The 127831-nt window shown below is 47.7% G+C and overlaps 2 protein-coding genes and 1 pseudogene across 4 annotated transcripts; all 3 read right to left on the bottom strand.

The window, feature by feature from the left end:
• Nucleotides 1–5719: 5719 nt before the first annotated feature.
• Nucleotides 5720–6521, bottom strand: LOC138997182 (stAR-related lipid transfer protein 4-like; annotated as a pseudogene).
• Nucleotides 6522–23016: 16495 nt separating this feature from the next.
• On the bottom strand, nt 23017–90913 carry LOC138997075 (cell adhesion molecule CEACAM5-like). Its single transcript, XM_070398494.1, has 12 exons — nt 90786–90913; nt 88275–88634; nt 84438–84716; nt 83731–83985; nt 28664–28942; nt 28001–28255; nt 26272–26586; nt 25211–25331; nt 24208–24260; nt 23842–23873; nt 23379–23420; nt 23017–23208 (listed from the first exon to the last, which is right to left on the bottom strand). The coding sequence occupies exons 1-12, from the start codon at nt 90847–90849 to the stop codon at nt 23143–23145; spliced, it is 2121 nt and encodes a 706-aa protein (XP_070254595.1). The 5' UTR covers nt 90850–90913; the 3' UTR covers nt 23017–23142.
• A 15999-nt stretch (nt 90914–106912) lies between these two features.
• On the bottom strand, nt 106913–118153 carry LOC138997078 (cell adhesion molecule CEACAM21-like). 3 transcript variants are annotated; one of them, XM_070398504.1, is made up of 8 exons: nt 117999–118153; nt 116758–117117; nt 110543–110821; nt 109234–109354; nt 108224–108276; nt 107860–107891; nt 107445–107486; nt 106913–107207 (listed from the first exon to the last, which is right to left on the bottom strand). In XM_070398504.1, exons 1-8 carry the CDS (start codon nt 118060–118062, stop codon nt 107142–107144), a joined length of 1017 nt encoding a protein of 338 aa, XP_070254605.1. In that variant the 5' UTR covers nt 118063–118153; the 3' UTR covers nt 106913–107141. The 3 variants fall into 3 exon arrangements, with proteins under 3 accessions (XP_070254605.1, XP_070254604.1, XP_070254606.1); XM_070398503.1 differs by lacking the exon at nt 108224–108276; XM_070398505.1 differs by lacking the exons at nt 106913–107207; nt 107445–107486; nt 107860–107891; nt 108224–108276 and adding an exon at nt 108987–109023.
• Between the last annotated feature and the right edge of the window lie 9678 nt (nt 118154–127831).

Genomic DNA, 127831 nt, shown 5'->3' with positions numbered 1-127831 from the left:
TGCACAGAGCAGGGCGGATCGGGAGGTTGCAATGCCACCCTCAGTCACTTTCAGGGTAGACTGATTGGGGGGGTTGGGGCACCGCCCCCTGTTACACTCAAGGCAGGGTCGATGGGGAGGTTGCGGCGCCACCCCCTGTCACGCTCAGAGCAGGGCCGATCAGGGGGTTGGGACGCTGCTCCCTGTCACTCACAGAGCAGGGTCCATCAGGGGGTTGGGGCGCTGCCCCCTGTCACTCACAGAGCAGGGCCAATCAGGGGGTTGGGGCGCTGCCCCCTGTCACAGAGCAGGGCCGATCAGGGGTTTGGGGCGCTGCCCCCTGTCACACACAGATTAGGGAAGATCAGGGGGTTGGGGCGCTGCACCCTGTCACACTCAGGGCAGGGCCAATGGGGAGGTTATGGCTCTACCCTGTCAAACACAGAGCAAGGCCTGTGGAGGGGGGTTGGGGCGCCACCCTCTATCACCCACAGAGCAGGGCCGATCAGGGGGTTGGGGCACCGCCACTGTCACACTCAGGGCAGGGCCAATGGAGAGGTTATGGCTCTATCCTGTCATACACAGAGCAGGGCCCGTGGGGGCAGGGTGTTGGGGCACCGCACCCTGTCACACACAGAGCAGGGCCGATCAGGGGGTTGGTGCTCCGCACCCTGTCAAACACAGAGCCGCAGGGCAATCGGGGTATTGGGGAGCTCCCCCCTATCAGGCACAGAGCAGGGCTGATCAGGGAGTTTGGGCGCTGCCCCCTGTCACGCTGATCCCGGTGCCGGGAGGCATATTACCCTTTTACTATATAGAATAGAGGCCTGGTGCATGGGTGGGGGCTGGCTGGTTTGCCCTGAAGGGTGTCCTGGATCAGGGTGGGGGTCCCCACTGGGGTGCCTGGCCAGGCTGGCTGAGGGGCTGAGGGCTGTTTTCCCGCTGGCAGTTGACTAAAAGCTCCCAACTGCTCCTTGTTTTCTTTTTTTATTTTTTTTATTCTGGGCCAGCTTTAGCTCTGAGGCCTCGCTGCTGAAAACATGGATACAATGTTGCGGTCCCGGGCTGACTGAAAGCCGGTTTTGTTTAGCTTCTTATTTGCAACATAGTAATAGTTGCTTAGAGTTGCAGTTGAGAGTCCGGCAAGTGAGGCGGGGAACGTTGGAGTCTGCAGTCCCTGGAGCAAGCCTCCCTGTTCGCTTCAGTGCATGGCTGCCGGCCGCCATCTTGGCTGACAGTTAATTTGCATAAGGATACGCTGATTAGCCAATGGGAAGGGTAGCGGTCGTACGCCAATTACCATGTTTCTCTTTTATTAGTGTAGATAAATCTTTGGAAACAAAATAATGACATCTTAATTCCAATTTCCTGTGTTCTGGGATTAATGTTTCTTCTATGCTCAGATCCCACCATTCCCTACCTCTAGAAGCTGAATAAGGCAAGGGATAACAGTAAAAAAAAAAAAAAAAAAAATATATATATATATATATATAAATATATAAATATATATATATATATATATATATAAATATATATATATATAAAATATATAAAACCCTAATATGCAAATAGACCAAATGGCAAAACAACTGAACAACCAGTGGCTATGATGTGTGCTGACCATCAGGGGGCACGCATAGAACATGGCAGGTGTTGGCACCAGGTGGCAGAGCGTGGAACATGGTGGGCATCGGCCATGGTGGGATGGTGGATCAGGTGAGCAGGGATGACAGATCAAGGCAGGGTGCCGGTTGCTGTCATTGGGGTGAGCCTCTGGTGGTTACTGAAATTTTTGCTCCTGCATGCCACAGTCCCGCTGGGCACTTGCACCAGCTGCTAGTGCTGGCCCCGCTTATACCCACTGCCAGCGCTGGAGCTGCTGCTTGCACCCACTGCTGGTGCCTGGCACCGGTCCTGATTGCTCGGTGCCATCAACAGGTGCAAGCGGTGGCTGCCAGCCCTGATCGCTCCTCAGGGCTTCTCCACCTCCCCCTGCTCCTGAGGGGTGACTGGGGCAGGCAGCCACCTCTCGCATCCACTGCCTGTGATGGTCCTGCTTGCACACGCTGCCAGCGCGGGACCTGCCACCTGCACCCACTGCTGGCGCCCCGGTGCTGGTCCCAATTGTTTGGCGTCATCAGCAGGTGTGAGTGGCAGCTGCCAGTCCCTATCGTCCCTGAAGCTTCTCCACCTCTCTCTGCTCCTGAGGGGTGATTGGAACAGCAGCTGCAGCTCACACCCACTGATGGCACTGGCTCTACTCGCACCTGCTGCTGGCACTGGCCCCAATCACTCCACACCGTCATCAGGTGCGAGCAGGGCCACCGCCGTCAGCCGTGGGAACGGTTGCAGTGGGAGCAGGGCTACCAGCAGACAGGGGACCAGGGGCCGCAGCGGGAGAGGCCAGGTGGGGGTGCGGAGGATGGGCTGAGAATCACTCCTATTCCCACTGAAGCCTCGCGGCCCACAGTTCTTTCAAGGTGCATGAATTTGTGCACTGGGCCCCTAGTTAAAAAAAAAAAGCGAGGGAGATAAATCAGACAAGTAATTACACAATACAGGTTTTAATGAAAGTCTGGTCAATTTCCCAACCTTCCCTGAGTTCTGTTCACTTGTCCATAGGGTTGGGATATCTGTAGCAACTGCTAAATAAAAAAGACACTGGGTTTTTAACAAATTTTAAGGATGCTTGTGTGTTCTTGAGTAAACAGGTAAAACTTTTATCTCTATGAAAGGGAATTACTCACATCTAAAAGCTTTTAAAATATATATATTTTTATTTATCTCAGAGAGGAAGGGAGAGGGAGAGAGAGATAGAAACATCAATGATGAGAATCATTGATCGGCTGCCTCCTGCATGCCCCACACTGGAGATCAATCCCACAACCCAGGCATGCACCCTTTACCCTTTGCTCCTGCGTGCCACAGTCCCGCTGGGCGCTTGCACCAGCTGCTAGTGCTGGCCCCGCTTATACCCACTGCCAGCGCTAGGTATTGTGTAATTACTTGTCTGATTTATCTCCCTCGCTTTTATTTTTTTAAAAAATATATTTTATTGATTCTTTACAGAGAGGGAAGGAGATAGAGAGTTAGAAACATCGATGAGAGAGAAACATCGATCAGCTGCCTCCTGCACATCTCCTACTGGGGATGTGCCTACAACCCAGGTACATGCCCTTGACCGGAATCGAACCTTTCAGTCCATAGGCCGATGCTCTATCCACTGAGCCAAACCGGTTTTGGAGGTATAAGTGGAAAAGAACAAAGGGAACATTAGAGTAACCGAGAGTAGACAGTTCATTTGTGTTTAGGGGCACCCAGATCAGGCAGTCATAGCCCTTACATACAATAATGTTGCAAATCCTTTACCCAATCTGGGCACCTTATAATCTGTTGGTATTTCTCCATCTTAGATAGAATACTTAAATATAAGAAACTTCCTACTCTACACTAATAAAACCAAATAAAAGTATATAAAGTCAAAACTACATTTAACAAATTTCCATGGGAAACTAAAAACTAAACTACGGAGTTTTTTTTTTTTTTTTCTATTACAAGAAGAAAAAAAAAATGTGGGAGAAAAATCCAGCAACTCAGTTACAATCAATTTAGAAAAAATATATTGATTAATAAATTTCAAGTTAAGAAAACAGGATCATTTACACATTGTTTCTGTCAGATCTTGAAACAAATTATTTTCAATATAAAATCTCTGAGATATTCACCATGGATATTATTGTGCTACAACCTTTTATTTATTTACTAGAGGCCAGATGCACAAAAATTCATGCAAGAGTAGGCCTTTCTTCCCCTGGCTGCCGGCACCGGCTTCCCTCTGGCACCTGGGACCCGGTCTTCCCTCCTCTGGTTGCTGGCAGGCACCCAGGACCTGGGCTGCCCCGGCTTCATCAGGAAGGACATCCGGAATGACATCCGGTCTAATTAGAATATTACCCTTTTATTATTATAGGTTTTTAAGCATAATTGCTAATAGCAACAAAATAAAGACAAAAGCCAGCTCAACTTTTTTCACTTTATCAAAATGGGTCTGAGGATCTATGACTTATGCTTCCTTTACACTTGGGAAAACACAGCAAAGTAAAACACAGATCAAACCTTCATGTACTTGAACCACCATATGCTCTTGTGTTTTTTGTAACCTATCTAGCACGCATTTCCAGAGTTCACCTTACCCCATATTAATGATAGCCATTCTGATAGTTAACACACACACACACACACACACACGGAAATAAAATGATAATAATGCAGAAAGAACCCACATTGAACAATGAAATGAATTTCAAGCTGTGAACATGTACACAAACAAATACATACAAAAATTTGCCTGGACACATTGAGATGCCTCAAGTTCTCATTTTAGAAGTAAACTAGGTGGACAGTTCAAAAGCTAGAGTCATTTGGAATGTTAAAATCATGTAAAAATGTTCCTTTAAGGCAGCCATAGAATCAAGGGAACAATTAATATTGTTCACTCTAGTTATAAAATGACTCATCTAGCATTTGGATAAATCTCTGAATGCATTTGTTATAGTTCCAGACAAAAGTTACATCACAATTGTGAATGTTTATGAAGTAGTTAATAATACTTTATGAGTTGAGTGATACCTTTAAAACTGAAACATGTACAGAACTTTCATTGAATTTGACCTTCTAGAGCAGTGGTTCTCAACCTTCCTAATGCTGCGACCCTTTAATACAGTTCCTCATGTTGTGGTGACCCCCACTTTCATTGTTACAAATTGAACATAATTAAAGCATAGTGATTAATCACAAAACAATATGTAATTATATATGTGTTTTCCGATGGTCTTAGGCGCCCCCTGTGAAAAGGTTGTTTGACCCCCAAAGGGGTTGCGACCCACAGGTTGAGAACCACTGTAGAGAGATGATTCCCTGTTGCTAAATACAGGATATCACCAGCTAGTACAGAAAACCTAGACTACTGTCAAATCAATGGTGTGTCCCCATCACACAGTTGGCAGTTTTTGTACTGTTTCTTTCATGCGTAAATGTTTTAAGACTTCCAAAATAAGTGCACATAAAGATACAACCACATTTTTAAATATATGCAAAAAATAATGCTAGCTAGGTATCAAAATTGATTGCATTTGATTTGAACCTATAGTTACTATAATATCTACCCATTTATTTCTGATATTTTCAATACTTAAAGTAGTACAAGCCAATTGACAATGAAGTCCCTTTTTATAAAATATAGAGAAGAGCTTTTTCTTTAGTCCAAGATATTGGCAAACTCACAGAGCATACCAAAAGTAAAGCACTAATATTAAAAAAATGAAAACGTTTACAAAATGTTCATAAAGCTCTAAAATAGATTATTTCAACCTAACAGCATGAAACTTGTGCTCTCTCTAAATTCCAAGCAGCCAAAAAATTCACAGAGGCACTATTCATTTTCTTAAGAATTTGAGCCATAGAACTGTTACCTACTGCTAGGTAGATTTCTGTCATACTCCCCATTCATAGACACATGGACTGCCATACCAAACAAAGTGCAAATAACTATTTAAGAAAACTACAATGCCCTCTCTTAGATAGCTATTTACTTTAGGAATAAAACAACCCCCAAACATTCAAATTTTTCTACAAGCTATAAAGATGAGAGGAAAGGGTGATGATTTTTATAGGCCATGGAGTTGAAAAAGGAGTTGATTCAGAGGGTCACAGTATTACAAGTTTAAACATCTTATACCTTTTATAAGACTTTTTGTAAATCACCATAGAAGTTGATTAAAGTGCTTGCCACTTCTGTATCCATTGCAGGCTGAGGAATCATCCCACACAGATCCATCTGAATATAGCTAGTCAAAAGACTCTGGTTTGCATTGTCTTTAAGTGGAACACAAAACCAACCACAGGGGTGGTTATATCTGTGAATGCCACATCCATTTGCAGCTAGGGTTCAGGATCTGGAAAAGGGGCCGTGCACAGATGAATACACTAGACAAGAAATATGAATTTAGAAGGCATGGGGGGGGGGGCAGGCAGAAAATCTTTCTCTAGTGGAGACGCTCACTGGGGCCCAAGCCCTATTAGCTTTTATTCAATTTTAGAATACACATCTTGCCCTTAGTTAGGCAAGCAATCCGGTAGCAGACAGACTATCTTAAAGGTCAGCAAATATTAGTAAAGATTTACTTTGAGACTATTAGGTCAAGAAATTGCTTGAGCCACCAGTATCTTGACAGAGCAATTGGTGCATAGGTTTAGCCCTTGCTAAAGCTCAAGGTCCATGAGCCTTCCAAGTTCCCTGTTGCACTTTCAAGATAGTGTAGACAATGAATAGCTTCCAGGATATATCCATGAACAAATTCTGTTCTCTTCTCACTCCAGTCAAGACTTATCCTACAGGATAAAAGCCCTCCTTTATAGTCCACAGTGTAGGAGAAATTAACAAAGTCTCTTGAGGAAATGATATTCCAAAGCTGACCAGCAGTAGTGTAATGCATCACATAGCAATTCTCTTAAAAGTTCTCCAAAATGTCCAATGAAGTCATTAAGCTGTCCCAATCCAAGCAACAGGGACCTGGGAGTATATGGTCCATTATATCACTAATAACACCATCTATAATACCTTGGGCTTTGAAAAGATATCCATTAAATTCTTCTGAAGGTTTTCTCCAAATTGTGACATCTCTCTCTCTCTTTTTTAACACGCCACTTATCTTCAATGCTATGGTACTGGATGGGAGTGTTTTTAAGTTTAGTTGCAAAAGCAGCAGCATCAGGCAGGCCTTCCTTTTTTTTTTTTTCCCTAGAAGAAGCGAGGAGTGAGGGGTAAGAAGCTGGGAAGCGTCAGACCAAGAATTGACTCTATAAAATGGGCAGAGGACCTGAATAGACATTCCAAAGGGAACATACAGATGGCCAATAGACATATGAAAAGATGCTCAGTGTCACTAATCATCAGAAAAATGCAAATTAAAACCACAATAACACCTCCGCCTATCAGAATGGCTATCATTAATAAATCAAGTGTTGGCAAGAATGTGGAAAAAGAGGGAACCCTTGTGTACTGTTGGTGTGATTGCAAATTGGTGCAACCCCTATGGAAAACAGAATGGAGTTTCCGCAAACAATTAAAAATAGAGCTACCAAATCCCACTTCTGGGTGTTTATCCTAAGAAATCCAAAACACTAACTAGAAAAGTTATATGCATTCCTAAGTTCCTTGTAACATTATTCACAGTAGCCAAGATATTGCACCAACCTAAGTGTCCACCACAGATGACTGGATAAACAAGAGGGGGTACATATATACAATGGAATGTTTCTTGGCTATAAAAACAAAACCTTACCATTTGCAAAAACACGAATGGACCAAGAAGTTATTATGCTAAGTGAGGTAAGTTAGACAAAGACAAATACCATGTGATTTTACTTATATGTGGAATATAATGAATGAAATAAATGAGCAAACAAAACAAAATCAGATTCATAGATACAGAGAACAAACGGATGGCTGCCAGATGGGAGGAGGCTGGGTGGAAAAGGTGAAGGAATTAACAAGAACAAATTGGTAGTTACAAAATAGTCATGGGACTATAAAGCACAGCATAGAGAATGTGATAACCAATCCAGTGGGAGAAGGTGTTAAACAGTGACACATCTACGAACGTCACCCCAATACAATAAAAATACACACACACACACACACACACACACACACACATGAAAAAGGTCACTAAGTGAGGTGTGAATATGTTAATTGCCTTGAGTGTGATGATTATTTATCAATGTACATAAAATCATCAAGTTGTATACCTTAAAGATATACAATTTTCATTGTCAACTATACCTCAAAAAAGCTGGGGTGGGGAGAGAAAAAAATAATGATACATCTGATAAAGGGTTAATATACAAAATATATAAGGAACGCATACAACTTAACACCAAAAAGAAATAGGATATCAGGAGTAACTTGCATTTTAACTGTATGTTTCTTCCCATCCCACCTCGTTGCTTCCTCCCATGAAGTAACCACCATTTTAGTTGCTTGGATTTTTATATACTTTGATTACATATGTAGAATATGCTTGAGTAACAAATGTTTAGATTTGCTTGTTTTTGATCCATGTAAAAATGGCGTAATAGATGTAGTGTTCTGGAACTTGCTGTTAAAAACCTCATCATCATATTTCTAATATTCACCCATCTTTCAGTGCATGGTTTTGTTCTTCCATTTTCCCTGATGTAGAACTTCTGGTGGCATTGAATCACAACGCAAGTCTTGTCCATTGTGCACGCGTTCTCCCCCCTTCCCCAGTTTTTCTGATACTTATGGCCATTGCTGCTATGACTATTCTTGTACATGCCCCTGTGGTTGTGTGAGAGTTTCTCCTGGGTACACACCCAGGAGTGAAATTGCTGGGCTGGAAGGTTTGTTCATCTCTATGAGACAATGCTTGTGGGCAACCTGGACTTGGTCCTGTGGACTATGCGGTCAGTTTCTGCAGTGATGCCCACAACACCCTTATCCCGCAAGTGAAGGGGACAGAGGCCATTCTACACTCCCCACGGCCCTCTCCACCTCCTCCTTGTCAGTAACGCTCACTGTTCACAATGAAAAGGAAGCAGACGCAACTCATAGCTCCAAGATCAGAGCTCACAAGCCCTAGCTGGTTGTCCTCAGCACCACAGACAGTGTCTGTGGGCTGCTCCTCCCTCTACCACAGCAGGGCTGGCACAATGAGAAGGGACTGCTGGAAAGGCCACTTGTTTCCCTTCTACGTGAGAAAGACACAGCCAAGCGAATGTTGTTATAGGGATGACCTGATTCTGCTCTAATTCATAAATCGTGAACCCATTGCTTGTGTCTGGAGGTTAGTTGTGGTTATCAAACTGGCCACGTGGGGGCAAGAGGGAGACAGGAGAGGCAGGGCTGGAGAAGGAGATGGGATGATGGAAGCAGAGCAGGGAGACCAAGAAGCTGAGCTGCAGGCTTTGAAGATGGAGGAGGGGCCACAGCCATGGGATGCAGGTGCCTCTAGCAGCTGGAAAAGGCAAGGACACCAGAAAGAACCCACAGAAAGAACTGGCATGTGCAGGCCTGGATTTGTGCTGTCTGACTCTGCTAAGTTTGTGGTAATTTGCCGCAGCAGCCGTAGGAGACCAACGAGAGGCGTCACCTTGTCTAATCCAACCTTGTGTGATTGAGATGAGCAGTGACTTAGGGCTAAATCATGATGTAAAACTTTGAAAGTTTGTTACTATCTCTCATCTCATGAGAGACAATGTGGAACATCCTCCCGAACTGTGGCTCTGTGCCTCAGTGTTGGACCAGCTTTGTTTGTGTGACCAACTGAAAGTACATGGGAACAGTGCCCATTCTGGGACCTCAGGGAAGCACTGAGAACTGCTGGCCCAGGGGTGGAGAGGGGGCTGCCCGTGAGGCATGCATGGGAGAGACCTGAGGGTCAGGTGGAGGAGGAGACACTTTGTCTGGTTGCCATGGAAGCATGGTGAAAGACCTGGATGCTCTTTGTGAGAAAGAGGCCTATTTCAATGAGATCTGTGTCAATAGGAAAGTGGGAATGGATGGGAAGTGAGGGCTGCAGGTCAAGGATGGCGCCAAGGAGGGCCTTGCTCAGGGCAGCAATCTGGGGTCCTCCACACCTCAGTTACCCTGACAGCCTTTCTCTTTGTCCCCAGGATGTAAAGATGTCCTGAGGGCCTGCCTTTGGGTCAAAGCATGCCGGAAGCTGGTCCATCCTTGCTGCTTGACATAGTTGCTGCAGGGAGGAAACATCCGCCCAGCATATGTTTCAAGGGACCTGGCATATATGGTATACTGTTCTTAATATGTTTGCTCCCCTTCTTAGTGCTATGTGTTCTAACCAGGGCCACCTCCCCGAGAAAGGTTGTTTCCCCAGGTGGGGATGTTTCCCTGGAGTTAGGGATTAATGGGACTAAGGAAGGGAATAAATCAGTAAAACCCCCTAGTGTTACAGAAATACCGTGTACTACTTAAGAAGAACTTAGACTAAGACTGTTGGCAATAAATTTGGGACTTGCTAGGCCCACATCCCCAGGGGTCTACCCATCAGAGAAAGTACCAAAGCCTATGAAAACCCGCCGACGCAGGGCAGTTCCAAGGAAGAATACCAGCAAGGCTAAAAGGACATAACCTTTACTTGGGCCACAGAATAGGATAATCTCCTTCAGTTACTTCCTTGTAGCTTAACAGTAGAGCAGTAGAGTAGTGACCTTGGAATGGATATAACAAACTAGCCCTAACCTTTGGAATAGAATGGATAGGATTAAAATCAACAGAGCTAGACAGAGATAAGATTTTTAGCAAAGGCCAGATAAGAAACTATAAACATAAAACAAGGAACTGTAGAAGGTCAAGAGAGGACCCAAAACATACTTTGATATAGAGGCATGCTTATAGAATCGAGTAGTATAAAATACAGCTGTAACAGGACAATAAAGAGAACCTGGCTATGCTGATCATCTGAAGGCTGTCTCCGTGTCCTTCATTCTTTGCCAACTCCGTCCTCACCTTTGGGAACTCCTGGACCGCTGGGGCTGGACCCCAGCAAAAGCAGAAATTCCCAGACAGAGCCCAGCACCCTGGATCCTGGATTTGGGGATAGGCAAGTTAATTTGTGGAGGACACCAGGGCCTAGGTGAGGAAGGACAGCCACAGGACACTAGGGACTCAAGGAGCCCCACCCAGGATATGTGCCCTACCCTTGGGTGCAGGCAATGACCCCAAAAAAACAATCCTTATCCATCTTTGCGAGGACACAAGATGGCCCCTATTCTGTGCTCCTGAGATGCAGGGCCCATGTGCAGAGGGGCAAACACTGGGAGGTGTCCAAGGCCTGTCTCTGGGCCGTGTGAGGACAGCCGAGCGCTCTCCTGGCCGGGCTGCAGCCCCTCTCATCTCTGACTTTCCTTTAGCCTATCCCCCCATCTCCCACCCACACCCCTCCTTCTCCCAGGAAACAGAGACGGGCGCTGGGGTAGCTTAGGTAGAAGTTTTCCTTGTGTGACCCCAGAGAGAAAGGACCCAGAGGTTCAGGTGAATTTCTGCTAAAAGAAGTTCCCATGGGTAGGAAAAGAGCAAAGGAGGGGAAGGTCCTCTATATTCAGATCACTTAGGTGGTTCAGGGTGGCGCACAGTACCGGTCACTTTCTGGAAGATGGGAGCCTTTACCCTGGTCCAACAGGACTCACGGTGGCCTGTCAGGGTCTCCTGAGATCAGGAGGGTCCCTGACATCAGGCTCAGGTCCCAAATATCCTCAGGGCTCAGAGCTGGTTCTCTAAAATATTTTTTCCTCTGGTTCTATTTTACTCATCAGTTTATGTTGTTCATTATATTCCACAAATGAGGGAGATCATGAGATATTTATCTTTCTCTGACTGGCTTATTTCGCTTAGCATGATGCTCTCCAGGTCCAACCATGCTGTTACAAATAAATGGTAATAGTTCCTTCTTTTTTATACTGGCGTAGTATTCCATTGTGTAGATGTATCACAGTTTTTTAATCAATTTCTCTGCTGATGGGCACTTAGGCAGTTTCCAAATCTTAGCTGTTATAAATTGTGCTGCTATGAACATAGGGGTGCATATAACCTTTCTGACTGGTGTTTCTGATTTCTTGGGATATATTCCTAGAAGTGGGATTATTGGGTCCAATGGGAGTTCCATTTTTAATTTTTTTTAAAAAATATATTTTATTGATTTTTACAGAGAGGAAGGGAGAGAGATAGAGAGTTAGAAACACCGATGAGAGAGAAACATCGATCAGCTGCCTCCTGCACACCCCCCACTGGGGATGTGCCCGCAACCCAGGCACATGCCCTTGACCGGAATCGAACCCGGGACCTTCCAGTCCGCAGGTCGACGCTCTATCCACTGAGCCAAACCGGTCTCGGCCATTTTTAATTTTTTGAGGAAACTCTATATTGCCTTCCACAGTGGTTGCCCCGGTTTGCATTCCCACCAGCAGTGCACGAGGGTTCCTTTTTCTCCGCACCCTCTCCAGCACTTGTCGTTTGTTGATTTGTTGATGATAGCCATTCTGACAGGTGTGAGATGGTACCTCATTGTTGTTTTGATTTGCATCTCTTGGATGATTTGTGACTTTGAGCATGTTTTTATATGTCTCACTGCCTTCTGTAGGTCATCTTTTGAAAAGTGTTTATTGAGGTCCTTTGCCCATTTTTTGACTGGATTGTTTATCTTCCTTTTGTTAAGTTGTACGAGTTCCCTGTAAATGTTGGAAATTAAACCCTTTTTGGAGATAGCATTGGCAAATATGTTTTCCCATGCAGTAGGCTCTCTTGTTGTTTTGTTGATGGTTTCTTTTGCTGTGCAGAAGCTTTTTATTTTCATGTAGTTCCATTTGTTTATTTTTTCTTTAGTTTCCATTGCCCTAGTGTTACAGAAAAACTGGAGAAGAACCACCACACTTTATTCACTGCGGTGGGCTTAGGGAAATGAATCCAAATTCTAAGCAAAGCTACAAGCAGAACTTCCTTTTATAGAAGAGCCAGCCCTTTGTGTGCTTGCTGGCGGCCTTGAAAACTAGATAGTTCTATCTAATTAAAAAATGCACCTGGCATGGCATTGGGTGTATCTAGTCTCTGGCCTACAAGGTCAGACAGCTAAGTTTATCTTCTTCATTATTCAAGCAGACTAGAAAGCAAAGTTATTTTTTCAGAATGAGAGGCTGTCTAAAGAATAGCAGAGAATTCCAAACAGTAGTTTTACAGAATAGGGGTTTGCCTTCACACTAGGAGCTGTATTGCTACGACATATGTCTGATATTTTGCTGCCTATGGATTCTTCTAAGATTTTTACGGTTTCCCATCTTATGTTTAAGTCCTTTTTCCATTCTGAGTTTATTTTTGTGTATGGTATTAGTTGGTGGCCTAGTTTCCTTTTTTTTGCAAGTATCTGTCCAATTTTCCCAACCCCATTTATTGAAGAGACTATCTTGACTCCATTGTATTCTCTTGCCTCCTTTCTCAAATTTTAATTGAGCATAATCACTTGGATCTATTTCTGGGTTCTCTGGTTCCATTGGTCTATATATCTGTTCTTGTGCAAATACCAGGCAGCTCTGAGAACAGTGGCTTTGTAATATAGCTTTATATATGGTATTGTGATCTCTCCAACTTTGTTCTTTCTCAGGTATTCTGGTGCTATTTGGGGTCATTTTTATTCCATATAAATTTTTAGAGAGTTTGTTCTAGGTCTGTGAAATATTCCATTGGTATCTTAATGGGGATTGCAATGAATCTATAGATTGGTTTGTGTAGACTGGACATTTTAATGTTGTTGATTCTACTGATCCATGAAAGTGTTATATTCTTCTATTTGTTTATGTCTTCCTCTATGTCATCAGTAGACATTTTTTCAACATCCTATAGTTTTCCAAGTACAGGTCTTTTATTTTCTTAGTTAAGTTTATTCCTAGGTAATTTTTTTTTGCCATTTTAATCATTTTTATTTTTTAAATTTTATTTTATTGTTTAAAGTATTACAAATAGTAGTTCATATGTCTCATTTTTCCCCCCATTGACCTTCCCCTGGCCTCCCTATCCCCTGGCACATGCCCTTACCCTCCCCCCCCCCAGTGTTTTGTGTCCATTGGTTATGCTTATATGCATGCATTAGTCTGTTAGATGCTTCTCTGACTCTGTATCTATCTTTTTGTTTATCAGGTTATAATGTTCTTTATTATCCACAAATGAGTGAGATCATGTGGTATTTTTCTTTCACTGTCTGGTTTATTTCACTTAGCACAATGCCTTCCAGTTCCATCCATGCTGCTGCAAATGGTAAGAATTCCTTCTTTTTATAGCATTATGTAGATGTACCATAGTTTTCTAATCCACTCATCTGCTGATGGGCATTTAGGCTGTTTCCAAATCTTAGCTATTGTAAATTGTGCCACTATGAACATAGGGGTACATATGTCCTTTCTGATTGGTGTTTCTGTTTTCTTGGGATATATTCCTAGAAGTGGTATTACTGGGTCAAATGGCAGTTCCATTTTTAAATTTTTGAAGAAACACCATACTGTTTTCCAAAGTGGCTGCACCTGTCTGCATTCCCACCAGCAGTGCATGAGGGTTCCTTTTTCTCTGCACCCTCTCCAGCACTTGTCATTTGTTGATTTGTTGATGATAGCTATTCTGACAGGTGTGAGGTGGTACCTCATTGTTGTTTTGATTTGCATCTTTTGGATGATTAATGACTTTGACCATGTTTTCAGGTGTCTCTGGGCTTTCTGAATGTCCTCTTTTGAAAAGTGTCTATTCAGGTCTTTTGCCTAGTTTTTTGATTGGATTGTTTATCTTTCTTTTGTTAAGCTGTATGAGTTCCCTGTAAATGTTGGAGATTAAAACCTTATCGGAGATAACATTGGCAAATATGTTCTCCCATACAGTGTGCTTTCTTGTTTTGTTGATGATTTCTTTCTGTGTGCAGAAGCTTTTTATTTTGATGTAGTCCCATTTGTTTATTTTCTCCTTAGTCTCTCTTGCTCTAAGATCTGTGTCTGTAAAGATATTGCTACGACATATGTCTGCAATTTTTCTGCCTATGGAGTCTTGTAGGATTTTTATGGTTTCCCATCTTACATTCAAGTTCTTTAGCCATTTTGAGTTTGTTTTTGTGTATGGTGTAAGTTGGTGATCTAGTTTCATTTTTTTGCATGTATCTGACCAAATTTCCCAGCACCATTTATTGAGCATGTTTTCATGTGTCTCTCAGCTTTCTGAATGTCCTCTTTTGAAAAGTGTCTATTTAGATCCTTTGCCCATTTTTATTTTTATTTATTTATTTTTAAATTTTGTATTTTTGCTAATATATTACAAAGAGTATTACATATTTCTCCCGCCCCCTTGTCATTCCCCTGGCCTCCCTTACCCCCCAGTGTCTTGTGTCCATTGGTTATTACTTTGCCCATTCTTAAATAAATTTTTGCATTTATTAAAGAGGCTGTTTTGACTCCATTGTATGGTCTTGTTCTTTTTTTCCCAAATATTAATTGAGTATAATGGCTTGGGTCAATATCTGGGTCCTCTATTCTATTCCATTGGTCTATATGTCTGTTTTTGTGCCAGTACCAGGCAGTTTTGAGAGCCGTGGCTCGGTAATATAGTTTGATGTCTGGTGTTGTGATCCCTCCAACTTTGTTCTTCTTTCTCAGGACAGCTGTGGCTATTCAGGGTCTTTTAAAAATATTTTATTTATTTATTTATTTTAAAAATTAAATTTTTATTGTTCAGATTATTACATTGGTTCTTCTTTTTTACCACCATAACTCCAATCCACCCAGTTCCCACCCCACCCTCCGTCCTCACTCCCCACCCACTGTCCTCATCCATAGGTGCACGATTATTGTCCAATCTCTTCCCGCACCCCCACACCCCTTTCCCCCCCAAGAATAGTCAGTCCATTCCCTTTCTATGTCCCTGATTCTATTATAATCACCAGTTCATACTGTTCATCAGATTATTTATTCACTTGATTTTTAAAAAAATATATTTTAGTGATTTTTTACAGAGAAGAAGGGAGAGAGATAGAGAGTTAGAAACATCAATGAGAGAGAAATATTGATCAGCCGCCTCCTGCACATCTCCCACTGGGGTTGTGCCCGCAACCCAGGTACATGCCCTTGACCGGAATCAAACCTGGGACCTTTCAGTCCACAGGCCGATGTTCTATCCACTGAGCCAAACCGATTTTGGCTCACTTGATTTTTAGATTCACTTGTTGATAGATGTGTATTTGTTGTTTATAATTTGTATCTTTACCTTTTTCTTCTTCTTCCTCTTCTTAAAGGATACCTTTCAGCATTTCATATAATACTGGTTTGGTGGTGATGAACTCCTTTAGCTTTTTCTTATCTGTGAAGCTCTTTATCTGACCTTCACTTCTGAATGATAGCTTTGCTGGGTAAAGTAATCTTGGTTGTAGGTTCTTGGCATTCATCACTTTGAATATTTCTTGCCACTCCCTTCTGGCCTCCAAAGTTTCTGTTGAGAAATCAGCTGACAGTCTTATGGGTGCTCCCTTGTAGGTAACTGACTTTCTTTCTCTTGCTGCTTTTAGGATACTCTCTTTGTCTTTTGCTCTTGGCATTTTAATTATGATGTGTCTTGGTGTGGTCTTCTTTGGATTCCTTTTGTTTGGGGTTCTCTGTGCTTCCTGGACTTGGAAGTCTATTTCTTTCATCAGGAAGGGGAAGTTTTCTGTCATTATTTCTTCAAATAGGTTTTCAATATCTTGCTCTCTCTCTTCTTCTGGCACCCCTATAATTCTGATGTTGGTACGCTTGAAGCTGTCCCAGAGGCTCCTTACAGTATCTTCGTATTTTTGGATTCTTTTTTCATTTTGCTTTTCAGGTTGGGTGTTTTTTGCTTTTTCATATTTCAAATCTTTGACTTGATTCTTGCGATCCTCTGGTCTGCTGTTGGGAGTCTGTATAATATTCTTTTTTTTTTTTTTTTTTTAATAATTTTTATTTCTTAAAGTATTACAAAGAGTATTACATATGTCTCCTTTTTTCCCCCCCTTGACATTCCCCCCCCGTGTCTTGTGTCCATTGGTTAATCTTATATGCATGCATATAAGTCCTTCAGTTGGTCTCTTAACCCCCCCCCCAACCCTCCCCAGGCTTCCCACTGTAGTTTAACATTCTGTTCAATGTTGCTCTGCTTCTGTATCTACCCCTGTTCATCAGTCCATACTGGTTCCCTTTATTTGTCCCAACCTCACTGGAGTAGTCTCAATCTCACCAGGGCCGTCTGAGCCTCACCAGGGCCGTTTCAACCTCACCGGGGCCGTCCCTACCTCACGGAGGCCGTTTCAACCTCACCGGGGTCGTCCCTACCTCACGGGGGCCGTTTCAACCTGACCGGGGCCGTCCCTACCACACCGGGGCCGTTTCGACCTGACCGGGGTTGTCCCTACCAGACCGGGGTTGTCCCTACCTCACGGGGGCTGTTTCAACCTCACCGGGGTCGTTCCTACCTCACGGGGGCCGTTTCAACCTCACCGGGGCCGTCCCGACCTCACCAGGGTCGTTTCAACCTCACCGGGGTTGACCCTACCACACCATGGCCGTTTCAACCTGACCGGGGTTGTCCCTACCAAACCGGGGCCGTTTCGACCTGACCGAGGCCGTCCCTACCTCACGGGGGCCGTTTCAACCTCACCGGGGTCGTCCCTACCACACCGGGGCCGTTTCGACCTGACTGGGGTCGTCCCTACCTCACGGGGGCTGTTTCAACCTCACCGGGGTTGTCCCTACCACACCGGGGCCGTTTCAACCTGACCGGGGTTGTCCCTACCACACCGGGGCCGTTTCGACCTGACCGGGGTCGTCCCTACCACACCGGGGCCATTTCAACCTCACCGGGGCCATCCTGACCTCACCGGGGCCATCCCAGCCTTACCGGGAAAACAGGAAGTTTGGCCCTCTGTCCCCTGCCGGCCACTCCCCACCAGACAAAATCTCCAGGCGTTCCTGGTGGTTGAACATCCAGCACTCCTGCCCTCCACCAAGTGCACAGACTGCCTGTCTGCTGTCCCCCAGCGCCCCACAAGAGACTGGGACCAGTGGGCATGTTTGTGCGCTTGCTGGTACAGCAGTTCCACAGTGCCAGCCCAGTCAGGCCCAGCCCTGGCCGGCCCCGGACCCGACTCTGCCCCCCGATTGCGTCCCTCCCAGATGCAAGGAGCTGAAATCTGCAGCCTGCTGGGATGGGCTCTGTACTTGGTGCCTCTGCACATCCTACTCAGTCTCAATGCGCTTCTTTCTATGCGAGGAGTTGAAATCTGCAGTTTGTTGGGTTGGGCTCTGTACTTGGTGTCACATCCTACTCAGTCTCAATGTTCTTTCTCTCCTTCCAGTTGTAGAGCTTCCACTGGGCCAACTTTCCCATGGTTCTGTATGATAGGTGTTTGTCTGATATTTGGTAGTTTCGATGTTGTTGTGTGAGGTAGCACGCACAGGTCTCTTCCTTATGCCGCCATCCTGGTTCTCCTGGGTCTGCTTCTTGAGTGTGTCTCCCATGGCTGCGAGCAGTTGAAGTCTGCAATTTGTTGGGATAGGCTGCAAAAGCGCAGGTGGGTCTTTTTGTGCACCTGGCACAGCTTGGATGGGGATGTAAATTGATTAGGGCTGAGTCTCAGGGAGTCGCCATGGTGGAGCAAATAGCACTGGCTGAGTCTCCTCGGCCCCTTGAATCTCTGCCAGGGCTTTGTGTCCCCTAGTGCCGGTGAGCAGCTGTGCAACAGAGTCTCCCTCGCTTTCTGATGGCTGCAAGGCCGTGCTGCCTCTCCCCGTAGGGTCTGGTGCCTCATGATCCCGCCTGAACCAGCTCAGTGGATTTGAAAGTTTGCAGAAGCAAAGGCGTTTCTACTTGTGAGTCTGGCACAGCCCAGATGGGAATGTAAATTGCGTAGGGCGGGGTCACAGGGAGTCGCCGGGGCGGAGACTCAGCGGCCCCTTGCCTATCCAGGACACCAGGACTTTGCGTCCCCCAGTGCCGGCGAGCAGCTGACCGCTGGAAGGCCGTGCCGTCTCTCGCCTTGGGGCCTGGGGCCTCAGAGACCCGCCCGAACCAGCTCAGTGGATTTGAGAGTTTGTAAAAGCACAGTGATTCCCTCTTGTGCCTCTGGCACAGCCCTGAGGGTAGGGTAGGGTCACAGGGAGTCGCCAGCGTGGAGGAAATAGGGATGGCGGCGTCTCCGCGCCCCTCGCCTCCCCGGGACACCAAGACTTCTGGTCCCTCAGTGCCGGCCGCGTGTCAGAGCTTCCCTCGCTCTCCGACCACTGCAAGGCCGTGGCCGCCTCTCCCTGTGGGATCTGGGGCCTCAGAGACCCGCCCCGAGCAAGCCCAGAGGATTCGAGGGTTCGTAAAAAACCGAGAATCCATTTGCAGCCCGCGTGGCGTGTGACTGCGTACCTCTGGTTTTGGTGCCTCCGTAGCTCCCACTCAGTCTCACTGTGCTTCTTTCTTTTCTTCCAGTTGTAGATCTCCCACTGGGCCAACTTCCCCATGGTTCTGAGTGGCGGTTGTTTACTTCATAGTTGATAGTTTCAATGATGCTGTGAGAGAGCAGCACACACAGGTCCGCTCCCTACGCCGCCATCTTGGTTCTCTCTGTATAATATTCTTTATTTCAGTCAGTGTATGCTTAATTTCTAGTTGGTCCTTTATCACAACATCGAGGGTCTCACTAGATTTCTTGAGGATCTCCCTACATTTATCAGCGGTCTCACCAGTCTTTTAGAGGGTCTTACTCAATTTATTGGCGGCTTCTAAACAGTTCTTTAAAGACCTTAAAAGTGTGGTTTTGAACTCTATATCCAGCATTTTGCTTTCCTCCATTTCTGTCATTTGTGTCCTGTTTCTTTGTCTCGGCATTTTTTGTGCTTTGCTGTGTCGATAGAGTGGCTTTCTGTGCTAAGTGTCCCAATTACCTGAGGTAGACACTCTTGGTGCACCCCCTTGTGGGCTTTGTGCACAGTCTTGTTGTAGTTAAGCCTTGATTGTTGTAGTTATCACTGGGAGGATTTGACCTCCAGGCCAATTAGCTGTGAGAATCAGCTGTATCTGCAGTGGGAGAACTTCTGTGCTGGAGACACCCCTCTGGGGCAAGACTTGCTTCAATGGGGCTTTGGTGCTCACTGAGTCTGCCTCCTGAGTATGTCTTTTATGGTTCCACAGAGCTGCAAACTGGATGGTCCCACTCTGACCTCTGGGCTTCCTGGTTCCTGGATCTCTAGGGAGGTGCTAATCTAGCAGTTGCCTTCGGCTATTCAGCAAAAGCCTCCCTGCAGGGCTTGGGCAGGGTGGATCAACAGGGAGGGGCTAGCAGTTATGGCTGTTCTCAGACTTGCCCTCAGAGGCTCTGCTTCTCAGTGTCCCGGTAATTGCTGCAAGCCCCTCGGAAAGAAAGCTGCCCTTGGGTTCCGACCAATGCCAGACAGTCCCACTTCTCCCATATGAGTCTGGGTCCCTAGAGACTCGCTTGGAACTGGAGCTCAGAGCCTGAGACTCCCTCCCGATTGAAAACGACAATCGCTCCCTCAGCCGCCAGCCCGCTCCGCATGCAACCTCTACATCTTAGTATTTTACTTCCGCACTCCGCCTCCTCTGAGTCTTGGTATACTTTTCTCTTTCCTTCTGGTTGTAGGATTTCCACTCAGCCAGTCTTCCTGAGGTTCTGGATGATGCCCGTTCTGTCTTTTAGTTGTATTTTTGAAGTGGTTGTTCGAGACAGCAAACTCCGGTGTTTACCTATGCTGCCATCTTGGTTCTCCCCATAGTATTTTCTTACAAGCTGTTGTATTTCTGTGGTGTACATGGTTACTTTTTTCACTTTCATTTCTGATTTTATTTATTTGGGTCCTCTCTCTTTGTTTCTTGATGAGTATGGCTAATGGCTTTTCAATTTTGTTTATCCTTTCAAAGAACCAGCTCTTAGTTTCATTGATTTTTTGTATTGTTTTTCTTTTTAGTCTCTATGGTATTTATTTCTGCTCTAATCTTTATTATCCCCCCCCCTTTTTTTTTTTTACTTACTCTTGGGCTTTTCTTGTTCTCTTTCTAGTCCTTTAAGTTGTAGGGTTAAAGAATTTATTATTGATTTTTCTTGTTTTTTTGAGGTGTGCCTGCAGTGCAATGAACTTCCCTCTCAGGATTGCTTTTGCTATGTCCCAGAGATCTTGGGTTGTTGTGTGTTCATTTTCTTTTGTTTCCAGGAAGTTTTTTTTTAAAAAATTAAATCTTTATTGTTCAAATTATTACAGTTGTTCCTCTTTTTTCCCTCCATAGCTCCCCTCCACCCACTTCCCACCCCACCCACTTCCCCTTCCTTGTTTGGGGTTTGGAGGTGCCCAAGTGAGGCCCAGCTGTGAAGCAATGCAAGCTGCTCTGGGGCCTTGGGCCTTCTTTTGGAAGTTCTGGGTCTGTCTGGCCCAGCTGCAGTTTGTTAGATAATTTTCAGATTGCAAAGGGCCAGGGCATTCATATGCAAAAGCCTCTGTCGCAGCTTGGGTGGGGCGGGGTCTCAGGGAATCAACAGGGTGGAGCAAGTAGCTATGGCTGATCCTCAGCTCTGCTCTAAGGGGCCCCGCATCTCAGTGTCCTGGTAATCGCTGCAAGCACCTTTGAGAGAAAGCCGCCCTCGAGTTCTGAGTTCTGCCCGCTGCCAGACAGTCCAGTTTCTCCCTGTATGAGTCTAGGTCCCCAGAGACTCACCCAGAACTGGAGTTCAGAGCAGTCGGGGGCTGTGACTCCCTCCTGATTCAAAAAGATAGCTGCGTCCTCAGTTGCCAGCCCTTGCCACGTGCGCCTTCGTACCTCTGCACTTCTGCAGCTCCTCTGAGTCTCAGTGTGCTTTTCTCTTTCCTTCTAGTTGTAGAATTTCCACTCAGCCAGTCTTCCTGTGGTTCTGGATGATATCCGTTTTGTCTTTTAGTTGTATTTTTGAATTTGTTGTGGGAGGCAGCAATTTCCGGTGTTTACCTATGCCGCCATCTTGGTTTTTCCTCTCAGTGTCTCCAGGAAGTTTTTGATTTCTTTCTTGATCTTGTTGGTAACCCATTCCTGAGTGGGTTTAATAACATGCTATTTAGCTTCCTGATGTTTGAATGTTTTTGGGTGTTTTTACTGTAGTTGATTTCTAATTTCATTCCACTGTGATCTGAGAAGATGCTTGATATGATTTCAATCTTCTTGAACTTGTAGAGACTTGTTTTGTGTCCCAAAATGTGATCTATCTTTGTGAATGATCCATGTGCACTTGAGAAGAATGTATATTCTGTCACATTGGGGTGAAATGTTCTATAAATGTCTATTAATTCTATCTGATCCAGTGTGCCCTTTAGAGTCTCTGTTTCCTTGTTAAGTTTTTGTCTGGAAGATCCTTCCAGTGAAGTCAGAGGGGTGTTAAAGTCTTCTACTATGACTGTATTCTTGTCAATGTCTCCATGAAAGTCCTCTAGAAGATTTGTTATATATTTAGGTGCACCTATATTGGGTGCATATATGGTTACCAGGGTTATATACTTTTTTTGGATAGATCTCTTTAGTCTTATGTAGTGACCTTTGTTGTCTCTTGTGATGGTCTTCATTTTAAAGTCTTTTTTATCAGATATGAGTATTGCTCCTCTAACTTTTTTTTTTTCCATTTGCACAGAAAATTTTTTTCCATCCCTTCACTTTCATCCTGTGCGTGTCTTTTGTTTTGAGGTGGGTCCTTTGTAGTCAGCATATAGTTGAGTCATGTTTTTGTAACCATTCTGCTACACTATGCCTTTTGATTGGAGTATTTAATCCATTTACATTTAGGGTTATTATTGAGAGGTACTTATTTATAGCCATTTTAATTCTGTATGGCTAGGTTTCTCTCTCTGTTTCTTTTTCTCAGCAATCCTTTACAGCATTTTATTTTATTTTTATTATCTCAAGAGAAACTTTTATTTTATTTTTTTAAATATATTTTATTGATTTTTTACAGAGAGGAAGGTAGAGAGATAGAGAGTTAGAAACATCGATGAGAGAGAAACATCGATCAGCTGCCTCCCGCACACTCCCCACTGGAGAAGTGCCCGCAACCAAGGTACATGCCCCTGACCGGAATCGAACCTGGGACCCTTCAGTCCGAAGGCCGACGCTCCATCCACTGAGCCAAACCGGTCACGGCGAAAAACTATTTTAAATATAATAATGTTACATGCAATAAACATCAATTATTCCAGAAAAAACGATCTTAAGTATAATAATTTACATGCAATAAACATTAATATTTCAAGAAAAAAACACATTTTAAGTATAATAATGTTATCAAAACTGTATAACATACTATGATATTACAAACTTTGTAGGAAATATTAAAAATCTGCCAATAACAGGATTATTACTATTATATTTTAAAATATGTTTTTTTCAGGTTCTATTTTTGTTCATCAGTTTATGTTGTTCATTATATTCCACAAAAGAGTGAGATCATGTGATATTTATCTTTCTCCAACTGGCTTCTTTCGCTTAGCATGATGCTCAGAGCTGGTTCTCTGGTGCAGGCCACATCCGTTCCTGACCCCCCACAGGGTCTGGTGTTTCATGTCCTGGAGGAACTAAGAAGCCACGTCTGCTCTGGGGATGATCCGGCCGTACACCTCTGTGTTTGGCTTTAGTAATTCCTGTGAAAGAAAGATGAGACCTCTGAGCCCTGCAGCCCCCTCAGAACATGTGCCGTGTTGTCACTTTTCGGTTCCTTTCCTGAGCCTGGAAACACAGCCAGGGGTGGGCTGAGGGCAGGTCCGGGGGCCCCTGGGACCTGAAGGACAGAATGTTCATAATCCACACTCACCTCGTAGATGGGGCCTGTTGTCTTGGGGTCGGGTAGGGGGCCCTGTGCAGGGGGGAGAGAAGGCATCAGAAGACAGGGAGGGAGGGTTTTCTCCAAAGGACTGACAGCTCTGCCTCTTGAGCAGCTGTCTTCACTCCTATAGACCAGCACCCAATTTCAGCCCAAATTGCACCCCCTCACCCTTGTTAGCCTGGGACCCTGACTGGTGTTCCTGGTGCCCATTCTATTCCATGCTGGACTCCAGGATTCTCTTCAGGCCCAGCAAGGAACCCAGGGCATACTCAGGATGGGTCAGGGCTGGTCCACCCCTGATTGGGGGCCCCTCTAGGCCACTCAGGGCTCCCCTTGTGCTGGCTGTTCTGGGGAAGGGGTCTGTGCTGTGTTGCGAGGTTGGATGGTGCCCCTGCCCTGAGCATGAGTCACTGAGGCCCTGGGTGATGGAACAGGGAGGGGATGGACTTACCAGGAAGGCAGAGGTTCCAGAGGGACCCTGGTCTGGGGGCAGAGACAGGAGGAGTTAGCACTCAAGCGGGGAGGAAGCTTTGGCCTGTTCTCCTGGGATGAGGTGGTTCTTTAGCTCCCAAGAGCCAGGGGTGAAAGGTCATCACCCAGGGCAAGACCCTCTGGCCATTTCAGGGTCCAGTGAGGGAGAGTTGGTGACACAAGACACAGCCTACTGGTCAGATTGACTGGAAAGCCAGGGTCCCCTGTGCAGAGCGGTGATGAGAATCCCCCTTGAAGCCCAGGGAAGGGTCAGATCCTGAGGGGCAAAGGCAGGGGTGGATACTGTTGGGCAGGCCCAGGGGCTCCAGGCTGAACAGACACTCACCAGGGGTGGCTGCTGGAAGTGGGTGCTCTCGGAGGCCATGCGGGTCACTGGCCCTGGGAAAGGTCAGACTTACTTGTGAGGGGTGCAGGGGAGCTTTGGTGTCACAACAGGGGGCAAGGAGGGTCTCCTTTCTCAGCAGAGGGTGGAGGCTACTCTCCACTGTTTAGGGAGGATGGGCCTAGGAGATGGGAACTGAGGCAAGGCCTTAAGGATTCACGGCTGACTTGGGCCCACAGGGGAAGGACCCACAGGCAGATGGGAGTCTGGGAGGAGTTACCAGGTAAAGGGCTGAGGACCCAGGAAAGGAATCCACCCCGAGGGTCTGACTTAGTGGATAGGTCAAGGCCTCAGGGAGCAGCAGTGCCAGCCTCATGTAGCATCAGGATGAGTGTGGTGCCTGCTGTGGCTAGACCAGCCCCTCAGGCTTACAGAGCTACACTGTGACAGTGGGCTGTCCTGTCTCCATCCACCTGAACTAGAGGCAAAATCCACACCACAGGCTCTGCTGTCCTCCTGTCTCACATATCAGGGTTGTGGTTACCAAATTGGCCTTGTGGGGGCATTTGACCCAACCCTGTCTGTCCAGGCTCTTCCATCATCAGCTGTGTGGCCTTGGCCAGGATGATTTTCAGACCCTGAGGCAGCCCATCCCCTCACTTGGGAGGGTAGACTTAGGTAAGCAACAGGAGGTGCCTTACTGAGCACTTACTACCTGCTGGCACCACTGCAGGTTTGTGGAGAGAACCAGGACAATCCTGAGGGAACAGTTCCTTAATTGGGCCTCATTTATAGGTGAGGAAGCTGTTGAGAAAACCACCCTGATCAGCAGCTGGTGAGGGAGGAGCTGCATGGAGGAAATTATGGGCATCCATGGGAGGACACAGGGAGCCAGCCCAGAACCTTCTAAGGAAGGGGTCTTTGTCCTCCTGGCCTGGGCTCCGCTGGGGGTTAGCCTGGTCCAGGGGACAGGATTAGGGTGAGGGTGAAGGAAATGCCATGGTACCTCCTAGTCCTCCTGAGGTACAGGAAATAGCCCAGGGAGGCCCCCAGAGCCACCACGACGAGGACCCCGATCACGCTGCCAACGATGGTCCCCACAGAGTAGTCTGTGTAGTTTTGTTCTGCTGTAAGGAGAATGGAAAGGGGAAGGGGTGAAGGCCCAAGTCCATTCAGGGGAAACCAGGAGGGGCCTTGCAGGGGGAGGCTTGGTGAGGGAGGAGGGAACTGCCACCTGGTCTGTGCGGTTTGGGAGTGTCAGTCCTCCTGACACCCCACTTTGGCGGTTGCATCATTCTCTGGTTTGCACATTTGAAACCTTCCATTAGCTCTAACTTTGCATGTACTCTCACACCCACCATTCCCATGTCCTGGTAATTCTCCTCTTAACCCCTCTTTCCCTCACATATTCTGTCTCTTAGCCCTGTTTCTTCTTTTCCATCACTTTGGACAGTCTTGGCCGGCACCTTACCTGCCAACTCAGTGTTGATGAGTGTTTTCAATGGTCCCGCAGGGTGGGAAGCACTCTACCTTCCTGTCATCTGATCCTTCCATTCCTACAAAGGACGGGGGTGTCACCCCCACTAAGCACACACATAATCAGGGATGGGACATGCTTAATAAATGGCTGGAGGTCACAGAGCTGGTAAGTGATAAACAACATTTTCACTGAGTTCTGCTTGACCTTACAGGTACTAACAACAGCGTTTATAAAAATAACAATAATAATTGGTACACTGTCTGAGTCCTGACGGAGCATGACCCTGTCTGAGGGCTTTATTCTCATTTAACTTCACAAGAATTATCCTAACAACGGTGTTTAGGTCCAGCTGTTTTATTCCAGTTTAGAGATGAGGAAACTGAGGCTCAGGTGGGTGAGAGCCTTCCCGGTGGTCAGACAGCTTAGACTCATAGAACCGAGAGAATGATGAGATTAGTCTAATTCTGGGGTCCGTACCCATGTGCTCTATAGGCTCTGAAGGAGGCTCCCACCTCCTCAAGGCTCCGTCTCACCCTCATACTCGTGAAAGATACAAAGTCAAGTGGAAGAGATCGAGGATCACTTACATTGCACATCCAACCTGAGGGGCTCACTTTTGCCGGAACTGACCAGGTTGAAGACCTCACACTGATAACCCCCAGCGTCTTCCCTCCTGACGGGGTCTATGGTGAGGGTGCTGTTGCCCTGGGACAGCTTCATCCTGTCTGTGAGCAGGAGATTCTGGTTCTTGAAGAGCCACCGGATGGAGATCTCCCTGTCATTTGTGAAGAGCCACCAGATGGAGATCCCTCTGTTATTTGTGAGGCAGGTCAGGACCACGGCGTCCTTATGCTCTGTGACTGTGGCATTGCTGGCTCGGATGGAGGGCTTCCCCACGGGCGCTGTGGAGAACAGAGGAGGTGACTGACTGAGAGTGGGCCCCTTCCTCAGAGATGCCAGCCACTCACAGGCCACAGTGATCTCTGTAAAGGTCACCAGAGGAGGACTCTGACCTCTGCAGGGTGAGGACCTTTGTTCAGGTGACAGTCTGTAAGGAGAGGGCTGTACCTCCCCTCTGCCCTCCAGATCACCTCAGGATGACCCTTACCTGTCTCCCTGGACTTCTGAGGTATTAGCACTGGGAGCCTTAGACCATGTGTCCAGCATCTTCATCACCAGGTGGCATTTTCCACCCATTGCCTTTTGTGTGACTCTTTCCCAGACTTTTCTGTAACTTTCTAAATAATCACACCCCCTCTCCCGTATGGTGGCTATACATAGAGATAGGAAGGCATTTCCATTTTTTAAAATAATTTATTAGAGAATATAGCCCCGCCAGTCTTCATGGCCTTAGGACCTGGAAAAGTTTCAATAGAAAGGATTTCTCAGTGTGAATAGGACTTTCACTTCCTGGCCTGTGGATTGAATATCAGGGAGAAGGAAATCCCTAGAGAGAAGTAGTGAGATTTATCATCAGGCCGGTACTCTTAGCTTCCTCCCCAAACTATAAACTTTGTGGCATTACTTCTACTGTCCCATTAATCTACCTACATGTCAAGTAAGCACCACCATTCACTGCTCTCCGTAGGGATGTCACATAGGCTCATGTCACACAGTGTTGTGCAGCTGGTGACATCAGAGTCAGGACACAGCTCAGAGGAGTCTCCCCTGTGACTCACTCTCTCCCCATTTCCATGCAGCCTGGTCTGAGGGAGGCCATGGTGTTGATGGGTGACATGATTTGGCCAATTGGAGGACAGGCTGCCCATGCACCTTCACCACGGACCCCCGTCCCAACACAGACGGCACAGAGCAGTCAGTCACCAGGTGAACCTGGAGCAGAGCCAGGAGCAGGGGTCTGTCCTGCTCACCCCTCCTCAGAGGTGGTTTCCTCCTTTAGTTTGGGGAAAAAGTGATGAGCTTGTTCAAAGCCTTGTATGTTCCTTGTAGCACATGGAGCAGTAACAGACAAGAGGTGACAGAAGGAAAGTGTTAGTGACAGAAGAAGCAACTTTGCCTTGAGGACCCTTTTATTTCTCCTCTGGGAAGCTCCTTCCCCCCACCACTTGACTCTTTCTGGGGCTGAGAGAACCCCCTCCTCACTTTCCAAGGCTAGACCTCAGCTCTGCCATGAGAGATCAGAAGAGCAATAAAGGAGAGTCTACAGAGATGTAGTGGGAGGGCTCAGGAGAAGGCTTTGTGATTTGCTTGTGTCCATAACCACAGGATGGGAGACAATACCCCCTAGGCTCTGTTCTGAAAACCAGACAGACCTGCACCCCACAGCCTGGTGCAAATGGTCCAGGAGGCACTTACCAGAGACTGTGATAGTCTTGGCCGTAGTCCTATTGAGGCCAGTGACAGAGTTATGGGCAAGGCAGGTATAAGATCCACTGTCATGTGCAGTGATGTTGGGGATAAAGAGCTCCTGTGTGGGGTGATGGGGCCTCCCATTGATAAGCCAAGAATACTGTGCAGGTGGGTTAGAGGCTGCCTGGCAGGAGAGGTTGAGGTTTACCCCTGGTAGATAATGGGAGCCTGAGGGGGAAATGATGGGGGCATCCGGGCCATCTGGAGCAAAGAGAACACAGTCACACATGACGAAATCAGAGGGAATGGGAATGTCCTAGTGTGTGTAAGGGCCACACTTTCTCTCTGAAATGGGTCACAGCCTTGATTTAAAAAGTCCCAACCATAGTCCCCTGTGTTCACTGATCCTGAGTCTGAAACATTAACCTGTTTGTACCATGAAAGCTTGTTAACCCTGAGCCTTTCCAAACAGGACTATCCCGTCCCTTCCCAGTCTTGGCTTAAGGCCGAGCTTGCCCAGATGTGCCTGGGTCAGGAAGTCATGGCCACCCTGGATGTTCAGTTTGGGGGTCTGTGTACGTGGACCTGAGAGGGATGGATGTAGCCTGGCCTTTGGCAGTGTGAATTCGGGTGGGCAGCCTGGCCCAGGCAGGGACAGAAGTTACTCACAGAGAACATTCAGGGTGAATGGAACACTTCGGCCAGCACTCATGGGGTTGTGGGTTTCACACTCATAGGGTCCTGTGTCTTTCCTTGTGACAGAGAGTAAAGTGAGAGTCCTGTTGTCCTTGGACAGCTGCAGCCTGGCACTGGCCAGGAGACCCTGACTGTTGATCAACCACAGGTAGGTGGTGTCCTGAGTCTGAGGTTCACACCTTAACATGACAGGGTCCTTGTACTCCTTGGGGTTGGAGTTGTTGCTTGTGATGCTGGGTTTGAGTAACTCCACTGTGCAGATAACAGAGAGAACATTGCCCATTGAGTCCTCCAAAGGCTTCTTCAATCAGAATTAGTGCCTCTCAGCTAACTTGAATTCTTAAAGAAATAAGGCAGGTCTGTGTATCACAAGACAAACAAATGCATGAGGATCTGAGCGCTCAGAGATTGCAAGGCCGCCTGCTCTATATCTGGGAGAAAAAGCACAGACTTTCTCAAGTGTCAGACAACTATCAGGGTTTGATCATAGAAAGACGCAGGACTGGGAGTCAGAGACCACTCGGTACCTGCCCTGGTTCCTCACTGACCAGCTGACTGCCTGGCCAACCTTGGGTCTCACCTGGAATGTGCAGGTGCTGAGTCTCCTCCAGCTACACAGACCTACATTGCCGAGTCGACATGTTTCCACTGAAGCCTCACATTCCAGGGTTAACCTAGAGATGAGTAATGATGGGCCACCCCCCATAGTCTTTAAAACCCGAGAAGATTGGGCAGGTGGCCTGGAACTGGGTGTCTGAGCAGAAACAATACACAGGAGACCAGAAGCAAGTCTGGCGTTGAGTTTAGTACCCAGACTGCTGGGCCACGAGGTGTGGCCGTCTGCCCAGGAGTTCACTGGTGACTGACATGAGACAGTGACCCCAGAAAGGGTAGATCAGAGTCCCTGAAGGATTTAGAAAAGAGCGAGGGATGGCGGGAGCTGGCTTGAGGTGGCAGCAGAGCCATGCTCTCTGCCCTTGGTCTGTAATGTCCTTTCTGCCACTGCAGAGGGCAGGGATCCTTCCTCAACACGCATGCAATAGCAGGTACAGAAGGGGGGCTTGTGGAGGTGGGGGAGCATGAACTTGTTGAAAATATGACCCTCATGGTCCATTTGTGTTTGGCAGTTATGAGATAGATTTTGAGTTAAACTGTGAAAGAATATATGAAAATCACTCATGCCCTGAAGTTCTAATGCCAGTTTTTGGAGGAATTTCTGTCTAGTGAGCACGAAGGTCATAGACCAAGTTCTGCCGTCCAACCAGGTCACACTGTGACCAAAGGGCGGTGCCACAGTGGGTTGGAAATCAGGGACTCCCTGGGATAGAGAAGGTGAGTCCTGCTAAGAGAACAGAAGTGACTGGGCCTTGGGGGTTGGGGGGGCGATCCAGGTGTCTCTGCTGTATACAGGGAGGGATGACACCAAATTGGTAGAAAGGACATGTGCCATGTTAGTAAAGTTAGGGAGAAGGTCCCTCCCTGTTTCTATGGACAGTCAGGCAGGTGGGGAGGAGACCCCACATGGGCCTGTGGCATGTGCTCTTCCTTTTCCTTCTAACTCAGGAAACAACTGGAGTTTAGTCAAATTCATTCAAATAGAGCAGCATCTGAGAGAAAGGAGAGTGGCTGGTGGATCTCACCATCTGAGAGGATCCCAACCTGTGGTCAAGGTGTCTTCATAAGGACACACGTGTGTGAAACAGGCAGTGAACCAGTCAGATGGTGCAGGGTCACCAGGCCCACCTTGGGAAGGTCTCGGGAGCCAGTGAGAGGAATGGGAGCCTCACACCAGGACAAGGGTGTGAGTCACCAGTCAGGGATGAAGGGAGCCTGTGAGCTTTGGGGACTGAGACCTGTCCTTCTGCCTTTGAATCCCTGGTGAGTCATATAGAGAGTAGGTCAATGGTTTACATGTCCCTGTCATGTGGCCTGTTCCTCTTTTTGGCCTGGGTGGGGGGCAGGGAAGGAGCCCTGATGGGAGCCCAGCAGAAGCTCTTTCTCCTGGTAACCTGGGAAACTGGCTCATGATGGAGCCGGGGCTGCTGCTCCCACTGATTTTTGTGTCCTCTCCTATTGCCCAAGAGGGTGGGCCTGGACACAGGTGTTAGCAGGACAATCTGCATAGTGCAGGAAGCAGAGCAGAGCAGGGCAGTGTGTCTGGAGTGAAGGAGGAGGCAGATAAGGGACATGGAAGGAGCAGAGAGAGGCAGAATGTCCTTGGTGAGCAGTGGGGGTTAGGAGTAACTTCAAAGACCCCAGAGACCAAGTGCCCACAGCTGCCCCAGGGCAGGAGCAGTGCAGCCTGGAAAACATTCCCACAGTGGAAAACCCCAGAATCGCAAATGGACTTGGCTCCTGAGGGGGCTTCAGGGACAGGTGGTCAGAGGGATGGACATGGCTCTTAGCACATGTAGGGATAAGGAACAGGTGTGGCTAAAACCTTTTAGGACTCTGCATCCAGGTTCCAGTCTCTCTAGTGATTATGCATCATTCATTCATTCATTCATTCTGTCATCATTCACCGTCATTCCTTCCCTCCTTCATGAAAGAGCAAGTGATGCTGGTCCCTGAGCTGGTAGCAGGTGTAGGGTGGAGAGTGAGAAGGCAAAGTCCTTTCCTTCACAGTTAGTGGGAGTGGCACCAACACATCAGGAAACAAATAAGTGGTTTCAGGTCCAGTGCAGGGAGGTGTGGATGGGTAACCTGAGGGAAAGGCCTGGGCATTCCCAGCAGTGACTCTGAATGTTATTGTAGGTAATTTGATTCTAGAGTAAAACTTAATTCTCCATTTGCTTAATCACCAGACCAGAAAATCTACCTTGAGCTGGGGACTGCTAAGAACAAGCACTGAACCAATGGCTGGTCTCAGGGTCCACAGACACCTAAGACCCTCGTCGGGGAGGAGAGGATGGGGCTGTGGCGGTACAAGGACCTTGCTGTCTGTGTGAGCCTGATTCAGTGACTGTATCACACTGTGCCTCCATTTCCCCTGAATAATAACAGAACAAATGGTAAATGGACTCTGGATTACAATGATGTCTGTTAATTGACCTTAAAACATCCCTGACTACTTTACCTCAAGCCCAGTATAGAGGAGACACTGACTTAAATGGCCACTACCATTATTTGCCTCCATGAGAGAGAATTCCTGGGCTGACCCCTGGTGGACGAGGAGCTGTCAGGAGCATCTTCTCTCCTCTGTTCCTTCCTGGAGACCTGAGCTCACTCCGGAGTCTCCTAAGTTCCTCAGAAGAGTCAGCTAATGATACGGGGTATTTTGCCTATCTGTGCTCTCCCCCGACACAGCCTTCGGTGAAGGACTAGGCTCTGTCCCTGTCCGGATGTGGCTCTTGGGGCTGAGTCCTGGGTGGTGAGCAGGAGTGGAGCCACTGCTCCCACCCAGCCTTTCCAGGAAGTCAAACCCAACCTGACAAAGGCTCCCCAGGTTCCCTGAAGTCAGGAGCCCTGGGACAGGGGTGTGGGAGGGGTTCCCAGGCTGAGCTTCTCTGTGAGGATTCCAGGGTCTCCTCAGGCCAGGGTGTGACCAAGCTCTGCAGGGTTTTCTCAGTGTCATGGTCAATGGGAGGGCCCAGGGACTGGACTGAGACTCTGCTGAGTCTCCTTTTGCTGAGTCACTCCCATCAGACTTCTCTCTGTGGAGAATGTCTGCAGGGCTGGGATCCAGGAAGGGACTCTGATCTTAGGAAGTGTTTCCACTGTGTGTGTCCTGCACTAAATGCCCAAACCCAACCTGGGAGATGATGCAGAGGGGGATCAAGGCAGAGTCCAGGGCTGTCAGTCCTGTGTGTGAAGTGGAATTCACCCACCCAACACCCAGAAGTCAGAGAGCAATCACTCACGGTATACACGGAGCTGTCCAGTTACTTGTTTGCTCAGAAAATCTTTCCCTATGGCTAGTAGGGTGTAGTATCCTGTGTCCTTCAGAGTGACGTTCTGGAACAGCAGGGATCCATTGGGGTATATTGTCTCTCTACCACTGTTTGCAGGCCCGAGGGTAGCTGTTTGAGTGTCTACTACGTATGATATGATTCGACGGCTGGTATCCACTATTTCCCCTTTGTACCAGGTATAGCTGATTAGATTCCCAGGCAGGTTGTGGACACGGAGAAGCACATCCTTCCCTTCGGCAGCATTGGGCGGCACTGATTCAATAGTGAGCTGGGCAGTGGTGGGCAGGCTCCATAAGGTTAAGAGTGAGGCTAGGAGGAAAGAGAAATTGATCAAGGTTTCGAGCTCTGTATTGGGATGGAGAGATGAGGTCTTGGGTCCTGAGTAGGTCTTCAGCTGGTCTCTTCATTTTTCAGCCTTGGTCAAAGTATGTGTGTGTGCCTTTCCTGTGGTTAATTTCAGCAGCATGGCCACCAGTACTTCAGCACCTCTAACCTTATTTCCTGTCTGTGTTTTTTTAAATAATTGTAAAGAATTTTTATGAATTTATTTGAGCCAAACTGTCGACATATGCTTGGAAGCAGAACCTCAATGAATTGAGATGATGCTCTGGAGAAATGCGGGTTACATCTGTATTTATACATTGCAAGCAAAGGAAGGGACGTAGGTGGGTTACATGAAATCCACTGGTAATAGACTAGGGAGGCAGGAGTAAGCAAAGTGGGGAAACCCCTGGGATTGGATAAAAAGAAAAATGATGGACACATACTTAGATGGGTGCAGAAACAATTATCATGATAACAATGAAGGAATCTGTGGTATCTGTCCTGGCCCCCCAGCACATTTGGTTGTGTCCCAGGGGCTCCAGAAAAAGGGAAGTTACAAGTTACCCAGACACTTCAAGGGTATGTTATCATAGATGCAAAAAGACAGATAGGCTCAGTTAAGGTAAAGGTTGACCTTGTTAGTGAAGATACCAGCTTAGGACATAACTGCCCACCATAACTGCTTTTAGTTAAAGTTTAATTTCAGACCATCCTTTGTGGTTACTTTAGGTCTCTGAGTTTTCAAGGCTGCTATGCAGGCCTCTCCTGAGCTTGTCAGGTTAGCATATGGCCCCTTTATCCACACATCCCCCTTTTGGTCATAAATCAATCCAAAGGAAGCATTGATGACCAATCTTGTGGTTGGACAATGGAGTCCCACGGTGCTAGGAAGACTCATTCTAGGATGTTTTAGTGTCGCATGTCTTGCTGAACAGGTGGACCACTGGGGATGGGGCAAGACCATAAACTTAGATGGCATTCAAGATCGAATTATTAGTATTCAAAAGGGAGGCAGTCAGGTCCTATATGTCCTTGTTAAAAATTATTCTGGATCATTTCTAAATTTTGAGCCACCATTATCCGAGTCTTTTTGCTGTTTGTCAAGTTTTGTTTTTCTGCATCTATTATAACAATTACATACCAGGAACATAAGTAACAATAATAAACCATTAACATTGATTAGGAAGAGAAAACGTCTAATACTAGACAAGGAAAAGTCTGAGGGGAACAAGCATTCCCGCCAATTGAAAAACCCTTTACATGTATTATCATATTTTTTATTAAGCTAATTATATGTTTTCCTCCTTCATCCACTGTCATTTGTACCTTATGATATGTTTGCTAGATGAATTAAGACTCTCTACTATTTCATTATCTAGAAGCTCTAATTTTTCTTCTGACCTATTAGTTTCTATAATATTTCCTCTGTTGTGAATACTGTTACCCAGGTGTTTGCCCTCAGACCCCTGCTGACACTCAGGAGTGTCCTTGGGAGACCCCTTCCCTGACCACCTCCTCTAAAGACCTCTGTCTTCACTTTCTGACCTGTCCCTCCACTGTTCCCTGCATGGCATTGTGGGGACCTGACATCACATCTAGGTCTTCCCTTGTCTGCTACCTCCCCTTGGAACATGAGCTTCATGGGGTCAGGGGCTTGTCTGATCTTGTTGCACCCCAGCGCCTGCAACAGGCTGTAAGTACCTGTGGGTGAATGAGTGAGTGTTCCAGGGTCCTGCACCTCCTGGGATGTAACTGTCCATTTCTGAGCTTGGTGGTGAGGACAATGTTTAGTGCCCCTGGTTACATTTCCTATCTCCTCACATAAATTCTTATTATCAAAAGTTTTCAGCATTCAGCTCTCAGTGATGAGTAAGTTGGGAAATGAGCAGCCATTGAGGTTTTTCTGTCCCTCACCACTTTCACATCATTTTCCTGTTACTCGGTCCCCTCCCGCATTCTACTCTGTTCCCCTGTCTCCTCTCCTCAGGTCCAAACAGAAGCCTGCCCCCTCCCCCTTGTTTTCTCTGAGAGCCTGTGCTCCCCAGGAGTCCCCAGCTAGCCTGTGCCTCTCCTCCTCCCACCCACCACCAGGTAGTTGTCCCCTCTCACCAGCCAGCAGGAGCCCCTGCCTGGGGGCAAGTCCTCTGTGGGCAGGGGCTGAGGGGGACTCCATGGTGTCTGCTGCCTGCTCTGTCCCTCCCTCTGTGGGAGAGCTTGGGTTCCAGAAATGCTCACAAGCACAGCTGTCCTGATGGGTGGGATGTGATGTTCCTCCTCCCTGTGCACTGAGCCTCCTCCTGGGCCAAGATCACTTCCCTGGTCACATGGGCCAGGGGCGGGGTCTGTACGCAGGTTCCTCCCTGCCCTCCCCTTATTCCTGCCTCCCCTTTTCTTTCCTCTACATTTGGATTCCCTGTAACTGCCGAGGCTCTACCTCTTCCGCAGTGACTCCTCCCCATGTACACACACACACACACACACACACACACACACACACACACACACATACACACCTTGCTTGTGTAGTAGGCAGTTAGGCCTGAGCAAAGTAGGACAATAGGCCAGTAGGGAAGGTCACCAGAATGGAAATCCCTGGTTACCTAGCAATGTGCAAAACTGGACTGGGGCCTTGCCCCTTGGGTAACCTTTCTTTCCTGACCATATTCTGGTTTTGCAGTTTAGACCCTCTGACCTTTCATATCACCGGTCATGTGGTTCAGGCCCTCCCCTGACCTTTCCTCCCTTGGCATGTTGTTAGCCATGTGGGGTAGATGCCCTTTGAGGGGGAAGAAACCAGAGGACCTAAAAATATCCCTTCAGCATTAAGCCCCCAGGACAATGAGGTTCTGACTGGCATCAAATACATCAGCAAAATCAGATGAGTCAGGACAGCTGACATCAGGATCTACTGCATTGACTGATGACCTTCAACCCTAAATGACACACCAGGAAAGCTGATAAATATTTTATAGGGATCCCCCCCTGAGCCCTCCAGATAACTACCCTGAAGAAGTAGGTCCCAGTGCGACTCTTACTCTCTGGAACACATCGTGGCTGTCCTCACTCCTTTCCTCAAGGCTCTTATCTTTGTTTTCTTTCTCCTAAGCTCCATGGGTCCTTCTTTTGCCGCTGTAACTAGTTTCTGAGCTCATTTCTTCTACAGCTCACTTCTTCTACCTCTATAACTTTCTAAATAAACTCTCTCTTATAATTTGAGCTCTTGACTCTGACTTCTTCTCTTAGCTGAACTCAAGAACTAAGGTTGCTGAACTGAGATCCCATCTAACTCTGCAGGTTAGCACCTGGTGCCACGCCACCACTCACAATTGGACAAGCAGAAGCTTAGGGTGTACATATCCAGGGCGTCTCCCACAGCTCTGTGTGGAGTGCACAGTAGCCTTCCCTCCACCTTCTCTCATCCCCATTTGGCTCTTATCTTCAGAGCAGAAGCCTGGGATGACATGGAATTCTGGTCACAGGGATGCCACCCCATTGTGTATGGTATCATCTATGAAACTTTCTAAAGATTTCAATGCCCAGGGGACATCTTATAAATGCTGCTTCGGCAACTGCCCAGCTAAGGTGGATGCCCAACCAGAATGAGACCCTGTGATGTGGAAATGGCGACTCCCCTGCCCCTCTCCTGTGCACAGGGAGGGTCTGCAGGTCCTGCTAAAGATGCAGATTCTGACTCATGTGGATGAAAGGGGCCACATGTTAACCTGACAAGCTCAGGGGAGGCCTGCATGGCGGTCTTGCAAACTCAGAGACCTAAAGTAATCACAAAGGATGGTCTGAAATTAAACTTTAACTAAAAGCAGCTTTGGTGGGTAGTTACATCCTAGATTGGTATCTTCACTGACAAGGTCAATCGTTACCTTAACTGAGCCTATCTGTCTTTTTGCATCTATGATGACATATCCTTGAAATGTCTGGGGAACTTGTAACTTCTCTTTTTCCCACCCCTTGGGGGCACAACCTAATGTGCCTGGGGCCAGGACAGATACCACAAATTCTTTCATTGTTATTGTTATCATGTTAGTTCTTGACTATTAACTATCCTGCACCTTCTAAGTATGTGTCTATCATTTTACTTTTTATCCAACCCCCGAGGTTTCCCCACTTTGCTTTCTCCCACCTCTCTAATCTTTCATCAATGGATTTTATGTAACCCACCTAGGCCCCTCCTGTGATTGCAATGTATAAAAATAGATGAAAAAAACCTCTATTCTCTGGAGCACTATCCCAATTCCTTGAGATACTGCTTCTTGGCAATTGTCGACATTTTGGCTTAAATAAACTCATAAATTCTTTTTTTTTTTTTTTTGCACTTTGAACATCTTTTTTTTTTTTTTTAAATTAAATCTTTATTGTTCAGATTATTACATTTGTTCCTCTTTTTTCCCCCCATAACTCCCCTCCTTCCAGCTCCCACCCCACCCTCCACCCTCACTCCCCACCCACTGTGTTCATCCATAGGTGCATGATTTTTGTCCAGTCACTTCCCGCATCTCCCACACCCCTTTTTCCCCCAAGAATAGTCAGTCTATTCCCTTTCTATGTCCCTGATTCTATTATAATCACCAGTTCATTCTGTACATCAGGTTATTTATTCACTTGATTCTTAGATTCATTTGTTGATAGATGCATGTTTGTTGTTCATAATTTGTATCTTTACCTTTTTCTTCTTCTTCCTCTTCTTAAAGGATACCTTTCAGCATTTCATATAATACTGGTTTGGCGGTGATGAACTCCTTTAGCTTTTCCTTATCTGTGAAGCTCTTTATCTGACCTTCAATTCTGAATGATAGCTTTGCTGGATAAAGTAATCTTGGTTGTAGGTTCTTGGTATTCAGCACTTTGAATATTTCTTGCCATTCCCTTCTGGCCTGCAAAGTTTCTGTTGAGAAATCAGCTGACAGTCGTATGGGTATTCCCTTGTAGGTAATTGAGCCTCTTTCTCTTGCTGCTTTTAAGATTTTCTCTTTGTCTTTTGCTCTTGGCATTTTAATGATGATGTGTCTTGGTGTGGTCCTCTTTGGATTCCTTTTGTTTGGGGTTCTCTGCGCTTCTTGGACCTGTAAGTCCATTTCTTTCACCAGGTGGGGGAAGTTTTCTGCCATTATTTCTTGAAATAGGTTTTCAATATCTTGCTGTCTCTCATCTTCTGGCACTCCAATGACTCTGATATTAGACCGCTTAAAGCTGTCCCAGAGGCTCCTTACACTATCTTCACACTTTCGGATTCTTTTTTCATTTTGCTTTTCCAATTGGGTGTTTTTTGTCGAATCTTTGGTTTGATTCTTGAGCTCCTCTGGTCTGCTATTGGGTATAATATTCTTTATTTCAGTCCGTGTATGCTTACTTTCTAATTTCTTTATCGTAGCATCGAGGGTCTCATTAGTTTTCGTGAGGCTCTGCACAAATTTATGGCAAGCCCTCAAAATTGCGATTCTTAGCTCCATATCCTCCATTTCTGTCATGTTTTTTTGTCTCCGCATCTTTTATGCTTTCTTGGTGCACCCCCTTGTGGTCTCTGTGCGCAGTCTTGTTCTAGCCAAGCCTTAATTGTTGTAGTTAACACTAGAGGGGTTTGACCACCAGGCTGGCTGGCTGTGGAAATCAGCTGTGTGGAAAACGTCTGCCTTCTGGGGAGGTGCTAATCCAGCCTTTGCCTGAGGCAATCGGCAAATGGCTGTGCGCAGGTTTTGGGCGGGGCGGGCTCAACAGGGCGGGCGGAGGGAGCAGTTATGGCCACGCTCAGTCCCGTTCCCAGAGGCTCTGCTTCTCAGAACCCCGTCAGCCACTGCAAACCTCGGAGAGAAAGCTGCCCTCAGGTTCCAACTGATGCCGGATAATCCCGCTTCTCCCGTTTGAGTCTGGGTCCCTAGAGACTCGCCCGGATCTGGAGCCCAGAGTCTGAGACTCACTCCCGGCAGAAAACGACAACCGCGCCCTCAGCCACCAGCCCGCTTTGCGCGCGCACCTCGGTACCTTTGTATTTTCCACACTGCGCCGCCTCTGAGCCTCGATTTGCTGTTCTCTTTCCTTCTAGTTGTAGAGTCTCTCTTCAGCCAGCCTTCCTGTGGTTCTGGGTGATGTCCGTTCAGTCTTTTAGTTGTATTTTTGAAATGGTTGTTTGCGGCAGCGGTCTCCGGTGTTTACCTACGCCGCCATCTTGGTCTCTGACTCTAAACTCATAAATTCTTTACAGGTTTGAATGTTTTTAAGTTAACATTACTTGACGTATTCTCCGCAGGATTCCAAAGAAGCTCACCCAGGACCTTCCAGCGGACCCGGACTTGTTTCTAGGATCCAGCAAAGGGCCCATTGAGCCCGCTGGTTCCCCGACCATTGCGTGAACCTGGGTGAGTTGTCTTTTGGATGCAGGGCCTTCCCTTACGTTTGTTTGAGGGTCTGACTTTATTAAAATCCTTGAGGTGGAATTAAAGTTAAGGGTTGACAGAAGTCAGGCTAAGGCGAGACTGGAGGGAAAAAAATGGGTGGCTGGTTTTGATTTTGGCTTTTTAATTAGAATTGTTTTCTGAGAGTCTGAGCAAAAAACCTTTGCTGTATAAATGAGCTGAACACATCAGGTCATAAGATATAGGGGCACATCCTCCCTGCGGTCCAATTCTTGGTTATTCATAGGTGACTAAGAATCTTTGTGGAGGTGTCAGAAGTGCAGGATCCCCACAGGGAAGGGCCAGCTCAACTGTAATTAACTAACTGGCTTGTCTAGTGGGCCACCCTAAGGCTTGGTCTTCCCGGGCCCGAACCCTTCCTGTTGTTTTACACAGCCGGGAGAGAAACTGAGGCCACACTTGACCCACTACATAACATACCCTGGAAATTTGCTCAGACTACAGATATCCAAAAAGAAAAAAAACAACATGGGAAATTGTGCCTCCAAGGCTATAAGCTCCCAAACCCCAGCCCTCATTTAATATTCCTGTTAGGAAGCCTTTACTTGCAAGTGCTTTACAGAAATGGGAAGATTTAACTACAAAATATCAACTTAGAAATGGCCAAATTGCAGTTGTTTGGGGTCCCTACATTACTATTTTGCATGCAGAAATTAGAAAAATGCCAGCTCTGAAATGAAATTGAATGACTATATGGGAAGCGTATCTTTTTTTTTTTTAATTTTTATTTGTGCTAAAAGTATTACAAAGGGTATTACATAAGTGCCCTTTTTATCCCCCCCCACCCTTGACAAACCCCTGTCCTCCCTTACCCCCCAGTGTCTTATGTCCATTAGTTATGCTTATATAGCTGCATACAAGTCCTTCGGTTGATCTCTTACTCCCCTCCCTCCTGTCCCCCAACCCTCCCTGGCCTTCCCACTGCAGTTTGCCAATCAGTTTGAGGCAGCTCTGCCTCTGTATCTATTATTGTTCAAAAGTTTGTAATGGTCTTTATTATCCATGAATGAGTGAGATCATGTGGTGTTTTTCCTTCATTGACTGGCTTATTTCACTTAGCATAATGCTCTCCAGTTCCATCCATGCTGTTGCAAATGGTATGAGTTCCTTCTTTTTTACAGCAGCATAGTATTCCATCGTGTAGATGTACCACAGTTTTCTAATCCATTCATCTACTGATGGGGGAAGCGTATCTTGATTTTTGGAAATTAGAAACTTCTAAGGAGAAGCACAGAAAAAATAATTCTTCTAATAAAAGGAAGGAAATTAATAAGAAATTTTAGAGACTGTCTCAGAACTGTTCTGAAGTTAATAAATGCCTACACCCCATTTCCCCCCCTTTTTTTCTGACCTTTCTTGTCTGAACTTGCCTTTTCCTCTCCCTTCTTCCTTCCCCTTCCATCTCCTGTATTACCACCGACTTGAAGGAAAATGAGAATAGGAATTCTAACAACTCCCTTTGGAAAAAGCTGGTCTCAGCTAGAAAGGAACCAGCAATTGTTCCTGACTTTATCTGGGACCCTGATGGATTCACAAAAATTTAACTGTTAGAACATGTAATCCTGACTATTCTGACCTATTCCAACTAATACACCCATTGTTTCTGAGAGCAAGACAGCAGGATTACTAAATAAGCTCTGTTGTGAAACTGGAGAGGAGTCTTTTGTAATAAAAAGCAAGGCCACCATAAGAAAGACTCTTTTAAAAAGAAAACCTGAAGTGTAATTTACAAAGAGGAAACAGAAGCAAACATAGGGCTGCTCCAGGCCTATGAGAGGGTATTTCCCCCTTCTCCTTACTAATATTTTAGGAGAAATTTAAATTATCTTAAAAAGGGGCATTACTAAGGCCCTTGGAGTTATTGGGGCTACTTTATCTGTACTTAACTTTACCCATCTACATTTCCCTCTCCCTCGGAGTAAAGCTTCTGTACAAATGGTAGGGATGTCTAAGCAACCAATGGCTGTTTTAAAATCAGAATCTATTTCCTTTCAATTAGGGCATGTTAAGTGGCAACGTATTTTACTGGTCAATTCGGTCCCAATACTCCTGATAGAGATTTTAAAATCAGTGATGCCCACATGTCTTCCCCCTCTCTGCCCCCCAAAAAGCTAATATGTATTCAGAACTAAATGGAACAGATTCTGAACCAAAAAGGGAAAATGATGATTTTAAGGGACTCTCCAAGAGGAAACTAATCTTGAGACTGACTGAATGTTTGCTAACCATCTTTTCATTATTAACTTCTATGAGAGTCAGAGAATGCTTAACAGGAGACCTGCCCTACTCAGAATGGCCCAAACAGCCCAGAGACTTGCAGAGATGCCTAACCTCGGCTTGCTACACATGCCTCTGTAGATGGGGAACCAGGCCACAGTGCCTTGAGAGTCCCCTTTTCTTTTGGGGTACAAATGCTTCAACTGGGAGAAATTTGACTCGGGATCCCCAAGGGAAAAAAAAAATGCTAATCTTCTTTTGCAAATATAAGCTGGCCCCACTATAAAGTGAACAATGAAGAGGTTTGGCCAGTTAATGGCATCATTAAGTTTAATGCTACTCTGCCTACAGCTAGACCTGTTTTCACATTCCCAGGGAAGTGAATGGAGAATGAGGCCTACTTACATCAATATGTCTTTTCCATTCCTGTAAGCAGTTATGAGTCAGAAATGGCACTCAGCTCTATGCTACCTGTAAACTAGATCTCTCTGTAATTGCTACAGAACTTCAGAGAAAAATATACTCAAATAAAAAGAAACATTTCAAAATGGATGAATTAGTTCGTCCTTTTGCCAACATGGGCCAATCCTTGAGGGATTAATGTACTGTTCTTCTTTTACTATGCAGTGTTTCAAGGTTAGAGGTGTGGCTCCAGAATATTAAAGCCCACTAAATCATTTTACATTGCCCCATTCAGCTCAAAATGCTATAATTGGCTTTCCAAATCCAAAGTCCCAGGACGTTTGAGATGCAAATATCAGGAACTCTGGTCTGGACCATTTTAAAATACAAATCTCTACAAGCTAGAATTACAACTGAAATACAGAAAGGCTTCCTGAATAATCAACGGAAAACTCACAGGAGAGAACCCTGATACCCAAGGACCGAAGGTGGAGATTGGTAGGAGAGGGGGGAGGCGTGAAAGGGCTGGTGGGGCGTCCACAGACAGCAACTGAAGTCCTGGAGAGATATGTCAGCTCCGGGGGGGGGGGGGGGGGCGTGGGAGGGGAAGGGGGGTTGGAAAGGGGGTTGCCACTATGAACTCTGGAATCTAATCCCCAAGCTGGGATCCCCAGCAGAGAGCACCAAATCTGAGGAGGGTACCCACATAACATCTAGCTGTGAAAAGCAGTAGGGTCTGTCTCTCAGGGAGTGGCAGCTGAAAGTTTGAGCATCCTCTTGAAGGGCCAATGCACAAAAATTCCCTGTAGAGCCACCCACCTTGTGCTCTGGCAGAGGGAGATGAAGTGGACTGGAGCTGTGTGAGTAGAATCCAGGACTGGGGACTCAGGGGATTGAGCTCAGAAGGCAGACACCCCAAGTTTCCTCGGCTGAGTCATTCCCTCAGTGGAGGACATCTTTCTCATGTAGACATTTGACTTGCCTAGTGGGAAGACAGTCTACACATCGTATTGGAAAACACCTTGCCCTGAGGCCACTTAAGAGATTAAAAGTAACAATTAGCCTCCAGTCAGAAGCAACTGCCCCACCCTGTTGAAAAAAACTCTCCCTTCATAGGAGGATGATTGCCTAGGGGCAATTCAAGTTGGAATCCTATTACTTTGTAGACAGAGGCAGTCTCTGGAGGCGTTGAGTCTTTGCCTGATTCAATTAGTCAGAAACAGCCTTTAACACTGTCCTGCACTAGAGATTGAAAGCTGCAGAGGATCTACCTACTACACAGTCACAAACCCAAACATTCAACCAAAATGAGGAGACCAAGAAACAACCCCCAAATGAAAGAACTAGAGAATTCTCCAGAAGAAGAGATAAATGAAGCAGAGATGAGAAATTTATCTGAAACAGCGTTCAGAGTAGTGATGATAAAAATGATCAACAGTAGGAAAAAAGATATAGTAACTATGAAAAAAGAATAGTCTGAGATAAAGAATGGCACAACACAAATAAAGCACACATTGGAAGGAATACACAGCAGACTAAGGGAAGCTGAGGATCAAATCAGTGAATTAGAAGACAGAATTGAAATATCACTCAATCAGAGAACCAAAAAAAAAAAAACACCCCAAAACAACAATTAAAAAGCAGGAAGACAGCTTAAGGGAGCTGTGGGACAATATAAAATGTAACAATATTAGAATAGCAGGTGTGCCAGAAGAGGCAGAAAGGGAGAAAATAAGAGAAAAGGTGTTTGAAGAAATAATGGCAGAAAGCTTCCCTAATCTGATAAAGGAAAAAGCCACACAAGTTCAGGAGGCACAGAGAACCCAAAAAAGAATCTAAACAAAGTCTCGCCCAGACACATCATAATTAAAATGCCCAAAATTAAAGACAAAGAGGAATCTTAAAGGCAGCAAGAGAAAAGAAAACTGTTACCTACCAAGGAGTTCCCATAAGGCTGACACCTGATTTCTCATCAGAAATTCTACAGGCCAGAAGAGAATGGCATGAAGTACTCAAGGTTATAGAAAGCAAGGATCTGAGACCAAGATTACTATATCCAGCAAGGCTATCATTCAAAATAGACAGTCAAATAAAGAGAGCTTTCCAGACAAAAAAAAGGCTAAAGAAGTTCATCACCAACAAGCCAGCAATACAAGAAATGCTAAAGCAATTGCTGTAAGAAATTGCTGAGTAGAAGAAACAAAGAGAGTAACCTAGACTTTCAGAATCAAAATGACTATAAATAAGTACCTCTCAATAATAACCCTTAATGTAAATGGATTAAATACTCCAATCAAAAGGCATCGTGTAGCAGAATGGATACAAAAACATGATCTAACTATATGCTGTCTACAAGAGACCCACCTCAAAACAAAAGACACACAGAATGAAAGTGAAGGGATGGAAAAAAATTTTCATGCAAATGGAAAAGAAAAAAGAAAGCTGTAGTAGCAATACTCATATCTGACAAAATAGACTTTAAAATTAAGGCCATCAAAAGAGACAACAAAGGTGCCCTAGCTGGTTTGGCTCAGTGGATAGAGTGTAGGCCTGAAGACTGAAGGGTCTCAGGTTCGATTCTTGTTAAGGGTACCTTAACAAGAATTGAAGGTTGTGGGCTTGATCCCTCCTGCATGCACAGGTTGTGGGCTCGATCCCCAGTAGGGGGCATGCAGGAGGCAGTCAATCAATGATTCTCTGTCATCATTGATGTTTCTATCTCTCTCTCCCCCTTCCTTCCTCTCTGAAATCAATCAATCAATATATATATATATATATATATATATATATATATATATATATATACATACTAGAGGCCCAGTGCATGAATCTGTGCATGGGTGGGGTACCTCGGCCTGGCCAGTGATCAGGGTCAATCAGGGCCATCTTGCCCAGTCCCCATAGGGGCTAATGGGGGCCAGCTGGCTGAGGGGAGAGACCATGGGAGGTTGGCCAGCCATGGGAGGTTGGCTGTTGGAGTGCACTGACCACCAGGGGGAAGCTCCTACATTGAGTGTCTGCCCCCTAGTGGTCAGTGCGCGTTATAGCGACTGGTCAGCTGGCCGTTTGGTTGTTCAGTAACATCCTATCTAATAATAGACAAACATGGTAATTGACCATACCTTTGCTACGCCTCCCATGGGCTAATCAGCACGATATGCAAATTAACTGCCAACAAAGATGGCGGCTTACTTGCATACTGCAGGTAGGGCAGGACAACACCATCCCACCTGCCCCACTGCCATCCGGGCCTGCTATCTGCAACCCGGGGCGGCAGGTGTCCCGTGTGCCACCCAACCTGGGGTGGTTGGGCGGTGCAACAGCGATCGGCTGGCCCACCTGGCCGCCATCCAGGCATCCCATGTGCAACCCGACCCGGGGCGGCTGGGTGGGGCAGCAAAGGCTTGAAGGCGGCTCCAGCTAGAGGAAAGGCCTGGGTTCTGGGTGTCGGAGGAAAACCGGTGCCAGCAGCCAGGGGAAGGGAAGGCCTGTTGCATAACATATATATATATATAAAACAAAGGGATTGATCCAACTAAAGGGATCAATCCAACAAGAGTATATAACCCTGGTAAACATATAAACCCAATATAGGTTCCCCTAAGTATATAAAAAACTTCTAGAGGACTTTAATGGAAAAATTGACAACAATACAGTCATAGTAGGGGACTCTAACACCCCTATGACTTCACTGAATAGATCTTCTAGACAAAAACTTAACAAGGAAACAGAGACTCTAAAGAACACACTCGATCAGATGGATTTAATTGACATTTATAGAACATTTCACTGCAAAACAGCAGAATATACATTCTCAAGCGCACATGGGTCATTCACAAAGATAGACCACATGTTAGGACATAAAACAAGTCTCTACAAGTTCAAGAAGACTAAAATCATATCAAGCATCTTCCCAGTTCACAGTGGAATGAAATTAGAAATCAACTACAGTAAAAACACCCAAAACCATTCAAGCACCTGGAAGCTAAATAGCATGTTTTAACCCTGAATGGGTTACCAATGAGATCAAGAAAGAAATCAAAAACTTCCTGGAAAAAAATGTAAATGAACACACAACAACCCAAGATCTCTGGGACACAGCAAAAGCAGTCCTGAGAGGGAAGTTCATTGCTGTTGCGGTAAAGCGGAATGAAAAGTTAACTAGAAGAGGACGGTCTGCCAAGAAAAGGCGGGAGCCTGCAAGCAGGCCGTGTCAGAACAAAGTCTTGCACGCAAGACTTATTGTTCAGAGGCAGAACTTTCCTTGACGTGATAAATAGTCCATGAGGGCATGGAAAGCCAGGGAGGGTGCACTGCTGCAGGTGGAAAGAGTCTTTGTATAACATAGGAAATTAATAGTGTAATGTATAACTTAGCTCAGATGATCTCATAAGCATGCCTGTTAATCATTGTCACTTGTTGTACTCTATTGTTGTTTGCTGTGCTCACCCCCAATAAAAGCCAGAAGGGATCAGAGGGTCTTTGCTACATGCCTGAGTGAGCGGTAGCCCTCTGCTCTACTTCATCCTACACACCAAGCTTGCCTCAGTGTCTCCGTTCACAAACAACATCAACACATTGCCCTCCAGGCATACCTCAAAAAACAAGAAAAACCAGCAATAAACTATTTAACTCTACAACTTAAAGAACTAGAGAGAGAACTACAAGAAAAGCCCAGAGTAAGTAGAAGAAAGGAAATAATAAAGATTAGAGCAGAAATAAATAACATAGAGGCTAAAAATTAATACAAAAAAATCAATGAAACCAAGAGCTGGTTCTTTGAAAGAATAAACAAAATTGATAAACCATTATCCCGATTAATCAAAAAACAAAGAGAGAGGACCCAAATAAATAAAATCAGAAATGAAAGTGGAGAAGTAACCACAGACACCACAGAAATACAAAGGATTGTAAGAAAATACTATGAACAACTATATGCCAACAAGATGGACAACGTGGATAAAATAGACAAATTCCTAGAAAAATATAATCTCCCAAAACTTGATCAAGAAGAATAAAAAAAACCTGAATAGGCCTATAACAACTGATGAAATAGAAGCAGTAATAAAAAAAACTCCCACCAAACAAAATCCCAGGTCTGGATGGCTTCACAGGAGAGTTTTTCCAAACATTCAAAGAAGAACTAACACCTATACCCCTCAATCTACTTCAGAAAATTTAAGAGGAAGGAAAACTTCCAAACTATTTTTATGAGGCCAACAAAATCCTAATTCCAAAACCAGATAAAGACACTACAAAGAAAGAGAATTGCAAGTCAATATCCCTGGTGAACATATAGATGCTAAAATCCTCAACAAAATATCACATCGCATCCAGCAATATATTAAAAAGATCACACACCATGATCAAGTGGGATTTATTCCAGGGATGCAAGGCTGGTACAATATTCATAAATCAATAAACATGATACATCACATAAACAAATTGAAAGACAAATATCACATGATCATATCAATAGATGCAGAAAAAGCATTTGACAAAATCGAACATCCATTTTTGATAAAAACTCTCAGCAAAGTGGGAATAGAGGGAGCATATCTCAACATGATCAAGGCCATATATGATAAACCTACAGCCAACGTCATACTCAATGGGCAAAAACTACAACCATTTCCCCTAAGAACATAAACAAAACAGGGACGCCCACTTTCACCACTCTTGTTTGACATAGTGCTGGAAGTGCTAGCCATAGCGATTACACAAGAAGAAGAAATAAAAGGCATTCAAATTGGAAAAGAAGAAGTAAAACTGTCATTATTTGCAGATGACATGATATTGTACATAGAAAACCCCAAAGACTCCATCAAAAAACTACTAGACTTAATAAATGAATTTGGCAATGTAGCAGGATACAAAACTAACACCCAGAAATCTATGGCTTTTTTTATACACCAATAATAAACTCACAGAAATAGAAACTAAAAAAAACACCCATTTACCATTGCAACAAAAAAAAATGAAGATACCTAGGAATAAACTTAACTAAGGAGCTAAAAGACCTGTACTCGGAAAACTACAGGACGATGAAAAAAGAGATAGAGGAAGACATAAACAAATGGAAGAATATACCATGTTCATGAATTGGTAGAATTCACATAATTAAAATGTCCATACTACCCAAAGCAATCTATAGATTCAATGCAATCCCCATTAAGATACCAATGTAGTATTTCACAGACCTAGAACAAACTCTCCAAAAATTCATATGGAATAAAAAAAGATCCCAAATAGCTGCAGCAATCCTGAGAATGAAGATCAAAGTTGGAGGGATCACAATATCATATATCAAGCTATGCTACAAAGCCACGTTTCTCAAATTTTCCTGGTATTGGCACAAGAAGAGACATATAGCCCAATGGAACAGAACAGAGAACCCAGAAGTCGACCCACCCTATTATGGTCAATTAATATTTGACAAAGGAGGCAAGAGCATACAATGAAGTCACGACAGTCTCTTCAATAAATGGTGTTGAGAAAATTGGACAGATACATGGAAAAAAATGAAACTAGATCACCAACTTATACCATACACAAAAATAAACTCAAAATGGATAAAGGACTTAAACGTAATACAGGAAACCATAAAAATATTAGAAGAATACATAAGCAGCAAAATAGTAGACATATGTCGTAGCAATATCTTTACCGATACAGCTCCTAGGGCAATGGAAACTAAGGAGAAAATAAACAAATGGGACTACATCAAAATAAAAAGCTTCTGCACAGTGAAAGAAACCATCAGCAAAGCAACAAGAAAGCCCAATGCATGGGAGAACATATTTGCCAATGTTATCTCTGATAAGGGTCTAATCTCCAAAATTTACAGGGAACTCATACTACTTTACAAAAGGAAGATAAACAGTCCAATCAAAAATGGGCAAAGGACTTAGACACTTTTCTAAAAAGGACATAAAGAAGGCCAAGAGATCTATGAAAACATGCTCAAAGTCACTAATCATCCGAGAGATGCAAATCAAAACAACAGTACTGTGCCATCTCACACCTGTCAGAATCGCTATCATCTGCCTTTTGTTAAGTGGTGTAAGTTTCATTTTTTTTGCATGTATCTGTCCAATTTTCCCAACACCATTTATTGAAGAGGCTATCTTGACTCTATTGTATGTTCATGCCTCCTTTGTCAAATATTAATTGAGCATAGTGGTTTGGGTCAATTTCTGGGTTCTCTATTCTATTCCATTGATCTATATGTCTGTTCTTGTGTCAGTACCAGGCTGTTTTGAGAACAGTGGCTTTGTAATACAGCTTGATATCTGGTATTGAGATCCCACCTACTTTGTTCTTCTTTCTCAAGATTGCTGCAGCTATTCGGGGTCTTTTTTTATTCCAGATGAATTTTTGGAAAGTTCGTTCTAGGTCTGAAATATGCCATTGGTATTGTATTTTTTAAAAATATATTTTATTGATTTTTTACAGAGAGGAAGGGAGAGGGATAGAGAGTTAGAAACATCTATGTGAGAGAAGCATCAATCAGCTGCCTCCTGCACACCCCCTACTGGGATGTGCCTGCAAGCAAGGTACATGACTTTGACCGGAATCGAACCTGAGACTCTTTAGTCCCCAGGCTGATGCTCTATCCAGTGAGCCAAACCGGCTAGGGCTGCTGTTGGTATTTTAGTGGGGAGTACATTGAATCTATAGATTGCTTTGGGTAGTATGGACATCTTCATGATGTTGATTCTACCAATCCATGAACACAGTATGTTCTTCCATCTGTTTATGTCTTCCTCTGTCTCCTTTTTCAGTGTTCTGTAGTTTCCTGCATATAGGTCTTTTACCTCCTTAGTCAAGTTTATTCCTAGGTATCTTAGTTTTTTTGGTGTGATGGTAAATGGGATTGCTCTTTTATTCTCTCTTTCTGTAAGTTCATTATTGGTGTATAGAAATGCCATAGATTTCTTGGCATTAATTTTGTATCCTGCTACATTGCCGAATTCATTTATTAAGTCTAGTAATTTTTTGATGGAGTTTTTAGGGTTTTCTATGTACAGTATCCTGTCATCTGTGAATAAGGAGAGTTTTATTTCTTCTTTTCCAATTTGGATGTCGTTTATTTCTTCTTGTCTGATTGCAATGGCTAGTACTTCCAGTAAAATGTGGAACAGGAGTGGTGAGAGTGGGCATCCCTGTCTTGTTCCTGTTATTAGGGGAAATGGTTTTAGTTTTTGTGCATTGAATATGAGGTTGGCTGTGTGTTTGTCCAATCAAAAAATGGGCAACGGACCTAAATAGATACATTTAGAAAGAAGACAGAAGAAAGGCCAAAGGACATACGAAAACATACTCAAAGCGACCAATTGTCTGAGAGATGCAAAGCAAAACAACAATGCAATATTATCTCACACCTGTCAGAATAGCTATCATCAACAAATCAACAAACGACAAGTGATGGTGAGGATGTGGAGAAAAAGGAACCCTCATGCACTGCTGGTGGGAATGCAGACTGGTGCAGCCACTGTGGAGAACAGTATGGAGCTTCCTCAAAAAACTAAAAATGGAACTCCCATTTGACCTAGTGATCCCATTTCTAGGAATATATCCCAAGAAACTAGAAACAGCAATTAGAAAGGATATATTCATCCCTATGTTCATAGCAGCACAATTCACCATAGCTAAGATTTGGAAACAGCCTAAGTGCCCATCAGTAGATGAGTGGATTAAAAAACTGTGGTACAGCTACACAATGGAATACTATGCTGCGGTAAAAAAGGAGTTCTTACCATTTGCAACAGCATGGATGGAACTGGAGAGCATTATACTAAGTGAAATAAGGCAGTCAGAGAAAGATAAATATCACAGATCTCACTCATTTATGGAATATAATGAACATAAACTGATGAGCAAAAACAGATCCAGAGACAGAGAAGCATCGATCAGACTGTCAAACCTCAGAGGGAAGGTAGGGGAGGGTGGGGGTAAGGGGGAGAGATCAACTGAAGGACTTATATGCAAGCATATAGGCCTAACCAATGGACACAGACAACAGGGGGGTGAGGGCATGAGTGGGGGGGGGTGGGGGTAATATGGGAATAAGGATACATATGTAATAACTTAATCAATAAAGAAATTAAAAAAAGAATCTCTATCATCAACAAATCAATGAACTTAAGTTCTGGTGAGGATGCAGAGAAAAAGGAATCCTCATGCACTGCTGATGGGAATGCAGACTGGTATAGCCACTTTGGAAAACAGTATGGAGTTTCCTCAAAAAATTAGAAATGGATCTTCCATTTGACCTAATAATCCCACTTCTAGGAATATATCCCAAGAAATCAGAAACACCAGTCAGAAAGGATATATGCACCTCTATGTTTATAGCAGCACAATTTACAATAGCTAAGATTTGGAAACAACCTAAGTGCCCATCAGCAGATGAGTGGATTAGAAAACTGTGGTACATCTACAAAATGGAATACTTTGCTACTGTAAAAAAGAAGGAACACTTACCATTTGCAACAGCATGGATGGACCTGGAGAGCATCATGCTAAGTCAGTTGGAGAAAGATAAATATCACATGATCTCACTCATTTGTGGAATATAATAAACAACATAAACTGTTGAATAAAAATAGAGCCAGAAGGGGAAAATATTTTAGAATATAATACAAGTAATTCTGTTTTTTGCAGATTTTTAATATTTCCTACAATTTTTGTGATATGATATTATGTTAGTACACTTTTGGTTATATTGTTATACATAAAATCCTTTTGTCCTTGAAATATTGTTTATTGCATGTAATCCTATATAATAAAAGAGAAACATGTAAATTGACCATCCCTCCGCTATGCCCACCAGCCAATCAGGAGAGTATGCAAGTTAACCCGACAAAGATGGAGGGTTAATTTGCATATGCAGGCACCGAGTGGCCTGGGTCCCGGGAACATCACTGGGACCCAGGTTGCTCCTAGCCTGTAGGCCTGTGCATAGGCCCTGAGCAGCTGGGGTCCCAGAATGCCCCTGGCCACTCTGGTCCTATGGGCGCAGGTGCCAAGTGGATGTTCCTGCCCCGTGGCTGCTTGTGCGTGCATTGGCGCCAAGCAGCGGCCTGGGTCCACGCCCCCCAGCCCGGCACCCATCATGGGGCGAACAGGCCAGGCCAAACCTCCTCGTGATCACGGGGCAAACAGGCCAGGCCAGGGCTCCCCGCGATCCCAGGCGAAGAAGCTGCTCCGTTGACCAGCCTGCACTATGGGCCTGTTTGGGTGGGTGGCGCGGAGTCCGGGGCCTTTAGCCTGCAGCCACGGGAAGTCTCCCTCTCCCCAGAGTTAGGAGCACAGCCCAGGTCCACCCAGCGGCCTGGTCCTGACTGCGGGGTGACTTCCTGTAGGTTGGGGTTTGATCCCTAGGCATTAGCAGTAGGAGACCAGTGCCTTTGATATTGCTGTGTGTCCGGGTTTTAATTGGACAAATGCCTGGCAGTCCCGGGCACCAGCTTAGCAAAATCTTTTAGGAGGAGAATTCTGTCTGGGTTTTCTCAAATTCCCTCAACCACTCCTTACCCCTCTGTAAATGCACAGAACAAGTGAGGCCCCTTAAATAAAAATCAGAGGTCTCCAGCAACGGTGGGCCTCTCTCATCACAGTCATTTGGACTGGATGGCATTTGAGTATTTATCTAGGCACCATGACAGGGAACACACAAGCGCAAGTCATGATCTCTGCCCTTAAATAATTCACAATCTTATTAGAGCGAGTGGATGATAAAAGTGCAGTAATGACATCAGAATTTAAGGCAACAATACAGAGAGGAACAGAGGCAACTGCTAGGATGATTTTCCAACAATTAGTACAAAGAGTATGTGCTGTGAATTAAATAAAAAAATATGTGTGGAAGTAGCTGCTTCATGAGTATGGGATCCCTTCCTATTTTAAAGGAAACTGAATTCCATATGAACTGTGTAATATGCTATGATATCTGAGGCACAGGACAAGGGAGGCCCTAAGGGTACTATGCTTTGATATTTGAGTCATTCTTTATTATTCAATGTGATTTATTTCTGCATGCCTCAGTTTTGCAATAGTTAAATTACTAGAATAATACATCTTGCTATAAAATATTACTAGAAGATCAAATGATCAGGTGACATTTATTGTTATTTTCTATAAATGAACACAATCTCTGGTATGCTAAAGTGATAGGTATTATAGAAATATTCCGATAGGGAGACCTACAGGCTTGATTACAAGTGAGGCTTACTATCACAACCCAAATTTATTGCTTAAAAAAAAAAGCAGGGAGCCAACTAGAAACTGAACCAAATATAAGCTCTTGAAGGGCAAATGTATGTTGGATAAGCTTTGCTATTACAAGAGCAAGAAGAAAAGATTCAGATGTAAGAATGAGAAGCACATTGCACCCACTCTAAGTTGCTGTTAAAGAAAAAGAATGATATACTATGAAAATACTTAATACAGATTGTAAAGAGATTTGTTCAAAGAGGATTTCCTAGAGTAGGTGGTATTTCAGTTAATTTTTTTAAATGTGAAGAAGTTAGCTAGATAAGAAAAAGGTGTAGGGGTCCCGAATTGCAGAGGGTGCAGGTGGGGCTGAGGACCCCCCCACCCCCATGCACGAATTTCTTGCACCGGACCTCTAGTGTTATTATATTTAAGATAATTTTTCTTGAATAATTGGTGTTTATTGCATGTAACATTATTATATTTAAAATCGTTTTTCTTGAGATATAAAATGAAATAAAAAAATAAAAATAAAAATCTCGGGGAGATAGCCACCTAAAGAAATAACTTTTAATTTATTTCAACTATTCTCTTCTAAATTAGTAAATTTTATTTAAGGCTATTGAATTTCTAGATATTTTGAAATAACATGAAATACTGAAACATTGATTGTTAAATAAGCCTTTCAATTTGCCTGCTTTTGTCTTTACTGCCTAAAGTCTGTAATATGGATTTAAGGTTTTGATAGAATGTCTGGTGCTTGACGGTTTCTTGAAAGTGAGACTGTGCCAAAACCGGTTTGGCTCAGTGGATAGAGCGTCAGCCTGTGGACTGAAAGGTCCCAGGTTCGATTCCGGTCAAGGGCATGTACCTGAGTTGCGGGCACATCCCCAGTAGGAGATGTGCAGGAGGCAGCTGATCGATGTTTCTCTCACATCGATGTTTCTAACTCTCTATCTCTCTCCCTTCCTCTCTGTAAAAAATCAATAAAATATATATTTAAAAAAAAAAAGAGAAAGTGAGACTGTGTTTAAAATGTGTATATAAACGTCAATCTAAGGAATGTTGGTCACTTATATTATTGTATTTTGTTTTTTATTGGAAATTGAAGTTTCTAAGAGTTAAAAAGTTCAAGTTAATTTGGGAGAAATTATATGGTTGTGATAACAGAATGCATGAAGTATGGCAATTCATTTTTGAGGAAAATAAGTCTTGCATTTTCTCTGCAAAAATTAGTATTTTGAATTATGTTAAGGTCTTTATGTGTATGGTCTTTATGTGTATGTGTTTGTGTATTATGTGTGGTAAATTTTCAGCCTTTGGATGGCATTACTAGGATATAATATTTTATTGGCCTGATTAAAAAATTAAAATACTTATAAAATTAAGGAGAATTCTGTGGTCTGGACAAAAATATTTTTTTAAATATATATTTTTTGATTTTTTTTTACAGAGAGGAAGGAAGAGAGATAGAAACATTGTTGAGAGAGAAACATCAATCAGCTGCCTCCTGCACACCCCCAACTGGGGATGTGCCCTCAAACAAGGTACATGCCCTTGACCGGAATTGAACCTGGGACCCTTCAGTCCGCAGGCTGACACTCTATCCACTGCTCCAAACCAGTTAGGACTGGACAAAATTTTTAATATTAAAATTGGTTTAATTTTGATTAATGTCTTTTAGAGTTATTACCATAAAATATATGTTCTTTCCTAGATTTACAAAGAGTTTATGATATAAGCTTTTGGTTAAGTATATTTGACAATCTTTCTAAAGTTTAATTTGTAAGACTTTAAACTAGAGATGACTTTGAGTCATTCCAATGAGTCCTGGAATAACTCAATGATTTATTCTCTCTTGTTAAAAGAGATGTTTTTAAACTAAATTAAGCCAATTTAATGTACTTGAAATTACATGGGAAGCTTTGTCAAATAAAAATTAATAACTATGTTCTATTTATTTGCATATATTTTGTTAAAATGAATGTTATAAAAATTTCAGTCTGCTTTAGAAAGGAACTTGCAAAGATTCAGAGCCAAGTTCAAACAGGAAACTTTCAGGAGTAGCATGTGTCTAGTCAGAGACACCAGTCAGGCCAAAAGTGATGATTCCCTGTGGGGGCGTCTGGCAGTGACACTCTGGATATTTGCGTTTCACATATTGGGAGTTTATGTATTATTTTCAATGTTCAATACACTGCTTGCAATAAGCCATGTGCCTCATTTAAAAACCTTACAAATTATTTATTCTTTATATGCTGAAATTATACATTGAATCTAAATATACACAAATTTTATATTATTCTCTATGTCATTTTACAGTAATTATTATTTACCAAGAAATTGTCTTGGAATGTTATATCTTATAGAAAAGCAAAGTTTTTTTAAAAAAAATCAATTGCATTATAATAAAATCTATAACCATGACACTTTAAAATTTTCTCATTCAGGTACAGCTGTTAACTTTACTCTGATGTATTTGCAGGTATATCTTTAGAAAAATCCATGAAAAGGACTCTGACCTATTCTAACTTGTAGGCTTCTAAGGAGGTCATATCTCTGAATTGGATGAAGATTTATAGAACTTCAAGGAATAACTGAATTCAAAAAACTGCTGGCAAGTAATCAGGATAAACAAAAATAACTATGGGACTATATGAATTGAGAATAATTTTCTTATGACTCTGTTTAAAATATTGTTGATTTTTAAATTTTTGTTTCCAAAATATAAGGAGAACTAAAAAGCAGACATTCTGCATTATAGGAACTAATAAATTAGTGACATTCATTTCACAGTACTCCCAGGAGACAAAGATTCAAAGACCATGACAACCCAGAGATTTTTTGTCCACTGGGAAATGCATTCATTAAAGACTTTCTCCAACAGTGTTAAAGGGGCCTTACCTTATCAGGTACCTAACCATGAGTGGACATTTGCCCCCTGTCTCTGACACTCACCTTCATCTCAAGGATGAGAAGCCACCAACTATGGGGGAGGTAGACAGCCATCCCAAGATGTCAACAAGGCCTGTATGCTCACAAGTTGATGCTGCTCAAATCTTGCTCTTATATCACCTAATTGTTATTGATTGAATGAATATAAAATGATTTTTATATTGCTACTAGAGGTCCAGTGCACGAAATTCTTGCACTGGGCGGGGGGCAGGGTGTCCCTCTACCCGGCCTGCGCCCTCTCATATTCTGGGAGCCCTCGGGGGATGTCCGACTGATGCCTTAGGCCCTCTCCCCACTGGGAGTGGGCCTATGCTGGCAGTAGGACATCCTTAGTGCTGCTGCGGAAGTGGGAGAGGATCCTGCCCTCACTGCTGCGCTCGCCAGCCGTGAGCCCGGCTCAGGGCTTCTGGCTAAGTGGCGCTCCCCCTGTGGGAGCACACTGACCACTAGAGAGCAGCTGCTGTGTTGAGCGCCTGCCCCCTGGTGGTGAGTGCACATCATAGCAACTGGTTATTCCACCGTTTGGTTGATGTGCATATTAGCCATTTATTTTATAGGATTATCCTCCTTATGGTTTCCTAGTGAAACAATATCTGTCTCCCTAGACCCCTTTTCCTATTAGACATGAAAAATTTAACTTGGTTACTTGCTAATCTTTCCTACCTACTAGACCAAGCATGTCAAACTCGTGGCCCATGGGCTGCATGCGGCCCACAACAAATATTTTTGTGGCCCAGCAAATACAACGATATGTAAGAAACATTTCAATAAAAATTTTGTAACTTTGCTGTGAAGTAAGAAATAAAATAATCTGCTTGATATGTAATAATGCTATTAGTATACCAAAGTTATACATTGAAAATTGAAGCTTTTTTTTTTTTTTTTTGCAGCCCATCTAAACTTAAACCTTGTTCATTTGGCCCATGTTAGCCTTTGAATTTGACATACTTATACTAGACAATGATATTCTGATTATCAGCTAGGATAATGAAGTTAGTTTTTTGGCCACACACTGGTGGTCTTCTACTATCAATATAAGCTTTGGTACATTTTTTCAGGCTATCCTATATAATAAAAGCCTAATATGTTAAGTATTCTACTGCTTGTTCTACTGTTCGACCAGTCGCTATGATGTGCACTGACCACCAGGGGGCAGATGCTCTGATCGGTAGGTTAGATTACTGCTGGGGACCAGCCAATCGCCCTGGAGCCCTCCCATAGTCCCTCCCTGGCCCCGATCATTCACTGGTGGGGTCCCTCGACCTGGCCTGTGGGGTATGGGTCAAAACTGGCTATCCGACATCCCCCGAGGGATCCTGGATTTTGAGAGGGTGCAGGCCAGGCTGATGGCCTCCATCGGTGCATGAATCTGTGCACTGGGCCTCTCTAGTCCTATCTAATAAAAGAGAAACATGGTAATTAGCCCTAACTTCGCTACCCTTCCCATTGGTTAATCAGGGTGATATGCAAATTAACTGCCAACCAAGATGGTGGCCGGCAGCCAGGCAACTGACGCAAACATGAGGCTTGCTCGCTCCAGTGATGGAGGAAGCCAAGGTTCCCCATCTGCTGCTGCTGGCTCTGAGCTGCTCTCTAAGAAACATTGTTACAAATATAGAAGCTAAACAAAACCCCAGAAACCTGTTTTCAGTCAGCCGGGATCTCAGAGCTGGAGTTGCAACAAAGTTTCAAATACAGAAGGTAAACAAAGCCCAGAAACCTGCTTTCAGCAACCGAGGTCTTACAGCTAAAGCCGGCTCTCAGCTCCAGTGACAGCCATAGAAGGTAAATAAATCCCAGAATAAAAAAAAAAGGAAAAAAGAGAGGTTGGGAGCTTCAGTCACCCGCCAGCCTGAAAACAGCCCTCAGTCCCTCACCCAGACTGGCCTGGCACCCCAGTGGGGACCCCCACCCTGAATGGGGTGTGACCAGCTGCAAACAGTCATCATCCCCTCATCCAGGCTGGCCAGGCACCCCAATGGGGACCCCCACCCTGATCCAGGACACCCTTCAGGGCAAACTAGCCGGCCCCCAGTACTCTATCCTATATAGTAAAAGGGTAATATGCCTCCCAGCACTGGGATCAGCAGAGCCGTGAGGCCTCCCAGCCTGGGATCAGTGGAGCCACAAGGCCTCCCGAATCTGGGATCAGCGGAGTCGCGAGGCCTCCTGGCACCGGGATCAGCGGAGCAGCGAGGCCTCCTAACACTGGGATCAGCGGAGCCATGAGGCCTCCTGGCCCCTGGAGCAGCGTGACAGGGGTCAGTGCCCAAACCCCCTGATCACCCTGCGTGTGACAAGGGGTGGGGCCACAACCTCCCTATCTGCCCTGCTCTGTTCGTGACAGGGGAAGGCGCCCCAACCCCCTGATCAGCCCTGCTCTGTGCCTGATATGGGGGAGCTCCCCAACCCCCTGATTGGCCCTGCTCTGTGTGTGACAGGGTGTGGCACCCCAACCCCCCAATTGGCCCTACTCTGGGCATGACTGAGGGTGGCATTGCAACCTTCTGATCGGCCCTGCTCTGTGCGTGACAGGGGGAGCTCCCCAACCCCCTGATCAGCCCTGCTCTGTGTGTGATAGGGGGCAGCTCCCCAACCCCCTGATCGGCCGGCTCTGTATGTGACAGGGGTGGCACCGCAACCCCCAGATCCGCCCTGCTCTGTGCCTGACAGGGAGTGGTGCCACAACCTCCCCATCGACCCTGCCTTGAGTGTGACAGGGGGCGGCACCCCAACCCCCCAATCGGCCCTACCCTGAGCGTGACTGAGGGTGGCATCGCAACCTCCTGATCCACCCTGCTCTGTGCATGACAGGGGGTGGCGCCCCAACTCCCCAATCGGCCCTGCTCTGAGCCCGACCAGGAGCTGTGGGGCAGGCACCTAGGGATTGGGCCTGCCCTCTGCCACCTGGGAGTGGGCCTAAGCCAGCAGGTCGTTATCTCCAGAGGGGTCCCAGACTGTGAGAGGGCACAAGTGGGGCTGAGGGACACCGCCCCCCGCCCCCCGCCAGTGCACAAATTTTTGTGCACCGGGCCTCTAGTATCTATTATAAAGAACTTACCTTGGACAAACCCCTCCAAGAACATGTCCCTAATAATTCCCCTGGTAGAATTATATATAGATCTAATCTAGAGGAGTATTTTAGGTGAATATTGTCTAAATATAGGAATGGATGAAATTACTGCCCAGAAGAAAAATTGGAACTTCTGGATAGTAGTAGATACTTGTTCCCCCTCAGATCCTTCCTTGTCTAATATTAGACATTTTCTGTTCATAATCAGTGTTACTGGTTTAATATTGTTGCTTTTGGTCCTGGTATGTAAATGTTATATTGGATGCAAAAAAACAAAACTTGACAATCAGCAAAAAGACTCAGATCATGGTGGCTCAAAATGAGAAATGATCCAGAATATTTTTTAACAAGCACATATAGGATCTGACTGCCTCCCATTTAACTGCCCTTTTTTTTGAATAATAATAATTCGACCTTAACTGCCATCTGAGGTTATGGTCTTGCCCCATCCCCAGTGGATCACCCTGTTCAGCAAGACATGCTGACACTGAGACATCCTAGAATGAGCCTTCCTAGCACTGTGGGACTCCATTAACCAAAAGGTTGGTCATCAATGCATCCTTTGGATTGATTTATGACCAAAAGGGGGATGTGTGGATGAAAGGGGCCACATGCTGACCTGACAAACTCAGGGGAGGCCTGCATGGCGGTCTTGCAAACTCAGAGACCTAAAGTAACCACAATGGATGGTCTGAATTTAAACTTAAAATAAAAACAGTTATGGTGGGTGGTTACATCCTAGGCCGGTATCTTCACTGACAAGGTCAACTTTTACCTTAACTGGGGAGGAGCCAAGATGGCGGCGTAGGTAAACACCGGAGACCGCTGCCGCAAACAACCATTTCAAAAATACAACTAAAAGACTGAACGGACATCACCCAGAACCACAGGAAGGCTGGCTGAAGAGAGACTCTACAACTAGAAGGAAAGAGAAGAGCAAATCGAGGATCAGAGGCGGCGCAGTGTGGAAAATACAAAGGTACCGAGGTGCGCGCGCAAAGCGGGCTGGTGGCTGAGGGCGCGGTTGTCGTTTTCTGTCGGGAGTGAGTCTCAGACTCTGGGCTCCAGATCCGGGCGAGTCTCTAGGGACCCAGACTCAAACGGGAGAAGCGGGATTATCCGGCATCAGTTGGAACCTGAGGGCAGCTTTCTCTCCGAGGTTTGCAGCGGCTGCCGGGGTTCTGAGAAGCAGAGCCTCTGGGAACGGGACTGAGCGTGGCCATAACTGCTCCCTCCGCCCGCCCTGTGGATCCGGCCCCGCCCAAAGCCTGCGCACAGCCATTTGCCGATCGCCTCAGGCAAAGGCTGGATTAGCGCCTCCCCAGAAGGCAGACGTTTTCCATACAGCTGATTCCTATAGCCAGTCGGCCTGGGGGTCAAATCCCTCTAGTGTTAACTACAACAATTAAGGCTTGGCTAGAACAAGACTGCGCACAGAGACCACAAGGGGGTGCACCAAGAAAGCATAAAAGATGCGGAGACAAAAAAACATGACAGAAATGGAGGATATGGAGCTAAGAATCGCAATTTTGAGGGCTTGCCATAAATTTGTGCAGAGCCTCACGAAAACTAATGAGACCCTCGATGCTACGATAAAGAAATTAGAAAGTAAGCATACACGGACTGAAATAAAGAATATTATACCCAATAGCAGACCAGAGGAGTACAATAATCAAACCAAAGATTCGACAAAAAACACCCAATTGGAAAAGCAAAATGAAAAAAGAATCCGAAAGTGTGAAGATAGTGTAAGGAGCCTCTGGGACAGCTTTAAGCGGTCTAATATCAGAGTCATTGGAGTGCCAGAAGATGAGAGACAGCAAGATATTGAAAACCTATTTCAAGAAATAATGGCAGAAAACTTCCCCCACCTGGAGAAAGAAGTGGACTTACAGGTCCAAGAAGCGCAGAGAACCCCAAACAAAAGGAATCCAAAGAGGACCACACCAAGACACATCATCATTAAAATGCCAAGAGCAAAAGACAAAGAGAAAATCTTAAAAGCAGCAAGAGAAAGAGGCTCAATTACCTACAAGGGAATACCCATACGACTGTCAGCTGATTTCTCAACAGAAACTTTGCAGGCCAGAAGGGAATGGCAAGAAATATTCAAAGTACTGAATACCAAGAACCTACAACCAAGATTACTTTATCCAGCAAAGCTATCATTCAGAATTGAAGGTCAGATAAAGAGCTTCACAGATAAGGAAAAGCTAAAGGAGTTCATCACCGCCAAACCAGTATTATATGAAATGCTGAAAGGTATCCTTTAAGAAGAGGAAGAAGAAGAAAAAGGTAAAGATACAAACTATGAACAACAAACATGCATCTATCAACAAATGAATCTAAGAATCAAGTGAATAAATAACCTGATGTACAGAATGAACTGGTGATTATAATAGAATCAGGGACATAGAAAGGGAATAGACTGACTATTCTTGGGGGAAAAAGGGGTGTGGGAGATGCGGGAAGTGACTGGACAAAAATCATGCACCTATGGATGAACACAGTGGGTGGGGAGTGAGGGTGGAGGGCGGGGTGGGAGCTGGAAGGAGGGGAGTTATGGGGGGAAAAAAGAGGAACAAATGTAATAATCTGAACAATAAAGATTTAATTTAAAAAAAAAAAAAAAAAACTTTTACCTTAACTGAGCCTATCTGTCTTTTTGCATCTATGATGACATATCCTTGAAATGTCAGGGTAAATTATAACTTCCCTTTTTCCGGACCCCTTGGGGTACAACCAAATGCCCTGGGCACCAGGACAGATACCACAAAATCCTTCATTGTTATTGTTATCATGTTAATCGTTGACTGTTAACTATTCTGCACCATCTAAGTATGTGTCTATCATTTTACTTTTTATCCAAGCCCAAAGGTTTCCCCACTATGCTTTCTCCCGCCTCTCTAATCTTTCACCAATGGATTTAATGTAACCCACCTAGGCCCCTCCTGTGATTGCAGTGTATAAAAATAGATGAAAAACCACCATTCTCTGGAGAATTATCCCAATTTGTTGAGATATTGCTTCCTGGCAATTGTCGACAGCTTGGCTCAAATAAACTCACACAAATTCTTTACTGTTTTGAATGTTTTTACGTTAACACTCAGCAAGCATTTGGTGGACCCCACAGTCTCCATCTAACAAGCTGTCAGGAGACGCTGATTATACTGGTCTGCAAAGCACTTTCAATGACAAAGATGATGGGGATCCCTGCTCCCTAAGAGGACGACATACCCACTTAACCCCACCCTTGGCCTGTGCTGTGTCCTGGCCACTGGTCTGTCAGCACCACACAAAGAGCCCCAGGGATCCCCAAACCCAGGGGATGATTTATTTGTGTGACACAGAAACCTAGCTGGGTCCTGCATCTTCTCTGTGTTTTCAAACTGCTGGGAAGGTTGTATTTCCTCCCAGCAGGAAGGTCACAGAGGTGACTCTGAGGGTGAGAAGGGGTCGTCTGAGTGATGACTGGTGAGGGGTCCACCTTCTGTCTTCGGGTGTCACCAGCCTGGTTTCTGCTTCCAGGGACAGAGTCCCAGGTCCAGGAGTCTCGGTAGGACCTTCAGTGAAGGGGGAAGGGGGTGTCCTGTGTGTCAGATGGGGGGACTGTGGTGGGAGGTCATGTAGCTGTGAGGGCCATGACTCTTGAGGGCCATGATTTTTTTTTTAAAAGAATATTCATTTATTTATAATTATTGCTAAGTAATCTTCTCTTTTAAACAGGGACATAAAAACACAGTAGGGTTTGCACAAGTGGAATTTAGAAACAGTTGGTCTGTATACACGTCAAAATAAGTTAGAATGAAATTCATCCAGGAGTTTCCAAGTCCCCTGAGAGGCCTCACACCTCTTTTGCAAAGTTTGGGGTCGAGAGGTGAGGACAGGAGCCTTGCCAAGACCACCCTCCCCCACACCCGCCTCAAATCGTGAGTTGTGCTGTCCCTTTCTCTTAGGTTCGTCCAGGTCCAAGGCACAGAGTAGGGGCGTTCAATTATTGAACTCGCAGAGGGTCCGCTGATGGTGGGGCTGCGGGCAGGAAGGAGAGCCCCACCCTGGGGTCCCGAACCTTCTCCCTTGGGTTTCCAAGACCAAGGCCACTGCACTGGCAGGAGGGAGAGGAGGAGAAAGAGGAGGAGGAGGAGGAGGAGGAGGAGGAGGAGGAGGAGGAGGAGGAGGAGTTATAGGGTTCTTTTGGGTACTGTTACAGAATTTAACAGGCGATCAAAAAATACGCAGGAGTACCGGAGGCACAGGAAAAACCCATTTATTTTCAGATGTTCACATGTAATAGTATAGGACTCAGGGGAGATGGTTTCTCTCCAAATCCTGAGCAAGCCAATATGGAGGAAGCTTTCTCTTTATACCCTTTGTTTTCTTTGTCCCCCAAATATGGGATGGGACTTCCAGACCTTTTGCGGGCTTTGCAAAAAGCCCCATGTGTTGGGGTGGGGGCTGTGAGACCTCATCTAAAGGCCTGGCCTGGCGCCAGTGCTGATAACTCCATCTGGGGGTTGTGTATTCTTCATGGTTTATAGTCTCTCTAAAATGGGAGTAGTACTTAGGTAAAGAGGTCTTGCAGGACCAGATAATTACAGAAGGGGCAGTGACTAGACTATAGGCTAACAAGAATGTGCATTAGGTTACTGGCACAGATTCAGATTGCTAGCCCCCCAAAATGTCTCTTTTTCCCCATTAGTACCAGGGGAGAAAGACGTTGTGGGAAGAGGTAGTTGTCAGGGATGATGCACCTGAGCAGAAGAAATTGTCTTCTACAGTGACAAGGTCACTTCCACCTGAGGGTCATTGTGGCGGGCACCTGGGTGTTGGGGGGCCTGGGGTCTGGAGAGCACACTTGGGGCGAGGCTCCATGGGACCCAGCCTTCTCATCTGTTGCTTAGTGTGAGCTGTAGCGGAAAAGGAGGGGCCCCTGGCTGCCTGATCCCAGGCCACTGTGTCCTCCCCTCAGTCCTGATCACAGCCACCCTGATGCCAGGCTTGGCTCTTCACTAAGGTACAACTTTGGAGGGGCTGCATTGCAAAGTGGTCCCCCACCCCAGCTGTCCCCCCACCTGGGTTGAAGTTAGTGGCTTTGGGGACAGCCCTGCCCGCCCCTCCCCACGGAGGCCTCAGGAGGCCGGTGGGCGGAGCCTGGATGCCCTGGGTCCTGAGTGTGCTATTTCCCTGCCCAGGGCCTGCAGCCTCCAGTTCCAGGGGTAGGAGCTGCCTGGGGACAGGCCAGGAGGGTGGGCTGCTGAGGGAGCTCTGACCTCTGGTGGGAGATGCAGAGTGAGTCACTGGTGAGGGGCTGGGAGAGGGTGGAGGGCCTGCCCCACTGCCTCCTCCTGCTTCCCACCCGCCGGCCTCCTGAGCCTCCCTGCCAGCAGCTGGCCCCCCAGGACCGGAGCACAGCCCCGGGAGTTTCCTGGGCCAGGAGGCTCTAGGTTGGGGGTTACAAAGCTCACAAAGCACACAAGAAAGCTTCCCTTGAGAAAAAGCAAATGGTCTCCATCAGAAAAGGTTATGGGCGACATAGAGTTGAAAAGGAAAAATATAAAATAAATTACCTTCCAAATATCCCCATTAGTTAATATATATATATATATATATACTAGGGGCCTGGTACACGAAATTTGTGCACTGGGTGCAGGTGGGGGGAGTGTCCCTCAGCCCAGCCTGGCCCCTCTCACATACTGGAAGCCCTCAGGCGTTGACCCCCATCACCCTCCAATCACAGGATCGGCCCCTTGCCCAGGCCTGATGCCTCTGCCAGAGGTGTCAGGCCTCGGCAGGGGACCCTCATTTCCCCCCGGATCACTGGTTTTGCCCCCCGCCCAGGCCTGATGCCTCTGGCCCAGAATTCAGGCCTGGGCAGGGGACTCCCCTCTCCCCCCGATCACCGGCTCTGCCCTCGCCCAGGCCTGATGCCTCGGCCAGAGGAGTTGACCTCCATCACCCTCCAATCGCCTGATCGGCCCCTTGCCCAGGCCTGACGCCTCCACCAGAGGTGTCAGGCTTGGACAGGGGACCCCTATCTCCCCCTGATCACTGGCTCTGACCCCCGCCCAGGCCTGATGCCTCTGGCCCAGGAATCATGCCTGGGCAGGGGACCCCCATCTCCCTCTGATCGCTTGCTCCACCCCCGCCCAAGCCTGACGCCTTTGACCCAGGCTTCAGGCCTGGGCAAGGGGACCCTCATATCCCCCCAATCACTGGCTCTGCCCTTCACCCAGGCCTGATGCCTCTGGCCCAGGCATCAGGCCTGGGCAGGAGACCCCCAGCCCCCTCTGATTGCTGGCTCTGCCCCCCGCTCAGGCCTGATGCCTCTGCCAGAGGAGTTGACCCTCATCACCCTCCGATCGCCGAGATCACTGGATCGGCCCCTTGCCCAGGCCTGAGGCCTCCGGCAGAGGTGTCAGGCCTGGGCAGGGGACCCCCAGCTCCCACCATTCCCGGCTCCACCCCTGCTACCCATGATCTCTGGCACCTCCCCTGCCAAGACCTAAGGCCTCTGGTGGAGGCATTAGTCCTGGGCAGGAGACCCCCAGCTCCCCGCGATCTCCCGCTCTGCCCCTGCCTAGACCTAATGCCTCTGACCAAGGCCTTAGGCCTGGGCAGGGGACCCCCAGCTGCCCAGGATCGCTGATTCCGCCCCTGCTCCCTGCGATGGCTGGTTCCGCCCCTGTCCAGGGCTAATGCCTCTGGCCAAGGCATTAGGTCTGTGTAGGGGATCCCCAGCTCTCCACGATTGCAGGCTCCACCCCTGCCCAAGCCTAACGTCTTTGGCCAAGGCTTTAGGCCTGGGCAAGGGATCCCTAGCTCTCCGGACTGCCAGCTCTGTCCCTGCCCAGCTCCCATTGCTGGCTCCACCCCTGCTTCTCTCTATCACTGGCCGGCAGGGCCGTCTTTGCCCTGCCCCTGGCTCTTAGCTCCCCCCTGGGTTTCCGATCACCGTCAGTGGCAGGGGGCTTCTTCCGTCCTTTCCCTTTCGCCTCCCAGCATTGTGCCTACATATGCAAATTAGCTGCCATCTTTGTTGGCGGCTAACTGCCATCTTGGCTGGCAGTTAATTTGCATATCGCCCTGATTAGCCAATGGGAAGGGTAGCGGTCGTACGCTAATTACCATGTTTCTCTTTTATTAGATAGGATATATATTAGAGGCCCGATGCACGAAATTTGTGCAAGTGTAGGCCTTTGCAGCCCCAGCTGCCTCTTGGCCCCAGCTGCCAGGGCCCTTGCAGCCTCGGCTACTTCGCAGCCCCGTGGCCCTCCACCCCCTGCCCCCCTGCCCACACCTGCCTTGGCCTGGCGCTGCCCATGTCCACTGCCACACATCCCTGGTTCCGCAGACCCCCCTCCCCCATGGATTACCCTGCAGAGGGTGGCCTGGGCCTCCCTCTTTGGGGCGATCGTGGAGCCCTCCCATCAATTGCCCCCCGACCAGTGGCCTGGGCCTCTCTCTGCAGGGTGATCGATCATGGAGCTCTCCCCCACATCGATCGCCCCACAGAGGGTGGCCTGGGCAATCGTGAGGCAATGGTGGCCCCCCTGACCAATCACATCACACCCGTCTTGGCTGGCCTGGCGCCAGTGCGTGTCATAGTGTGGTTGTCCGGACAGTCGTTCTGCTGTTCGGCCATTCAGTCGATTTGCATATTACACTTTAATTATTATAGATGAGATATGCTATGAAATAGATTGTATATGCTATATTTTTACAAGAACACTATTTAAAAAAATGTTCTACTTTGTAAATAAATACCCTAGAGGCCAAGTGCAGGAAATTTCTGCACGGGGTGGAGGGGAGGTGTCCCTCAGGCCGGCCTGCACCCTCTCACAATTTGGAACCCCTCAGGGGATGTCAGACTAAACCAGCAGTCAGACATCCGTCTTGCAATCCGGGACCCCTCAGGGGGTGTCTGACTGCTGGTTTTGGGGATCGGGCCTAAACTGGCAGTCAGACACCCCCCAAGGGATGTAGCAGTGCACAAAGTGGCAGGTGGCCAGGGAGGAGCCAGAACCAGGGCCGGGCGCCAGTGGAGCTCATCCCAGCCCACTGCTCTTGCTGCTGCCACTCAGTAGTGCTGCATCAGAGTCAGGAGAGGTTCCCACCTCAGCTGCATTCACCAGCCGTGAGCCCAGCTTCTGGGTGCCTACAGACTCTTGGCTGTCCCCGTCCTCAATATGGATACTTGCTGCACCTTAAAGAAGAAAAATGCTCCAGCCCTACCCCTGACAGTTCCTGTGGGTCCCCAGTGACTTCTTCACAGTGTCCTGTCCCTCGCTTAAGGGGCCTTTGCCTGTTCTAGTTAGTGTAGCTTGACCAAGGCGTGTCTCGGCTCAGCTCACAGTGGGGATCCTGAGCTGGGACACACCATGTGTGGTGCCCCAGCTAAGACATAATTGGGTGACATCTGCCAAAACCCACCTTAGGCAGTAAGATGGGGTCTTATGGTTGTTGGCTGGAGAAGGTGTCCGATGGCCGGCTCCAGGGCAGCTCGGGAGGCACCTGGAGGTAGAAGGCAGAGGCCCTGCCTGCTCTGGGCCTAGACTGTTCCCAGCCGGGGGCTCGAGGGTGGGAGTGGGCAGTGCTGAGCAGCTGGGGCTCCAACATCTCTAGAGGCAGGCAGGGGAGAAACAAGGCCTGGCGGGAGTGATCCCTTCTTCAGTGTCAGGGCCCCTGAGGGTCCATCACTTGGCCCTGCCCACACTGGCTGCCCCAGCACTGCTGGGCCTGCAGACACTTGAGAACCTGAACCCTTGTGACCTGTCTCTTCCCCCACCCTCCCACAGCAGCAGGCCCAGGAGACACAGACCTGGGTCCCTGTTACCCTTCCTTCCCTGAAAGGCCTGGGGCCTGGGCCGGGTTCACAGCTGAGGCCAGTGGTACAGTCCATTTGGTCTACAAGTCCCTAGTGGTGCAAACAACTCAGTGTCAGGGGAGGGCTCTGCATAGTGGGGCAGTAGCTCATTTCTCAGCTGCAGGAGCACAGCCTGCAGCCCGTGGGTCTCACCCCCATGCCCAGGCCCCCCTCACCCGGTTCTGGGCGTCCTAGCTTTGCTATAGTACATGGCAGTAAGCCATCTCCTTCATGGCCTGCTCGGTGAGGACGCTGGCCTCAGTGCTGCCGTCCACGCCTGCATATGCATAGGCATTGTCCTCCAAGCCCGCCATCTCCTCCTGGCTATCAAGCTCTGAGGGGTTGGTGCCCGTGATCTCCATCATGGGGTCTTGGCTGTCTAGGCCGAAGTCTATGATGCCGTGCTTGACCGTAATGGCCGGTTCAGGTTGCCCTTGAGGTTAAACTTGCTAAAAGGTCTTGTGGTCCGAGTGCAGGTGAAAGTGGCCCATGAGGGCCAGGATTTTAGGGAAACCTTACATATCTGCATCTGTTGGCTGAGCCTGTCCATGTGCTCCCTGACCCTTGGTGCAGCCTCTGTCCTCTGCCTGGGGGACTTGCTTGTGGTCACCCTGCCTTCCCCATGGTGGTACAAGGCAGAGAGTGGGGAGCTGCACAAGGTCCCTGAGAGAGAAGGTGCTCCTAGCCCCTTAGAAGGAGCCTATGGGACAAAGGGGACACATAGGAGGAGCCCAGAAGGGTCTGTGTATGGAAATCAGGCTTCTTTTCCATCTCCTTCACCAAAGCAAGCTTCCTCTGTTAATTTCCTGTGTTTGGTGTGTTCCAATGTCGCCCCCTGGAGGGCATAAGGTGACCTGAGGCTGCATCAAAGATGCTGACCAGGCTCCAGAGGGTGGGAGCTGACCCTGAGTCCTGGGCAGGGGTGGGCTTTGACACCCAGGCTGAGTGGCCAGTCACTGTGTGTCCCAGGCTGCCTGACTTCACACAGGACAGGGTGAGCACAGGGAGAGGGTGGTGGTTGTCTAGAGGACTCCGGATCAAGTGTCAGGAGAACTATCCACCCAGGAGGAGCTCCCTGTCCCTGAGGTTTCAAGGAAGGGCCTGGTGAGGGTTCCTGTGGGGCTTCCAGGAGAGGGTGCTGGCCTGGGGCTCTGATGCTCAGGATGCCCTGTGTGTCCCCATCACAGCACTGGGCACTGCATCCAAGTCCCCTGTGTCCCTGACTGTCATCTGCTGTAGGACTCCCCACGGGCCCAGGATCTGGAGCAGCTCCACGTGGAGACTCTGCAGGGGACCCTAAGGGTCTGGTCCCTCTCTTAGGGGAGAGGAGGCCCCCCTGGGACCCTCTGCCCCTCTGAGGTGGAAGTACCCCACCCCAGATACTGGATTCTCCTGACCCATCCTGCACCGGAAGTTCCCCAGGATATCATGGGCTGGTGAGATGTTTTCAGAGACACAGCCAGGTGACCCCACAGATCAGGGCCTTGGGGCACAGGGAATTGCTCCCTGACTTCCTTTGAGGTAAAGGTGGGCTCCTTCCTCTGTGGTAGTAACTCACCTGGGTCAAGAGTCCAGAGTTTGTGCCAGGTCAGGTGTCACTGAGAAGAGGAAGGACACAGGCTGTCACCAAGACCCACCCTGGGGAGATGAGATGTCACTCACCAGGTAGAGGTGGGAAGGGCTGTGATTTTGGAGGAATAAATGGGGGTCTGACCCCTCACTGTTAGGAGACCCCTGCCCTCCCTTTTTGGGACAAACAAGGGCTCTTGCTGGCCTCCTCCCTGCTGACACCAGGCCCCGGTCTCCAAGGGAACATGCTCTGATCACAGATGTCACAGGTGGTAGGATAAGAGGGCAGGTTCCAGGCTTTAATGTTGTGATTTCCATCATTTACTTAATGGTGTCTGTGAAGCAATGTGAAGGTGGGTGCAGACAGGCAGAGCTGGGTAGCGATCTGGCTTCTGTCTCATCCTCACTGAGATTGTCGCTGGAGTGAGGTTTCTGTTCAGAGTCCCTGCCTGGCACAAGGACTGGACCTTCCCATCTGTCATCAGGGATTATCTTAGATGCCAGAGCCTTGGCTCTGCCTTCTGCTCTCACTGTAGGTTCCCTCATCCTCGGAGTCCTGATTCCCTCCTTGCTCAGCATGGCCTCTGTGGCACAAGGTCCAGCACTCCAAGTGCCAAGTGACCAAACCACAGGCCTCAGTAACCCTCTGGATGTCAGAGGCAGGTGCTGGATCAGGGCCGCCTCATGGGAAAGGCCTCCAGGTCTGAGTATCCACCACGTGTGGGGACTGGCAGGTTCTATCATGGTGGGTGGGATGTGGTCACAGGGTGCACCCGGGAGCACCCAGGAGCTGCCCTGAGAGCTGAGAGCCCTGTGGGTGCTTTCATGCAGTGATTCGGTTTCCAGAGCTTCCCGCAGTCTGTGGATTGGCCCAAAGGCCCCTATTGAACCATAAAGAGGGGCTGGACCAGCCGTGGGCAAACTACGGCCCACGGGCCGGATCCGGCCCGTTTGAAATGAATAAAACTAAAAAAAAAAAAGACTGTACCCTTTTATGTAATGATGTTTACTTTGAATTTATATTAGTTCACACAAACACTCCATCCATGCTTTTGTTCCGGCCCTTCGGTCCAGTTTAAGAACCCATTGTGGGCCTCGAGTCAAAAAGTTTGCCCACCCCTGGGCTGTACTCTTCCAGCCTCAGGCCAGACCCACCAATCAGTGCCGGTGGATGCAGGGACATCAGGGCTCAGGGACAGCATGCAGGGCGCACACCTGTCTTGAGGGCCAGGTGAGCTTAGCAGTTACCTCATCCTTCTGCTGGTGGGAGGTGGTGGGATCTGGGTGAGTGCCCAGAAGTCTCCTCTACTTTTGCTTTTCAGATTTAAAGGTCTAAAGGGTAATAATTCCTACTTACAAACAATATAGGTGCAGAGGCATGGATACATGGACCAGATCTCAGAGGGGAGGGAGTGGGGGCAACAGGAAGAGATTAACCAAAAACTGTATATGCATAGCCCATGGACACAGGCAATAATGGGTGAAGGCCTGTGGAGGGGTGGGGACTGGTGGAAGGAGAGAAAGGGCAAAGTGGGTGACATTTGTACTACTGTCAACAATAAAAATTGTTTTTAAAAAATGTAGCTAGCCTCTTGATAGAAGGGACTCTTACATCATTGTAAAATGAAAACATGCACTGGAATAGTCTTTAGAGGAAAGCCAATAACCATTTTCAATTTATCAGTGACTCTGATGCAGGTTTAATTTTTCTAGTTTATCATCCATAACACTTTTTGTAGTTTAGCTCTTAGGAAATGGTGACAGCCACCCATGATCCATATTTTAGTTCAAGAATGTGGACTTTATGTGGACTCTCCTGTGATTTTAAGCGTTCATATAGGTCAGCTTCTGTGAACACTAATGCCATTTCCCTCTGTCCATTTGTTACTCATCCCTGTGCAGAGAGACTCACATTCTGCCTGGAAAGCATCTGACAACCATTGAAAAGAAAGTGTCCAGATGCTTCAGGTTGATGATGATGGCACTGAAGGTGGAGGTCTGTTCAGGGAGGGCTAAGGCAACAGTTTTTGAGAACTTTTCCCTCAAAATGACCTGCAGAAGGCACCTGTCACATGTTGGGATGGAGGGAGGACAGAAATAGAGGTCTGTAATTTAGGTATCACACCCAAGAGTGGACAGCAGATTCTGCCCAGAGTCTGAGAGGTGGAGGGATGAATGGTGAGGACACTACAAAGACCCCCACCCAACCCCTTAATGAGGGAACATTATAGGTTCTGTAGTTCAGAGAGGGGCCCAGGTATTTGGACAGGGGTTGTCAGCCTACAGGTGCTGGGAATAAGACTTGACACTGTCCATTTTGGGGGCATAAATTCATTTTTAACTTATGATGTCACAGTGTATGATTCTGAAAATATAGACAAACTCCTATGATATAGTGTTCCTCTTAATAAGACATTTCTTCCTAATGATAGAAATGACTGCATTTACTGCTAAGATGCTTGAGATGGTAAGAACATCAGAGTAGGCTGTTATATAGCATATAGATTTATTATGATGTATTTTCTCTTCCCAGTGTCTACAGAATTATCCTCACCCGACTTTGCAGTAGAACCCACTGGTGTCATTCTGATTTGTGGGCACACCCTTTCACAACCCAGGTTCCTGCTGGTGAGCTAAGGCAGCCATCAGTCATCACCTCTAACTATGCCTCCTTCTGAACCTGAATGTGCCCTCTGTCCAATTTCAGCCCCAATCTCACAACTCTGCTGCCCCTTTCTCTCCTCTTCTAGGAGGAACAAGCCACTAGAGGGCACCCACACTCTTCCTTGAGCTCCTGGGTACCTTTTCCATCACCTGAGACAAATAAAATGCAAGTGTTTTTACTGCAACAGCCCCCACCCTTCAAATACTCTTTAGATTTGTTCAGGGTGTAGTTCCTGCTTCAGACATCAGGGTCCCCAGGGGAGCCCCTCACACTGGGGTGTGGAAGCATGGACTGGGGACCTGATACCATATGTAGGGCCTAAGTCATTGTAGAGGGAGATGGTTCAGGGACAGTCGGTAATATAGGATAGACACCCAGGGCCCGGATGTTCCTGCACGAGGGGTGGTCAAAGGAGACAATGGTCATGAGCCTGTGGCTCTGAAGGCCCTGCCACTTAGCATCTGTGCACATGGGCCTTGGTTGGTCTGCTGTGAAATATTTCAGACTAGGCCTTCCTCAGTGGGCGGTGGGTCCTCCTGGGTATTTCAAGCACCTTCTTATTGAAGAATGAGGAGAGATGTGTTCTTGGCCTTAGAGAGTAAGTCACATTTTCCCCTATGGCTGGAAAGCATCTGACCACCATTAAAAAGAAAGAGTCCAAATGCTGTTGGTTGATGATGATGGCAGTCAAGGTGGAGGTCTGCTCAGGGTGGGCGAGGGAGGTTCTCTGAGCACCTGAGGGAGCAGGTGGTGTAGGGCTTTGCCATCAACTTCAGATCAGGTCCCAGGAAGTGGGAGTGTGAGGACCTCCCTGCCCTCCTGCACCCTCAGGACACCATTGCTGGGCTGTCTGTGGGGAATGCAGCCTCTCCTTCCCCTCCTGCAGTGCAGGACAGGGACCCAGAACCTCTTCATGTAGAGTGGGCCGTGAAGGAGCCCAGGTGAGGGAGGGCAGGGGGATGTGAGGAGAGAGCCTTACCTGGAGGTGGGAGCTGTGAGATGAGGGCCAGCAGGAGGCACACAGCCTGCTTAGCGCCTGCAGCTGAGTCAGTGCGCCAGAGCGTTTCCTCTGCAGAATCCAGCCTTTTCCCTGCGAACATTCCATTACCTCCCCTTCAGTGCTCCCAGCTGAGGCCTTAGTCCTTCCTCATTCAGTCCTGCATCAACTCTTTGTCCCCCTCACACTCAGGCAGCTCTGTCTTCCTATTTGCCCAGTCCCCACCCCCCCCACCCCAGGGCTGCAGAATGGTCATTACTGCCCCTGACCTCACCAGTGCGGAGGCCCAGTCCTGCCTTCCTGATCAGCTGTGGGACCAGGCTCTCAGGCTCCATGTCCTGATCACCATCACCTGCCAGGAGGTGGCAGCAGCTGAACAAAGGAGAGATGCAGGGAAAATTGTTATCACCCCGTGAGTCTGCAAGTGGACACGTGGGGTCGGGTGCTGGGTGGGGGGCACCAAGGAAATGGTGGAATTTCCTGCTAATTTAGATGCTGGTAGTGTGTGCCGTGGGAATTTAACAGAGAGCTCATGGATATTTTCTTGGAGATAGACAAGAAGGTAATTGTAACTCAATATTTGGGTCCTTTTTTTTTTTCTTGATGAGTATGGCTAATGCTTTATCAATTTTGTTATCCTTTCAAAGAACCAGCCCTTCATTTCATTGATATTTTGTATTGTTTTTTGGTCTCTGTGGTGTTTATTTCTGCTCTACTGTTTATTATTTCCTTCCTTCTACTTACTCTGGGGTTTTCTTGTAGTTCTCTTTCTAGTTCTTTAAGTTGTAGAATTAAATAGTTTATTGCTGATTTTTCTTGTTTTTTTGAGGTATGCCTGCAGTGATATGAACTTCTCTCTCAGGGCTGTTTTTGCTGTGTCCCAGAGATTTTGGGTTGTTTTGTGTTCATTTTCATTTGTTTCCAGGAAGTTTTTGATTTCTTTCTTGATCTCATTGGTAACCCATTCAGTGTTTAATACCACGCTATTTAGCTTCCGGGTGTTTGAATGTTTTGGGGTATATTTACTGTAGTTGATTTCTAATTTCATTCCACTGTGATCTTAAAAGATGCTTGATATGATTTCAATCTCCTTGAACTTGTAGAAATTTGTTTTGTGTCCTAACATGTGGTCTATCTTTGTGAATGTTCCATGTGCACTTGAGAAGAATGTACATTTTGCTTTGTTGGGATGAAATGTTCTATAAATGTTTGTTAAATCCATCTGATCCAGTGTGTCCTTTAGAGTCTCTGTTTCCTTGTTATATTTTTGTCTGGGAGATCTGTCCAGGGAAGTCAGAGGGGTATTAAAGTCCCCTACTATGACTGTATTGTTGTCAATCTCTCCAATAAAGTCCTCTAGAAGATTTGTTATATATTGAGGTACACCTATATTGGGTGCATATATGTTTACTAGAGTTATATACTCTTGTTGGATCCATCTCTTTAGTATTATGTAGTGACCTTTGTTGTCTCTTGTGATGGCCTTCATTTTGAAGTCTATTTTGTTAGATATGAGTATTATTCCTCCAACTTTTTTTTCTCTCCCACTTGCATGAAAAATATTTTTCCATCCCTTCATTTTCTTCCTGTGTGTGTCTTTTGTTTTGAGGTGGGTCTCTTGTAGACAGCATATAGTTTGGTCATATTTTTGTATCCATTCAGCTACCCTACGCCTTTTAATTGGCGTATTTAATCCATTTACATTTAGGGTTATTATTGAGAAGTACTTATTTATTTTTTTTATTTTTATTTTTTTAATTAAATTTTTATTGTTCAGATTACATTTGTTCCTCTTCCCCCCCCCATAACTCCCCTCCTTCCAGTTCCCACCCCACCCTCCGCCCTCACTCCCCACCCACTGTCCTCATCCATAGGTGCACGATTTTTGTCCAGTCTCTTCCCGAATCTCCCATTCCCCTTTCCCCCCCAAGAATAGTCAGTCCATTCCCTTTCTATGTCCCTGATTCATTATAATCACCAGTTCATTCTGTACATCAGATTATTTATTCACTTGATTCTTAGATTCACTTGTTGATAGATTCATGTTTGTTGTTCACAATTTGTATCTTTACCTTTTTCTTCTTCCTCTTCTTAAAGGATACCTTTCAGTCTTTCGTGTAATACTGGTTTAGTGGTGATGAACTCCTTTAGCTTTTCCTTATCTGTGAAGCTCTTTATCTGACCTTCAATTCTGAATGATAGCTTTGCTGGATAAAGTAATCTTGGTTGTAGGTTCTTGGTATTCAGCACTTTGAATATTTCTTGCCATTCCCTTCTGGCCTGCAAAGTTTCTGTTGAGAAATCAGCTGACAGTCGTATGGGTATTCCCTTGTAGGTAATTGAATCTCTTTCTCTTGCTGCTTTTAAGATTCTCTCTTTGTCTTTTGCTCTTGGCATTTTAATGATGATGTGTCTTGGTGTGGTCCTCTTTGGATTCCTTTTGTTTGGGGTTCTCTGCGCTTCTTGGACCTGTAAGTCCATTTCTTTCACCAGGTGGGGGAAGTTTTCTGCCATTATTTCTTGAAATAGGTTTTCAATATCTTGCTGTCTCTCATCTTCTGGCACTCCTATAATTCTGATATTAGTCTGCTTGAAGCTGTCCCAGAGGCTCCTTACACTATCTTCACACTTTCGGATTCTTTTTTCATTTTGCTTTTCCAGTTGGGTGTTTTTTGCTTCTTCGAAATTCAAATCTTTGGTTTGATTCTTGTGCTCCTCTGGTCTGCTATTTGGTATAATATTCTTTATTTCAGTCCGTGTATGCTTACTTTCTAATTTCTTTATCGTAGAATCGAGGGTCTCATTAGTTTTCGTGAGGCTCTGCTCAAGTTTATTGCAAGCCCTCAAAATTGCGATTTTTAGCTCCATATCCTCCATTTCTGTCATGTTTTTTTGTCTCCGCATCTTTTATGCTTTCTTAGTGTACCCCCTTGTGGTCTTTGTGTGCAGTCTTGTTCTAGTTAAGCCTTAATTGTTGTAGTTAATACTAGAGGGATTTGACCACCAGGTCGACTGGCTGTGGGAATCAGCTGTGTGGAAAACTTCAGTCCTCTGGGGAGGTGCTAATCTAGCCTTTGCCTGAGGCGATCCGGGAAATGGCTCTGTGCAGGGCTTGGGCGGGGCAGGATAAACAGGGCGGGGGGAGGGAGCAGCTATGGCTGCTCTCAGTCCGTCCCCAGGGGCTCTGCCTCTCTGTCCCAGCAACCGCTGCAAACCTCGGAGGGATGGTAGCCAGACAGTCCCGCTTCTCCCGTTTGAGTCTGGGTCCCTAGAGACTCACCCGGATCTATAGCCCAGAGTCTGACACTCCCTCCTGATTGAAAATGACAACCTCGCCCTCAGCCACCAGCCCGCTTTGCGTGCGCACCACCGTACCTTTAAATTTTCCACACTGCGCCTCCTCTGAGCCTCGTAATGCTGTTGTTTTTCCTTCTATTTGAAGAGTCTCTCCTCAGCCAGCCTTCCTGTGGTTCTGGTTGATGTCCGTTCCGTCTTTTAGTTGTATTTTTGAAGTGGTTGTTTGCGGCCGCAGTCTCCGGTGTTTACCTATGCCGCCATCTTCGATCGAGAAGTACTTATTTATAGCCATTTTAATTCTGTATGGCTAGCTTTCTCTCTCTGTTTCTTCTCAGCAATCCCTTACAGCATTTTATCTTATTTTTTTATCTCTAAGGAAACTATTTTAAATATAATAGTATTAAATGCAATAACCATAAATTATTTAAGAAAAACAATCTTAATATAATACTAGAGGCCCGGTGAACAAAAATTTGTGCACTGGTGGGAGGGGGGTGTCCCTCAGCCCCACTTGTGCCCTCTCACAGTCTGGGACCCCTCGGGAGATAACGACCTGCTGGCTTAGGCCCGCTCCCGGGTGGCAGAGGGCAGGCCCAATCCCTAGGTGCAGCCCCTGGTCGGGCTCAGAGCAGGGCCGATTGGGGGGTTGGGGCACTGTCCCCTGTCACACTCAAGGCAGGGTCGATGGGGAGGTTGTGGCGCCACCCCCTGTCATGCACAGAACAGGGCCAATCAGGGGGTTGGGGCGCGGCCCCCTGTCACACTCAAGGCAGGGTCGATGGGGAGGTTGTGGTGCCACCCCCTGTCACGCACAGTTCAGGGCCCATTAGGGGGGTTGGGGCTCCATACCCTGTAATGCACAGAGGAGGGCCCATCAGGGGGTTGGGGAGCTCCCCCTATCACGCACAGAGCAGGGCCCATAGGGAGGTTGTGGCCCCGCCCCCTGTCACACACAGAGCCACAGGGTGATCAGGGGGTTTGGGCGCTGCCCCCTGTCACGCTGCTCCAGGTGCCAGGAGGCCTCGCAGCTCTGCTGATCCCAGTGCTGGGAGGCATATTACCCTTTTACTATATAGGATAGAGGCCTGGTGCATGGGTGGTTTGCCCTGAAGGGTGTCCCTGGTCAGGATGGGGGTCCTGCTTGGGTGCCTGGCCAGCCTGGATGAAGGGATGATGGCTGTTTGCAGCTGGTCACACCCCCTTCAGGGTGGGGGTCCCCACTGGGGTGCCTGGCCAGCCTGGATGAGGGGATGATGGCTGTTTGCAGCTGGTCACACCCTGTTCAGGGTGGGGGTCCCCACTGGGGTGTCTGGCCAGTCTGGGTGAGGGAATGATGGCTGTTTGCAGCTGGTCACACCCCCTTCAGGGTGGGGGTCCCCAATGGGGTGCCTGGCCAGTCTGGGTGAGGGGCTGAGGGCCGTTTCAGGCTGGCGGGCGACTGAAGCTCCCAACCTCTCCTTTTTTCTTTTTCTTTTTTATTCTGGGATTTATTTACCTTCTATGGCTGTCACTGGAGCTGAGAGCCAGCTTTAGCTCTGAGGCCGGCTCCAGCTTGAGGCCTTGGCTGCTGAAAGCAGGAACCTAGGGTTTGTTTGGGTTCTATAATGCAACATTGTTTCAGTCCTGCTCGCTCCAGCTCTGATGGCTGAAAGCAGGTTTCTGGGTTTTGTTTACCTTCTATATTTGCAACAATGTTTCTTAGAGAGCAGCTCAGAGGCCGGCAGCAGCAGGCGGGGAACCTTGGCTTTCTCCTTCACTGGAACAAGCAAGCGTCCTGTTTGCTTCAGCTGCTTGGCTGCCGGCCGCCATCTTGGTTGGCAGTTAATTTGCAGATCGCCCTGATTAGCCAATAGGAAGGGTAGTGAAGTTATGGTTAATTACCATGTTTCTCTTTTATTAGATAGGATTACATGCAATAAACATTAATATTTCAAAAAACAGGATTTTATGTATAATCATATCAAAAGTGTATAACATAGTATGATATCACAAAAATGTAGGAAATATTAAATATCTGTCAACAACAGGATTACTACTATTATATTCTAAAATATTTCCCCTCCGGCGCTATTTCTGTTCATCAATTTATGTTGTTCATTATATTCCACAAATGAGTGAGTTCATGTGATATTTATCTTTCTCACACTGGCTTATTCCATTTAGCATGGTGCTCAGAGCTGGTTCTCTGGTGCAGGCCACATCCACAGGGTCTGGGGTCTCAGGTCCTGGAGGAACTAAGAAGCCATGTCTGCTCTGGGGATGATGCGGCAGTACACCTCTGTGTTTGGTTTGAGTAATTCCTGTCAAAGAAAGAAGAGATCTCTGAGCCCTGCAGCCTTCTCAGATCAAGAGCCGTGTTTCACAGGTGCCATGGGGGCTGACTGTGCTGGGGTGTCTGTCCCCGGGCACCTCCCTCCTTCCACCCTGTGTTGTCACTTTTCACTGCCCTTTCCTGAGCCTGGAAGCACAGCCAGGGCTGGTCTGGGGGGCAGGTCCTGGGACCCCTGGGACCTGCAGGACAGAATGATCATAACTCAAACTCACCTCATAGATGGGGCCTGTTGTCTTGGGGTCAGGTAGGGGGCCCTGTGCAGGGGGAGAGAGGGCATCAGTGGACAGGGAGGGAGGGTTTTTCTCCGCAGGACTGACAGCTCTGCCTCCTGAGCAGCTATCTTCACACCTATAGCCCAGCACCCCAATTCAGCCCTCACTGCACACCCTGACCTTTGTTAGTTGGGACCTCTGATTGGTGTTCCCAGTGCCCATTGTGCTCCATGCTGGACTCCAGGGTTCCCCTCAGACTCCATCCCTGCCCTGTCCACCCCTGATGTGAGGGCCCCACTAGGCCAGGGCGGGGCTCCCCTTGTGCTGGCTGTTCTGGGGAAGGGGTCTGTGCTGTGTTGAGAGGTGGGAGGGTGCCCTTGCCCTGAGCGTGGGTCACTGAGGCCCTGGGTGAGGGAACAGGGAGGGGATGGACTTACCGGGAAGGCAGAGGATCCAGAGGGACCCTGGCCTGGGAGCAGAGACAGGAGGCGTTAGAATCCCAGGGGGGAGAAAGCTTTGGCCTGTTCTCCCAGGAGGGGATGGTTCTTTAGCTCCCAAGAGCCAGGGGTGAAAGGTCATCTCATCTCCCAGGGTGAGACCCTCTGGCCATTTCAGCGGCCAGTGAGGGAGAGATGGTGACACATGACACAGCTTACAGATCAGGTTGACTGGCGATTAGGGGTCCCCTGTGCAGAGTGGTGATGAGAATCCCCCTTGAAGCCCAGGGAAGGGTCAGAGCCTGAGGGACCAGGGCAGGGGTGGACACTGTGGGGCAGGCTCGGGGGTTCCAGGATGAACAGACACTCACCAGGGGTGGCTGCTGGAGGTGGGTCCTCTCGGAGGCCATGCGGGTCACTGGCCCTGGGAAAGGTCAGACTTACTTGTGAGGGTGCAGGGGAGCTTTGGTGTCACAACAGGGGTCAAGGAGGGTCTCCTTTCCCAGCAGAGGGTGGAGGCCTCTCTCCACTGTATAGGGATGATGGGCCCAGGAGAGGGGAACTGAGGCAAGGTCTTAAGGATCCACAGCTGACCTGGGCCCACAGGGAAAGGACCCTCAGGCAGATGGGAGGAGTTACCAGAGAAGGGACTGAGGACCCAGGTCTGGAGTCCACCCCAAGGGTCTGACTTAGTGGAAAAGTCAAGGCCTCAGGGGTCAGCAGTGCCAGCCTCTCATGTAGCATCTGGATGAGTGTGGTGCCTGCTGTGGCCAGACCCACCCTCAGGCCATTAGAGCTACACTGTGACAGTGTCCTGTCCTTTCTCCATCCACCTGAACTAGAGGCAAAATCCACACCACAGGCTCTGCTGTCCTCCTGTCTCACATATCAGGGTTGTGGTTACCACAATGGCCTCCTGGGGGCATTGGACCCCACCCAGCCTGTCCAGGCTCTTCCACCCTCAGCTGTGTGGCTTTGGCCAGGATGACTTTCGGACCCTGAGGCAGCCCATCACCTCACCTGGGAGGGTGGACTTAGATAAGCAACAGGAGGTGCCTTACTGAGCACTTACTACCTGCCGGCACTGCTGCAGGTGTATGGAGAGAACCAGGACAATCGTGAGGGCACCGTTCCTTAATTGGGCCTCATTTATAGGCGATGAAGCTGTTGAGGAAACCACCCTGGTCAGCAGCTGGTGAGGGAGGAGCTGCATGGAGGGAGTTAGGGGCATCCATGGCGAAGCTGGAGGCCACAGGGAGCAGTCCCAGAACCCTCTGAGGACAGGGTCTTTTTCCTCTTGGCCTGGGCTCTGCTGGGGATCAGCCTGGGTCAGGGGGCAGGATTAGGGTGAGGGTGAAGAAAATGCCATGTTACCTCCTAGTCCTCCTGAGGTACAGGAAATAGCCAAGGGAGGCCCCCAGAGCCACCACGACGAGCACCCCAATCACGCTGCCAACGATGATCCCCACAGAGTAGCCCGTGTCGTTTTGTTCTGCTGAAAGGAGAAGGGAAAGGGGGAGGGGTGAAGGCCGAAGTCCACTCAGGGGAAACCAGGAGGGGCCTTGCAGGGGGAGGCCTGTTGAGGGAGGAAGGAACTGCCACCTAGTCTGTGCTGTTTGGGAGTGTCAGTCCTCCTGACACCCCACTTCTGGCGGTTGCATCATTCTCTGGTTTGCACATATGAAACCTTCCATTGGCTCTACCTTTGCATGTACTCTCACACCCACCATTCCCATGTTCTGGTAATTCTCCTATAACTCCTCTTTCCCTCACATATTCTGTCTCTTACCCCTGTTTCTTCTTTTCCATCACTATGGACAGTTTTAGCGGGCATCTTACCTGTCAACTCACAGCTGATGAGTAATAAAAATGTGCTGAGTGTTTTCGATGGTCCACTATGGTGGGAAATACTCTACTTTCATGTCATCTGATCCTTCCACCCCCACCAGGGACAGGGGTGTTACTCCCATGAGCACAAACAGAATCAGGGATGGGAGGTGCTTAATAAATTGCTGGAGTCACAGAACTGGTGAGTGATAAATGACATTTTCACCAATTTCTGCTTGACTTCACAGCTACTGACAACAGCGTTTATAAAAATAACAATAATAATTGGAGCACTGACTGAGTCCTGACTGAGCATGACCCTGTCTGAGGGCTTTAAATCATTAACCTCAGAAGAAATATCCTAATAACGGTGTTTGGTCGAGCTGTTTTATTCCAGTTTAGAGACGAGGAAACTGAGGCTCAGGTGGGTGAGAGCCTTCCCCGTGGTCAGACAGCTTATACCCATAGAACCGAGACAATGACAAGATTAGTCTAATTCTGGGGTCCGTACCCATGTGCTCTATAGGCTCTGAAGGAGGCTCCCACCTCATCAAGGCTTTCATCCATCTCACCCCCCTGCCCGTGAAATATACAAAGAGCAAGTAAGAGAGGTGGAGAGTCACTTACATTGCACATCCAACCTGAGGGGCTCACTTTTGCCGGAACTGACCAGGTTGAAGACCTCACACTGATAACCCCCAGCGTCCTCCCTCCTGACGGGGTCTATGGTGAGGGTGCTGTTGCCCTGGGACAGCTTCATCCTGTCTGTGAGCAGGAGATTCTGGTTCTCAAAGAGCCACCGGATGGAGATCCCCCTGTCATTTGTGAGGCAGGTCAGGACCACGGCGTCCTTATGCTCTGTGACTGTGGCTTTGCTGGCTCGGATGGAGGGCTTCCCCACGGGCTCTGTGGAGAAACAGAGGAGGTGACTGACTGAGAGTGGGCTCCTTCCTCAGAGATGTCAGCCAATCACAAGTCACATCGATTTCTGTAAAGGTCACCAGAGGAGGACTCTGACCTCTGCAGGGTGAGGATCTTTGTTCAGGTGACAGTCTGTAAGGAGAGGGCTATATCTCCCCTCTGCCCTTCAGATCACCTCAGGATGACCCCTGTCCTGTCTCCCTGGTTACCTGAGGTATTAGCACCAGGTGCCTCATAGCGTGTGTTCAGCATCTTCATCACCAGGTGGCATTTTCCATCCATTGACTTTTGTGTGACTCTTTCCCCGACCTTTCTCTAATTTTCTAAATACTCACACCCCCTGTCTAGTATAGTGGCTATTTGTAGAGATGGGAAGGCATTTCCCTTTTGTTAAAAAATTTATTAGAGAATATAGCCCAGCCAGTATTCATGACCTTAGGACCTGGAGAAGTTTCAATCTAAAGGATTTCTCAGTGTGAATAGGACTTTCACTTCTTGGCCTGTGGATTGAATATCAGGGAGAAGGAAGTCCCAAGAGAGAAGTAGTCAGTTTTAACATCGGGCTGGTACTCTTAGCGTCTTCAGTAAACTACACACCATGTGTTACTGCTCCTAATGTCCCATGAATCTACCTACTTGTCAAGTAAACACCACCATTCACTGCTCTCCGTAGGAATGTCACATAGGCTCATGTCACACAGTGTTGTTCAGCTGGTGACTTCAGAGCCAGGACACAGCTCAGAGGAGTCTCCCCTGTTACTCACTTTCTCCCCATTTCCATGCAACCTGGTCTGATGGCGCCATAGTGTCCATGAGTGACATGATTATGAGAGTCAGAGGACAGGCCACCCATGCACCTTCACCATGGACCCCTGTCCCACCACAGGCGGCACAGAGCAGCCATTCACCAGGTGAGCCTGAAGCAGAGCAGAGCAGGGGTCTGTTCTGCTCACCCCTCCTCAGAGGTGGTTTCCTCCTTTAGTTTGGGGAAAAAGTGATGAGCTTGTTCAAAGCCTTGTATGTTCCTTGTAGCACATGGAGCAGGTAACAGACAAGAGATGACAGAAGGAATGTGTTAGAGACAAAAGAAGCAACTTGACCTTGAGGACCCTTGTTTTTCCCTCTGGGAAGCCCCATCCCTCCACCACTTGACTCTTTCTGGGCCCTAGAGAGCCCTCTCCTCACTTTCCTAGGCTGGACCCCAGCTCTGCCATGAGAGATCAGAAGAGCAAGGGAGGAGAGTGTACAGAGATGTAGTGGGAGGGCTCAGGGGAAGACTGTGATTTGCTTGTGTCCATGGCCACAGGATGGGAGACAACACCCGCCAGGCTCTTTTGTGAAAACCAGACAGACCTGCACCCCACTGCCTGGTGCTAATAATCCAGGAGGCACTTACCATAGACTGTGATAGTCTTGATTATGGTCTTATGGACACCAGAGACAGAGTTATAGGCGAGGCAGGTATAGGATCCACTGTCATGTGCAGTGATGTTGGGGATAAAGAGCTCCTGTGTGGGTTTCTGGGAACTCCCATTGATAAGCCAAGAATACTGTGCAGGTGGGTTAGAGGCTGCCTGGCAGGAGAGGTTGAGGTTTGTCCCACGTAGGTAATGGGAGTCTGAGGGGGAAATGGTGGGGGCGTCCGGGCCATCTGGAGCAAAGAGAACACAGACACACATGATGTAATCAGAGGGAAGGGGAAGGTCCTGGTCTGTGTAAGGGCCACACTCTCCCTCTGAAATGCATCACAGCCTTGTTTTAAAATGTCCCACACATCGCTTCTTGGTCTTTTGGCTGAGATCAAGTGTAAAATGTCCAACCCATAGCCCCCTGTGTTCACTGAGCCTGAGTCTGAGACATTAGCCTGTTTGTCCCATGAAAACTTGTTAACCTTGAGCCTTTCCAAACAGGAGTATCCCGTCCCCTCCTAGTGGCTCAAGGCCGAGCCTTGCCAGTTGTGCCTGGGACAGGAACTCATGTCCCCCCTGGGTATTCAAAGTGGGGGTCTGTGTATGTGGACCTGAGAAGGTCGGATGTGGCCTGGCTTCTGGCAGTGTGGATTTGGGTGGCAGCCTGGCCCAGGCAGGGACAGAAGTTACTCACAGACAACATTCAGGGTGAATGGGTCACTGCGGCCTGCGCTCACGGGGTTCCAGGTTTCACACTCATAGGGTCCTGTATCTTTCCTTGTGACAGAGAGTAAAGTGAGAGTCCTGTTGTCCTTGGACAGCTGCAGCCTGGCATTGACTGGGAGACTCTGATTGCTGATCAACCACAGGTAGGTGGTGTCCTGAGTCTGAGGTTCACACGTTAACACAACAGGGTCCTTGTGTTCCACAGGGATGGAGTTGTTGCTTGTGATGTTGGGTTTGGGTAACTCCGCTGTGCAGATAACAGAGAGAACATTGCCCATTGAGTCCTCCAAAGGCTTCTTCAATCAGAATTGGTGCCTCTCAGTCAACTTGAGTTCTTAAAGAAATAAGGCAGGTCTGCATCACAAGACAAACAAATGCATGAGGATCTGAGCGCTCAGAGATTGTAAGGCCGCCTGCTCTATGTCTGGGAGAAAAAGCATAGGCTTTTTCAGGTGTCAGATGACTATCAGGGTTTGGTCACAGAGAGACGCAGGACTGGGAGTCAGAGACCACCTGGCACCTGTCCTGGCTCCTCACTGACCAGCTGACTGTCTGGCTGATGTTGGCGTCTCACCTGGATGTGCAGGAGTTGAGTCCCTTCCAGCTACACAGACCTACATTGCGGGGTTGAGATGTATTTCCACTGAAGCCTCACATTCCTGGGTTAACCTAGAGATGAGTAATGATGGGCCACCCATGATCCTTAAACCCACAGAGGACTGGGTAGTGAGGTCCTGAACTGGTTGCCTGAGCAGAAAAAATACACAGGAGACCAGAAGCAAGTCTGGCAGTGAGTTTAGTACCCAGGCTGCAGGGCCACGTGGTGTGGCCCACTGCCCAGGAGTTCACAGGTGACTGACATGAGACAGTGACCCCATAAAGGGCAGAGCAGAGTCCAGGAAGGATTTACAAAAGAGGGAGGGACAGAGGGAGCTGGATTGCGGTGGCAGCAGAGCCATGCTCTCTGCCCTTGGTCTGTAATGTCCTTTCTGCCACTGCAGAGGGCAGGGATCCTTCCTCAACACGCATGCAATAGCAGCTACAGAAGGGGGGCTTGTGGAGGTGGGGGAGCATGAACTTGCTGAAAATACGGCCCTCATGGTCCATTTGTGTTTGGCAGTAATGAGATAGATTTTGAGTTAAACTGTGAAAAAGTATGTGAAAATCACTCATGCCCCAAAGTTCTAATGCCAGATTTTGGAGGAATTTCTGTCTAGAGAGCATGAAGGTCATAGACCAAGTTTTGACGTCCAATCAGGTCACATTGTGACCAAAGGGAGATGCCACAGTGGGTTTGGAATCAGGGACTCCCTGGGATAGAGAGAAGGTGAGTCCTGCAAAGAGAACTGAAGTGATCAGGGGGATGGGGAGGAGGAGGTGGGTCCAGGTGTCTCTGCTGTATACAGGGAGGGATGACACCAAATTGGAAGAAAAGACGTACCATGTTAGTAAAGTTGGAGAGAAAGTCCCTCCCTGTTTCTATGGATGGTCAGGCAGATGGGGAGGAGCCCCCACACGGGCATGTGGTATGTGCTCTTCCTTTTCCTTCTAACTCAGGAAACAACTGGAGTTTAGTCAAATCATTCAAATGGGCAGCATCTGAGAGAAAGGAGAGTGGCTGGTGTATCTCACAGTCTGAGAGGATCCCACTCTTGGTCAAGGTGTCATCATGAGGACACACGTGTGTGAAACAGGCGGTGAACCAGTCAGATGGTGCAGGGTCACCAGGCCCACCTTGGGATGGTCTCAGGAACCAGTGAGAAGAATGGGAGCCTCACACCAGGACGAGGATGTGAGTCACCAGTCAGGGGTGAAGTGAGCCCGTGAGCTTTTGGGGACTGAGATCTGTCCTTCTGCTTTTGACTTCCTGGTTGAGTCATGTAGAGAGTAGGTCAATGATTTACATGCCCCTGTCATGTGCCTGTTCCTATTGTTGGCTTCAGAGGGGAAGGACCCCTGAAACGGAGCCCAGCAGAAGCTCTTTCTCCTTGTGACCTTGGAAACTAGCTCAGGATGGAGCCAAGGCTGCTGCTCCTACTGATATCTGTGTCCTCTCCTATTGCCCAGGAGGGTGGGTCTGGACACAGGTTTTAGCAGGACAATCTGCACAGTAGGGGAAGCAGAGCAGAGCAGGGCAGTGTGTCTGGAGTGAAGGAGGAGGCAGATAAAGGACTATGGAAGGAGCAAATAGAGGCAGTGGGGGTTATGTGTGACTTCAAAGACCCCAGGGACCAAGAGAGCACAGCTGCCCCAGGGCAGGAGCAGTGCAGCCTGGAAAACCTTCCCACAGTGGAACAGCCCCACAGTCACCAAGGGACAGGTGGTCAGAGGCATGGACATAGTTCTCAGCACCTGTAGGGACAGGGAACAGGTGTGGCTAAAAACCTTTTAGGACTCTGCATCCAAGTTCCAGTTTCTCTACCGATTATGCATCATTCATTCATTCATTCATTCTGTCATCATTTACCATCATTTCTTCTGTCCTTCATGAGAGAGCAAGTGAGTGCTGGTCCCTGAACTCGTAGCAGGTGTAGGGTGGAGAGTGAGAAGGCAAAGTTCTTTCCTTCATATCTATTGGGAGTGGCACCAACACATAAGGAAACAAATAAGTGGTTTCAAGTCCAGTGCAGGAAGGGGTGGATCGGTAACCTGAGGGGAAGGCCTGGGCATTCCCAGCAGTGACTTTGAATGTTATTGTAGGTAATTTGATTCTAGAGTAAAATTAATTCTCCATTTGCTTAATCACCAGACCAGAAAATATACCTTGAGCTGGGGACTGCTAAGCACAAGCACTGAACCAATGGCTGGTCTCAGGGTCCACAGACACCTAAGACCCTCGTGGTGCAGGAGAGGATCGGGCTGTGGCTGTACAAGGACCTTGCTGTGTCTGTGGCAGCCTGATTCAGTGGCTGTATCACACTGTGCCTCCGTTTCCCCTGAATAAAAACAGAACAAATGGTAAATGGACTATGGATTACCATGTTGTCTGTGAATTGACCTTAAAACATCCCTGAATACTTCACCTCAAGCTCAGAATAGAGGAGCCACTGACTTAAATGGCCACTACCATTATTTGCCTCCATGAGAGAGAATTCCTGGGCTGACCCCTGGTGGACAAGGAGCTGTCAGGAGCATCTTCTCTCCTCTGTTCCTTCCTGGAGACCTGACCTCCCTCTGGAGTCTCCTAAGTCGCTCAGAAGAGTCAGCTAATGATACGGGGTATTTTGTCTACCTGTGCACTCCTGACACAGCCTTAGGTGAAGGACTAGGCTCTGTCCCAGCCCTGATGTGGCTCTTGGGGCTGATCCCTGGCTGGTGAGCAGGAGTAGAGCCACTGCTCCCACCCAGCCCTTCCAGGAGGTCAAACCCAACCTGACACAGGCTCCCCAGGTTCCCTGGAGTCAGGATCCCTGGGACAGGGGTCCGGGAGGGGTTCCCAGGCTGAGCTTCTCTGTGAGGATTCCAGGGTCCCCTCAGGCCAGGGTGTGACCAAGCTCTGCAGGGTTGTCTCAGTGTCATGGTCATGGGGAGGGCCCAGGGACTGGACTGAGACTCTGCTGAGTCTCCTTCTGCTGAGTCACTCCCATCAGACCTCTCTGTGGAGAATGTCTGCAGGGCTGGGATTCATGAAGGGACTCTGATCTTAGGAAGTTTGTCTCCACTGTGTGTTTCCTGCACTAAATGCCCAAACCCAACCTGGGAGATGATGCAGAGGGGGATCGAGGCAGAGTCCAGGGCTGTCAATTCCTGTGTGTGAAGTAGAGTTCACCCACCCGAACCCAGAAGTCAGAGAGCAATCACTCACGGTATACATGGAGCTGTCCAGTTACTAGGTTGCTCTGTAAATCTTTTTCTGTGCTTAGTAGGGTGTAGTATCCTGTGTCCTTCAGGGTGACTTTCTGGAACAGCAGGGATCCATTGTGGTATATTGTCTCTCTACCACTGCTTGCAGGCCCGAGGGTAGTTGTTTGAGTGTCTATTAGATATGAAACAATTTGATGGCTGTTGTCCGCTATTTCCCCTTTGTACCAGGTATAGCGTGCAGGATTCCCAGACAGGTTGTGGACACGGAGAAGCACATCCTTCCCTTCGGCAGCATTGGGTGGCACTGATTCAATAGTGAGCTGGGCAGTGGTGGGCAGGCTCCAGAAGGTTAAGAGTGAGGCTAGGAGGGAAGAGAGAAATTTATCAAGATTTGGAGCTATGTATTGGGAAGGAGAGATGAGGCTTTCGGTCTTCAGCTTGTCTCTTTATCTTTCAGCCTTGGTCAGTGTGTGTGTGTATATGTGTGTGTGTGTGTGTGTGTGTGTGTGTGTGTGTGTGTGTTCTGTGGTCAAGTTCAGCAGCATGGCCACCAATACTTCAGCACCTCTTACCTTATTTCCTCTGTTTTTTCTTTTTCCCCCCTTAATTATTGTAAAGAATTTTTGTGAATTTATTTGAGCCAAGCTGTCAACATATGCTTGGAAGCAGAACCTCAATGAATTGAGATGATGTTCTGGAGAATGGCGGGTTACATCTCTATACATTGCTATCAAAGGATGGGACGTAGGTGGATTACATGAAATCCATTGATGATAGACTAGAGAGGCGGGAGAAAGCAAAGCGGGGAAATCTCTGGCATTGGATAAGAAGAAAAATGATGGACACATACTTAGGTTGGTGCAGGAATGATGGAGGAATTTGCGGTATCTGTCTGGGGCCCAGCACATTTTGTTGTGTCCCAAAGGGTCCAGAAAAAGGGAAGTTACAAGTTACCCAGACATTTCAAGGGTATGTTATTATAGTTGCAAAAAGATATATAGGCTCAGTTAAGGTAAAGTTGACCTTGTCAGTGAAGATACCAGCCTAGGATGTAACTGCCCACCATAACTGCTTTTTGTTAAAGTTTAATTTCAGACCATCCTTTAGGTTACTTTAGGTCTCTGAGATTGCAGGATATCCATGCAGGCCTCCCCTGAGTTTGTCAGGTTAGCATGTGGCCCCTTTCGTCCACACATCCCCCTTTTGATCATAAATCAATCCAAAGGATGCATTGATGATCAACCTTTTGGTTGGACAATGGAGTCCCATGGTGCTAGGAAGGCTCATTCTAGGATGTCTCAGTGTCAGCATGTCTTGCTGAACAGGGTGGACCACTGGGGATGGGGCAAGACCATAAACTTAGATGGCATTTAAGATCAAATTATTAGTATTCAAAAGGGCAAGTAAATGGGAGGCAGTCAGATCCTATATGTCCTTGTTAAAAAGTATTCTGAATCATTTTTCATTTTGAGCCACCATTATCCGAGTCTTTTTGCTGTTTGTCAAGTTTTGATTTTCTGCATCTAATATAACATTTACATACCAGGAACAAAAGTAACAATAATAAACCAGTAACATTGATTAGGAAGAGAAAAATGTCTAATACTAGACAAGGAAAAGTCTGAGGGGAACAAGCATCCCAGCCAACCTAAAACTCTTTACACGTATTATCATACTTTTTTTTAAAGCAAATTATATGCTTTCCTCCTTCATCCCCTGTCGTTTGTACCTTATGAAATGTTTGGCCAGATGAATTAAGACTCTCTACTATTTCATTATCTAGAAGCTCTAATTTTTCTTCTGGCCAGTTAGTTTCCTTAGTATTTCCTCTGTTTTGAATACTGTTACCCAGCTGTCTGCCCTCAGACCCCTGCTGACACTCAGAAGTGTCCTTGGGAGACCCCTTCCCTGACCACCTCCTCTACAGACCTCTGTCTTCACTTTCTGGCCTGTCCCTGCTCTGTTCCCTGCATGGCATTGTGGGGACCTGACATCACATCTAGGTCTTCCATTGTCTGTCTCCTCGTCATAGAACATGAGCTTCATGAGGGCAGGGGCTTGTCTGATCTTGTTGCACCCCAGTGCCTGCAACAGACTGCAAGTACCAGTGGGTGAATGAGTGAGTGTTGTAGGGTTCTGCCTTTCCTGGGATGTAACTTCCAATTTCTGAGCTTGGTGGTGAGGACAATGTTTAGTGCCCCTGGTTACATTTCCTATCTCCTCACATAAATTCTTATTATCAAAAGTTTTCAGCATTCAGCTCTCAGTGATGAGTAAGTTGGGAAATGAGCAGCCATTGAGGTTTTCCTGCCCCTCACCACTTCCACATCATTTTCCTGTTGCCCGGTCCCCTCCCCCATCATACTCTTCTCCCAGTCTTCTCCCCTCAAGTCCAAACAGAAGCCTGCCGCCCTCCCCCTTGTTTTCTCTGAGAGCCCTGTGCTCCCCAGGAGTCCCCAGCTAGCCTGTGCCTCTCCTGCTGTCCATCCACCATGTAGTTGTCCCTTCTCACCAGCCAGCAGGAGCCCCTGCCAGGAGACAAGTCCTCTGTGGGCAGGGGCTGAGGGGGACTCCATGGTGTCTGCTGCTCTGTCCCTCCCTCTTTGGGAAGAGCTTGGATTCCAGAAATGCTCACAAGCACTGAAGTCCTGATGGGTGGGATGTGCTGTTCCTCCTCCCTGTGCACTGAGCCTCCTCCTGGGCCAAGATCACTTCCCTGGTCACATGGGCCAGGGGCGGGGTCTGTACCCAGGTTCCTTCCTACCCTCTCATTATTCCTGCCTCCCTTTTTCTTTCCTCTACATTTGCATTCCCTGTAATTGCTGAGGCTTCTGCCTTCTTCCACAGTGACTCCTTTCCCTGTACACACACACACACACACACACACACACACACACACACACCTTGCTTGTGTAGTAGGCAGTTAGGCCTGAGCAGAGAAGGACAATAGGCCTGTAGGGAAGGTCACCAGAATGGAAAGCCCCAGGTACCTAGAAATGTGCAAAACTAGACTGGGACCTTGCCCCTGCGTAACCTTTCCTCCCTGAGCATATCCTGGTTTTGCAGTTTAGACCTTTTGATCTTTTATATCACTGGTCATGTGGTTCAGGCCCTCCCCTGACCTTTCCTCCCCTGGCATGTTGTTAACCATGTGGATTAGATGCCCTTAGTGGGGAAGAAACCAGAGGATCTAAGAATAGCCTTTCATCATTAAGCCTCCAGGACAATGAGGTTCTGACTGGCATCAAATACATCTAGGCTTCAGTTGTGTTTCAGCTGCAGGCCCAGAAAAGCAGGAAAATCAGATGAGTTAGGACATACCTGACATCAGGATCTATTGCATTGACTAATGACCTTCGACGCTAAAGGACACACCTGGAAAGCCAATGAATATTTTATTGGGCTCCTCCCCTGAGACCTCCAGATAACTACCCTCAAGAAGAAGAACCCAGTGGGGCTCTTTCTCTCTGGAACATATCATGGCTGTCCCCACTCCTCTCCTCAAGGCTCTTATATTTGTTCTTTGTCCTAAGCTCCATGGGTCCTTCTTTTGCTTCAGTGACTAGTTCCTGAGCCCATTTCTGCTACATCTCACTTCTACTTCTGTGACTTTCTAAATAAACTCTCTCTTATAATTTGAGTTCTTGACTCTGAATTCTTCTCTTAGCTGAACTCAAGAACCCAGGTTGCTGAACTGAGATCCCATCTAACTCTGTAGGTTAACACCTGGTGCCATGCCACCACTCACAATTAGACAAGCAGAAGCTTGGGGTGTATGTATCCAGGGCGTCTCCCACACCTCGGTGTGGAGTGCACAGTAGCCTTCTCACGACCTTCTCTCATCCCCATTTGTCTCTTATCTTCAGAGCAGAAGCCTAGGACGACATTTGAAATTCTGGTCACAGGGATGCCACCCCGTTGTGTATGGTATCATCAATGGAACATTCTAAAGATTTCAATGCCCAGGGGCCATGTTTGAAATGCTGTTTTGGCAGCTGCCCAGCTAAGGTGGATGCCCATCCAGAATAAGACCCCATGATGTGGGGATGGAGTCTCCCTTCCCCATCTCCTGTGCATAGGGAGGGTCTCTAGGTCCTGCTAAAAATGCAGATTCTGACCCATGTGGACGAAAGGGGCCACATGTTAACCTGACAAGCTCAGGGAAGGCCTGCATGGCGGACTTGCAAACTCAGAGTCCTAAAGTAATCACAAAATATGATCTGAAATTATACTTTAAGTAAAAGCAATTATGGTAGGAAGTTACATCCTAGTTTGGTATCTTCACTTGCAAGGTCTACCATTACCTTAACTGGGCCTATCTGTCTTTTTGCATCTATGATGACATATCCTTGAAATGTCAGGGTAACTTGTAACTTCCCTTTTTCCGGACATCTTGGGGCACAACCTAATGTGCCTGGGCACCAGGACAGATACCACAAATCCCTTCATTGTTATTGTTATCATGTTAGTTGTTGACTATTAACTATTAACTACCCTGCACCATCTAAGTATGTGTCTATCATTTTACTTTTTATCCAGCCCCCAAGGTTTCCCCACTTTACTTTCTCCCACCTCTCTAATCTTTCACCAATGGATTTCATGTAACCCACCTAGGTCCCCTCCTGTGATTGCAATGTATAAAAATAAATGAAAAGAACCGCTATTCTCTGTAGCACTATCCCAATTTGTTGACATACTGCTTCCCAGCAATTGTCGACATTTTGGCTTAAATAAACTCACACAAATTCTTTACAGGGTTGAATGTTTTTACGTTAACATTACTTGCCATATTCATGGAAGGATTCTTAAAAAGCTCACCGAGGACCTTCCAGCAGACCCGGACTTGGTTGTAGGATCCAGCAAAGGCCCATTGAGCCAGCTGGTTCTCAGTGCATTGGGTGAACATGGGTGAGTTGTCTCTTGGATCCAGGACCTTCCTTTTCTATTGGTAGAGGTTTGGACTTTATTTGAGCTGTGTCTTAAAATCGTTGAGGTGGAATTAAAGTTAAGGGTTGACAGAACCCAGGTTAAGGGTTGGCAGAACTCAGGCTAAGGTGGGACTGGAGAGAAAAAATGGGTGGCTCGCTTTTTGATTTTGACTTTTTAATTGGAATTGCTTTCTGAGAGTCTGAGCAAAAAACCTTGGCTGTATAAATGAGCTGAACTCATCAGCTCATAAGATATAGGGGCACATCCTCCCTGCAGTCCAATTCTTGGTTATTCTTAGGTGACTAAGAATCTTTGTGGAGGTGTCAGAAGTGCAGGAGCCCCACAGGGAAGGCTCAACTCAACTGTAATTAACTAACTGGCTCATCTAGGGGGCCACCCTAAGGCTTGGTCTTCCTGGGCCTGAACCCTTTCTTTTGTTTTAGACAGCCGGGTGAGGAACTGAAGCCATACTTGACCCACTACATAACATATCTAGGAAATTTGCTCAGACTACAGATATCCAAAAATAAAAAAATAAAAAATAACATGGCAAATTGTGCCTCCAAGGCCAGAAGCTCCCAAACCCCAGCCCTCATTTAACACTCCTGATAGGAAGCTTTACTTGCAAATGCTTTTCAGAAATGGGAAGATTTAACTAGAAAATATCAACTTAGAAATGGCCAAAATGCAGTTGTTTTGGGGTACCTACATTAATATTTTGCATGCAGAAATTAGAAAAAATGCCAGTTTTGAAATGAAACTGAATGACTATATGGGAAGCATATCTTGATTTGGAAATTAGAAGCTTCAAAGGAGAAGAATAGAAAAAATAATTTTTCCAAAAAAAAAAAAGGATGGAATTTATTAAGAAATTTTAGAGACTGTCTCCGAACTATTCTGAAGTTAATAAATGCCTACACCCCATCCCCCCCCCACCTTCCTTTCTGACCTTTTTTCTAGACTTGCCCTTTCCTCTCCCTTTTACATTCCCCTTCTGTCTCCTCTATTACCACTGACTTGAAGGAAAATGAGAATAGGAATTCTAACAGCTCACGACCCTTTGGAAAAAGGGCCAATGCACAAATATTTCCTGTGGAGCCACCCACTTTGTGCTCTGTCAAAGGGAGGGTGAAGTGGACTGGAGATGTGAGAGTAGAACCCAGGACTGGGGGTTTGGGGGGATAGAGCTCAGAAGGCAGACACCCCAAGTTTCCCAGGCTGAGTCATTCTCTCAAGCAGTGGAGGACATCTTTCCCACATAGACATTTGTCTTGCATAGGGGGAAGACAGTCGACACACCATATTGGAAAACACCTTGCCCTGAGGCCACTTAAGACTTGCAAATCAAAAACAACAATGAGGTGCCATCTCACATCTGTCAGAATGGCTATCATCAACAAATCAACAAGAGCTGGCGAGGATGTAGAGAAAAAGGAATCCTCATACACTGCTGGTGGGAATGCAAACTGGTGTAGCCACTGTGGAGAACAGTATGGAGTTTCCTCAAAAAATTAAAAATGGAACTTCCATTTGACCCAATAATCCCACTTCTAGGAATATATCCCAAGAAATGAGAAACACCATTCAGAAAGGATATATGCACCCCTATGTTCATAGCAGCACATTTACAATAACTAAGATTTGGAAACAACCTAAGTGCCCATCAGCAGATGAGTGGATTAGAAAACTGTGGTACAGCTACACAATGGAATATTACCCAGCTGTAAAAAAGAAGGAACTCCTACCATTTGCAACAGCATGGATGGATGTAGAGAGCATCACTGTAAGCAAAATAAGTCAGTCAGAGAAAGATAAGTATCACATGATCTCACTCATTTATGGAATATAATGAATAACATAAACTGATGAACAAAAATAGAGCCAGAATGGGAAAAATATTTTAGAATATAATATAAGTAATTCTGTTATTTGCAGATTTTTAATATTTCCTACAACTTTTGTGATATGATGCTATGTTAGTACAGTTTTGGTAATATTATTATACTTAAAATCCTTTTTTTCTTTAAATATTATTTATTGTATGCAATGTTATTATATTTAAAATATTTTTTCTTGAATAATTAATGTTGATTGGATGTAACATTATTATATTTAAAATTGTTTTTCTTGAGATATAAAATAAAATAAAAAATAAAAATCTCTGGAAGATAGCCACCTAAAGAAATAACTTTTAACTTATTTCAACTATTCTTTTCTAAACTAGTAAATTTTAATTAAGGTTATTGAATTTCTAGATATTATGAAATAACATGAAATACTGAAACATTGATTGCTAAATAAGCCTTTAAATTTGCCTGCTTTTGTCTTTATTGCCTAAAGTCCGACTGACAGCTTAGGCCCTCTCCCCACTGGAAGTAGGCCTAAGCCAGCAGTAGGATAACCTTAGTGCTGCTGCAGAGGCGGGAGAGGCTCCTGCTGCGCTCGTCAGCAGGTGACTCTGGGGGTGAGAAGGGGTCCTCTGAGTGATGACTGGTGATGGGATCCACCTTCTCTTTATGGGTGTTACCAGCCTGGTTTTTGCTTCCAGGGACAGAGTCCCAGGACCAGCAGTCTCAGTAGGACCTTCAGTGAAGGGGGCAAGGGGTGTCCTGCATGTCAGATGGGGGGACTATGGTAGGAAGTCCTGTGGCTGTGAGCTCCCTGGTTCGTGAGGGCCATGATTTTGTTTTAAAAAAGAATATTCACTTATTTATAATTATTGCTAAGTAACCTTCTCTTTTAAACAGGAACATAAAAACACAGTAGGGCTTTGCACAAGTGGAATTTCGAAAGAGTTGGTTTGTATACGTGTCAAAATAAGTTAGAATGGAATTCATCCAGGAGTTTCCAAGTCCCCTGAGAGGCCTCACACCTCTTTTTCAAAGTTTGGGGACGAGGGGTGAAGATAGGAGCCTTTGCAAGACCACCCTCCCCCACCCCCGCCTCAAATCATGAGTTGTGCTGTCCCTTTCCTTAGCATCGCTCAGGTCCAAGGCACAGGGTAGTTGGGTTCAAGGATCAAACTCCCAGAGGGTCAGCTGATGGTGGGGCTGCAGGCAGGAAGGAGAGCCCCACCCTGGGGTCCTGAACCTTCTCCTTTGGGTTTCCAAGACCAAGGCCACTGCACTGGCAGGAGCAGGAGGAGGAGGAGGAGAAGGAGGAGGAGGAGGAGGAGGAGGAGGAGGAGGAAGAGGAGGAGGAGGAGGAGGAGGAGGAGGAGGAGGAGGAGGAGGAGGAAGAGGAGGAGGAGGAGGAGGAGGAGGAGGAGGAGGAGGAGGAGGAAGAGGAGGAGGAGGAGGAGGAGGAGGAGGAGGAGGAGGAGGAGGAAGAGGAGGAGGAAAAGGCACAGGGTTCTTTTTGGTACCAGGGGAGAAAGACCTGTTGGAAGAGGTAGTTGGCAGGGATGATGCTCTGGGCAGGAGAAAATGTCTTCCACAGTGACAAGGTCACTTCCACCTGAGGGTCATTGTGACGGGCACCTGGGCGCTGGGGGGCCTGGGGTCTGGAGAACACATTTGGGGTGAGACTCCATGGGCCCCAGCCCTCTCATCTGTTACTTAGTGTGAGCTGTAGCAGAGAAGGAGGGGCCCCTGACTGCTTGATCCCAGGCCACCATGTCCAACCCTCAGTCCTGATCACAGCCACGCTGAGGCTGGGCTTGGCCCTTCACTAAGGTACAGCCTTGGAGGGGCTGCATTGCAAAGCGGTCCCCTACCTCCAGCTGTCCCCTGACCTGGTCCCTGGGCTGAAGTTGTTGGCTTCACCTCCTTCTGTGCCTTTGGGGACTGCTCTGCCCACCCCTCCCCATGGAGTGCTCAGGAGGCCGGTGGGAGGGAGTCTGGGCCCCTGGGTCCTGAATGTGCTATTTCCCTGTCCGGGGCCTGTGGCCTCCAGTTCCAGGGGCAGGAGCCGGCTGGGGACAGGTGAGGAGGGCAGCTGCCCAGGGACCTCTGGCCTCTGGTGGGTGATGCAGAGAGAGTCACTGGCGAGGGGCTGGGAGGGGGTGGAAGGCCTGCCCCACTGCCTCCTCCTGCTTCCCACCTGCCTCATGAGCCTCCCTGCCAGAAGCTGGGCCCCCAGGACCAGAGCACAACCCCCGGAGTTTCCTGGGCCAGGCGGCTCTAGGTTGGGGGGCACACAAAGCACACAAGAAAGCTTCCCTTGGGAAAAAGAAAAACTCAGAAAAGGTTATGGGAAACACAGAATTGAAAAGGAAAAATCTACACTAATAAAAGAGAAACATGCAAATTGGTGTCACTCCACTACACCCACCAGCCAATCAGAGCAATTATGCAAATTAACCCAACAAAGATGGTGGTTAATTTGTATATGCAGGCTTGGAGGGAAGACTGAAGGCTCTGGCTGGAGTGAAGACTGAAGACTGAAGAGGCTTGGTTCTCCACTGCGGCCAGATCAAAGGCCTGTGTCCCGGGTGCCAGAGGAAAACTGGTGCTGGCAGCTAGGGGAAGGAAGGCCTATTGGACGAATCTTCATGCAATGGGCTTCTAATATAAAGTAAATTACCTTCCAAATACTCCCATTTGTTAATTGTATATATATATATATATATATATATATATATATATATATATATATTCCACTATGGTCCTCATTTTTTTTTTTTTAAATATTGGTCTTCCTGGGAGTCTGCAGACTCTTGGCTGTTCCCATCTTCAAAATGAATACTTGTTGCACCTTAAGGAAGACAAATGCTCCAGTCCTGCCCCTGACAGTTCCCATGGGTCCCCAGTGACCTCTTCAAGGTGCCCTGCCCCCTGTTCAAGGGGTCTCCCGCCTGTCCTAGTTAGTGTGGCCTGACCAAGGTGTGTCTCATCTCAGCTCATGGTGGGGACACTGAGCTGGGACACACCATGTGCGGTGCCCCAGCTAAGACAGAATTGGGTGACATCTGCCAAAACCCACCTTAGGGCGGTAAGACTGGGCTCCTGGGGGTTGGTTGGGGAAGGCGTCTGCCGGCCAGGTTGGGGCGCACGCACAAATGGCTCCAGGGCAGCTCAGGAGGCACCGGGAGGTAGAAGGCAGAGGCCCTGCCTGCTCTGGGCCTGGGCTGTTCCCAGCCAGGACTCGTGGGTGAGAGTGGGCAGTGCTGAGCAGCTGGGGCTCCAACATCTCTAGAGGCAGGCAGGGGAGAAACAAGGCCTGGCCGAAGTGATGCCTTCTTCAGTGTCATGGCCCCTGAGGGGCCATCAGTTGGCCCTGCCCACACTGGCTGCCCCAGCACTGCTAGGCCTGCAGACACCTGAGAACCTGTGCCCTTGTGACCTGCCCCTTTCCCCACCCTCCCACAGCAGCAGGCCCGGGAGACGCAGATCTGGGTCCCTGTTACTCTTCCTTCCCCAAAAGGCCTGGGACCTTGGCCTGGATTACAGCTGAGGTCAGTGGTACAGTCCATTTGGTCTATAAGTCCCTAGTGGTGCAAAGGACTCAGAGTTGGGGGAGGGCTCCACACAGTGGGGCAGTAGCTCATTTCTCACCTGCAGGAGTGCAGCCCACAGCCCATGGGTCTTACCCCGATGCCCAGACCCTCCTCACCCTGTTCTGGGCGGCCCAGCTTTGCTATAGCACGTGGCAGTAGGCCATCTCCTTCATGGCCTGCTCAGTGAGGACGCTGGCAACAGTGCTGCCATCCATGCCCGCGTATGCATAGTCATTCTCCTCCAAGTCCTCCATCTCCTGATGGCTATCAAGCTCTGAGGGTTCGATGCCCAACAGCTCCATCATAGAGTCTTAGCTGTCTAGGCCCATGTCCATTATGGTGTACTTGACCATCATGGCTGGCTCAGGTTGCCCTTGAGGTTAAACTTGCTGGAGCAGTAGGGACACTGGAAGGGCTTGCTGCCTGCGTGCAGGTGCATGGGGCCCATGAGGGCCATGATTTTAGGGAAACCTTCCCTCTCTGCGTCTGTTGGCTGAGCCTGTCCATGTGCTCCCTGACCCTTGGGACAGCCTCGGTCCTCTGCCTGGAGGACTTGCCTGTGGTCCCCTGCCTTCCCCATGGTGGTACAAGGCAGGGAGTGGGGAGCTACACAGGGTCCCTGTGAGAGGAGGTGCTCCTAGATCCCTAGAAAGAGCCTGTGGGACAAAGCAGACACCTGGGAGGGACCGAGAAGGGTCGGTGATATGGAAATCAGGCTCCTTTCCCATCTCCTTCACCAAAGCCAGGTTCCTATGTTAATTTCCTGTGTTTTTGGTGTGTTCCAATTTCACCCCCTGGAGGGCATAAGGTGACCTGTGGCTGCATCAGGGATGCTGACCAGGCTCCAGAGGGTGGGAGCTGACCCTGAGCCCTGGGCAGGGGTGCGCTCTGATCTCCAGGCTGAGTGGCCAGTCACTGGGGGTCCCAGGCTGCCCAACTTCACCCAGGACAGGGTGAACACTGGGAGAGGGTGGTGGTTGTCCAGAGGACTCCGGATCCAGTGTTAGGAGAACTACCCACCCAGGAGGAGTTCACTGTCCCTGAGGTTTCAAGGAGGGGCCTGGTGAGGGCTCCTGTGGGGCTTCCAGGAGAGGGTGCTGGCCTGGGGCTCTGATGCCCAGCATTCCCTGTGTGTCCCCATCACAGCACTGGGCACTGCATCCAAGTCCCCTGTGTCCCTGACTGTCATCTGCTCTAGGCCTCCCCACGGGCCTAGGACCTGGAGCAGCTCCACGTGGACACTCAGCCAGGGGACCCTGAGGGTCCCTCTCTTAGGGGAGAGGAAGCCCCCTGAGACCCTCAGCCCCTCTGAGGTGGAAGCACCCCAGATCTTGGGTTCTCCTGATCCATCCTGCATGGGAAGTTCCCCAGGACATCATGGGCTGGTGAGATGTTTTCATAGACACAGCCAGGTGACCCCACAGATCAGGGCCTTGGGGCACAGGGATTTGCCCCCTGATTTCTTTTGAGGTGAAGGTGCTCCTTCCTCCTGTGGTAGTAACTCCACCTGGGTCCAGAGTACAAAATTTTTGCCAGGTCAGGTGTCACTGAGAAGAGGAAGGACAGAGGCTGTTACCAAGACCCACCCTGGGGAGATGAGCTGTCACTCACCAGGTAGAGTTTGGGAGCGCTGTGATTTTGGAGGAATGAATGGAGGTCTGATCCCTCACTGTTAGGAGACCCCTGCCCTCCCTTTTTGGGACAAACAGGGAAACTTGCTGGCCTCCTCCCATGCAGGCCCTGGTCTCCAAGGGAACATGCTCTGACCACAGATGTCACAGGTGGTAGGATAAGAGGGCAGGTGCCAGGCTTTAATTGTGTGGTTTCCATCATTTACTTAATGGTGTCTGTGAAGCAATGTGAGGGTGCAGACAGGCAGAGCTGGGTATCGATCTGGCTTCTGTCTCATCCTCACTGACATTGTCACTGGAATGAGGCTTCTGTTCAGAGACCCTGGCTGGGCACAAGGACTGGACCTTCCCATCTGTCATCAGGGGTTATCGTAGTTGCCAGCGCCCCTGCTCTGCCTCCCGCTCTCACTGCAGGTTCCCTCCTCCTCAGACTCCTGATTCCCGCCTTGCTCAGCACAGCCTCTGTGGCACAAGGTCCAGGCACTCAAAGTGCCAAGTGACCAAATCACAGGCCTCAGCAACCCTCTGGACGTCGGAGGCAGGTGCTGTGATCAGGGTTGCCTCATGGGAAAGATCTCCACTTCTGAGTAACCACCACCTGTGAGGACTGGCAGGTCCTATCATGGTGAGTGGCATGAAGCCTCAAATGCACCAGGGAGCACCCAGGAGTTGCCCTGAGAACTGAGAGCCCTGTGGGTGCTTCCATGCAGTGATTAGGTTTCCAGAGCTTCCCGCTGTCTGTGAATTGGCCTGAAAGCCCTGATTGAACCATAAAGAGGGGCTGGACTCTTCCAGCCTCAGGCCAGACCCACAAATCAGCGCCGGTGGATGCAGGTACATCAGGGCTCAGGGACAGCATGCAGGGCACACACCTTCTTGAGGGCCAGGGGAGCTTAGCAGTTAGCTCATCCTTCTGCTGGTGGGAGGTGCTGGGATCTGGGTGAGTGCCCAGAAGCCTCTTATAGTTTTGCCTTACAGATTTAAAGGGATAAAGGGTAAAAATTCCTACTGACAAACAAAATAGGTGCAAAGGCATGGATACACGGACCAGATCTCAGAGGGGAGGGAGGGGCGGCAACAGGAAGAGATTAACCAAAAAACATATGCATAGCCCATGGACACAGGCAATAATGGGATGAAGGCCTGTGGAGCGGTGGGGGCCGGTAGAAGGAGAGAAAGGGTGAAGTGGGGGACATCTGTATTCCTGCAACAATGAAAATTGTTTTAAAAAACATAGCTAGCCTCTTGATAGAAGGGACTCTTACATCATTGTAAAATGAAAACGTGCACTGGAATATTCTTTAGAGGAAAGCCAGTAACCATTTTCAATTTATCAGTAACTGTGATGCAGGCTTAATTCTTCTAGTTCATCACCGATAACACTTTTTGTAGTTTAGCTCTTAGGAAGTGGGGAAAGCCACCTATGATTCATGTTTTAGTTCAAGAATGTGGATTTCATGTGGACTCTCCTGTGATTTTAAGCGTTCATATAGGTCAGCTTCTGTGAACACTAATGCCATTTCCCTCTGTCCATTTGTTACGCATCCCTGTACAGAGAGAGTCACATTTTCCCTGGGAAGCATCTGACCACCATTAAAAAGAAAGTGTCCAGATGCTTCAGGTTGATGATGATGGTGCTGAAGGTGGAGGTCTGTTCAGGGAGGGGCAAGGCAACAGTTTTTGAGAACTTTTCCCTCAAAATTACCTACAGAAGTCACCTGTCACATGTTGGGATGGAGGAAGGACAGAAATAGAGGTCGGTAATTTAGGTATCACACCCAAGAGTGGACAGCAGATTCTGCCCAGAGTGTGAGAGGTGGAGGGATGAATGGTGAGGACACTACAAAGACTCCCACCAAACCCCTTAATGAGGAAACATTACAGGTCTTGTAGTTCAGAGATGGGCCCAGGGATTGGGACAGGGGTTGTTAGCCCACAGGTTCTGGGAATAAGACCTGACACTGTCCATTTTGGAGGCATAAATGCATTTTTAAGTTATGAAGTCACAGTGTATGATTCTGAAAATATAGACAAATTCCTATGATATAGTTTTCTTCTTAATAAGATGTTTCTTCCTAATGATAGAAATGACTGCATTTACTGCTAAGATGCTTGAGATAGTAAGAACATCAGAGTAGGCTGTTTAATGGCATGGCATATAGATTTATTATGATCTATTTTCTCTTCCCAGTGTCTACAGATTTTCCTCACCCGACTTTGCAGTAGAATCCACTGGTGTCATTCTGATTTGTGGGCTCACCTTTTCACAACCCAGTCTTCCAGCCGGTGAGCTAAGGCAGCCATCAGTCATCACCTCTAACTATGCCTCCTTCTGAACCTGAATGTGCCCTCTGTCCAAGGTCAGCCCCAATCTCTCAATTCTGCTGCCCCTTTCTCTCCTCTTCTACCAGGAACAAGCCACTAGAGGGCACCCACACTCCTCCTTGAGCTTCTAGGAACCTTTTTCATCACCTGAGACAAATAAATGCAAGTGTTTTTCCTGCAACAGCCCCCACCCTTCAAATACTCTTTAGATTTGTCCAGGGAGTAGCTCCTGCTTCAGACATCAGGGTCCCCAGGGGATCCCCTCACATTGGGGTGTGGCAGTATGGATTGGTAACCTGGAACCATTCCAAGGGCCTAAGTCAGGGGTGGGCAACCTTTTTGTGAGTGCGTGCCAAAACCAGCAAAATCTCTGACTCAAAATTCTTCTGCGTGTCAACCCTAATTTTTTGAGAACATGTTATTCCTACTTGATATCTCTTAAGGTGTACGTATGTGAAGAACCTTGAAGAAATAATAAAATTCATTTGAGCGACAAAAACACAGTATATGATGATGAAAAATACATTTATTTTTTAGTGTATACATGCACACTGATAGTCCGACAGAAAACTTTATAACTCCGTTTGATATTATCAGTGAGATTTTGCTGCTGCATCACTGATGACAGATTTTACATCAGGTTTATATTTCGTGACCTTCAGAGCTATGCAGGAGCTACCACTTTCATCAGTCAGGTTACTCCTATTATGAGACTTAACAAAATTCATCACTGAGAACAAAGATTCACAAGGGTGTGTGGATGAAAACATGGAGAGTAACGCTGTTGCAAAGTTTTTTAAACAGAAAAGATGTTCTGGAATGGCATTCCAAGTCCTCAATAGTTCATTTTCGACACTTCTCTCTGGTACTCCTGTCTCTAATCGCTTTTTTTCAATGTTTTCCAAGTCAACTCTAAGGTCAATAAATTTCTGCTTCCAAATTGAGCTATTCTGAAATTCAATCAATTGTATTTCAAAGTTAGCCATGTATATCCATGAAAACATTTGTAAGTTTAGTTCCTCCAGTTTCATGCTGTCTGGAAACCACATGAATTTTGCTGTCTCTTCCAGTTCTCTGAATTTCGCAAATCTTGAGAAGAACTGCTCAGTAGTTGACTCAATGATGTTTAAAAACAGCTTTTGAAGGCTTTGACAATCTGTTCTGTCATCTTTTGGGAGGTCTTTGATGTGCCTCTTGAGTTTTGGGAAATATCTAAATCTCTCACCATCCACATCCCTCTTAAAGACTTCCAGTTTCTTTTCTAAAGCCTTTATGTAACCAAACATAACATCAAATGTCTTGTCAGTTCCTTGTAATTTAACATTTAAGTCATTCACATGTTCACAAAAATTGTAAATGAAAGATTCTAAGAGAGGGTTTCGCATGCCAGCAAAAGTTACTGTCGTGCCATGTTGGGCACGTGTGCCAGTGGTTGCCCAACCCTGGCCTAAGTCATTGTAGAGGGAGATGGTTCAGGGCATTGGGTAATATAGGCTAGACACCCAGGGCCCAGATATCCTGCATGAGGGGTGGTCACAGGGGTCAATGGTTGTGAGCCTGTGGCTCTGAAGGCCCTGCCACTTAGCATCTGTGCACATGGGCCTTGGCTGCGCTGGTGTGAAATATTTCATACTGGGTCTTCCTCAGTGGGCGGTGGGTCCTCCTGGGTATTTCAAGAACGTTCCTATTGAAGAATGAGAAGAGATGTGTTATTGGCCTGAGAGAGTCACATTTTCCCCTAGAGCTGGAAAGCATCTGACCACCATTAAAAAGAAAGAGTCCAAATGCTGTTGGTTGATGAAGATGGCAGTCAAGTTGGAGGTCTGCTCACCATGGGCGAGGGAGGTTCTCTCAGCACCTGAGGAAGCAGTTGGTGTTGGGCTTCACCATCAACTTCAGATCAGGACGCAGGAGGTGTGAGGGTGAGGACCTCCCTGCCCCCCTGCACCCTCAGGACACCATGCTGGGCTGTCTGTGGGGAACTCAGCCTCCCCTGCCCCTCCCTGCAGTCCAGGAAAGGGACCCAGAACCCCTTCATATAGAGTGGACCATGAAGGTGCACAGATGAGGGAGAGCAGGTGGACGCGAGGAGAGAGAGCCATATTCCTGGAAATGGGAGCTGTGTAATGAGGGCCAGCAGGAAGCACACAGCCTGCTTAGTGGCTGCAGCTGAGTCAGTACGCCAGCGCATTTCCTCTACAGAATGCAGCCTTTTCCTTGCAAACATTCCATTACTTCCTCTTCAGTGCTCCCAGCTCAGGCCTCAGTCCTTCCCCCACTCAGTCCTGCATCAACTCTTTGTCCCCCTCACCCTCGGGCAAACATGTTGCCCAACTGCCCAGTCCCCCCAGGGCTGCTGAATGGTCATTGCTGTCCCTGAGCCCACCAGTGTGGGGGCCCAATCCTTTCTTCCTGGTCAGCTGTGGGACCAGGCTCTCAGGTTCCATGTCTTGATTACCATCGCCCGCCAGGAGGTGGCAGCAGCTAAACAAAGGAGAGATGCAGGTACAATTGTTATCACCCTGTGTGTCTGCAAGTGGACATGTGGGGCAGGAACACAGGGAATGACAGAACTTCCTGCTAATTTAGATGCTGGTAGTGGCTGCTGTGGGAATTTAACAGAAAGTTCATGGTTATTTTCTCGGAGATAGATAAGAAGGTAGTTGTAACTCAATATTTGGGTCCTCTCTCTCTGTTTCTTGATGAGTATGGCTAATGGTTTATCAATTTTGTTTATCCTTTCAAAGAACCAACTCTGCGTTTCATTGATATTTTGTATTGTGTTTTAGTCTCTTTTGTAGTTATTTCTGCTCTGCTGTTTATTATATTCTTCCTTCTACTTACTCTGGTCTTTTCTTGTTGTTCTCTTTCTAGTCCTTGAAGTTGTAGGGTTCATTTATTGGTGATTTCTCTTGTTTTATTGAGGTATGCCTGTAGTAATATGAACTTCCCTCTCAGGACTGCTATTGCTGTGTCCCAGAGATTTTGGGTGTTGTGTGTTCATTTTTCATTTGTTTCCAGGAAGTTTTTGATTTCTTTCTTGATCTCATTGGTAACCCATTTATGGTTTAATAACATGCTATTTAGCTTCCAGGTGTTTAAATGTTTTTGGGTGTTTTTATGGTAGTTGATTTCTAATTTCATTCCACTGTGATCTTAGAAGATGCTTGATATGATTTCAATCTTCTTAAACTTTTCGAGACTTGTTTAGTGTCCTAACATGTGGTCTATCTTTGTGAATGTTCCACGTGCACTTGAGAAGAATGTATATTCTGCTTCGTTGGGGTAAAATGTTCTATAAATGTCTGTTAAATCCATCTGATCCTGTGTGTCCTTTAAAGTCTGTGTTTCCTTGTTATATTTTTGTCTGGGAGATCTGTCCAGTGAAGTCAGAGGGGTATTAAAGTCCCCTACTATGACTGTATTGTTGTCAATCTCTCCATTAAAGTCCTCTGGAAGATTTGTTATATATTGAGGTGCACCTATATTGGGTGCATATATGTTTACCAGGGTTATATACTGTAGTTGGATTGATCTTTTTAGTATTATGTAGTGACCCTTATTGTCTCTTGAGTTGGCCTTCATTTTGAAGTCTATTTTGTCAGATATGAATATTGTTCCTCCAGCTCTGTTTTCTTTTCCATTTGCATGGAAAATTTTTTTCCATCCCTTCACTTTCATCCTGTGTATGTCTTTTGTTTTGAGGTGAGTCTCTTGTAGACAGCATATAGTTTGGTCATATTTTTGTATCCATTCAGCTACCTTATGCCTTTTGATTGGAGTATTTAATCCAGTGGTTCTCAACCTTCCTAATACCTCGACCCTTTAATACAGTTCCTCATGTTGTGGTGACCTCAATTTCATTGTTACAAATTGAACATAATTAAAGCATAGTGATTAATCACAAAAATAATATATAATTACATATGTGTTTTCTGATGGTGTTAGGCGACCCCTGTGAAAGGGTTGTTCAACCCCAAAAGGGGTCGCGACCCAGAGGTTGAGAACCACTGATTTAATCCTTTTACATTTACGGTTATTATTGAGAAGTACTTATTTATAGCCATCTTAATTCTGTATGGCTAGTTTTCTCTGTTTCTTCTTCTCAGCAATCCCTTACAGCATTTTATTTTTATCTCAAGAGAAACTATTTTAAATATAAAAATGTTATATGCAATGAACATCAATTACTCAAGAAGAATGATCTTCAATATAATATTACATGCAATAAACAATACTTCAAGAAAATAGGATTTTAATTGTAATAATGTTATCATAACTGTATAACAGTATGATATCACAAGCATTGTAGGAAATATTAAAAATCTGCCAATAACAGGATTACTACTATTATATTATAAACTATTTTTTCTTCAGTGTCTATTTTTGTTCATCAGTTTATGTTGTTCATTATATTCCATAAATGAGTGAGATCATGTGATGTTTATCTTTCTCCCACTGGCTTATTTCGCTTAGCAAGATGCTCAGAGCTGGTTCTCTGGTGCAGGCCACATCCACAGGGTCTGGATCTCAGGTGCTGGAGGAACTAAGAAGCCACGTCTGCTCTGGGGATGATGCGGCAGTACACCTCTGTGTTTGGGTTGAGTAATTCCTGTCAAAGAAAGAAGAGATCTCTGAGCCCTGCAGCCTCCTCAGAACAAGTGCTGTGGGGCTCTGTGGGTGCTGACTGTGCTGGGGTGTCTGTCCCCGGGCACCTCCTTCCACCCACCCTCTGTTTTAACTTTTCGCTGCCCTTTCCTGAGCCTGGAAGCACAGCTAGGGCTGGGATGGGGGCAGGTCCTGGGACCTCTGGGACCTGCAGGACAGAATGTTCATAACCCAAACTCACCTCGTAGATGGGGCCTGCTGTCCTGGGGTCGGGTAGGGGGCCCTGTTCAAGGGTAGAAAGGGCATCAGAGGATGGGGAAGGAGAAGCTGTCACTCTGTTTCCTGAGCTGCTGTCTTCACACATGTAGCCCAGCACCCTAATTTCAGCCCACACTGCACCCTCACCCTCTGGGACCCCTGACTGGTGCTCCCAGTGCCCATTCTGCTCCATGCTGGACTCCAGGGTTCCCCTCAGACTCCGGCCCTGCCCTGTCCACCCCTGATGTGAGGGCCCCACTAGGCCAGGGCAGGGCTCCCCTTGTGCTGGCTGTTCTGGGGAAGGAATCTGTGCTGTGTTTTGAGGTTGGAGGGTGCCTGTGCCCTGAGTGTGTGTCACTGAGGCTCTGGGTGAGGGTACAAGGAGGAGATGGACTTACCGGGAAGGCAGAAGTTCCAGAGGGACCCTGGCCTGGGAGCAGAGACAGCAGGCATTAGCACCCAGAGGGGAGGAAGCTTTGGCCTGTTCTCCCAGGAGGGGGTGGTTTTTTAGCTCCCAAGAGCCAGGGGTGAAAGAGCATTTCCCTAGGGTGAGACCCTCTGGCCATTTCAAGGTCCAGTGATGGAGAGGTGGTAACACATGACACTGTCTACAGGTCACGTTGACTGCAATTAGGGGTCCCCTGTGCAGAATGGTGATGAGAATCCCCCTTGAAGCCTAGGGAAGGGGCAGAGCCTGAGGGACAAGGGCAGGGTGGACACTGTGGGAGAGGCCCAGGGGCTCCAGGCTGAATGGACACTTACCAGGGGTGGCTGCTGGAGGTGGGTGCTCTCGGAGGCCTTGGGGGTCACTGGCTCTGGGAAAGGTCAGACTTACTTGTGAGGGGTGCAGGGGAGCTTTGGTGTCACAACAGGGGGCAAGGAGGGTCTCCTTTCCGAGCAGAGGGTGGAGGCCTCTCTCCACTGTTTATGGGGGACAGGCCCAGGAGAGGGGAACTGATGCAAGGTTTTAAGGACCCACGCTGACCTGGGCCCACAGGGAAAGGACCCTCAGGCAGATGGGGGTCTGGGAGGAGTTACCAGGGAAGGGGCTGAGGACCCACGACAGGAATCCACCCTGAGGGTCTGACTTAGTGGAAAAGTCAAGGCCTCAGGGGTCAGCAGTGCCAGCCTCATGTAGCATCAGGATGAGTGTGATGCCTGCTGTGGCCAGACCTGCCCCCCCGGCCTATAGAGCTACATTGTGACCATGACCTTTCCTGTCTCTATCAACCTGAACTAGAGGCCAAAAGGACACCACAGGTTCCACTGTCCTCCCATCTCACACATCAGGATTGTGGTTAATAAACTGGCTTCATGGGGGCATTTGACCCACCCGACTCTGTCCAGGCTCTTCTACCCTCAGCTGTGTGGCTTTGGCCAGGATGACTCTCAGACCCCGAGGCAGCCCATCCCCTCACCTGGGAGGGTGGACTTAGATAAGCAACAGGAGGTGCCTTACTGAGCACTTACTACCTGCCGGCATCACTGCAGGTGTGTGGAGAGAACCAGGACAATCCTGAGGGCACCATTCCTTAATTGTGCCTCATTTATAGGCGATGAAGCTGTTGAGGAAACCACCCTGGTCAGCAGCTGGTGAGGGAGGAGCTGGATGGAGGGAGTTAAGGGCATCCACGGGGAAGCTGGAGGCCACAGGGAGCTGGCCCAGAACCCTCTGAGGAAGGGGTCTTTTTCCTCTTGGCCTGGACTCCGCTGGGGGTCAGACTGGGTCAGGAGGCAGGATTAGGGTGAGGGTGAAGGAAATGCCACGGTACCTCCTAGTCCTCCTGAGGTACAGGAAATAGCCCAGGGAGGCCCCCAGAGCCACCACGACGAGGACCCCAATAACGCTGCCGACGATGGTCCCCACAGAGTAGCCCGTGTCCTTTTGTTCTGCTGAAAGGAGAAGGGAAAGGGGGAGGGGTGAAGCCCAAGTCCATTCAGGGGAAACCAGGGCGGGGCTTGCAAGGGGAGACCTGGTGAGGAAGGAAGAAACTGCCACCTAGTCTGTGCTGTTTGGGAGTGTCAGTTGTCCTGATACCCCACTTCTGGTGGTTGCATCATTCTATGGTTTGCACATTTGAAACCTTCCATTGGCTCTACCTTTGCACATACTCTCACACCCACCATTCCAATGTCCTGATAATTCTCCTCTTAGCTCCTCTTTCCCTCACATATTCTGTCTCTTACCCCTGTTTCTTCTTTTCCATCACTATGGACAGATTTAGGGGGCATCTTACCTGTCAACTCACAGCTGATGAGTAATAAGGCTGTGCTGAGTCTTTTCAATGGTCCAGCAAGGTGGAAAATACTCTACTTTCATGTCATTTGATCCTTCCACCCCCCACCAGGGACAGGGGTGTTACCCCCATGAGCACAAACAGAATCAGGGATGGGACGTGCTTAATAAATTGCAGGAGTCACAGAACTGGTGAGTGATAAATGACATTTTCACCAAGTTCTGCTTGACTTCACAGCTACTGACAACAGCGTTTATAAAAATAACAATAATAATTGGTGCACTGACTGAGTCCTGACTGAGCATGATGTTGGTTGAGGGCTTTAACTCATTAACCTCACAAGAATTATCCTAACAACGGTGTTTAGGTCCAGCTGTTTTATTCCAGTTTAGAGATGAGGAAACTGATGCTCAGGTGGGTGAGAGCCTTCCCCGTGGTCAGACAGTTTAGACCAGCCGTGGGCAAACTACGGCCCGCGGGCCAGATCCGGCCCATTTGAAATGAATAAAACTAAAAAAAAAAAAAAAAAAGACCGTACCCTTTTATGTAATGATGTTTACTTTGAATTTATATTAGTTCACACAAACACTCCATCCATGCTTTTGTTCCGGCCCTCCGGTCCAGTTTAAGAACCCATTGTGGCCCTCGAGTCAAAAAGTTTGCCCACCCCTGGTTTAGACTCATAGAACCGAGACAATGACAAGATTAGTCTAATACTGGGGTCCGTACCCATGTGCTCTATAGGCTCTGAAGGAGGCTCCCACCTCATCAAGGCTTTCATCCATTTCACCCTCTACCCATGAAATATACAAAGAGCAAGTGAGAGAGGTGGGGAGTCACTTACATTGCACATCCAACATGAGGGGCTCACTTTTGCCGGAACTGAGGGGGTTGAAGACCTCACACTGATAATCCCCAGCGTCCTCCCTCCTGACGGGGTCTATGGTGAGGGTGCTGTTGCCCTGAGACAGCTTCATCCTGTCCGTGAGCAGGAGATTCTGGTTCTCAAAGAGCCACCGGATGGAGATCCCCCTGTCATTTGTGAGGCAGGTCAGGACCACGGCGTCCTTATGCTCTGTGACTGTGGCTTTGCTGGCTCGGATGGAGGGCTTCCTCACGGGCTCTGTGGAGAACAGAGGAGGTGACTGACTGAGAGTGGGCTCCTTCCTCAGAGATGTCAGCTAATCACAGGCCACAGTGATCTCTGTAAAGGTCACCAGAGGAGGACTCTGACCTCTGCAGGGTGAGGATCTTTGTTCAGGTGACAGTCTGTAAGGAGAGGGCTATACCTCCCCTCTGCCCTTCAGATCACCTCAGGATGGCCCCTGGCCTGTCTCCCTGATTATCTGAGGTATTAACACCAGGTGCCTTTATATCGTGTGTTCAGCATCTTCATCACCAGGTGGCATTTTCCACCCATTGACTTTTGTGTGACTCTTTCCCTGACCTTTCTCTAACTTTCTGAATACTCACACCCCCTTTCTAGTATAGTGGCTATTCGTAGAGATGGGGAGGCATTTCCCTTTTGTTAAATAATTTATTAGAGAATATAGCCAAGCCATCTTCATGGCCTTAGGACCTGGAGAAGTTTCAATCTAAAGGATTTCTCAGTCTGAATAGGACTTTCACTTCCTGGCCTGTGAATTGAATATCAGGGAGAAGGAAGTCCCTAGAGAGAAGTAGTCAGTTTTATCATCAGGCTGGTACTCTTAGCGTCTTCAGTAAACTACACACCATGCTCCTAATGTCCCATGAATCTACTACCTACTTGTCAAATAAACACCACCATTCACTGCGCTCCGTAGGAATGTCATATAGGCTCGTGTCACACAGTGTTGTTCAGCTGGCAACTTCAGAGCCAGGACACAACTCAGAGGAGTCTCCCCTGTTACTCAGTTTCTCCCCATTTCCATGCAACCTGGTCTGAGGGAGGCCATGGTGTCGATGGGTGACATGATTTCACGAGTGGAGGACAGGCCACCCATGCACCTTCACCACGGACCCTGTCCCACCACAGGCAGCACAGAGCAGCCAGCCACCAGCTGAGCCTGGAGCAGAGCAGGGTGCAGGGGTCTGTCCTGCTCACCCCTCCTCAGAGGCGGTTTCCTCCTTTAGTTTGGGGAAAAAGTGATGAGCTTGTTCAAAGCCTTGTATGTTCCTTGTAGCACATGGAGCAGGTAACAGACAGGAGGTGACAGAAGGAAAGTGTTAGTGACAGAAGAAGCAGCTTGACCTTGAGGACCTTTGTTTTCCCCTCTGGGAAGCCCCTTCCATCCACCACTTGACTCTTCCTGGGGCTGAGAGAACCCCCTCCTCACGTTCCTAGGCTGGACCCCAGCTCTGCCATGAGAGATCAGAGAGCAAGGGAGGAGAGTCTACAGAGATGCAGTGGGAGGGCTCAGGGGAAGACTGTGATTTGCTTGTGTCCATGGCCACAGGATGGGAGACAACACCCACCAGGCTCTTTTATGAAAACCAGACAGCCCTGTCCCCCACAGCCTGGTGCCGATGGTTCAGGAGGCACTTACCATAGACTGTGATAGTCTTGATTATTGTCTTATGGAGACCAGAGACAGAGTTATAGGCGAGACAGGTATAGGATCCACTGTCATGTGCAGTGATGTTGAGGATAAAGAGCTCCTGTGTGGGTTTCTGGGAACTCCCATTGATAAGCCAAGAATACTGTGCAGGCGGGTTAGAGGCTGCCTGGCAGGAGAGGCTGAGGTTTGTCCCACGTAGGTAATGGGAGTCTGAGGGGGAAATGGTGGGGGCGTCTGGGCCATCTGGAGCAAAGAGAACACAGACACACATGATGTAATCAGAGGGAAGGGGAAGGTCCTGGTCTGTGTAAGGGCCACACTGTCCCTCTGAAATGGGTCACAGCTTTGTTTTAAAATGTCCCACCCATCGCTTCTTGGTCTTTTGGCTAAGATCAAGTGTAAAATGTCCCACCCAGAGCCCCCTGTGTTCACTGAGCCTGAGTCTGAAACATTAACCTGTTTGTCCCATGAAAACTTGTTAACCTTGAGCCTTTCCAAACAGGAGTATCCCGTCCCCTCCTAATCTTGGCTCAAGGCCGAGCCTTGCCAGTTGTGCCTGGGACAGGAACTCATGTCCCCCCCGGGTTTTCAAAGTGGGGGTCTGTGTACGTGGACCTGAGAAGGACGGATATAGCCTGGCCTCTGGCAGTGTGGATTTGGGTGGCAGCCTGGCCCAGGCAGGGACAGAAGTTACTCACAGACAACATTCAGGGTGAATGGGTTACTGCGGCCAGCGCTCACGGGGTTCCGGGTTTCACACTCATAGGGTCCTGTGTCTTCCCTTGTGACAGGGAGTAAAGTGAGAGTCCTGTTGTCCATGGACAGCTGCAGCCTGGCACTGACTGGGAGACTCTGATTGCTGATCAACCACAGGTAGGTGTTGTCCTGAGTCTGAGGTTCACACGTTAACACAACAGGGTCCTTGTGTTCCACAGGGAGGGAGTTGTTGCTTGTGATGCTGGGTTTGGGTATCTCCACTGTGCAGATAACAGAGAGAACATTGCCCATTGAGTCCTCCAAAGGCTTCTTCAATCAGAATTGGTGCCTCTCAGCCAACTTGCATTCTTAAAGAAATAAGGCAGGTCTGCATCACAAGACAAACAAATGCATGAGGAGCTGAGCACTCAGAGATTGTAAGGCCGCCTGCTTTATGTCTGGGAGAAAAAGCATAGACTTTTTCAGGTGTCAGACAACTATCAGGGTTTGGTCACATAGAGACGCAGGACTGGGAGTCAGAGACCACCTGGCACCTGTCCTGGCTCCTCACTGACCAGCTGACTGTCTGGCTGATGTTGGTGTCTCACCTGGATGTGCAGAAGTTGAGTCCCTGCCAGCTACACAGACCTACATTGCCAGGTTGAGATGTGTTTCCACTCAAGCCTCACATTCCAGGGTTAACCTAGAGATGAGTAATGATGGGCCACCCATGGTCCTTAAACCCTGAGAGGACTGGGTAGTGAGGTCCTGAACTGGGTGTCTGAGCAGAAAAAATACATGGGAGACCAGAAGCAAGTCTGGCGGTGGGTTTAGTACCCAGGCTGCAGGGCCAGGAGGTATGGCTGTCTGCCCAGGAGTTCGCTGGTGACTGACATGAGACGTGACCCCATAAAGGGCAGAGCAGTGTCCAGGAATGATTTAAAAAGAGTGAGGGACAGCGGGAGCTGGCTGGGGGTGGCAGCAGAGCCATGCTCTCTGTCCTTGGTCTGTAATGTCCTTTCTGCCACTGCAGAGGGCAGGGATCCTTCCTCAACACGCAGACAATAGCAGGTACACAAGAGGGACTTGTGGAGGTGGGGGAGCATGAACTTGCTTAAAATATGGCCCTCCTGGGCCATTTGTGTTTGGCAGTTATGAGATAGATTTTGAGCTAAACTGTGAAAAAGTATGTGAAAATCACTCATGCCCCAAAGTTCTAATGCCATATTTTGGAGGAATTTCTGTCTAGAGATCACGAATGTCATAGACCAAGTTCTGCCATCCAACCAGGTCACACTGTGACCAAAGGGAGATGCCACAGTGGCTTTGGAATCAGGGACTCCCTGGGATAGAGAGAAGGTGAGTTCTGCTAAGAGAACAAAAGTGATGGGGTGATGGAAGGAGGGTGAGTCCAGATGTCTCTGCTATATACAGGGAGGGATGACACCTTATTGGGAAAAAGACATGTGCCATGTTAATAAAGTTGCAGAGAAGGTCCCTCCCTGTTTCTATAGACAGTCAGGCAGGTGGGGAGGAACCCAACACGGGCCTGTGGCATATGTTCTTCCTTGTCTTTCTAACTCAGGAAACAACTGGTTGTTTAGTCATATTCATTCAAATCGGGCAGCATCTGAGAGAAAGGAGAGTGGCTGGTGGATCTCATAGTCTGAGAGGACCCCACTCTGTGGTCAAGGTGTCATCACGAGGACACACGTGTGCGAAACAGGCAGTGAACCAGTCAGATGGTGCAGGGTCACCAGGCCCACCTTGGGAAGGTCTCCAGAGCCACTGGGAGGAATGGGAGCCTCACACCAGGACAAGGGTGTGAGTCACCAGTCAGGGTTGAAGTGAGCCCATGAGCTTTTGGGGACTGAGACCTGTCCTTCTGCCTTTGACTCTTGGTTGAGTCACGTAGAGAGTAGGTCAATGGTTTACATGCCACTGTCATGTGCCTGTTCCTATTGTTGGCCTCAGAGGGGAAGAAACCTGGGTAGGGGCCCAGCAGCAGCTCTTTCCCCTGGTGACCTGGGAAACTAGCTCAGGATGGAACCAAGGCTGCTGCTCCTACTGATATCTGTGTCCTCTCCAATTGCCCGGGAGGGTGGGCCTGGACACAGGTGTTAGCAGGACAAAGTGCACAGTGGGGGAAGCAGAGCAGAGCAGTGCAGAGCAGTGTGTCTGGAGTGAAGGAGGAGGCAGATAAGGGACATGGAAAGAGCAGATAGAGGCAGTGGGGGTTATGCATGACTTCAAAGACCCCATGGACCAAGAGCCCACAGCTGCCCCAGGGCAGGAGCAGTGCAGCCTGGAAAACCTTCCCACAGTGGAACAGCCCCATAGTCACCAAGGGACAGGTGGTTAGAGGGATGGACATAGTTCTCAGCACTTGTAGGGACAGGGAACTGATGTGGCTAAAAACCTTTTAGGACCCTGCATTCAGGTTCCAGTCTCTCTAGCGATTATGCATCATTCATTCATTCATTCATTCTGTCATCATTCTGTCATCATTCCTTCCCTCCTTCATGAAAGAGCAAGTGAGTGCTGGTCCCTGAGCTGGTAGCAGGTGTAGGGTGGAGAGTGAGAAGGCAAAGTCCTTTCCTTCATAGTTAGTGGGAGTGGCACCAACACATCAGGAAACAAATAAGTGGTTTCAAGTCCAGTGCAGGGAGGTGTGGATCCTTAACCTGAGGGGAAGGCCTGAATGTTATTGTAGGTAATTTGATTCTAGAGTGAAAATTAATTCTCCATTTGCTTAATCACCAGACCAGAAAATCTACCTTGAGCTGGGGACTGTTAAGAACAAGCACTGAACCAATGGCTGGTCTCAGGGTCCACAGACACCTAAGACCCTCGTGGAGGAGGAGAGGATCGGGCTGTGGCTGTACAAGGATCTTGCTGTGTCTGTGGGATCCTGATTCAGTGGCTGTATCACACTGTGCCTCTAGTTCCCCTGAATAAAAACAGAAAAAATGGTAAATGGACTCTGGATTACCATGTTGTCTGTGAATTGACCTTAAAACATTCATGAATACTTGACCTCAAGACCAGTATAGAGCAGACACTGACTTAAATGGCCACTACCATTATTTGCCTCCATGAGAGAGAATTCCTGGGCTGACCCCTGGTGGACAAGGAGCTGTCAGGAGCATCTTCTCTCCTCTGTTCCTTCCTGGAGACCTGACCTCCCTCCAGAGTCTCCTAAGTCCCTCAGAAGAGTCAGCTAATGATAGCGGATATTTTGTCTATCTCTGCTGTGCTGACACCGTCTTAGGTGAAGGACTAGGCTCTGTCCCTGTCCTTATGTGGCTCTTGGGGCTGAGCCCTGGCTGGTGAGCAGGAGTAGAGCCACCGCTCCCACCCAGCCCTTCCAGGAGGTCAAACCCAACCTGACACAGGCTCCCCAGGTTCCCTGGAGTCAGGAGCCCTGGGACAGGTGTGTGGGAGGGGTTCCCAGGCTGAGCTTCTCTGTGAGGATTCCAGGGTCCCCTCAGGCCAGGGTGTGACCAAGCTCTGCAGGGTTTTCTCAGTGTCATGGTCAATGTGAGGGCCCAGGGACTGGACTGAGACTCTGCTGAGTCTCCTTCTGTTGAGTCACTCCCATCAGACTTCTTTCTGTGGAGAATGTCTGCAGGGCTGTAATCTGTGAAGGGAACTCTAATTTTAGGAAGTTTGTTTCCACTGTGTGTGTCCTGCACTAAATGCCCAAACCCAGCCTGGGAGATGATGCAGAGGAGGATGGAGACAGAGTCCAGGGCTGTCAGTCCTGTGTGTGAAGTAGAGTTCATTCCACCTGACACCCAGAGATTAGAGAGCAATCACTCACGGTATACATGGAGCTGTCCAGTTACTTGTTTCTCCTGTAAATCTTTCCCTGTGGTTTTAAGGGTGTAGTATCCTGTGTCCTTCAGGGTGACGTTCTGGAACAGCAGGGATCCATTGGGGTATATTGTTTCTCTACCACTGTATGCAGGCCCGAGGGTAGTTGTTTGAGTGTCTATTACATATGATATGATTAGACGGCTGGTGTCCACTATTTCCCCTTTGTACCAGGTATAGCCCAATAGATTCCCAGGCAGGTTGTGGACACGGAGAAGCACATCCTTCCCTTCAGCAGCATTGGGCGGCACTGATTCAATAGTTAGTTGGGCAGTGGTGGGCAGGCTCCAGAAGGTTAAGAGTGAGGCTAGGAGGGAAAAGAAATTGATCAATCTTTGGAGCTATGTATTGGGAAGGAGAGATGATGCTTCGGGTCTTCAGCTGGTCTTTCAGCTTTGGTCAGTGTGTGTGTGTGTGTGTGTGTGTGTGTGTGTGTGTGTGTGTGTCCTGTGGTCAAGGTCAGCAGCATGGCCACTAAACTTCAGCACCTCTGCTCTTATTTCCTCTGTTTTGAATACTGTTAGCCAGGTGTCTGCCCTCAGACCGCTGCTGACACTCAGGGGTGTCCTTGGGAGACCCCTTCCCTGATCACCTCCTCTAAAGACCTCTGTCTTCACTTTCTGGCCTGTCCCTGGGCTGTTCCCTGCATGGCATTGTAGGGACCTGACATCACATCTAGATCTTCCCTTGTCTGTCTCTTCCCCATAGAACATGAGTTTCATGGAGTAGGGGCTTGTCTGATCTTGTTGCACCCCAGCGCCTGCAACAGGCTATAAGTACCTGTGGGTGAATGAGTGAGTGTTGCAGGGTCCTACATCTCCTGGGATGTATCTGCCTATTTATGAGCTTGGTGGTAAGTACAATGTTTAGTGCCCCTGGTTAAATTTCCTATCTCCTTACATAAATTATTATTATCAAAAGTTTTCATCATTCAGCTCTCAGTGATGAGTAAGTTGGGAAATGAGCAGCCATTGAGGTTTTTCTGTTACTCACCACTTCCACATCATTTTCATGTTACCCGGTTGCCTCCCCCATCCTACTTTGCTCCCCTGTCCTCTCCCTCAAGTCCAAACAGAAGCCTGATACCTCCCCTTTGTTTTCTCTGAGAGCCTTGTGCTCCCCAGGAGTCCCCAGCTAGCCTGTGCCTCTCCTCCTCCCACCCACCACCAAGTAATTGTCCCCTTTCACCTGCCAGGAGGAGCCCCTCCCTGGGGACAAGTCCACTGTAGGTAGGGACTGAGGGGGACTCCATGGTGTCTGTTGCCTGTTCTGTCCCTCCTTCTGTGGGAAGAGCTTGGGTTCCAGAAATGCTCACAAGCACTGCTGTCCTGATGTGTGGGATGTGCTGTTCTTCTTCCCTGTGCACTGAACTTCTTCCTGGGCCAAGATCACTTCCCTGGTCACATGGGCCAGGGGTGGAGTCTCTAGCCAGGTTCCTCCCTGCCCTCCCATTATTCCTCCCTCCCCTTTTCTTTCCTCTACATTTGCATTCCCTGTAACTGCTGAGGCTGCTACCTTCTTCCACAGTGACTCCTCCCCATGTACACACACACACATACACACACACACACACACACACACACCTTGTTTGTGCAGTAGGCAGTTAGGCCTGAGCAGAGTAGGACAATAGGCCAGTAGGGAAGGTCACCAGAATGGAAAGCCCCGGGTACCTAGCAATGTGCAAAACTGGACTGGGACCTTGCCCCCTTGGTAACCTTTCCTCCCTGAGCATATTCTGGTTTTGTAGTTTAGGCTCTCTGACCTTTCATATCACTGGTCATGTGGTTCAGGCCCTCCCCTGACTTTCCTCTCCTGGCATGTTCTTAGTCATGTGGGTTAGACGCCCTCAGAGGGGGAAGAAACCAGAGGACCTAAGAATAGCCCTTCAGCATTAAGCCCCCAGGACAATGAGGTTCTGACTGGCATCAAATACATCTCAGCTTCAGTTGTATTTCAGCTCCAGACCCAGAAAAGCAGCAAAATCAGATTAGTCTGGACATAGCTGACGTCAGGATCTACTGCATTGACTAATGACCTTCGACCCAAAAGGACACACCAGGAAAGCTGATGAATATTTTATTGGAACCCTCCCCTGAGACCTCCAGACAACTACCCTCAAGAAGAAGGACCCAGCGTGGCTCTTTCTCTCTGGAACACATCGTGGCTCTCCTCACTCCTTCTTTCCTCCAGTCTCTTATCTTTGTTTTCTTTCTCCTAAGTTCCAAGGGTCCTTCTTTTGCTGCTGTAACTAGTTTCCTGAGCCCATTTCTTCTACAGCTCACGTCTTCTACCTCTGTGACTTTCTACATAAACTCTCTCTTATAATTTGAGTTCTTGACTCTGAATTCTTCTCTTAGCTGAACTCAAGAACAGAGGTGGCTGAACTGAGATCCCATCTAACTCTGCAGGTTGACCCCTGGTTCCATGCCACCGCTCACAATTGGACAAGCAGAAGCTTGGGGTGTACGTATCCAGGGCGTCTCTCACAGCTCTGTGTGGAGTGCACAGTAGCCTTCCCACCACCTTCTCTCATTCCCATTTGGCTCTTATCTTCAGAGCAGAAGCCTGGGGTAACATCAGGAATTCTTGTCACAGGGATGCGACCCCGTTGTGTATCATATCATCTATGGACCTTTCTAAAGATTCAATGCCCAGGGGACATCTTAGAAATGCTGCTTCGACAGCTGCCCAGCTATAGTGGATGCCTAGCCAGAATGATACCCCAGTGATGTGGGGATGGGAACTCCCTTCCCCATCTCCTGTGCATTGGGAGGGACTGCAGGTCCTGATAAAAATGCAGATTCTAACTCATGTGGATGAAAGGGGCCACATGTTAACCTGACAAGCTCAGGGAAGGCCTGTATGGCGGTTTTGTAAACTCAGAGACCTAAAGTAATCACAAGAGATGGTCTGTAATGAAACTTTAACTAAAAGCAGTTCTGGTGGGTAGTTATATCCTAGGTTGGTATCTTCACTGACAAGGTCTACCGTTATCTTAACTGAGCGTATCTGTCTTTTTTGCATCTATGATGACATATCCTTGAAATGTCAGAGTAACTTGTAACTTCCCTTTTCCCCGACACCCTGGGGCACAACCTAATGTGCCTGGGCACCAGGACAGATACCACAAATTCCTTCATTGTTATTGTTATCATGTTAGTTGTTGACTATTAACTATTAACTATCCTGCACCCATCTAAGTATGTGTCTATCGTTTTACTTTTTATCCAATTCCAGAGGTTTCTCCACTTTGTTTTCTCCTGCCTCTCTAAGCTTTCACCAATGGATTTTATGAAACCCACCTACGTCCCCTCCTGTGTTTGCAACGTATAAAAATAGGTGAAAAAACTGCCATTTTCTGGAGCAGTATCCCAACTTGTTGAGATACTGCTTCCCGGCCATTGTTGACAGTTTGGCTTAAATAAACCCACACAAATTCTTTACAGGTTCTGCTGGAAGCCGGTCCGTCCTTGCTGCTTGACACAGTCGCTGCAGGAAAGAAACATCTATACAGCATATGTTTCAATGGACCTGGCATATATAGCATACTGTTTTTAATATGTTTGCTCCCTTTAGCGCCATGTGTTTTAACCAAGGTCACCTCTCTGAGAAAGGTTGTTTCCCCAGGTGGGGATCTTTCCCTGAGGTTAGGGAGGGGATAAAACCCCTTAATTAAGTGCCAGGCAGGTAGTTAAGCTACATGGTCTTTACTCCCTGGAATGAAGATGAGAAACACCTTGTGATAGAAATTGACAGGATTAAAATCGGCTGGTATAAATACGGATGTAACAAGACAATAAACGTCAGATCCTCATCAGTTCCTGACCAGAACTCCGACCAGAACTTTGGCTGGAGATCCTGGCTATAGGTCCTGACTAGGCTGCTGACCAACTGAAGGCTGTCTTCGTGTCATTCCTTCTTCGCCGACTCCGTCCACACCTTTGGGGACCCCTGGACCTGCTGGGATTGGACCCCAGCAAGGTTCGAATGCTTTTATGTTAACATTACTTGGCGTATTCTTGGCAGGACTGCAAAGAAACTCACCCAGGACCTTCCAGCAGACCCAGACCCCATGCTAGGATCCAGCAAAGGGCCCATTGAGCCTGCTGGTTTCCCACCCGTTGGGTGAATGTGGGTGAGTTGTCTTTTGGATCCAGGATCTTTCCTTACTTTTGTTTGAGGGTCTGGCTTTATTTGAGCTGTGTCTTAAAATCCTTGAGGTGGAAGTAAAGTTAAGGGTTTACAGAACACAGGCTAAGGCAGGACTGGAGGAAAAAAAAGGGTGGCTGGTTTTTATTTTGGCTTTTTAATTGGAATTGCTTTCTGAGAGTCTGAGCAAAAAACCTTGGCTGTATAAATGAGCTGAACTCATCAGCTCATAAGATATAGGGGCACATCCTCCCTGTAGTCCAATTCTTGGTTATTCATAGGTGACTAAGAATCTTTGTGGAGGTGTCAGTGCAGGAGCCCCATAGGGAAGGCCCAGCTCAACTGTAATTAACTAACTGGCTTGTCTATGGGCCACCCTAAGGCTTGGTCTGCCCGCGCCCGAACACTTCCTGTTGTTTCAGACAGCCGGAAGAGAAACTGAGGTTACACTTGACCCATTACATAACATATCCTGGATATTTGCTCAGACTACAGATATCCAAAAAGAAAAAAAGAAAAAATAACATGGCAAATTGTGCCTCCAAGGCTAGAAGCTCCCAAACCCCAGCCCTCATTTAATATTCCTGTTAGGAAGCCTTTACTTACAAGTGCTTTACAGAAATGGGAAGATTTAACTAGAAAATATCAACTTAGAAATGGCCAAAATGCAGTTGTTTTTGGGTTTATACATTAATATTTTGCATGCAGAAATTAGAAAATGCGGGCTCTGAAACGAAACTGAATGACTATATGGGAAGCATATCTTGATTTGGAAATTAGAAGCTTCTAAGGAGAAGCACAGAAAAAATAATTCTTCTAATAAAAGGAAGGAAATAATAAGAAATTTTAGAGACTGTCTCAGAACTGTTCTGAAGTTAATAAATGCCTACACCCCATTTTCCCCACTTCCTTTCCAACCTTCCTTGTATGGACTTGCCCTTTCCTCTTTCTTCTTCCTTCCCCTTCCCTCTCCTCTATTACCACCTACTTGAAGGAAAATGAGAATAGGAATTCTAACAGTCCCTTTTGGAAAAAGCTGGTCTCAGCTAGAGAGGAACCAGCAATTGTTCCCGACTTTGTCTGGAACTGTGATGGATTCACAAAAATTTAACTGTTAGAACATGTAATCCTGGCTATTCTGACCTATTCCAACTAATATACCCACTGTTTCTGAGAGCAAGGCAACAGGATTACTAAATAAGGTCTGCTGTGCAACCAGAGAGGAGTCTTTTGCAATAAAAAGCGAGGTTTTCTGTTTAAAAAGAAAACCTGAAGTGTGATTTACAAAGTGGAAACAGAAGCAAACATAAGGCTGCTCCAGGACTATGAGAGGGTATTTCCCCCTTCTCCTTACTAAAAAATTGAAATTATCATAAAAGGGAACATTACTAGGCCCTTAGAGATACTGGGGCTTCTTTATCTGTTCTTAACCCTACCCGTCTACGTTTCCCACTCCCTCAGAGTAAAGCTTCTGTACAAATGGTAAGGGTGTCTAAGCAACCAATGGCTGTTTTAAAATTAGAACCTGTCCCCTTTCATTTAAGGCCGTGGTTGGCAAACTGCGACTCAGGAGCCACAAGCGGCTCTTTGGCCCCTTGAGTGTGGCTCTTCCTAAGCCTTAGGAGGACCCTAATTAATTTAATAACACTGTACCTAACTATATAGTTTAAGTTTAAAAAACTTGGTTCTCAAAAAAAATTTCAATCGTTGTACTGTTGATATTTGGCTCTGTTGACTAATGAGTTTGCCGACCACTGAATTAGGGCATGTTAAGGGGCAACGAATTTACTGGTCAATTTGGTCCCAATCACCTGATAGAGATTTTAAAATCAGTGATGCCCACATGTCCCCCTCACCCCCCTCGCCCCCACCCTGGCCCAGAAAGCTAATATGTATTTAGAACTAAATGAAACAGATTCTGAAACAAAAAGGGAAAATGATTTCAAAGGGAACCCCCAAGAGGAAACTAATCTTGAGACTGACCGAATGTTTGCTAACCATCTTTTCATTATTAACTTCCATGAGCTTCAGAGAGAATGCTTAACAGGAGACCCGCCCTACTCAGAATGGCCCAAACAGCCAAGCTGAGAGACTTGCAGAGATGTTTAACCATGACTTGCTACACATGCCTCTGTAGATGGGGAACCAGGCCACAGTGCCTTGAGAGTCCCCTTTTCTTTTGGGGTACAAAAGTTTCAATTGGGAGAAATTTGACTCTGGTCCCCCAAAGGGAAAAAAAAGGCTAATCTTCTTTTGCAACATAGCCTGGCCCCACTATAAAGTGGACAATGAAGAGGTTTGGCCAGTTAATGGCACCATTAAGTTTAATGCTGTTAGGTGGCCCAGGAAAGCGGCGCAAGAAATAGAGTCCAGTGAATCAGAAAAGAAAGGAAAGGAAAGTTTATTTGCGTTCTCGGGCGAGACCCACCGGCCCAAAAGGTGGGGCCAGTGAATTTCGCGACTTCAGGGAGGGAGGGACATCTCTTTATTCAGGTGTTTGGTGAGGGCGGGGGCCTGAACTGAGGAAGTGCCCGCAGCAGGGATCATCACACATTCAACTGAGGGAGTCTCGGCCGCAGGGGGTGGGCGGCACATTCAGGAATGGGTCAGTATCTTGTGCGGGGATCTCTGTGAACTTCAAGGAGAAGCAGGTATCTGTGTCTGGCACGCTGACCCGTGAGAGATTCCAGATCTGTGAGAAATTCCAGAGGAAGTCCATTGTCTCATCCCATGTCCGCGTGTATCCGATCCCGGGCTCCCTCCGACCTAACATCCCGGCCTTTTTGTGATAAGGGTTGGCGACTCTCTGACTGCTTCCAGCTGAACAGGGACGACGAAGGGGGCGGTGGTTAAAGGCCGGGGTTAGGCAGGGTCATGTCGGAGGGGAGCCGAGTGTAGGGATGGAGCAGGAGCTGATTCACAGTCACATCTCCGCGATCTGGAAGCAGATGAACTTGAGGAGGCAGGGGGCTAAGAGAAAAAAGACACAGATGAGAATCAGGGGCCCTATCATGGGCAGGACCCAGGTAGCTAAGGGGCTTTGGAACCAGCTGAAAGGGGAGTTGTCCTGGAAGTGTCCTGCACGTAGTTCTTCACTCAGCTTAGTCAGGGTCTGTACATTTTGCTCCACTACTCCAGACTCATTGATGTAATAACAGCACTCTTCCTGAAGGAATATGCAGGTTCCTCCTCTTTCTGCAGTCAGAAGGTCTAAGGCGCGCTGGTTCTGTAGGGCTACTTGGGCTACTGATGTCACTTGCTGCTGTAGGGAGGCTAAAAGAGACAGTAGTAGACTCCAGGGCTAACTGGAGCTTGTCATTAAAGTACTGAGCAGTGACCAGACTGTTCCCGAGGGCCCCCCCGTGAGGCCTACTGAGGCAGTGATACTCACCCCTAACATGACAGGGAAGAAGGCAGCCCGGTGCGTCTGGGGGCGGGATGGAGGGAGCAGCCAGGCGAGCTCCCACTCTCCATACAAGGTTAGCTGGGGAACTACTGTGACCACGAAGCAAGGCCCGGGGTCAGGGGTTCATGCAGTTGCTTAAGGTGCCGTTGCACCAAAAGACGGTACCTGGTCTGGCCTTGGTGAGGCTGGATGCGGTGTGGTTTCGGGTACAGTTCTAAATGACTTGTCCCCCAGTTACCGGATTACTGGTCTGGTAGCATATCCATGGGGGCAGGGTGGGCTCTGGAGTTTCGGGTTCCCAAAGGGGAATGCCAGCCATGGGAGGCTGACATTCACCTTTCCCTTGGGGTCTTGGAGAAGTCATGAGTGGGACGGCAGCCAGCAAAGACCTGTCTGGGTTTCGCTGCCGGGTGACTTGTTTGCCGTTCTGGTAGTGGGTTTCAGGGACCTTGAACCTCCACACAAGAGGATGGGGGTGTGTGTAGGTTGCTCAGAGCCTGGAGGAGAAGGAGGAGGGGAGGGCGGTTAAGGCAGACGTTAGTGGGGCCCAATACATCACATTTATAGAAGTCATGCTGCTCCGGGGTCCTCTTGAGTCTGGAGAGGCGGTGCCAGGACAGGTCATCAAGCTGGGGTTGCCAAGCAGCTTGGCCGCGGTGGGAGCCAGGGGAGGGGGATCAGTAAGGAGACGGTGGTTGAGCAAGAAGGGTCAAAAGGGCTCAGGAAGGTGGGGCTCCTTGGTGTAGCCCGGACTTCTGGTTGGGGCCATGGGCAGGAGGTCCGGTCCAGGAGCTGCGAATTTCTAGAGAGAGTTTAGTTAGATGGTCCAATAGTGGCTATGATGAGGGTTCGAGCCAGTGACAGACAAATCCAGAAGAATGTAGAGAAGGGATTGATGTTAGAGAGTAGATGGAAAGTTGTGTTGATGAGGGTGGACATAGGAGTAGGTCCAGGGTTTGTAAATAGAGAGTGACACTAGAGGATTTCCCATCCCAGACAGTAGAATTGATGACTCCCTCATCATTCCGTATCTGTTTCACCTGAAAATATGAAAAACCTGAGAAAAATTGGAGGGTCGCTTGCCAGGTAAGAGCCTGTGAGGAATGATGAGTCATCCGGTCCTGGATGGTGTCGGAGAATCTTCTTCGGGGATGGTGGGAGGCACTCGGTGAGAGGAAATGTTAGAATGCGCTGTTATCCAAGGGAAAATGGAAGGAGCAGTGGAAGCCAGGGACCTGGAGGCTGGAGAAAAGGCTGGGAGGGAGGGAGCAGGTCGCGCAGCCTGTTCCCAGGCCTCTAGCCGCTTGGATTTTAAAACTGCCACATTTTTCCTTTGGGAAGGGTGGCGGGGGATGGGTGGAGATTAGAGCAGTTTTCAGTTCAAAGGAGGAGACAGTGTGGAGGAGATAAAGAGATAAGGCATTCACAGCGGAGACAGAGACTGAGCTAGGCGGAGACTGAGAGACTGAGCTAGGCGACTGTGGTCTGGGACAACTGGGCCCCATGACAGGACACATGGCAGTGGAGGATCGGTGTCCCTGTAAAGGGAGGGGGCCAGGAGTGGAAGGAGCAGGGAGGCTGAAGGGCAGAGTGGCCGCTAGGATGGTGAGGATATCTCGTCCTAACAGGGGCACGGGGCATGAAGGCATGACTAAGAACGAGTGGGTTATAGGGCTATGATGGAGGCCAGGAAGGGGTCCGGTGGCCAGAGGGCAGGTGGATTTGCCGTCAATACCCATGTCCGAGATTTTGGAAGGATAAAGGGGCCCTAAAAAGGAGGGCAGGACAGAGAAGGCAGCCCCCGTATCGACCGGGAAGGTGACCCACTACCTTCATTGTGACCCGAGGCTCAGCGAGGGTGAGAGGGTGATCGGAGTGGACGAGTCCGGGCGTCTTCAGTCTTCAGCCAATCCTAGCATGGCCAGCGGTGCATCATGGCCCGGAAGGGCGACCCCACCACGTTGAGACGTGGAAGGCTCGCCACTTTTCCAGGAGCAGTCACTCTTCCAGTGACCATTTTGACCGCGCGCCGGGCAGGGCTTGGTCGGAGCCCGGGGCTGGGGGCACTGCTTTGCCCAGTGGCCTTCATTGCCGCATTTGAAGCATTGTCCGGTGGCGGCTTTCCTTTCGTTGCACCCACACCGCTCACAGCCCCCTCGGGGCCATGGCGGCTGCCGTTAACCACAGGGCCACAACAAGGTGTGTCTGCAGGTCTACCCTCTGTGGAAGGCAGGCTTGCCATTCTGACTGTGCCTGCTCCTCACGGGCATTAAGAACTTTCAAGGCCATTTTTCACTTGATCTCGGACCTGGGTTTGAGGACCAATAAAGACCTTAAAGGTCGGGTTTAGAGAGTGGGGGCATAGATTCAGCTATGCCCTCAGTCCGCTGCTTCCCTCAGGGGTAGAATGGGCGCAGGAATGGAAGAGGCTGTTCTGGAGCTAACGTTCTCAGGATTTGGGCTCTAGGGGAGAAGGAAGCTGCTTGTTAAAAGGGTCTGAAAAGAGCTGAGCTGCAATCTCTTGCAAAGGGAACTGGCCGGACAGTTGTGAATTTAAAGTGTTGGCAGGATGGGGAAGGAGATTCGGCAGAGCGCAGTGGAAGGCGGGCAGTTAGAACTCAGAGAGGGTACTGCGTGGGGTACAGGTTATTAAGGCAGGCCTGTAAGGGGAGGGGAGAGCGCAGGAGAGGTGGCCTGGGTGGGCGTGGGAGAGGCACTGGGAGTCTTTGATGCATACAGTGGGGTTGGCGGAGAAAGACACCAGGTGCTTTTCAATTGCGGTTTAAAGTCGCAACCTCCCAGAGGCGGGGCAGAACGAAGGCTCAGGGACAGAAGGAAGGTGGAGCCTGTGGACGCCTGTGTACCTACTAGGGAGGCAGGAGGGGCGGGCCGGCAGGGGACTTGAGTTTCCGGCTCCCGCAGCGGCTACGGCGATAGCGGCGGCGGTGGGGGCAGAGCAGGCAGACGGACAGACCGCGCGGCAGTGGAACGGGGAATGGGGCACAGTGCGCGAGGCGGCGGCAGTGGCATTGGCGGCTCGGCGTGCAGGGGCACGGGGTTGTAAAAGGCGGTTTGAGTTTCCGGCTGCCGCGGGGCGGGCGGAAGAGGGGAGGTGGGATCAGGAGGCGGTGGAGAAGGCGTGGCTGGAGGAGAGTCCAGCAGGGAGGGAGGAGTGGAGAGTGCGGAGAGTGAGGATGCTGGGGCGGACGGCGCTGGGGCAGACGGCGCTGGGGCGGAGGGGAAAGATTCCCGGGTGGTTCAGATAAGGCGGAAAACGAAGAGATCTCAGTAGGGAGAGTAGGTTTCCCACGGGCCAGGAGAATCTGGGCCGTGGGGCAGGAAGAACAGAAGAACAGAGGGTGGGACGAGAACGCAAACAAAGGAAGGCTTGAATGTAGGGGATCTCGAGCCATTTCCCGGTTCGTTGGCAGAAATTACTGAGGTCGGTGAGGATGGTAAAATCAAA

The sequence above is a fragment of the Myotis yumanensis genome, unplaced genomic scaffold (assembly GCF_028538775.1).
Source record: "Myotis yumanensis isolate MYYU_CA2020_CCGP unplaced genomic scaffold, mMyoYum1.0.hap1 SCAF_18, whole genome shotgun sequence".
Taxonomy (NCBI): Eukaryota; Metazoa; Chordata; class Mammalia; order Chiroptera; family Vespertilionidae; genus Myotis; species Myotis yumanensis.
This window is presented reverse-complemented; position numbering and strand designations above follow the sequence as displayed.

Bases quoted from the DNA above. Each gene is read 5' to 3' on its own strand.
- LOC138997075 (XM_070398494.1), bottom strand. From the start codon at position 90,849: ATGGAGTCCCCCTCAGCCCCTGCCCACAGAGGACTTGTCTCCTGGCAG. The intron at 84,717-88,274 runs GTGAGTGATTGC...TTATCTGCACAG, and splicing joins TGGACAGCTCCATGTATACC to CGGAGTTACCCAAACCCAAC. The intron at 25,332-26,271 runs GTAAGTGATCCT...TTCTCCTTACAG, and splicing joins CCTCAGGTTGGATGTGCAAT to CAGAACAAAACTACACAGAC.
- LOC138997078 (XM_070398503.1), bottom strand. From the start codon at position 118,062: ATGGAGTCCCCCTCAGTCCCTACCTACAGTGGACTTGTCCCCAGGGAG. The intron at 109,355-110,542 runs GTAAGTGACTCC...TTCTCCTTTCAG, and splicing joins CCTCATGTTGGATGTGCAAT to CAGAACAAAAGGACACGGGC. The intron at 107,892-109,233 runs GTACCGTGGCAT...CTCTGCTCCCAG, and splicing joins TACCTCAGGAGGACTAGGAG to GCCAGGGTCCCTCTGGAACT.